Here is a 144179-nt window from a genome sequence, read left to right on the forward strand (position 1 = left end):
TCACAGGCATATGCAGAGGCACAATTCACCTAGATACCATCCAGGTGACAGTTATCATTGACTACCACAGCTATTCAAGAGTATAAAATATCTACTGTATTCCCAAGATATCTCTTGGACATGACGCCTCATCTTCTAGAAGCTCCGCAGGAGATGTGTTCGCCATGAGGGTTCAGTTGTGCAGAATGTCCTTTCTTAACTCAGCCATGGATGGAGACTAGTTTTACCATGGTGACACATAGCAATAAAACTCCACGCTCCGTCACTGGGCAGGCTGTACCTCCTGCTATCCCAGGAGCCCAGAGGCCAAGCAACACACGAACTATTGTGGAGTGTGGGAGAGAAGCCTTTGGTCACAGCAGCTGTCTGTGGTTGCCCATGGCTCTCACATAAGCATCCCTGTGCTTGACAGCAAGGTGTTGCAATGCCAGTCTACAGACCTTGAAGTTCCAGAGAGCAGATAATGTCTCACAGGCTACTGGCTAGCTCCTGAGTAGACTGGGATCAGAATCCAATTGATTCCATGTTGGTGAACTCTCAGGGTTCCCCCCCCCAAAAGTGTTATTTTCTAACAGTGTGCACAGAAACTTCAGTATTGCAGTAGCTAGTTAATTGCAGGCAGAGGTAGGAAATGTATTCCCTCGACAGGTTTAACTCTGTATTTTAATAAACAGTTTAGAAGGAAGAAAAATGGCTTCCTGTTGGATGTTGAGAAGCCCCCTCTGGGCTGCTGAAATATTTAGCCTTCTGTAATTGCTGGCCATCCCTCAGGCTCAGGGAAACTGCTGTGAAGGGAGAAGATTTGAGCAGTGAGTCAACCCAGCCTTTGCAGGGAGAACCTTCTGCCTGGGGTGGGGGGTGTGTGGAACCACAGTTGCTAGTGGTCTCCTGGGCAAGTGCATTGAGGATTTATTTCTGGGTGGAATTAATTTCTCCTTAGAGTGAGCAGTCTCAGCTGCCTCTTCCGGAAGAAGGGTGTTGGGGGGGGGGGTGGGCTGCTCATTTCTTTCTGTGTAACTGCTTTGGTAAATGTCTTTCGGCAGGAAGGCAGTTTTGTTTCTAATTCAGAAACATAAGCAATGTGCTTGTCTCTGTGCAGGATCTGGGGACATCAGAGGCCTGGGAGGTCCTGCCACAGTCTTCTGTCAGGAGAGAGAGGAATGGGCGAGTCTGGATGTAGAGCACACGATGTGTGCACGTGATTCCTAACATTAAAATTCTCAACGGGCTGACTTGAACATCCCAATTTTGGAGACCACACCCTTCAGGTAGCAGTTTCTCTGGAGGAAAACGGCTCACAGGAGGGCTGTTTGGAGAAAGACAACCGAGGGAAGCACATGTTTTGTAGCAGTGGCCTCTGAGGAGGGTTGGGGGTTGGGAGAAGTCTTAACTCTCCTTGCTAGCTGATGAATCTCAGTAGACTCCAAAATGGGCCTTCTGATGGCAACTTGTTCCTCTGGGCTATGAGAGAAATACATTAACTACAGGAGAAATTTACAGTTTATCAAAACATGGCAAATGGCTCCTTGGTCTCTCTGAATGCCCTAGGCAGAGGTGTTAAGGATCAAACTCACAGTCACTGATGAAGAGGAAGCAAGGCTCAGAGATGGCGACATAGTCAGCCCGGGCTGCTAACTTAACGGGTCTTAGCATCACTGTGGAAACATGCCTCTGTGCATGTCTGAGGGATTTTCTAGATGAGGTTAGTTGAGGTGTAAGACATACCCTAGAAGCAGGGAGAACCATGCCAGTAGATACAATTCTGGGCTAAACAGAAAGGAGAAAGCAAGCTGAGCAGCAGAGGTCATCGCTCTCTGCTTCCTACTTATGATGCTATGGCTCCTGCCGCTAAGAGTTCACTGCCATGATGGACTGTACCCCCGAATGGTAAACACACCTAAACTCTCCTTCCTTCAATTATGTTTGTTTATTTTTAATGTATATGTATGAGTGTGTGCATGTGATATATGTGTACATGTATGTATGTGAACATGTATGCGTGTTTACATGTGTACATGTATGCATTGTACATGTATGCACGTGAACATGTATGCATGTGTACATGTATGTGATCCGTGTATGAAGGTCAGATGAAAATGTAAGGTGTTCTTTTCACGTGTCATGTTACACACATGTCAAGTTACTCCCCACTTTATTGGCCTCTCACTAAGCATAGGGGGCAGGAGGAGGAGGCTGGTACCCAGCCAGCCCCAGACATCCTATTTCCGGTCCTCCTGACAATTCTGGGGTTACAGGCATGTGGCTATGCCTGGCTTTTTGATGTGGCTTAGGGGGTTTAGATTCAGGTCCTCATGCTATACAGCAGGTACTCCTACTCACAAAACCAACTTTTCAACCTTCCTAAGGCTGTGACCCTTTAATACAGTTCCTCATGTCGCGGTGACCCTCAAACATAAAATTATTCCATTGCTACTTCATAACTGTAATTTTGCTACTGTTAGGAATCACGATGTAAATATCTGATGTGCAGAAGATCTGATATTTGACCCTTGTGAAAGGGTCACTGGACCCCTCCCAAAGGGAGAACCACACACTAAGCCATCTGCCCAGCTCCTTAGCTACAGATTTTATAGTATCATGACAAGTGCCTGATACAGTTGGGAATTAACGCACTGCATCTCACACACCAGAAACCAGAAGACCCGCCCCACTAAGCAGGAACACAGAGGATTCTCTGGATAGCGGTGTTAGGTACCAGTGGAGGCTGGTGATTCCAGAACAGAGGTAGATGGTGGGGGATGCAGTCTTTACAGGTCCTTTCTGGATGCCCAGCAGTTTGTAATTAGAACATTCGGTGTGCTTCTCTGTTTCCTGTGAGGGAGGTGGTGCTTTCTGTCAGCGGGCCAGTATAGCTAAAGGCTTCTAAATGAAACCTGGAACCTGGATTAGAAAGAGACGAAGAAAACCTCTTGTTTCTGAAATGATGACAGCCTCCATCCAAATCATTCAAGTAACAGCTCTCAGGATCCAGGCAGTTTTAAGTCAACATCAGGGGTGTGCTCCATCTGTGCCTGGCTGTGGAGTGAAGATAAACAGCGAGCCACTCTGTAATTTAACCTGTCACAATGACGTACAATGCTGGCCAGCACAAGTGAGTGCAATTTGCGTTAGCTACCAGTTGCTACCCGCCATTTGGCTGTTTAGCGGTAGGGTATATGGAATGCCCGACTGCATGTGTTCTTCACAGTGCTGCAGGAAGGTCTGCACTACTGAGCTAAGAGTTGACGTTTATCAGAGACTCCTTGCCCTGTGCCTCTCCTACCGTTGAGTGTTTGCCATTAAGTCAGTGACAGTTGATCTTATCAGCCCAATACGATGAAGCAGGTAAATCGTGCCTCTGTTTAAGGCTGAAGAATCCTGGAGAATTTGAATACTTCACCCCGAGGTCTACACAGCTCGGGTTGACGTCAAGCACGTTGCTGCCCCTGGAAAGTGCGTGGGGCACCACGGCAGCACCGACCCCTGACTGTTCAATACTATCCGGCTCGCCGTTGGCTCGCTGCTGGTCTGAATTTCTGTTATTAGTCTCACCATGAGGCTTCCCACTGCAGTAATGGGCTTTCCATAGTCTCCTTAGAACTGAGGTTTCCCATGGTTCCCTTCTTGGTATATTTCTGCCGTGTGAGAGACGGGGTGCGGGACTTGATGGTAGAGGCTCTTACCGGAAGCTCCCCTCAGTCTCTGTCGTGGTTAACAGACATCGAGTTAAATACGCTGATTCTCCAATAATGAGATTAAAATCTACATAGGAGCTTTTTATTATATTTTTACTATATTTTATTATTTATTATTCTATTATTATCATATATCTATTAAACTTTTAATATGTAAAACCGAATTTTAATTTAGCAAATAAGTTAATAAATAAAAGCAGGTGTGACCGTCCCCACTTTGCACTCACAGGGACTGAATTTCAGGGGTGAACAAACCTGCCTTTTGCCACACAGTAGGCAGGGAGGTCAAGACTAAGCACAGTCTTTCAAGCACAAGTTCATACTGCTTCAGGTTCCCCGGGAAGATAACTGTAATGTTTATCCACAGCCACCCCTAGTTGAACATACCTTTATCTTAGTTGGAACCAAAGAGATTCCGGAGCCCGGATCTGGCCACCATGGTTACTCCTCTGAACTTGTCTTCACAGACCTGACCTTCTATGAGAATGGACCATTTGTTTATTCTGTTCTCTAGTGAAGCCCTGGCCAGATGTCAACATCCAGGAGACACTCAACTATTTGTTGATCGAATAAATTAATAAATGGATGAACAAATGAATTGTCATCATTGGCTCTTCCTCAGAGGTTTGGCTCTCAGCCTCTTTTATCATCTTGCTTCCTGAGCACAAGAGATCTTGCCTCTGTGTCCTACATTCTGACAAAGACAAGGTGCACAGACAGGGAAGGACATGGCTCTGTCTTTTCCTGAGGTACCAAGTCTGTGGGGGAGGTTGGAGAACAGTCTACTTTGTGAATAATGTTTTGTGTTTGGCTTTGGACAACTTATGAAGCATTCTCTTGATTGATGATTGATGTGGGAGGCTTCAGCCCACTGTGGGCAGTGCCATCCCCTAGAAGGTGGCCCTGAATGGTACAAGAAAGCAGGCTGAGCAAGTATTGAAGAGCAAACCAAGAAGCAGCCTTCCTCTGTGTCCTCATCTTCAGTTCCTGCCTCCAGGTTCCTGCTTTGAGTTTCCTGCCCTGACTTCCTCAGTGATGGAGTAGGAGCTATTAGGTAAACCCTTTCCTCCACAAGTTGCTTTTGGGTAGAGTTTTTTTTTTTTTATCACAGCTTTTAGAAAGCAAACTAAGGAAATGGGCTTTCCACTGGTGGAAGCTAGAGATGCTGTATGCCTGTCTCTGTAAACCACGTGACCCAGCCTGCCAACACAGAAGCAGAGGGAGCAGCACACAGAGTCCAAGAGTCAAGCGAGACTGGCCTCAGAGCCCATCTTGGAACCTGGACCTCTCCTTCTTACTTGGCACAAAGAGCTGTGTTTGTAGAGTCCCCGGTGCACCAAAATATCCCTGGGGATTTCCTCCAAGCTCCTCAGGCACACACAGTGAATTATTCACCTTCTTCATTAATATTTGATTCCTGACAAAAGGGTAGGTTTAAAGAGGAGGAGGGAGCCAGGGTGAGCCCACTTCTGCAGCCTCTTGCTCAGCCTGCTTTATCTTTGACAGCTAAACATTTTAGGGAGTCGATAAGGGCCCGTGCCACTCTTTATAAGCAAGTAGTTTAGAAGTTGAGGCTGGATATCAAGATTAAGACACACTGATGAACACACAACTAAAGTCAACCTAGTCTTCCCCAAGCTGGGAAGACTCAGATGAGCCTGGGATTTAAATGTCTATATGGTGAGAAAACTATGAAGTTAAAAATCTGAGGACATATGGATGTTCCTTGAGTGATTCTACCAGCACCTGACCAATACAGATGCAGATACTCACAGCCAACCATCGGACTGAGTCCGGGAACCCCAATAGAAGAGCTAGGGGAAGGACTGAAGGAGCTGAAGGGGACTGCAACCCCATTAAAAGAACAATATCAACTAACTGAACCACCCAGAGCTCCCAGGAACTAAATCACCAACCAAAGAGTACACAAGGAGGGAGCCAGGACTCCAGATACATATGTAGCAGAGGATAGCCTTATCTGATATCAATGGGAGGGGAGGAAGGCTCGATGCCCCAGCATAGGGGGATGCTAGAGGGGTGAGGCAGGAGTGGATGAGTGGATGACAGAGCACACTCATAGAAGCAAAGGGGAGGGGAGGAGGCATGGGATAGGGGGACTGGTGGAGGGGTAAACGGGAAGGGGGATATCATTTAAAATGTAAAAAATAAAATGATTAATAATAATAATAATAATAAAAACTGAAGACATTCGGTTTGGAGACAACTTAGTATCACCAGACAACAGAAAGTTATGAGACTTTGTGTTTGGGCATGTGATGTGCACCTGTCACCTGTTCCCACTTCTCTCTCTCTCTCTCTCTCTCTCTCTCTCTCTCTCTCTCTCTCTCTCTCTCTCTCTGGCTCTGCCACCCATATCTTTCTCCTAGAGTCCCACGACCAAAGCCTACACATCCTTCGAGGAGAGCCCCTTTGAAGAAGGCTTCCATTATTATCCATTGTATTCTAGGTTCAGTGAGGCATCATGGGTAATAGGATACTTCCGTCTTCCTATTACACACTAGCTTCTCGTGGCGAGCCGGTACGTCACAGACATCTCTGAGCTCTTCAGCTGTACATGGTGCCTGAGGCAGAGTAACTGCTTCACACAGGATCCGTGGATGGAAAAATGAGTCAAAGAGTCCGTGGCCTCAGAGGAGGACCCATGATGGGGAAAGTCTGTGGAAATGTGATTAAAAAAAAAAAAAAAACGGCGGTGTGTTTCTGTGGGTGCAGCGGTGGGGCATCAAAAAGAATTTTGAGCATCTGGAGACAGCAAAGGTTGACACTTGAGGCACAATCATGTACACTCCGTCTAGGCTTTAAGACAAACAGAGAGCTATTGAGATAGGCTTCATGATTCTGGAGGCCAGGAAGCCTGGATGCAGCCCCTGGAGAATTCAGTGTCTGGCGAAGCCCCATTCTGCAGAGACAATTGACTTCCTCAAATGTCGTCACACGGCAGAAAGGGTCGGTTCTGCTGTTATTCACGAGGAAACTGATCCCTTCTCTGACTGTTTTACCTGAACCAAGACCCTCAGATGCAAAGTCTTCATACTGCTATTGTTCGGGTAACAGGCAGAGGGCTCTCGAATAGACTGCAAGAGTGCTGTCTCCATGTTTCCCACAAGATTCTTCACTCTTGCAAGTCTTGCTCCAGGGATTCTTGTCTCTTCCTGAGCCCCGAAAAAGCCTGCTTCCATGGGCCTGGCTTCCGCTAGTTCTGTGTGTCTTGCACACTTCAGCTGGCAATATGTTCTAAAATCATCGTTCAGATCACAGTCACGATTAAACATTCCCTCTGAGCCCCCTTTCCAGCAGAACATAGCAGGCTTATCACTTATCCCCGGGGATTGCTTCCGGTGCCCCCTGCTCTCTTCATCCTTCAGATAGTCACGCAGTGGGTTTCTCTGTTCTCTCTGTCATTGTTCACATCCCCCTTCAGTGTCGGGGGAGGCTGTGCTTCATCTCACTTCACGCAATGTCGTGAATCAGCTCCATAGGTAGTCTAGAGCATGAACTTTACTAAACGAAGTGAAGTTCGATGGGGAAAGAAACCATGTTGAGCCTCTGTGTGGATCCTTAGTGCTGCACTGTTCGTGGCTTTGGACCTGTGCGGCTGGCTTCTTGCCTCTTCTCCTTCCTCCAAAAGTTAATAACTTGAAAGAAGAGATAAGGGATTTATGTTTGATGGCAGCAGCTCTCTGTGGAGCACAGTTCCAGATCAATCCAACTCAGTAAGGACTTATGTGTACCTACTATGTAGCACACCTACTGTGGGACAGTTCCAATCTGAGCAATGGGAACATCAGAGCTGGCTTGGGTGGATGTGTCCAGAGAGGCTGAGTAACTGGTGAAGGGTCTCTGGCTCATAAGTAATAAAGATAATATCTGAACCTGGGTCCAGCTCTTAGCAGAACCTTGCAATCTCCTATTAAGTTACGGCCCCTTCTTTCTGCCCTGGCTTTTCCCCAGACACCCTCCATTCCACACACTCTCCCCAGCTCCCTCCTTACCATATCTGGCAGGTTACATGGTCCAACAGGGCAGGCAATGCTCCATTTGGAATCCTGGCTCATGAACAGACATTTGGAGGAGTTTTACAAATCTGGGTTTGGGAAGAGAAATGCTTGTTTATAACCTGACAGCCTGCATGGCAGCCTTGCAAAGCCAATAAAAACTCTCCATTTGGACAAGATTCCCGGGGCAGAAAATCCAGTGACCAGCTGTTGACAAAGCAGATCAACAGTCTGCTCCCTGGCAGGCGAGGGTGCCACTCTTCCAAGGGAGGTCAGGACAACGAGTCAGGTCTTCTTCCAATCAGCAGGCAGCTGTGTCCTCTGCAGACTTGACTGTACCAGAGACAGCACCAGGAGCCGAGGCATTAGTGGTCCTCGTGGGGATGGGCTGGGGGATGCTGACGAGATCGAGGTTCCCACAGTAACAGCCCATTAACCGGCAGATTCGGGCATTTGATATGAGCAGTAAGGATGTTGTTGCTAAATCGTTTGTGTCAGGTGATGCTGGCATGTCTGCAATTCTTTTTTTCTTTTTTCTTTCTTTTTTTTTTGGTTTCTGCCTAAAGGGATATTGAGTTAGGAACACATTCATTTACCTTGTGGTTTGTGAAACACATTTATGTCATTCACAGTTACCTTCATCTATAGTCTAGCTGTTTCTAACAGGAAAAGCTACCGGGAATATTGAATCTCACTTAACTGAGTGAGCCACAGGATGGACCAAAAGCTCAAAGGCAGAGATGAATTCTGTGTGTGTGTGTGTGTGTGTGTGTGTGTGTGTGTGTGTGTGTGTGTGTGTGTGATGTACATGATTATGTGATGAGTGCACATGTGTATATGGAGATAACCGGTTGACAACCTGATGTATTTCTCAATGGCTCTCCAACTTGTTTTTTTGAGGGTCTCTCACTGAACTTGGAACTCACCAATTCAGCTAGATCAGTTGGTCAGTGAGCACCAGGGATCTTCCCTTCTCTGTCTTTATTGGTGATGGGATTACATGCATGTTGCCATGTGTGGCTTTTGCATGGACGGTGGGAATCCAAATTCAGGCCCTCGTGGCTGTATAGCAAGTCTGTTTTCCCACTAAGCCATGTTCTCAACCACTGCAGATGTGTTCTTAGTAGGAGCTTTGTCTGTGACACCCAGCCACCACAGAACATGGGGGGAGTGGAGGGGGAAGCAAGTTTGAGATGTGGAAGAAGGAACCTGGTCTGGAGATCTGGCTAGTCTTTCAGGCATCCAGAATTCCACTGTTGGATGGTTTTAAACACACATGAGACTCTGGGTCTCTTTGTGGTTACAGAGTACACAGAGAAGATAACAGATGATGCATTATGAAATTCTCAAGCCTTGATCTCTCAGTGACATAGCTAAGATTCTGAACGACTTTGGAAGTCACAGCCAGATGCAAGCATCTCTATTCAGGACACGGGTGTGCAGTTGGCATTTCCCTGACTTTAAGAGTTGCCTACATCTGATCATTTGTCATTCGTGTGTCTCCCTTTGCTTGTATCCATATATTCATGTCTTTTGCTTATGAAAAATAAAGGGCCAGGGTGTTTTTATTACTGAGTTGTAATTCTTATATATTATTATAAGATCCTTCGTTAGATTAATGTACTGCAATTTTTTCTCAGTTTATGACTTGATTTTTCAATTTTTCTAACGGTGGTTTTGATAAATACAAGAATCATTTCTCTTCTTCCTTTCTTTCCTGCTCATCCCTTCTCTTCTTCCTCCTCCTTGCTCCTCCTCCTCCTCCTTTCTTCTCATCTTCCTCCTCCTCTCCTACCCTTCCTCCCTTCCTATTTTTCCTCCTCCTCCTTAGCTCCAAGAATCAAATCCAGGGCCTCCAGTGTCCCAGGCAACTGCGCTACCTCTAAGCGATGTCTTCAACCTTAGTGAACAGAGGTTCTGAATTTAACTGACGTCTGGATTATCAACTGATATTTTACAGTGAGCGTTTGTGTGTCTTAAGTAGGAACCCCACATTGGGTGGGTTCTTCTTTGTGTTTTCTTATAGATGCACTTATGACTTGGTCTTTGCATTCATAATGTGCCCCGTGTGAGAAAGGGGACCGGGTTCATGCACACCCACCTACCTCCCTCAGTCACTTCTACTTTGTTGAAAAGGTTCTCATTTCTCCATCATATTGCACTGGTATCTCCGTGAAGATCAATTGTCCTATTAGACATGAGTCTATTTTTAGATGTCCCTACTCTATTGCATTTCTCTCTCTCTCTCTCTCTCTCTCTCTCTCTCTCTCTCTCTCTCTCTCTCTCTCTCTCTCTCCACCAAGCCCCAAACACCTTGTTTGTTGTATGTTGTAGCTTTAAAGTGAGTCGTAAAATTCAGTGGCGGAAGTCCCAGTGCTTATTTTTTCCTGAACGCCTCCCAGCTGGGTTGCAATTCCCACATACATTTCAGAACTGTCTTGTCAATTTCAACCCAGAAAGGTAGCCGAGATTTGAAGGTGATTTTGCTGAACACACGGTTCAAATGTAGGGAAAATGAATGCTAACGGTAGCAACTTGTTTCCCCTGCAGATCTGAAAAGCCGTTCCTCGCCTGGATCTTTCAGAATTTTAGCTAAGGTTCCTCATTTTTATTCACAGGACTTATCTATATTTTAAAATTTTTATTCTTAGTCAATTCATAATTTTATATTGACATTCTGCTTCCAGCTTTAGGGTTTAAATTTTTATAATTAAGAAAATGTTTAAATATACGTCCTGCTTGTAGATATACCTTGGGGTGTCTAAATTGTCCTATCATGGGGAAGTTTGATACAATTTCTTAGAAACCAAGTGTGAATGCCAGATGCTGCCAACCACTTTTCTGCACCTCCTGTGTGGCCTCTGTGTTCTCCTTCACTCTGTGAAGTCTGCCATAGCAACCTTTTTTCAGTTGTTAAATCAACTTTGCATTTCCGAGACGGACCTCATTTTGTCAAAATATATTACATTGTAAATCATGATTTGCTAATTTTAAAGTGACTTTCATATCTATGCCCATGATAGCCATTGGTGCAGTTGGGGAAAAATTATTATTTGTTTTCTGTATCGGGGTAATATTATTGGCTTTGTGTAATGAGTTGATAATTGTTCCCAATTACTTTGCTATCTGGGAGCCTTGATGCCCTGTTGGTGTTATTTCTGCTGCACTGTGAGACCCAGTGTGTGCTGTGAGTTCTTCTGGTGGCTGTCACTCCACCTCTGTCTCTTCTTACAAAAGCGACTAGGTAAAGACATGAAGATAGCTCAGCTGGTGGCAATGTCCTCCATGCCTGATGACCTGAGGGGAACCCCAGAAACCACAAGGAGGGAAGAGACAACAGACTCCCACAAGTTAGCTTCTTACCTCCTCACAGGGGCCATGGCACATGCAAGTGTGTATGTGTGTGTAAATAAACAAACAAATAAATAAATAAACAAATGTTATAATTTTTAAAGGTACTAGGCAGTAGGGGATCTAAACCCTGCCACAGAGCACCAGATATATGTCTCCATGTTCTGCGTCCACTTCACTAAGTTGCTTCTGACATTCATCTGGACCAAGAGGGAGAGCTTTACTGCAGAGCCCATCTCTACAGAGGATTGCCAGCACCTCCATCCTGTGGTGTGATTCCGGATACCCACACATTTGCCACCCCCACAACTGATGTTCTATTTCTTTCCTTTGTGAGTGAGCAGAAGATTGAGCACAAACTCCAAGCCTCTGCTGGAGAGCTCACCTCGCTCAGGCTCCAACATGAAGTTACCTCCACCGACACTATCCCCTCAGACTCTGTGTTCCTACGGATGACCTGGACACCGTCCCCTCAGACTCTGTGTTCCTACGGATGACCTGGACACTGTCCCCTCAGACTCTGTGTTTCTATGGCTGACCTGGACACTGTCCCCTCAGACTCTGTGTTTCTATGGCTGACCTGGACACTGTCCCCTCAGATTCTGTGTTTCTATGGCTGACCTGGACACTGTCCCCTCAGACTCTGTGTTTCTATGGCTGACCTGGACACTGTTCCCTCAGACTCTGTGTTTCTATGGCCAACCTGGACACTGTCCCCTCAGACTCCCTGTTTCTATGGCCAACCTGGACACTGTCCCCTCAGACTCCCTGTTTCTATGGCTGACCTGGACACCATTCCCTCAGACTCCGTGTTTCTATGGCCAACCTGGACATTGCCCTCTCAGACTCCGTGTTTCTATGGCTGACCTGGACACCGTCCCCTCAGACTCTGTGTTTCTATGGCTGACCTGGACACCGTCCCCTCAGACTCCGTGTTTCTATGGCTGACCTGGACACTGTCCCCTCAGACTCCATGTTTCTATGGCTGACCTGGACACTGTCCCCTCAGACTCCATGTTTCTATGGCTGACCTGGACACTGTCCCCTCAGACTCTGTGTTTCTATGGCTGACCTGGACACCATCCCCTCAGACTCTGTGTTTCTATGGCTGACCTGGACACCATCCCCTCAGACTCCGTGTTTCTATGGCTGACCTGGACACTGTCCCCTCAGACTCCGTGTTTCTATGGCTGACCTGGACACCATCCCCTCAGACTCTGTGTTTCTATGGCTGACCTGGACACCGTCCCCTCAGACTCCCTGTTTCTATGGCTGACCTGGACACTGCCCCCTCAGACTCCCTGTTTCTATGGCTGACCTGGACACCGTCCCCTCAGACTCCATGTTTCTATGGCTGACCTGGACACTGTCCCAGGTACAGTTCCACTTGGCTTTCACAGGAAAAAGATTTTTTAACATTACTGACTCAATCTTGTATCTTCCCTTAATGTGAACAAAACCTGTACATCTCTCATCCTCAACCTTTACTTGATTAGGCTAGCTAAAGCATATGCTCCAAATAATCTTAATATTGAAATGTAATTCACCAGACAGTGAGGAAAAGGAATGTTCAGAAAAATTGAAGATTTGGTCAAAGGTCAATAGCCAATAAATGTTAGAGTCCAAACTTGAATTTAGATTTTTTTTCCATATTTTATTTCTATTTCTTGTTTTTTAAATATATATATATGTGTATATATATATATATATATATATATATATATATATATATATATGTATATGTACACACACACACACACACACATACATACATACATTCAGGGGAAAAAAATGTGTGTCCTGAGCCAGATGGGCTCTCTACTGATTTACTGCTCAGACACCCACAGGTCCTACCATCATCTACCAACTTCTCTGTAGACAAAGGCAACAGGAGAGAGTGTGGGTGGCCAAGCCATCATCACTACATCACAGCTGGTCTAGAATTTTCGCTCACAGGACTCCCCAATACCAAGGCAATCTCAGGACCTCAGCTCAAAGTCCTACAGTGGAGTCTTTAGAACTAGAAAGACAGAGGTGAACTCTTCAGAACCAGAAGGGAAACCCAAAGAGACAATGTACCCTTGCATGGTCATGTAATGACCCCAGTGACTGGGATGATGAGTCTCCGGTGCTGGCAAGGGGAGTGGGTAGCAACTCCCAGAGAAGGACGGCAGTGTTATGATGGGCAGGCAAGAACAGGAGTACGAGTCTCTTAGGAGACCATGTGTGGAGTTAGGCTGGTTGACCATATGTGGACTCTAGAAGTCAGCACACCCATGATAGCCTACTCCTGAATATATAGCTGTGGGTGGGCAGCTGCTGTCACCTCCCGATTGGAAGTCCTAGGGACTAAGTGAAGACAAACAGTTCAGTAGATTTCATTCCTGACTAGTCTCCAGGGACAATCCATCTGGGCCATCCTTGGCTTTTTGTGAGGTGGCAATCGCCCATTCTGAATGAGAGAGATGAAGAGCAACTAAAGAACTTCTCGATCTTCTCAGAATTAGGGCTGACTCGACTTTGTGCTTGTCCAATTTTGATTCCTTTACTCCTAAGCAGATAGATGCTACCCAGGCCCGCTGACAGTCATGATTGTTGTTATTACTGATCTATAATGTCTAAGGTTATTCTGTCAGTGGCCCTCTGTTTCCTGAACTAGCCTAGGCAGGACATAGAATAATGCTGGCCATCAGGGGACCAATGGCAGGCTGAACACTCAGGAGTGAGACCAACCCTTAGCATACCTTGAATGGAGGTCTACTTGCCTTTATAAAAGGCCTGCTTAATGAGAGGCCCCTCCTCGCTCTTCCATTGTGCTCCCAGGATGTAGGGAAAAGAAATGCGACTTTCAACAGTCTTGAGAGAATTTACAGAGGCTGCGTGATTCTATTTCTTAGGGTAAAACAGCCATCTTCTGGGAAAGCATGTGTAGATTTCTGTCAAATGTTTATGAACATAAAGTATGAGCAATCTGTTCCTTCCATCTGCTTTCCATGAGAGGCAAAGTTCCTCACATACTAGTGCGAGCATCTTCCCGACCACACGGGGCTCTTCATGAAGGAACGCCACGGCAGAGGCCACATGTGTAGTGAGGCAGGGGCCCAGGGTATGCGAGGAGGATTTTTAGAACAGGAGTCGGGAATTATTTGGTCCCTCAGTTTTTCTCTTCTTAGGATGTGGCCGGATCATTACCAGCCTGGGCTTCTGACATGGCTGTTTGGGATGGATTGTTTCCATGAAGAACAATCATGGAGGTGGGTGGGCTGTCTCCTGCATGGAGGCCCTAAGCTAAGCCTCCGTGGTGGTTCTATCTGACCTCTCGCCTGAGTGTTAGAGGCAAGGCTGAGGGGAGGAGTATATTGGGTATGTTGGGGAGAGAGCAAGGAGAGTGTGAGAGCCACATGCATGCATTCACACACGCACACACTCATGTGCATGCACTTACACATGAATGCACTCACACACACATGCATTCACACACACATGCACTCACACACATATTCACACATATGCACTCACACACATACATTCACACATGCATGCACTCACACACATGCACTCACACACATACACTCATACACATGCACTCACACATGCACTCACACATACACTCATACACATACACTCATACACATGCACTCACACATGCACTCACACATACACTCATACACATACACACATACACTCACATATATACACTCACACACATACTCACACATACACTCACACACATGCACTCACACATGCACTCACACATACACTCACACACATACACTCACATATATACACTCACACACATACACATACACTCACACACATGCGCTCACACACATACACACTCACACACATGCACTCACACACATACACTCATACACATACACTCACACACACTCACATATATACTCACACACATACTCACACATACACTCACACACATGTGCTCACACACATACACTCATACACTTGCACACACATGCGCTCACACACATGTGCACTTACACACATGCACTCACACACATACACTCACACACTCACACACTCACACAATACACTCATACACATGCACTCACACATGCACTCACACATACACTCACACACATACACTCATACACATGCACTCACACATGCACTCACACATACACTCACACACATACACTCACATATATACACTCACACACATACTCACACATACACTCACACACATGCGCTCACACACATACACTCATACACATACTCACACATACACTCACACACATGCACTCACACACATACACTCATACACATGCACTCACACATGCACTCACACATACACTCACACACATACACTCACATATATACACTCACACACATACCCACACATACACTCACACACATGCGCTCACACACACTCATACACATGCACTCATACATGCACTCACACATACACTCACACACATACACTCACACACATACTCACACATACACTCACACACATGCGCTCACACACATACACTCATACACATGCACTCACACATGCACTCACACATACACTCATACACATACACTCATACACATGCACTCACACATGCACTCACACATACACTCATACACATACACACATACACTCACATATATACACTCACACACATACTCACACATACACTCACACACATGCGCTCACACACATACACTTATACACATACTCACACATACACTCACACACATACTCACACATACACTCACACACATGCGCTCACACACATACACTCATACACTTGCACACACATGCGCTCACACACGTGCACTTACACACATGCACTCACACACATGCACTTATACACACACATGCACTCACACACATGCACTCACACATTTGCACTCACACACTTGCATTCACACACTTGCGCTCACGCACTTGCACTAACACACACATGGACTCACACACACATGCACTGTTTTTGAGATTGTCTATGCTCCACAACAGATAGAAGGTGCTGGAGTCGGGGTTGTGGGGGAAGGGGGTGTTGGCTGAGGCTGGGCTAGGCTGACCTAACCAATGGGAAGAGAAGGCTGTGCAGCTCCTCTGGGTCCAATATCTCTCCCACCCAAAAAAGCCCTGTAAGTCAGGTGATGGCTATGAGTCTGCCCAGTGTGTTTTTATTTCCTACTAAACAGCCAGAGTGGACACAGGGACTGAGCTATGAAAAGAAAAATCCCCAGAGGTGTCAGCCATGCGGAGGGCAGTTTAATTTCTAGGCAGTAGATTAGGGCCAGGTAGAAGAATGGCCAAGAAACTGTGCAGAGGATCTGAAAGGTGATTTTCCCTCCTTCTCCACAAATTCTATTTTAAACCCTCAAAAGCCAATGGGGCTTCTCCAGTCCAAACCAGACAAATTCTGTTTAACAGAGTGACATTCAGTAAGGCTGTGGTGGCCCGTACCTGTGATCCCAGAACTTGGAAAGTGGAGGCATAAAGATCACTAATACAAGGTCATTCTTGGCTACATAACAAGTTCAAGACCAGCCTGGGCTACACATGACTCTGTCTCAAAGAAAATAAATTAGATAAAGTACATACAGCCACGGTCAATTTTTATTAAATCAAACAATTACACACAGGCTCACAAGGAAGTTGACAACACCAATTGGTTTCCCCCTCCCCCGCTGCACCTTTATTGTTTGTTTAGTCCACTGTCCCGAATTACAGTTTGTCTAGACTCACACAGCCTGGTAGGTAGTGCTCACCCCCAGATGCCTCCCATGTTCCTAACCAGCTTCTCTCCCATCTATTTGTATTATATTCTGCCAGTGTCCAAAGAGTTCTTAGGTGGTTTCCTGTTATGGGGTGTGTGTGTATCTGTGTGTGTGTCTGTGTCTATATGAACGTGTGCAAGCACTCACGTAGGGTTGACCTCAGCAAAGTGACAGGCTTTCCAGCCACAGTTACCTTCCTCCTCCCACAACAGCATCCAGGTCCTTGCTGGGATAAGGAACTGGACAGACCGAGGCTAGAATCTGACTCCACTGGGTACCAGCTAATCTCAGGGAAGATTCCTGGATCTGAGCTGTCCTTGCTTCTTCTATGACACAGGAGAGAGACCCCCTCTTCACTGGCTATTATGAGAGCCTGGTGACTTATGTACAAAGTATCTATCTTTCTGGTGGGTAAGAGGAGACATCTCTGGGCAGAGCCAGGTACTCATGAGTATTTGATTTATAAGTCTCTAGTCCTTTTAGTGGAGTCCAAGAGATGACTCCATCATGGTGCCATTTAAGGAAGGAGGCAAGCAGAGACACCCTCCCCCACCTCTTTAGTGTCATCTGAATCCAAAGGGGCAGGCTGCTGCCATTTCCGCCCTTGGCAGAATGAACACTGACCCTCTCCTTAGGGCTGTACACTGCAGCCAGTTTGGGGCTATGTTAGGGAGCCAGAGGCAGGGCAAATTTGTATTTATTCAACCATCCCCTCAGAGAAGAAAGAGATTTGTGTGGGTGGAAAACGGCTTTAAAATGTGCAGGGTTCCTTTACAGAGATCATTAAGTCCCCTCCCAATGCCCTTGAAGGGTCACTTGTCACCGCTGTGTCTTACTGTGTGCACTCTCAACAGTGGGGAGACCTCACTTCCCTCACATCCTACTGACTTCTGAAGAGACCTCCCCAGGCTCCTCACCAAGGAAGGGATAGCTGTCACACTGAACATTGAGCTCTCCCCGATCCCGTCTCTCGGTGGTCACAAAAAAATCAAATCAAAATCTGATAATCGGATGGTTACAGGAGCACACGAGCAATACTGCGCTTGAGCTGGTGACGGCTCCGTCCCAAGGGTGACCTGCAGGCAGGGCTGGGCGCTCGTCTTCCTCCGTGGTAGTCCTTTTAAAACTTGGGAAGCTGATCTGACCTTGTTCATGCATAATTCTCAGTAAAGACAGGGTGCATCTAAGGTCTGCATGCCCACAATCATTTTATATCTCTGACAGAACAACGAAAAGCCGATCAACAATCTTGAAACACACACCAGCCAAGACCATGGCTGGTATTATGAGAAAATGTCCTCTAGACAAGAGATGAGAAGAGGAGACAGTAGATGGAGGTGGGTGGGAGGGAAGGATAGGAGAATTAGAGATGGAAGGGTGAGGAAGGGGAAAGAGAGAAGAGAGAGAGAGAGGAGCGGGGGGCGGGGGGGGGGGGACCGAGGAGGAGAAAGGAGAGCCTGAGGCAAGGCTTGAGACGAGCTGCGACAACTGGATGACTACAGACAAAGATGTCTTGCAGCTGATGGAGCGAAATCGATTAAAACCAAGAAGAGTTATGGATCCAGAAGTGCTTCTCCAAATATTTGGTTCATGCTAAAAAATAGAGCACATTTATTAAAAATATAGATTTATAAACCTCGGTATGAACAGATACACACATCAAGCCAATGAGAAAGGAAAAATAAGTTATCTCCCGTATCAAACAGCTGGAAACATTTGATGAATGGAATGCCTGTCAGCGAACCACACCTAGCACTTATCCTACGGATCCTGGGAGGAGGGCAGCCAAGCTGTGTCCGCCCCACGCATCCTCTTTCCAGTGTGGGATGTGGTCAGCACTACGGGGTGAAGCATTTCCTCACCCGTTTGCTCACCAATGGTGCAGAAGGCTGGTCTTTCCAGCATCCTGCCTGGTCCCCTGCCAGGCGTGCTGAGTTCCTTGTGGCCTGAATAAGTCCCGCTGGATTCATTGTGCTTCAGAGTGTCTGCTCCTCACAGCAGGACGGGTTCATCTGGTGACCCGTCAGAAAGTTCGAAGGTGCATTGATGGAGCAGTGTGTGGTCACCGAGATATGGACACACAGGACCCTTGTCTCATGGCCATCCTGAGGCCACTGAGGCTGCATGGGGCCTTTCATAGAGTGGTATATATGTATACAAAGATGATGACAATCAGGTTCAGGATGGTCCCGACGATGCCAAGCATGGCCAACACGCTCTCTTCTTTGCTCTCTTTCTCTTGGCCTCCCCGGTCTTCATCATTGCCACTCGTGATTACCATCTTGGTTGCAAATGTCTTTATCTTCCTCGCCAGGCTAACCTGTAATGAAGAGAGACAGAGCGAAAGATGGTCATTTCCCAGCATTCTCGCTGAGGCCAGGTGGAAGGGTAGGGTGACTACAGACTTTGGGGCAAGAAAATGGGTGGAAGTGACATCTGTAGTGTCTAACGCAATCATGGGAAACATCCCTCTTGGACACTGAGAGGTGGCAGAACTTGGGGACTGGGTGGGTCACTCAGCCAGTCAAGTGCTTGGCTTGCAAGCTCAAGGACCTGAGTGAGATCCCCAGCACCCACGAAGCATGCACATGTGGAATCCCAGTGTTGGGGAGTGTACTGGCTGGTTTTGTGTGTCAACAGGACACAAGCTGGAGTTATCACAGAGAAAGGAGCCTCCCTTGAGGAAATGCCTCCATGAGATCCAGCTGTAAGGCATTTTCTTAATTAGTAATCAAGGAATGAGGGGCCATCCCATTGTGGGCGGGGCCATCCCTGGGCTGGTGCTCATGGGTTCTGTAAGAAAGCAGGCTGAGTGAGCCAGGGGAAGCAAGCCAGAACCAGCACCCCTCCATGGCCTCTGCATCAGCTCCTGCTTCCAGGTTCTTATCCTGTGTGAGTTCCTATCCTGACTTCCTTTGGTGATGAACAGCAATGTGGAAGTGTAAGTTGAGTAAACCCTTTCTTTCCCAACTTGCTTCTTGGTCATGATGTTTTGTGCAGGAATAGAAACCCTGACTAAGACAGGGAGGCAGACACAGGAGACTCCCTGAAGCTCCCTGGCCAGTCAGTCTAGTCTAATTGGCTAGCTTCAGGAAAATAAGAGATATGATCTCGAAGGAGGTGGAAAACCTTCTTCCTAGGAATGGCAGCCTAAGGTTGGTTGACCTTTGGCGTCAACATATGTGCACACATGGGCATGTGCACACATATACACAAACACACACACACAGTGAGAGAGAGAGAGAGAGAGAGAGAGAGAGAGAGAGAGAGAGAGAGAGAGAGAGAGAGAGAGAGAGAAAGAATGTATGTAAGAATACAAGTTAAAGATTCCAGGGGTAAGATATTAATAACATAAAGACATGCACCCTGACGGTAGCCCTTGGGCCACCCACTCAGTGTAGCTGGCTCTCCCCTTTCCTGGAAAGCAGGAACAGGTGGCTACTGCAGTCACACTAAAGCTAGTAGGTCACACCCAACAGATGAGTCCTCGTCTGTGTTCAGGAAGGCACAGGAGGCATCTCAGTTGCATGTGTTCTGAAGGTAGGGACAGGAGCAGCCCTGAGGGAAGGTGATTCCTTACCCAGAGAGGCTGTAAGCAATCCCTGTGAGGTGTGAAGGAGATGGCCCCACAAGAGACTCTCACGGTCGCTGGCAAGGATACGTGTTGGCACAATTGCTCTGGAACACCATTTGGCACTAGTTAGGAAAGCCAGGAGACATAGTGCACAGCTGGGCACCTGCTCTCCCAGCTGTGCACCTGGGGGAGGGGGCAGCAAGCCTTGCTTTGTGTACCTGGAGACTAAGGCCACATCTCCAGCTGCAGCAGCAGCTGCTGTCCCAGCAAAGGGCCCGAGGCTGCCCAGGTGTGCGTCAGTGCCCTGGTGTAACAGAGCCACACGACTGGAATATTCCATGAGAGCGAGGTGGCAGAGCTGCAGCAGCTGTCCCTGACGGCATGGGAGCAAGCCCAGACACTGGAGGGAGAAAGCACCTCACAGTAGCATGTGCTGAGTCTGCCTCTATTAGTGAAGGCTCCAAACAGCACACTGTTGGGCCATGTGTGTTTTGAGTTCTGTTACAAGCAAGGAGTGATGGCCATGAAATTCAGGAGCGTGCCTTCCTCAAGCCATAGCAGTAAGGAATCCCCTGGGACACAGTGGCCTTCAGAGATACTGATACCTCTCTGCATGGGCTGGGTAGTGGACACTGGGGGTTTGCTATTGTCCCTGTGAAGGACAGCTGCATGTTTCTGCCATAAACAACATCTTTTCAGCAAAAGGCTTTCTGATACTTAGGGATGGCATGGATAATAATATGTGTGCTGGTTGGTGTGTCAGTTTGACCCAAACATAGACATATCTGGGAAGAGACACCCCGACTGAGAAAATGCTCCCATCCAATGGTCTGTAGGCAAATCTAAGGACCATTAATGACTGATGGAGAAGAGGCGGTGGTACCCTGGGCAGTTGATTTGAGCAAGCTGTGGAGAACAAGCCAGTGAGCAGTGTTCTCCCAGGGCCTCTCCTTCAGTCCCTGCCTTCAGGTTCCTGCCCTGCTTTTCCACAATGTTGGACCATTTTCTGAAAAATGAGATAGACCTTTAACTCCCCAAGTTGCTTGGTATTGTATTTATCACAGTAATGGAAATCTAGCTAGGACAATACATGTGGATAGACATATGTATGTTGCTGTGTGTATAGAAGTGCACACATACACACATGTGTACACACACACAGAGCTCACTACCCCACACATGCCTCCTCACACATCATTGGTTCCGTTTCTATGGAGATTCCGACAAAGGTCAAATGATGTCCCAGGAAGTACCTTCCAGGAGGATCACCTTGGAAATCCAGGAGTAAGGAGTGGGGATCAACCACAAACATCTTTTCACCTCTTTCATTGTACATGTGATCCCCTGGAAAGCCTGGGCCACACCTCACAGAGCAGTCCACTATGCTCAATATGGTGTACTGCGTTGGTGAAGGAGGCCTGGAGAAACAGACACTACGTGAGTGTGTGTGTAAGTGAACGAATGATGTATTCTGAAGGAATATTTTCTTCACTACTGTGGCTTACTAGACTGGCTTTGAGTGGCCTCTGACTGCCAGAGTGGTCAGGGAAAGTTTCTATTTCCTTCCTTCCTTCCTTCCTTCCTTCCTTCCTTCCTTCCTTCCTTCCTTTTCCGAGACAGGGTTTCTCGGTGTAGCCCTGGCTATCCTGTAACTCACTCTGTAGACCAGGCTGGCTTCGAACTCAGAAATCCACCTGCCTCTGCCTCCCAAGTGCTGGGATGAGAGGCATGCGCCACCACTGCCCGGCTCCTCTTTCTATTTTCAGTGCTGTATAAAGGGACACATTGTGCATCTTTGTGCATCTGCACGAGTGTGTGTGTGTGTGTGTGTGTGTGTGTGTGTAGCTTGATATACTCTTTAGTGCTAAGATTAATAAAAGAGCCTTCTGCACCCCTAGGGACACCCCCTTGGTGACCCATTCAGTCACCATCTTTTGCTTCCTCCTCTTGACGACTCTCAAGTGACTCCTGACGCTATCAGCGGCTTTGCTCAGTCTGGGATTTTTTACAAATGGAATCACACAGCATCCTCCCTTAAGAGTTTGGCTTCTCCTCTACATTGTTTTGTGAGGCTCATCCATCCATGTGGCTGGATGCAGTGCTAGCTCATCCAGTCCCACTTAGGCACAGAGGTCGTTTGGATCTACACACGGGTGATGGATGACCCTCTTCTACTGTTGACAGGGATCTGAGAGATGTTGGGTTTGGGACAATTGTGGATAGCACTGCCGTGTGGCTGTCCTCACTGTCCTCCTTGTCTCCTGTGTCCTGCATGCACATGTCATAGGAGAGCGATCCATGTTTAGTGAGGCTGAAGAGCTTGTGACAGTGAAGCAGCCACACACTCACCTGCTCCGCCATTCCTGTGCCCTGGGATGAGTTTGCTTCTACAGGCATCTACCCACTTTCTGTTTCAGAACATCTCAAAGCACGCTGCAGATCGGAAGACTCTCCCATTGAATGCTGCAGCATGCATGTTTTAATTAGTGTCATATCCACTTATAATTTGTTCTGACATAAAATGTACACATGTGTAGATTCTTCATAGCTACATGTATTTGGCAGAGGAAAATGTGCATGGGGTGTGGGATGGGGGAGCTTTGGTAGTATTGCCAAACAGATTTTCAATGCGGTGATGTGAGTTTGCTCATTGGCAAGTGAGGACAGACTCCCTCCCCCTTGATCTTGGCCAATCTGTGGACCAGCCATTACATAAAACCTTAAGAAAGTTACTCAGAAGCCATTCCTCTTTCTGCTCCGGGTGGAGGGGTCTCCAAACACCAGTCCCTTCTTTACTGGAGTCTCTTGTTTCTTGTCTGTTTTCTTCTATAGGCTGAGAGTCTGGGGACAGGAGCATTTGACCTGCCACTTCAGAGCACAGTGCCCAGCCATGCTGACTGGCCAAGCTGGCCCTGCGAGGGACCTGGAACCTCCCCATCTCTGCAGGGTGGGAGCTGGACAGCCAAGCTGCTCTCAAGAGATGCGATTAGTGCTACCATCATAACCAGAGTCCCCTCATCCCAGTCACTCAAGCACAACAGAGTGCCTGTCATCGAGGCTGCTTCATTTCAAGGCTTAATTTAGCTCCTTTCCTGAGTTAACCCCAGATGATTCTGACTCAGGAGGAATTGGAGGGCATAATCAGGTCGCCCGTGTTTACATCCCGAGGACTCTGCAGCTAACCAGAAAGGGCCTTTCTGACCTACGGGATTGCTGCAGCCTCGAAGTCCCCAGTTGTTGCTAGGATGTCAGCCCATCTTTCCCCATAGAAACCACCTCGGGGGAGTGGTTACCTCGGGAGAGCATAACCGAGGGCCTCACTGGAGGGAAATTCGGAGGGCATTGTTTTCTTAGGTAATATCTGGGTACCAGGTAGAGGTGAACAGTAAGGACTGCAGAGCTCAGCCCGAAAACAGGGGCATCGAGAGAAAGGGAGTCAAGATAGACACTTCCTGCCTCAGGTAAACCTGCTTCTTGCCGGTTACCTGGTCATCACAAAGAGGTAAGTAATACACTATGTCAAAACTAGGTGAAATCAGACCAGTAGCCCATCAATTCCAGATGGAAGCCAGGTGAGTAGATAGCAAGAAAACTGATCTTTAAGGGTGCAGAAAAAGGAGTGTGTTTGCAGTCACAGGGTAGAGGCAACTGCCTTAAGACAGACACGGTCAAAGTATGAGGATAACAATTCAGTAATCCCAAGGAGTTATACCTGAGACCCTGACTATCAGATACCACCATGAAAATGAACAGTGGGAGCTGCAGCCTAGTATGCATAGACACAGCCAGTGAGTGATATATAATGGTCTAGGATACATAATATACTGTGTATTTAACATACGTTACATATTGGTATCAAAAGAACAAGGAAGTGACAAACACACAATAGAAAAGTAGGTAAAATCCTATCCAGGGACTTCTCAAAAGAGTAGCCACAGAGACACTGAACTGTCATCAGAGAAATTAAAACAGCTACTGTTTAAGAAGCAATAGTCTGGCAAGAAAACTCGAGACGAACATCAAGCACAGGGATGCAGGATACCAGATACTGGCTTCCAGGCTAGTCAGACTGTCACCTTGGAAACCTGTATGGCACCTGGTCAAGCTGGGCCCACTCCATCCTGATGAGCAGCCACCACCTCTGGGGTCAAACCCTGAATTCACATGCGTACGTGAATTCCAGGGCGCATGGACAAGATCTTAGGTTTACAGGCAGTAGTTTTCCTCTTAGTGAAACGTTGGACACTGCAGATAGCCACAGACCTTCAAGATCCTTTACAGTGTGAGTAGAGAGAAGGCACATGATGCTGGGCTACCATAGGCACAGTGTTGAGAGGGAAAGCGTACTACAGACATAAGGTCACTATTTCTATTCGATCCCCAATACTGCACTGTTTGGAGGTGTAAACCCAATGAATCCACAAAAGAAAGCAATGGCGTGAATGCCAATGCCAGGGCAGTGGTTCCCACCAAGGGCATGGGGTGGGTCAATGCTCTAGGGCTCTGGTACTGTTTCTTAAGCCACTGGCTAGCACACAACACTTGTGTGTTGTAACATCATTTCCTAAATATGTTCCTTTTTACCTATCCATTAACTAATAAATCAATTACTGGTATGTCATAAGTGAATTGGTCAATTAACAAACAATACCAAAGATTAAAAATAAGAAATTAGTAGAAACAACTTTGTGGGTATACTTGCAAGTAGATGTTCATGAAATGGGCAGGTGTACGCATGGGGGCATGGGGGTATGCCCGTGTGTGCACACATGGATGTGCAGGGCCGGAGGTCAACCTTGATATGGCCAGGAGTCATCCACCTTGTTTCTGGTGGTACAGTATCTAACTTAGACCCAAGGCTTGCCCATTAGGCTAGGCTGGCTGGCCAGGGAGCTCCAGGGATCTCTTACCTTTCTGCCCTCACCACTAAGATAATGCACACATTACCATGCTTAGGTTTTTACACAAATACTAGGGAGCAAATCCAGCTCCTCATGGTTGCGTGGCAAGGGCTTTGCCAACTGAGTCAGCTCCCCAGGCTCCCAAGAGAAACAACTTTTAAAGCAACAATAAGATTTTTAAGGCCTGGCCATATCTAGTGTCATGTTAACTGTCAAAGAAGCCCTTCCTTGACACCAGAAAGAAGGTCATGATTCTGCAAAGATAGAATGCTGTTCACAGCCTAGCATCCCTAAGGTGCAAAATTGATGGGCCCCTCATTTTGAGCAGACTCAGCAGGCTGGTCCTCCGCTGGGCTGCTCCTGCTAAACACACTGGAGAGTTTTAATCGCTTGCCTAACTGGGATGCCCGTCTTGGGAAATAAGCCACAGTACACAGTGATACAATGTTGCAGGGATCTGCTTGTGGACACAGCAGGAGAGCTTGGGAGGGTAGAAGGGAGGGAGGGCTCTGTGTGCTTGCTGGAGTCACAGCTGGGCAGAGGCAGCAAGGATACTCACGGCAGCTCACAGCATTGTCCAGCATCCATGCATCCCTCTGTCTCAGCATCTCAGGTTTCCTCTGGAAAATTACCCTCCATCGTGGGTGCTGTCAGTCAAGGCCCTGAAGGGATGCCCTGCATCCAGATGAGCTTACCAAACAGATGGGTCTCTTTCTACACTCGACCTTATGAAGAAATACAAGGTGGGGCCACCTCAAACTCTCATCCATCCACACTCTTAGCCAATAGAGATGCATCCTAGCCACCGTGCCCAGAAGAGAGAGTCCACTGACAGCTGCCACTCGGAATCAGCCCTCCGAAAAGCTTGGTTCATCATCTCTTTGTGCCCCCAAGAGCAACTCCCACCTTCCTGCCATGAAAATACTGTTTTTGCTTCAGCCAGTCAGAACCTGTTGTGATTGATAACTATCCCAAGTAACCAGAGAACATTCCCCCTTCCGGAATGGATATTCAAAGTTATTCTGTTTTGAACTCCTCATTTGATACCTAAAATTTCCTAGGAGGATGTCCAGACCTTTTAACATTGCAAACCAGCATTTTCATGTACAGGGTTCATATTTAAGAAGTGCAATAGAAAAAAAAATCTGTTTTTAAGTATGTTTACAGCTTTAGGTTGGATTGTTCTAAGCCATATGCAGCTGTACACAGCTCCACGAACTGTCAGCTGAATGTGCCTGTTAGGAATCTATGGAGTGTTAACAGGGATTCTCCTCATCATTCTGGAATTTACCACCTCTCAACACAGCTGATTCTACACACACACACACACACACACACACACACACACACACACACTCCCTGACAGCTCATTCAGAAACATTCTTATTTGTCTTAAAATAAAATCTCTTTACTACATCTTGTCCCCGCTGGGGCCATTTTAAAAACGAGCCATTGAGCCAAGGTGAGTCCCCAACATCCTTGGTAACATTTCTGTTTTTAAAAACTTAACATCGGAAGCTCTGGCTTCGGGAACAGCAGGGATCGTAGCTTGTCTCCATGACTGAACAGCCGTGTGACCTGCTCAGGATGCTGGTTCCCTCTGAACCTCAGATTCCTCATCTTTAACATGGGGCAGGGTTCGCATGTAGGGTGAAAGATAAAAGATACACCTGCTTAACTGAGTGAATGACAGCTGCCGTGCTCAAGGGTGACACTGACGGAGGCTCCTCAAGGCTCCACGAGACCCCGTTTCCCTAAGTACCTTCCTGCTCCTTACTCATCCAGACAACCCAGCTCATCTCGGCCCTTCTCTTGGGAAAGCTAACACTAAAACTCAACATTACACTAGGGTAGGTTTCCCAGTCTGCATACAGGAGGATTTTTCTTCTTTCTTCTGGAACGTTCTGACACGGCCAATGGTCTCCAGCTACAGAGCCTCCCTCTTCTCTCCAGAGTGAGAAGTACAGCTGGAACTTGAACCCGCTCAGCTAGCGATTCCTCAGGAGAGGCGGCATGGTGGAGGGGTGGCCAGTTTCAGTAGTCTGTTGTGGTTTGTTCTAGATACTTTCTGTTGCGGTGAGAAAACTCTCTAACCAAAAGCAACCTGGGGAAGGAAGTGTCTGTTACATTTCCAGGTCACATCTGAGAGACATCAAGACAAGACCTCAGCCAGGAACTGAAGCAGAAACCATGGAAGATCGCTCCATTTCTTACAAAGCTGTGACCCACCTATGTAGGGCATCTTCAATCAAGGCAGTCTCCCATGGATCACAGGCCAATCTGATCAGGACAACAGCTCAACTGAGGGTCTCCCTTCCTTCCCAAAGGACTCTAGGTTTTGCCAAGCTGATAATGAATTTACCAGCACATAGGTTGAGCGTAAAATGCTTTTCAACTCAGGCTGCTGTATTTGAACACTTGGTGGCTGGGTAGTGGGTGCTGTTTGGGAAGGTGATGGAGTCTTTAGGAAGCTGAGCCTTCCTGGAGGAAGTGGATCAAAGTGGACTGGCCTGGGGGTTTTATAGCTCGGCTCTTCTTCCTGTTCACTTCCTGCTTTCTTACTACTGATACAGTATAACCAGTTTCCCGTTCTCACTGCCACTGAGATGGACCCTACAACCTGGAACGGGAAGCCAAAGTAACAACCCTCCCCCCCACCACCACTTCTTTTAGTTGTTTTTGTAGGGCATTTTATCACAGCCCCAGACACATAATTATTACAGCTCTTACACTGTCCCTGGCATGCTCTGACCCTATACAAGGATGGGGCTCCTTCCTTATGGGTTCTCTGTATTCATTTCTCAGAGACGCTTACTAGGAATCAGAGATCGGCCCTGGCAGAGCCAGTCAACGATCAATGACCAGCAGAAAACTGGGGACCCAGAGAACACCGGTGTAGCTGTTAAAAGCACTGGTGGCAAAGACCACATGGCAATATGGATGTCATGCATAGGAAGGGAAGACAAAGGATATTAAAATTCAGGTCCCCTTTACAAATAATAACTTTAATAAGCCTTACTTGCATAGGGAAAGATTTCCCCCAGGGAAAGCTCAGAAATTTTCTGCAGCACAGTTGGTTGTTATTTTGTTTGTGTCCCATTCCAAGCAATCGATACGAAGTAGCTAAAACTATGAAGTTCCTGAGCCTTTCTGTTTTAATCTCAGTCTTAGAAGAACAGCAGCTCCCAGGCGCTGGTGTGTGAGGAGAGACCGTCATGTATGTTTCTGCTGGAGAGGCAAGAGAGGGTCAGAGATGGGTTGGAGCTGCGTGTGAACACCGTAAAGGATGAAGGTTCTAGGGCTAGAGAGAGAGCTGAGCTGGCAAAGCGTTTGTTTGTCTTGCAAGCATGAGGACCAGGGCATTCAATGCGGAACCCACATTGTAAAAAGAAAAAGGTCAGAGACTTGAGGAGATAGATGGCTTAGCCGGAAACAGGGCTGGCTGCATAAGTGTGTGGACTGAGATTCAGATCCCCAGTTCTATGCACCTGGAACACCAGCATGGAACAGAGGGGAAACGGGGTCAGGTGGGGTGATGGGCTAAGTCTAAAAGAAAATAATAATCTCCATGTCCAGCAAGAGACCCTAGCCCAAAGGAGCAAGGCAGAAAGCCATGGGGGACACCTGGCATCTTCCTCCAGCTTCTGCATGTACACATGGGTGTGTGTACCTGAATACAGACACTCACACATGCACACACACTTATACACACTCCAAGTGTGGTGGTATACACTTATAATCCCAACACTGGGACATGAGTACAGATAGATCTCTGGGCCTCACTGGCTAGCCAGAAGGATCTAGGCCAAAAGGAGATACTATACCAAAAAATAAGGTATTTGGTTTCTGAGGTGTAGCCCTCAAGTGTGTGTACACACACACATACATATGTACATACACGAACTCACACACACACACATATATATGCACATAAACACATATGTGTGCACACATAATGCACACACACACATATATATGTGCACACACATGTATGCACACACACATATATGCATGCATACACATATGTACCACATACATATAAGCACACACACACATTGATGAACGTCTCAACACTCTCTGGACAAGCAGAGCTATTACATGGAGTGGGAGCTGGCATCAGTGTCTTTCACCATAGCTTCATTTCAAAGCAACTCCCATCTCAGAATTCCACCTTTGCTCCTTGGTGTGTGAAAGGTACCACATGGTCCAGAAGGGGAGGGGAGAAAGCCTTGCATCCGTCCATACTCTTTCCTCCCTGCATCCTCACTCTGCAGTCAGCCACCTGGCTCGATTGTCATTCCAAGCACTTCCTTCTCTAGAACATTTTCATACATTGGGACAAGGAAGGCTCATTCTAGCCCTGTTTATTAGGAGAAGTTGCTGTCCTTATATATTCAGACTATCTGGTTGACAAGCAGTGTATGGGGCTGGAGGGCTGGGGCAGCATCAGCTTTTCCCTCAAGAGAAGACCCCAGTGGTTTCCAAAATCATTCCTTTGAACATCCTCTGAGCACAGTGAGTGGTGGGGTTACATGTCAGACAAGGCCTAGGTTTTCATGTCTAAATTCAAGGAGACCATGGAGGCCATGTGAGCCCAGGGCACTGGGGAAACCCAGAACAGGGTGGGCCAGAAATCACTCCTGGGAGATGATCGGCCTAAGCCAAAGTGGAAAAACAGAATGAGATTAGCTTAGTGAGTGCAGGGGAGTGAGGTAGGAGGAGCTGGGCTGGAGGGTGAAGCTGGGATCATAGCTGGAGCCCTGTAAGCTTCAGAAAGCCATTTTGGGAATTTATTCAGTAGATACAGCGGGGACACGGATGTTCATTTCATATTTATTTTCTCAGCCACACACATTCACTATTTACACTCCCCTGTATGCACGAGATATTTCATAATAAATTTTTAAAGCTCAATTAGCTCCTCAAATCAAACCACAGTAAGCAAACACCGCTGGCTTGCTCGCTGGCTAGAACATCACACCTTGCCTCCAGCTCAGCTGGTGCTGCGCAGAGATCTTACTTCCTGTCTTTCTAGCTCTTAGGACAGGAGCTGAGAGCTCTGTGCAAGTGGCCAACTTCCTGTGCTCACATAAGGTCCTCAGAAGGGGTGAGGCAAGAGTTTCTCCGGGGGACAGACTCCTCAACCTGGCTCTGTGCACGGCTCAGGTGGTCACAGAATGGCCTGGTGTTGTAACCAAGTTACCTGAAGGAGGGTGGAGGCCAGGTCATTCTGCAATTGGAATCCCACCCTGTCCAGCTGCTCCTGAGAGCCACTGAAGACAAGAGACATTTGTAAGACATTTAGCCTGTTCAACAGAGCGTCACAGTTATGGCTATTAATTAGGGCTCTGCCTCGCTAATTGCTACAAAGTGTCTGGATCCACCACAGCCTCATGCTTGGTGCTTCTCATGATGTACCCAGTTACTGCCTTCCAGTTACATGGGATGACAACATTCAAAGCTCTTTAGTAAGCAAGGGTGTGGACCAGGCTCTGTATGATCTCTCGTCTGCCTACCCAGAAAAGGACTTCAGAATTAAAACTCAAAACAAGGGACAAGCTACAGACATAGTAAGAATTTTTTAAACTTTAATAACAGTATGCCAAGAATCTTTAAACATTTATTTAGCATCTATTATATGCCAGGACCCGTTCTAGTACGTTAGGATGTACCAGGAGAAGCAAATATTATTCTTAGTTTAGAAACAAGGTCTTGGGTCAAAAATAATTTTTTTTGAGAACCTGCACTGTGCCAGGCACTGTCTGTAAGTACCAGGAAGATCTATGTAGCCAAAGCAAAGAACTCAGCAGAAACTGAGGCAGAAGTTGCACGGATGAGTCTCCCAGCATCACTGCCTGTCCAGTGCTCAAATGCAACATTCTCAACCCAGTGCGTCCGCTCATGTACTCTTCTTGAGTTATATAACTGCTGGTCACCCTCAGACGCACAGGCTCAGGTGCCTTTCCAGGACCCTTATTCTGGCTGCATCTGAGCATCTTTCATCCTGGCCTGTGGTCATCCTTTCACCAGGTCCTTCTGAACTAACCCATGCATTTGTCTGGGATGGATGATCCATCTCCACAACCTCCAACCCTAGGTCTGCTATGAAGGCACTACGGGTACTCCAAGAATAAACAGGCTAATAAGTGGATGATGGATAGACTGGTGGTGAGTGGATGAATAGTAGGGACTGAGTGATGGATGGATAGCTGTGTAGACAAATGATGGGTGAGTTTATGAATGGATGATGGATGGTGTATTTATGGATGGATGATGGATGAATGGATGGATGGGTGGATGGATGGGTGGATGGATGGATGGGTGGATGGATGGGTGGATGGATGAATGGGGAGATGGATGGGTGGGTGGATGGGATGATGGATGGGTGTGTATATGCATGGATGATGGGTGGATGGATGGATGGATGGATGGGTGGATGGATGAATGGGGAGATGGATGGGTGGGTGGATGGGATGATGGATGGGTGTGTATATGCATGGATGATGGGTGGATGGATGGATGGATGGATGGATGGAAGGAAAGAAGTAACAAGATCCTGGAGAGGTCAGTCCAGACCATAGAAAAACCACAGGAACCAGATGAACTGGACAGTGAGAACAATCCAGACTCCCAGCAGGATGCCACTATTTATGAATACCCAGTGAAGAAAATCTGTGTTTAAATAGCATGTGCTATTCCCTGGATCACCAAGCAGGGTCAGCCAGGTAGCGTGCATGTACCAGAATGTGTGTGTGGTAGGGGAAGACCTGGGGGAGACAAGAGAGTCCTTTGCCTCAAGGCAAGGTGAAAGACTGTCCCTTTTGGCTCAGCAACTTCTTGTGTCTCTCTGTTGTCACCACTTAAAAATGGTGACACCTGTGTCAAACTCAAAGCCTGACACTAGGAGTTCACAGACAAGACTCAATTTCCAGCCCTGCTTGCTCCCAGGGAGAGAGCCTGATCTGTTCCTCCCGTGAGTCTATCCATGTGCATAGGGAGAACAGTGGGGCTGACAACAGTCAAGAGCCCTTGGTGGTCTGGCTTAGTTTCTTTCTCACTTTGAAGTATGATGATCATAAAGGTCACTTTACTGTGTAGTGAGTTAAAAGAGAAAAACAACGAAATAAAAAAAAAAAAAAACAACCAAACAAAAAGCCTTGAACAGCAATATACCGAGAAGAGCAAGCTCCCCATACTCACACTTAAGAATGAATTAATCAGCATTTCCCTTACTCAGTGAAAGAACATATTTTTAGGTGTGGAAAAATTAATTATATCAGACTAAACTTCCCCAAGGAGTGCAAGTCACCAGGTAGTCCTAAGCCAAGGGCATGGAAGCTAAGCAGGGCACACGAGACCCAGGTTTGAGGGACTGTCATCCATCAGCGATGCTACCCTTCACACCTGCCACTTCCTCTGGGCTACAGACCCTACTGAGAAGTCAGCAGACTCCTCCCCACCAGAGGACAAGCAAGACTCATGGGCAAGGGTGGGGATTTGCATTCATGTGTGGCTCCAAGGAACTGTGTGCAGAAGCTCACACAAGCCAAGGTGGCGATGGCATCAACAGGTGGCAGGATCCCATGTGGTCACCTTCATTGTCACTTACATCTCATTGATGGTTAAGATACTAGGATCCTTCTGAACAAAATTGTGATTTTCCACCTCTGACCAGAGACGTCCAGGAGGAGCAAGAGCAGCTTAGCAGCAGTATGCATGCCTGGTACCCAGCTCTTGGCCTGGGCATGCCATTCTCCAACAGAAGGAAGCGGTGCTCTCCCGAGAAAAGCCCGAGTCTGGGATTGAGGGAGGGCAAATTCAAGGTGGGCTTTGGACACCCTGCAGTACCACAAAGTAACAAAGTGCCTGAGAAAAGATCCATGGGAGGGTTGGCAGGGGATGCCAGCACAAACCTGAACAGCCCTCAGTGCCCAGAGCTGGGACAATGTGAACAAGGGAAAAAGCCCAGCGTCTGATGGGAGCTCATAAAGTAAAATCCACACCTGTGAGTCTTTATTGATCACATAAAGGAATAAATGTGTGGGTGGGTCAGTTGTTCCTTCCAGTAGAGCCCCAGATGATATACACAGAAGACAATACAGATAAAGGATCACCCCCGGCAACAGCACTATGCAGTAACCATGGACCATATCCCCTGAGGGATGCTGAAACTAGTGAGAAGTGTTTTTGACAGAAAGAGTCACACGGATTCACACCCTGTTAAGGATCTCTTCCAGGAAAGCAACAGAGAGAGGAAAGATGGCTGCTCTACCAGTCTGGTGGAAGGACCTTAACCAAGCAATCAAGAGCAACATCTCCATGGAGATCCTGGATGTCAATCTCTCTCATACCCTGATCAAGAAGGACACAGCACAGCTCCAGGGGAATCTGTCCTGAAAAGTTCAATCTTATCCAGGGCTAAGCTGAGAGACAGACATTGGACATTGCTAAGTGCTCTTCTGAAATGCCAAGGTCGTGGAAGATGAGGGACAATCACAGGTTGGAGATACTGAACAATGTTGTTCACCACCTGCACAAACAAATGTACTGAGCGTGAGCCTGGTAAAATGGCTGATTGTTGTCTCTATGTCTAAAGCCCACCCCCCCAAAAAGTAGTCCAAGAGATGGCAATGTCCACTTCCTGTGCAGTCTGTCCAGCCCAGACAGATGCCAGACATCAGACAGAAGCCTTCAGGTGCTTCAGCTTCAGCACCATCTGACTCTAGGACATGGGAGATTCATGGGAAATAACCACCGGGTCCAGTCAATTCAACTCAAGAGAGTTACTAACAGTATTTGTTTCCCTGCCCTGCACCTTTGGGTAACGGGCCACCAAGTTAGTAGTAGACACTGGAAGGCAGGCTCAGCAAGACTATGTTTACCATCCTAAGGGAAACGGTGTTTTCTTCAGGCAGGAGTAAGAGATTCTGGTGACATCTGAGAAACAGGCAGGTTGGAGCCTTCTGAAGAGACTCAAAGAATATGAACCTCAGTTTTCTCATCTGCAAAGTGAAGAGAAGAATCCTCTGGGCAGTCCAGTGTGAGCCAAACAAGCTCGCTGAATTTGTAACTGTATCCTAAGTCTGTCATTGTGTTATGTAGGGAAGTTGGGGGAGGTGCTTATTCTAGAATCCTTGTGACTTCGTGTCCTCCTCACAAGTGATGGTCATGGAGCTCTTCTGGGCAGTGGGTTTGGTTTTTTTTCCCACAGGAACTGTCACTATATGCTCCATGCTAGCTAAGCCACCAGAAAGATAGGGGATGTAATTCTAAGCACTTTATATCTGCGAATGCAAGGGGGAGATGCAAGTGTGTGTACGTGTGTGGCCAGAGGTCAATCTCAGACGTCATCCCTCAGGAGCCCTCTGCCTTGTCTTTGAGACAGGGTCTATCCTTGGCCTGGAGCTCATTGATCATGTTATACTGGCCGGCCTGCCTGTGTGTCTAGAGCCATTTGCCCAGCTCCACCTTCCCAATGCTAGGTCTGTAAGTGCACACCACCAAGTCCAGATGTCTTCACACCCCTTCTAGGGCTCAAACTCAGATCCTAGCAAGCACTTCCTCAACCAGGCTATCTCTGCAACCCTCGAAGCATCCACACTTGCAACAATGGGGAAGGGGGAACATTGCCATCATATGTCATAGATGAAGGACGTCAGGGGTGTAGGAGGAAGATGGAAGGAGACTGCTCTCAGCAGGTCTTACAGATGGACCCACAGCTGGCAGGGCACAAAGCAAGACAGATCCAGACCCACACAGTCTGGACAAGCCCATGATCTAAGCATCTCACTAAAGAGCATCTGTGCCCTAGTCTCTCGGCCACAAAATGAGATCATACTCCTTAGCTGATAACTGCTTACCCACATTAAATGTAGAACATTCCAGTCTTCTGTGCCATGCTTTATGGCTTAAAGTTACAAATGAATGCTATCTACTTTAAAAAGTAGACATTGTAATACCTTAAATAACCCCCCCCCCAAGGAAAAGGTCTTTACCTTTTAAAGAAAATTTACTTGGGGACCCTGTGCAGATCACAAAGCAAAGACGCTGGAGGGTATACAGGGATGTGAAGACCTCAATTCTTGGCAAAATGGACTGCCACTGTCCAGACTCTTTGCCCCTAGGTTTAAGTTGAGAGGTACTAACAAGAGATTGGCAGGGATGTGGCCAGACAGTGCACTTAGGAAATGGGCTTCTCGCACCACCTCACGTAAGTAGCACTTGAAGGCTCTGTTTCCAAACACCCTGGAGAGATCCGGGGTCTGCGCAGAAGAGTTTTATAATTGAGATTTCCCAGTGCTCAGCTCTTGATGAGCAAATGGCTAGGCTGTGCTAGCTTTGGATAAATAGCGTGCACTTTATGAATCTCTTCTGGCAGGCTGCTACCCATCCGAATTTCACTTACTTGGGAGCATTTACATTTTAATGTGATTTTTTCCGACAGGACCAGACAGCTGGGTGGGTTTTACCATCTCCCGAGATGCAAAAAGATCTCATCTCTGCATATGAATCCTTGCAATCATTTTTGTGTATGTCCAGGCTGGAAATGGCACCTTCTGAACTTTCTGGATGATAACTTCCTGAAGAAACAGCTATTGACAGGCAGAGAAAAGTCAGGCTGACAGTTCTGATCCAATGCTTGTCCAGAACTAGAAGGGAGAAAAAGGATTTTCCCAAGTGCTTCCATCACTAAAAAATGCACACCATGCCATCCCTGCCTACCCACCTCAATTCCCCCCACGCTCTCCGGAAGTCCACACCACATCAATGGTACTGCATCCTTGGTCTTTTGTGAATGTACCGTCCCAGTTTCCTCCAGTGGTGCACTTTGTTTAGACTTTCAAACTGACATTTTGTACCCTAACATACAGAGGTCACCTTCTGAGCACAAGTTCCCACTTCTCATCCACCCCCCACTCCCATCAGAGTAATGGTTAGTGTTAATGGTCAGTCTGGCAGGAGTTAGAATCACCTGGGAGAAGGGACTCTGAGCATCTCTTGGGGGGGGGGTCCTATTTGAATTGGGGTAGAAAGCCATGTCCCACTGCGGGCGGCACCATTCCCTAGCTGGGATCCCATGCTATATAAATGGGGAATGGGGACTGAGGAGCAGCAACAGACTCTCTGCTTCCTGGTCATGGACACGATGTGACTAGCCACTTTAAGCTCCTGCCACCTTGAGTTCCCCCTCATGACTGACTGTACCTTAAACTAAATACACTCCTTAAACTAAATACATGCCAAAATACACACCTTAGGAATCTGCCTGTCTCTACCTCCCCAATACTGGGACTCCAAGCATGTACCACCACACCCAACATGTTTTGAACATGGCTTCTGGGGGATGCTTTCAGGTCCTCATGCTTGCAAGGGAAGCACTTCATCTACTGACTGGAGGAGAGCTTTATCACCTGTCACCTGTCTGGAGCCCGGTATTCAGGTGACCTCACAGAATTCCTGCCTGTAGGAGGCATGAGTTCAGCGGTAGAGTACCCTGCCACCCTGCCAACGCCAGGAAAGGAACAGGTATTAAAACCTTGTGATCTAATCCCTATGGAACCCCACCCCTTCTCTAAGAATTTCACCCATGGCCACCCAGCATTCTCTCAGAGCATCGTGGAGCATGTGGCTGCCTGAAAGGAGACTTCTCAAAGCGGCACGTGAGGCACTGCTCCCGACAGCTCTGGTGGACAGAGTTCTCATGTGGGCCACATGTGTCTCTGTCTCTTTACAGCTCTTCCCGCCCCGCCCTTGCCCCACCAAGGCCATGTCCTTCATCATTTCTTACCCATCACTAGCATGAGGTTTGAAAAGAAAAGAGAATCAATAAATAATTACAGGAAATAAAAAGCAGAGAAAGTGCACTTTCATAGTAGAAGGAAAGCAGGAAGGAAGGAAGGAAGGAAGGAAGGAAGGAAGGAAGGAAGGGAGGGAGGGAGGGAAGGAAGAAAGGGAGGGAAGGGAGGGGAAGGGGCAGCCTCCTTCAGCCACGACTTGCTGTGTCAATTAGCTACACTCTTTTTACTCTGCTGTCCTGACCAGTGGATGAAGGCTCAGCTTAGGTGGTCTTATCTTGTTTGAAGGTGTAAACTATTTGTTAAGACTGCTACTGTCACAAAAAGTCAGCATAACTTGCCCTCCACACGAGCCTTCCTCTGGCTACCTACCTTGTGGTCAGTGCTAGGAGTTGCCCTGGATTATGGCTTGCCTGCCTCCCGGCAAGAAGCCCACCACCTGTCAGGCTCAACACAATCTGGTACAGCCCTGTGCCTGAGATGGATAGATACTGCGTCCTCATCTGCCAAGATGCCCATATATCCAGCCCAGCCCTGGTGGCCTCTGCTCACTGTGCCTCAATTCCCTGAAGCCATTCTGCTCTCTTCAGCCAGCCCATTGCCTTCTGGGAGCATGCTCTGCCATGCAGGCATCAAGCTTCTTGTATTGAAAGAGCAGTTTCATGCTTATAGAGAGACCCCACATATAGCTGCTGAACACATGGGAACATAAAGAAATAAATAAAAGTCCCAGGGTGTGGCTCCTTCTGAGGCACTCGCCCAAGCTGGAAGGCTCTGAAGAGCTTCTCTTTTTAAAAACATTTACTGTTTCCTCTCTTCCTGTCAGAAGATTCTACAGAATAAAGTTCTTAGTAGCAGCAGACAGTGAAGGTAACAGGAGTTGAAGTGGCCGCCTACTGTTTATGTAACCGTCTCCTAATTCTGTGCCATGTAGTCCAGATTCTGTGTCCTCACCAAATCCATATGTTGGAATTTTAACTGCCAAGATGACGGTATTAGAAATAAAATTCTTTAAGGGAGGTGATGGAGTCAGGAAGACGAGGCTCTCAGGGACAGGTCAGTGCCCTGGTAGAAAGCACTTCAGAGAGAACCGCCCTGCTTCCATACTACAAGAACACAGTAAAGCAAAACCAAACAAAAACCCAGGTTAAATTACCTCCCCCCCCCCCCCGAGAATCTGGCCCTGACTACTTGGAGTCTGACACCCAGTGACTTATGATGTCTTACATAGACATCTGGAGCCCAGCTCTTAACAGCACCCAACCCAAATGGCCAGTCTCAAGACAAAACAATCTGTGCTGTAAAATATACTACTTAAGGAGGTGGCAAAGATGTCTGCTCGCTGATCTGGATGCGGACTCCCCACAAATGACCCACAGGATAAGCCCAGGGAACGTGTCCTTAACTGTTGCAAGAAGACTCCCACTCCTTCTCAGGGGTGCCGTCTCTTCTGTGGCAACTAATGTGCTCCCCACCATCCCACCGTGAAGTTCAATCAGCTCTCTCTGCTCATATTTTGGAAATTCCCTTTACTGCCCACATCATGTGCAGCAAAGGCATCATTTATGAACTGGGAAGCAGGTCCTCACCAGACATGGAAGCTAGACCTAAGACTTCCTGGTACCCATAAGGACTAAGACATCTATCTGTGTGGAGTCAGAATCCTCGTTGAGTATGTCCCACTGTGGTGGAGATGTCTAAGTGACCCCTGGGTTCCAGGAGTCCTTCAGTGAGTGTTACCCCAAAGCAGCCAGCAGGCACACTGGGTTTCCCATGTGGTACCCACCAGCAGTGTCCTCTGCTTGGAAAGGGAGAATCTCGAGATCTTAGTGGTGTTATGGAATGAAAGGACTAGCCTTTGGCAAAGAGTGTTGGCTCAGCACAAAGAAACCAGTATGGTAGAATGGGGCCACCCAGATCCTGAAGGCTAAGAACACCTTAGAACTTGGGACAAGAGGGAAGCAAATGGCACACTTTCCCAGAAGCCTATGAGCAGGAAAGAGCAGCCTTCACAGACAGCAAAGGTGAAAGCCCCTTGGTCCTAAAAAAATCTACTTGAAATCTATCATGTGCTTTGAAAGACAAGCAGACTGGAGACTGCAAAGTCTGATCAGCAGATGCCCGTTTCCACCACTGTGACTCTGGCCAGTGATGCTCTCTTCCTGAGCGTGCTGTCGGGCATCCTTGGTAGATACAGGTGGTTGGTTCCAGGACTCCCATGGATACCAAAATCCATAAGTAAGTCTCACGTTAAAATGCACAGTATTTTCTTACAACCCACAATCCTTCTACCTACTCGCACTGTCTCTAAATTACTTATAACCCTTAATATGATGTGAATGTAGTGTAAGTCACTGTCATTCTATGGTGTTCACCAAATGATGCTTTTGAAGAAAAAAAAACTTAGCACATATTCGGTGTAGGTGGAGGCTGCATCAGTGCAGGCCTGTCTAACCACAAGTACCCAACCTGCAGTGTGAACTCCATAGACAGAGGTGGATCCTAAGCACTAATTAGGCTTGTCTCAACCCTAGATGGGCAGGTATGTAAAGAACCAGAGGAGTCTGTAGAGGGAGACAGGAACAAACACAGAAACTGACATCTGAGGAGAGAAAAATAATTCCTAGCCTGCCACAAAGGTACGGGCATTCCAGTGCCCTGTGCACCTGCAAGCACCATCTAACAAGAGTCATTTCCAGGACAAAGGGTGACAAGAGCAAGACAAAGATCATAGAAAAAAATCATCGATGATGCTGATGATGATGCTTCTCTCTCTCTCTCTCTCTCTCTCTCTCTCTCTCTCTCTGTGTGTGTGTGTGTGTGTGTGTGTGTGTGTGTGTGTGTGTGTGTGTGTGTGTTTGGTTTTTCAAGACAGGGTTTCTCCGTGTAGCCCTGGCTGTCCTGGAACTTACTCTGTAGACCAGGCTGGCCTCAAACTCAGAAATCCTCCTGCCTCTGCCTCCCAAATGCTGGGATTAAAGGCGTGCGCCACCACCGCCCGGCTGTGTGTGTGTTTTAAAGTAGACTAAAAAACAAAGCCAATAAAATGTACAAAAATTAAAACAAAGGATGGGGAAATGGGTACATAAAGAAATAAGGGTCCATTCTGTAAGTTCTTAAAGATGGCAAGTGCATTCAGAAATGAAAAATGAAAACCAAGACTGTTTTAGTTTGACACCAGATGCACTAGAATCCTTAAATCAAAGGGGCCCTCAGTGTGTCCAAAACAATGTACTATTCTCAAGTAATGTATGCAAACTAGAGATGAGTAAGGATTCTTGAAACTTTCGAGGAAAAGAACACAGTGCAGATTTTTAACTGCTGTGAAGTTTTCAAAAATTTGGAGGAAAATTGTTGTGGACCTGGAAATCTACCTTCCGCGTGAGTATAAAGTACAGGCGTGTTCAGGTAGCTCAATGGTCAAAGACAGAGTAGTAAAAGTTCTCGTGGGGAACAATGAGAGAGAACACAGGCTGACCTGTGGGAGGTACCCAAGAGCACATCGGGAGGGGAAGAGAAAACATCCCAGGAAGGAAGGCGTTGAGTTCTCTAGGATGCAAAGGTAAGACTTGGCAGACAAGGTAGAGAGTCCTGAGGTGGAGCTCAGTGGATGGTGTGTTTGCCTAGCATGTACGAAACCCTGGGTCCTGTCTCTAGCATTGGATAGACCAAGTGTGCTGGTAACATGACAGTAATCACAGCACCAGGAGGTGGAGGCAAGAGAGTCAGAGGCTGAAGAAGTCATCCGTGATTACAGTGAACTTGAGGCCATTCTAGGGTAAGTGCAACCCTGACTGAAGAAAGAGAAGAAAAATAAATAAACAAAAGACATTAGAAACCCTACAGTCTACAACAGTTTACTTTGTGTTGCTGTGATTGCAACATCATGACCAAAAGTGACTTATGGAAGGAAGAGTGTTTCTGCTCACAGTTCCAGAGGGAAGAGTCCAAGATGGCGGGGGAGGCAAGGCAACAGGTGACTGGAGAAGGAAGCTAAGAGATCATGTTTCAACCACACTCAGAAAGCAGAATGAGAGAGGAGGGGAGGAGAGGGAGGGAGGGAGGGAGGGAGGGAGGGAGGGAGGGAGGGGGAGGGAGAGGGAGGGAGGGAAGGAGGACAAGATCTATAAACCCCCAGAGCTTTCCCTCAGTGATGTACTTCCTCCAGCAAGGCTCCACCTCCTAAAGGTTCCATGACTTTCCCAAACAGTACCACCAACAGAGACCTAAAGGTTCAAACATGGGAGCCTGTGGGGGACACTGTCTGGCACCACATGATCCAAGTAAAATACAGCAGTATGCCAAGACACTGATGGAGGGAACAGAAGCAAAGAGAATGTCCCAGGCCTTTCTGTTTCACCTGGTCCAAGGCTTCAGGTGTCCCAGCACATGGCTGACACCAGCACTTGACACTTCTGTTGCACTACAAACAATGCCAGTGACACCTGCTTGTAAGTCTTTTGCCAAGCTATCGGCAATAGCTATGGAGAGAACCCAGGACAAGACACATATGTGCAGGACTCTGATGACAGTGGGTGACCCTGAGGTAGAGAAGGGAGTCAGGAGAAAGAGTAGGACACCAGTGCCCTCATCTTACAAAACAAGAAGACATAGGCACTGCAGTAGGATGATGGCAGATTTACAGACTAAAAAGCAACCACCAGAAGGGGCTGGGAAGTGGCTCAGTGGTTAAGAACATTGACTGCTCTTGCAGAGGACCCAGGTTCAGTTCCCAGCACCCACATGGTAAGCTCACAATCATCTGTAACTCTACATCCCAGGGGATCTGATGTTCTTTCCTTCCTCTAGATGTACCAGGTATGCATGGGTACATAGACTTGCATACAGGCAAACACACACATAAAATAATAAAATTAATTAAACTTAAAAAAAAAACAAAATAATAAACTTCCCACAGAAAAAGTAACTAGATGTGCCTGAGAAAAGACAGATGAGTCTGGACAGCTAGAACACAGCCAAGTCTTCTTTTTTCCCATTAGGATGCCTGTGGCGAGCACACAGGGGCTCCCTCAATCATGTGGACAAGACTCTTAGTGTCTGCAGAAGGCGACTCGGTTGCAGAGAAGAGTAAATGAGTTTATCAGGAAAACGTCTCAGGACGACATAAGCATTCAATATGTAACAGGAGTTCATTGTATGCCTGTCTGCACAATTTTATTTATCATGTGAATGTGTTAATTAAAAAGTAATTTTAATACAAAGTAAAAAAAAAAAAAATGCCAGGCAGAGCTATCTGAAGGAGCAAATGGAGCAGAGTGTGTGAATGAGGTCCCAGCATTCTAGAAAACTGTGAGAGGGGATCTATTGAGCACAGGGGTTCAAGACTCAGCCAGGCAACACAGTGAGACCTGGTCTCAAAATAACAAGACCGGTGGGGCAGACAATATGGCTTAGCAGGTAAAAGAGCTTGCCATAATACCTAATGACCTGAGTTCAATCCCCAGGTCCTATAGATGAAAGAAGGCAATTGACTCCTCCCACTTATACGCTGACGGCTGTACCCTCCATCCAGTGAATATGTAAAACCTAATTAAAAAAAAAAAAACAGTGAGCTTGTATTGAGTCACAGAGGGCATGCTCCTGTTTTAGAGGCAGCTAAGGAGAACGAGGTTGCAGTGGGGGTGGATGGATGACAAGGGAAAGACAGGAGGAGGCTGAGGAGAGGAGGCTTCTGGGGAGGCCCGGGGAGAGATGCTTCCTCTTGCACTGTAGAAAGCAAACTGTGGGGGGCTCTTCACAGTGTATGTATGTATGTATGTAGCAAAGTGTTTTGGCTGTTTCGCAAACACGAAATAAAAGAAACCACCTTTGGGGAAGCCCTGTGTGCTTCTGCAAACTGCATCAAACGAGATTCACTCTTCTACCGCACTGCTGGAAGGCAAACGGCAGGACCTTCCACCCGCGGTCGGTGAGGTGAGGCTGTGGAGGAGTAAGGTCCAGAGAGCCTACTCCAGCTCCTGGCCTGTGCCCACACCCTCCGTGGAAGCCCCCTCAGGACAGGAGTTGTCATGTCCCCTCCCCAGAGGACAGGCTGGGAAAAAAGCAACTGTCACAGATGAGGTCTCCTGTGGCCCAGGATAACCACTGTCCACACACTTTACTTAACAGCTGGTCAGACTCTGTTTCAGGGCTCAGTTTCCCCAGAGAGCCTGACCAACAAGGCCCTGACGTGATGCCTTGTGGTTGAATCCAACACTCTCCTGCTGGTAAGCAGTTTCTGGGATGTTTTTCTTGTTGCCAGCTACAGAGTTCTCACAGTTGAAGAAGAAAGGCTGGTATTGTATGGAGAGTCACAACCGTGAAGTCTACCACTCAAGTATGATCCTCAATCACCAACCTGGGACCAGGAACCATGCTTAAGGCTGGGGACTCAAGAGGTACGTGAACAGGCACTGTAGTCTCTCACAGCCCAGAGACATGGCCTTCAGGCGAGTGCCATAGGCTAGGGGGAAGGTGACGAGTGAGCTGGGGGCTGATGGGGAGACTGTGATGCTGTGGCTCTGGGGAAGGAAGTGCCCAACCCAAGAGAAATTCTGAGATCCAGGATGCTAAGAGCTGGGGAAGTTTCCAGAAAGACAAGCGGAGGAAGACAGAGGCACCAAAGGCTCCTGGCAGCACTGGGAAGAGTTTGAGACATGGGGACAATTCCAACTGTACAGAAAAGTTGGGAAGTTTAGGAGTCCATGATGGCAGAGGGGCTACCCCAGGTGACCTGGTAGTGTCATGGATTGGAAACCATCTTGTAAGGCAGAGGTTGATGTGTCTGTCCCACGGCCTGAATTTTGGCTAGCTCCACTCGACATCTCTTCATATTGTCTACCTTCTTCTCATGCACATGGAATATGCAAAGTATGTGTTTACACCCCAACAGCCCCCGACACACACAAACACAACACATAGACAGCCATACACATACACAGACACACACAGAAACACATAGGCACACACAGAAACACACACAGACAGAGATAGAGACAGAGACAGAGACACATACACACACACAACACACACACACACACACACACACACACTTTGCTAAGCCAAGTCTTTGGATGCTGAAACGAGGTGCTAGAATTTCTACTACTAAATCCATTCTGCATACAAGTTTGGGTGTCTCCCCGCAGTCCTGGACTCCAGCCCTTTCTACCAGCCTGTGCCAAGCCTAAGTAGACCTGGCCTAGCACTGTCCTCCCTGATTGGCCACAGACCTAGTCTCGCAAGAGAGACCACCCTCGCTCACGGTAGCTTCCCTCTTCAGGAGCAGCTCAGAATCACCTGCTCGGGATGCAGGCAGTATATGTGTGACCCGAGGCTTCTGTATGGTATAGAAGTGCTCCTATTCCCCCAGGGCTAGCTGTCTAGTCTGACTCCCCTGCCTGGACCTTCTGTGTGCCCTGGGCTACAAACAGCACCAGCAGAGAGACACGCTTGTCAGATATAGGCAGCAGGGTGGGCATTTTATTGAACAGAGCTGTTCTAACATGCATAAGTTGACAAACAGCAAGCAAAGGTCTGCTGTGGTGGAGGGCTCCCCTCTCTCCCCGCCCCAAGTCTCCGTTGCTTCACTCTGTGAGTACGCTATTCTACCCAACGCCTCCACAGCCATCTAGGTTACTGCGAGGCTGCCAGACTCACGATCCAAGAAGCCTCAGTGTGCTCAGAGAAGCAGGTCAACCCGTGGGGCAGCCTGTTCTCTCACCAGGTCGGCCCTGGGGACTTTCTGTTTTATGTAAAAACCTAACAATCTATCGACCCACTGCTAGGTGCCTGCAGAAGGTCATGGGCCTGGTTCCAAATCTCCTTTCTCAGATGACTGTGAACAGTTTATACCAAAAGAAGAAAAAATACTTTGATGAGTGTGAAGCCTGCCCAAGCACCCCAAGCTGTAGAGCCCTGGCCCTGAGGGGTGAATCCCACCCTTCCTGGCTCTCCCCCTGCAAACCTGTTCCTGAAGGTTAAACAAAGGGGGACCTCAAACATGCTGGGCTCTAATGGGGCATGGCTCTGTCTAATTTGTTGAATCCATTTAGGGTCCCCAAGCTGCAGCACGTAAGTAGCATGTGTTCAATTCGAGCTCCTTATCAACAGAACTGCTTCCTCCCCAAGGGGAGAGATTTCCTGCAAAAAAATGACATTTTATTTTATTTTATTTTACCAGTTTGGCCTGACTGCTCAGCTCCCTCAAACAGGGCTGCGTCAGCAAGAAGCCGTACTCATTGCAGGGACACAGAACTTAAAAGCAACTGGAGGAAGGAGGGGTTCGTTTTGGGTCCCATTTTGATGGCTGAGGCCGTCCTGGTGGGGAAGGATGGTAACATTGTATCCATCTTCAGGGAGCAGAGAGAGATGGATGCTGGCGCTCTGCTCACTTTCTCCTTCCCATTCAGTCTGGGACGCAGATAGACACGGGGATGAATGAGTGTTCCCACTACAATTAACTCAGCCTAAAACTTCCCTCGAAGTCATGCCCAGAGGCTTGTTTTCACGGCACTCTAAATCCCATCAAAGACCCGAATCACAACCAATGATAGCACCTACCCAGTTGAGACAACAGCAGCATGATGCCTTGACTTCACTGTAGCCAAGGGTTTCAGTGTGCCTGGACTCACCCATCTTTCCATACTCCTCTCTGCTAGATTGGGCCTCAGGGCATTTGCCAATGAAGAAACAGACCCACAGAGGCAGGGCTAGTAACCGCACCGTGTGCTCATGTCCTAGACCAGCTGGTGATATTCAATTTTAGATACAACTGGTCCCTAGACCCTACCTCAGACCCACTAGGCCTTCTTCAGGCAACGTAAGAGCCTCTTACATGATAGCTGCACTTTTCAATGGCGGCCCGTTAGAATGTTCTGGAATGCCTGTGAGTTTGAGACTTGCAGTTTCTGTGCAGGATGCCTCCAAAGTACTGGGGACTCTTTCCTTCTTCAGAACCAGCCACCTGTCCTCAGCAGGCGCACGGGCGGCTTTGGGAAGCAAGAGGGAAGCACATTCCTAGTACTCGAGACTCTACCAAGGGCAGCCACCTTTCCAGCGAGCACAGGGCCACCATGGTGAACGCTGTGCAACAATACTTCTCTTAAAGACCTGCGACATCTGTGGTTTAAGTGACAGGTCCCTGTCTCCTAAAGCCCTGATTGCCACAGTCACCCCTATCTGTCCCAGGTTCCTGTGTTCCCTCCCACCCCTTCCCTCATCTCATCTAAACTCCTGTCCTTGAGTTTCCTGAAGTCCCTGGAAGAAGACCCCACACACACACACCTTAAAAAAAACTACAGAGGATTCCTGTTCCCTCTCTCCAGTGCCTTCAAATGAGAAACCCTCCGTATAGGAAGGGCCAATCTCTACACACTGACTGGCTGGAGAACACAGCACCCCCTCAGGCATCCACCTGCAACTGTGACAACTTGTGTCATAGGCCCACCTCTTTCAGACTCAAGCCTAGGAGTGGTTAGAAGAGAGCCACATTACCAGCCATGCCTCTAGTAGACATAGGGGGATGTCATCTTCCTGTGCTCCTCAGCCAAGCATATCCCAGGCTCTAAGGTGAATGGCGTCATACTCAAGGACAAGATTTTAATCCGAATCCTTTCAGGCTGTAACAATCCCACACAGAGTGAGGACTCTGCCCGAGGGAGTCTCCCATGGCCCCCAGGAGGCAAGAGAAGCTGATGACACACAGCGGTCCCCACACCAGTGAAACTGAGGAGAGGAAACAGCCTCTCCTGTCGCTTGGTAAGGGGAACTAGATCAATTGACAGTTTAAGCTTCCAGCCTCAACCCCAAGCACAGCTGCCCCTCAGTTACACTGGGGTCAATGACAACCTGACCAGTCAGGGGCTGCCAATAGCTCCAAGGAAACTGACACACACAGCTGGGGGCGGGGTAGCCTTGCAGACACATGCTGTGCCCAAGCTGCCACCCACTCACTGTGCCAGAAGCTGGCAGTGGTCCCAAACAGATGCCAAAGCAGCACAAACTGTCTCCATAGCTCCAAGAAGGCAGCAGCAGGAGCTATGCCCAATCCTGGAAGAGAGATCAGGGGACACTGGACATTACTGGAACACTCACTAAGCTGACCTAGGCAGGAGACAGTTGAGACCCCAGGGTGGGGCAGCACTGACCACTCATAGAACCTTCTAGCTGAGAGTGTGACCCCTCCCCAGAGGATCTTAGGCACACACCCTGCTATAATGTAAGCTTCATCCCTCCACTTGCCACATGTGAGTCTTAGCTAGATGACGCTGGATTAGAATGGGCCCTATACCTGAATCATGTCATTATAAGAGAAAGGAATGCAGAGCTGGCCAGAGACGTGCAGGGAGATGGTGAAGACAGTGGGAACAGAATGGTTCTACACATCAAGGTCAGCAAGAACTGCTGGCCACCACCATAACCTGGAAGAGACAAGGAGTGGAGGGGTCGCCCTCCCATGAGACCAGCAAGGTCAACAGCCTGGCCAAACTTGCTTTTGATTTCTATCTCCACACTAAGACGCGGTAGAGTATTATTGTTCTTTTTGCAGCTTGGTTAGTAGGACTGTGTAGGGTACTTCTAGGGAGGGCTGCAGAGATAAACCTGGCTCTGTGTGTAAAGGCGTGAGGGTCTGAGATCCCCAGAACTCACATAAACTTGAAGACAACACTGCCCATCAGTAATGCCAGCGATCCTATGGTGGGATGGGAGTTGGAGACCTGAGACTTCCTCTAAGTTGAGGGCTAGCTAGCTTGGTGCATACAATGGGGAATAACAAGTGGTCCCTTTTCAAGCAAGGAGAAAGTCGAGGATTAAAATCGGAGACGCAAACACACGCACAAGAGTTAAGAAAGAAAACCCTCCCACAGCTGAGAACAAGGGACCGCCAGAGACACGCAGAAGCACTCTCCCTACGACGCAGGAGCAGGTGCCCACAAGGTGACAGGCTTCTTAGGATGCTGTCACGGGTAACTTGACAAGAGGCAGCTCTGATCCACATTCCTGCCCCATTTATTAGGAGCCGAGTGACCCAGAACAAACTCCCTGTGCGGTCCCAGCCTGTTTGCTTCTTTGTCATCTTGGGCCATCACGAGTGGGTCGTACAAACAAGGTTCATGATCATAGCAATCTAGCAAAGAGAGGGGCAGCCTTTCTTCTGAAAAAAAACAAAAACAAAACAAACAAACAAACAAACAAAAAACAAAAACAAAAACAAAAAAACGGGTTTTCTCCCAGAAAGGACCCAACACTTAAAGCCAAGATCACTCCCACATCTCTGTAGCCTGCTTCTGTTGTGTGTTTGCTTGTGGTGATAGTTTCCTAGATAGCCCAGGCTGGCCTAAACATGCAGTGATTATCTTGATTCAGCCCCTTGAGAGCTCAGTTTACGGGCAAGCACCACCAATGCCTGGCTCAGCCTGCATCTCTTGACTCAGAGAGATGGGTACTGGACAAAGTGTTCCAGATACAGGTCTCTAGAATTGCCAGAGCCTCTCTTTCTTTCTAAGCTACTGGCTGGAGGATGCTGCTTCCCTCTAAGCCAGCCTTGGCCAGTTCTGAACACGAGCCAACTCTTTTTGTAGCCGCCAGTGTCCAGACTTTAAGTTAAATGACCTCTAGGTCTCCTAATGCCGACAGTTCCCAGTGAAAGTCCATAGACACAACTCACTTGAGTCTACAACCAACGCCTTAGCTGGGGTGGAAAAACCAAACCGAACCCAAACAAGGACAGCACCTGTTAACTGATTAACTTTATTAACTAATTAAAAAGAATTGCTCTGGATAAATCCTTATATCAAGGTCTCCCTAGTCCTTGAATTATTAATCACATGATAATGTAAAAACCAAATCTGGTTTCTCAAGGGTGCTTACCAGCAGCCCAGAAACTGCCACCCTAAACCAGGAAACAGTCCTGAGACAGAGGGCACGTCACCTCTGACTTCCCACCCTGTGCGTCTTCCTGGGGGAACATATCACACGTACAGCCCCACGAGGTAGCTCCCCTCACCACGAGATCCAATGAGCAGCCACAGCTCTGTGGAGGAGGCATGTTCATCCTTGCAGGCCACACTCAGCTTCTTGTATAGAAACCAGTGTGTCCAGGGAGACTGATGAGTCAGGTCATTTGAATGCAAGACTAAGGCTTCCATGATGGGGTGACTGTTATTTGACTGTCTATTCAGAGGAGAGAGAGGGAGAGTCAAAGCTGGGAGAGATGGGGGATCTAGGAAACAGTAGGACCTGGGGACAGAGGACACATTAATCTTCGGATGCATGTCTGGTTGCCTTTCTCGTTCAACCAGGCTGAACTTACTGCTCTGAATTCTGTGAAACGCCAATCCCTAATCAAAACTCCTCTCTGTTGCTAGTAACCATTTGTCTGTTGTTTTTTCTTTCTTGTTTGCCTTTCTGACACTGAGTCTCTGAGGGCGGAGATCAGGCAGCTCCTGTGGAAGGCCTCGCTCCGAGCAGCTCTGCAGCACAAAGAGGACGGAAGCAATCTGAGGATCAGAACCTGGTTTGGGGAATCTGTGTCTCAAAACAGGGACACACAGTCAAAGCACCACAATCCACTGCACTTCAGAGAAATCAGAAAGAGGGCCTGCCAGAGCAATGCTCTCAGAGATCAGGCAAGAGCCAGGGGAGATAGCTGTTAGCTAAAGGCAGGCCTGTCCCTAGGTAAGGACCTGAAGAGAGGAGGCTCCCAGTGGACTGGGGCTTGTTTAATGATGCAGAGAAGGGCTTTGAAAATTCAGGTTGGGAGAGGACATGGCCTGAAAGGGGACCAGGAGGGAAGAGGGAAGTGGGAGGACAGGGAATGTAGGTGGGAGAAAAAGCAATCCCAACTCCTCTCTCCATGAACTCCTGTCTCCATGAGATGTGGCAGGCACGCTGCCTAATGTCCATACAAATGCACCATTTATTTTAAATCAAAAGGAAAAAAATCTAACACTCTACACAAGTATTCACAGAGAGAGAGAGAAAGAGAGAGAGAAAAAAAGAGAGAGAAGAGGAGGAGGAGAAAGAAGAGGAGGAGGAGGAGGAGGAGGAGGAGGAGGAGGAGGAGGAGGAGGAGGCGAAGGCGAAGAAGAAGAAGAAGAAGAAGAAGAAGAAGAAGAAGAAGAAGAAGAAGAAGAAGAAGAAGAAGAAGAAGAAGAAGAAGAAGAAGAAATAATAATTTTGTTTTGCTTTTTGAGACAGTTTCTCTGTGTAGCCTTGGCCATCCTTAATCATAATCAGGCTGGCCTCAAACTCAGAGCCACCCCTGCCTCTGCCTCCCAAGTGCTAGCATTAAAGATGTGTGCCATCGTTGTCCCTCAAAGAAAATGTTTTAATATAGCACAATAGAAAATTCCTCTTTATATTAACTCATGTGTCACGAAACATGCAATATAAAATACAAATGTATAAAACACACATTCACTCCGAAGGTACCCATGAAGGCAAAAGTACAGATGTAACTGTAGGCTGAGGAGAAAGAGATGAAGAGACAAGATGGGAAGGGTGGTGTGTACCGGGCTGGACCAAAAAGCTTTCTAGCAGAAAGGGGCAGCACCCTGGCCACAGAGTAGAAGTGTGTAGAGCTCTGGCGATGTAGCCTGCCACACGCATCACCAAAGCAACCCATGTTAGCCAAAAATTGTACTGCAATTCCTTCTACACCACTCCAAGGACTAGCGACTTGTTTCTAACTAACATGATTTCCATGACTGCCACAGAAGAAGCAGATCCTTGGGGGACTCCTTTCCCATGCCCCCCCCCCCCAGCACATCAGCTATCCATGGAAAGCACAGATCTCCTGCCTGATTCTATGCCAACCAACATGGAATGGCCACAAAGTGATGGAGGAAGGACCATCCCCCATTCACATGCTGACTCCCCTCCTTCCCTCACCTTGGGTTGTGCACTCTCTTCTAAGCCCAGGTACCAGGCCAGAAAGACGATGTCTTCCAGATGGTTTCAGCCCCAGCCTCTGAGTGCAGTCTCTCATGGGGCCCTAGCGAGAACTACTTATCTGAACAAAATGGACAATAACTAGAGGCAAAAGCCATTGTTTGGAGATGTTCTGCAGGCAGAAACAAATACTCCCTAAACCCTAGTTCTTCATCTGTGAAATGAGACTGTTAACAAAAGCAGGTAAGTACTTTGTCAGTGGGATCGCCTCCTAAATTCATTTCTGTTGCTTCAACAAATATCCCAAGAACAAGAAATTTTTTTGGAGAAAGGGTTTGTTTAAGTTATAATTTCACATCAGAGCTCATCATTTCAAAGAAACCCAAGCAGCTGGTCATATCACACCCAGTCAACAGCAAAAAGAGATTTAAGCACATTCTTGCTTGCTGGCTTGCCCTCGGCTAGCCTTCCTTTCTCTCACACAGCTCTGGACTCCATGCCTAGGGCATAGTGCCACCCACTGTGGGCTAGGTATCCCTACGCCAATTCACAATTAAGACAATTCTCCAAAGACATACCCATAGACCAATCCAATCTAAGTAATTCCTCATGAAGATTCACTTCTCAGGTGATGATTCTAGATCCTGTGAGGTTGACAAGTTAAATCAGCACAGATCTGTACCCACGATACGCAGTTAGATAGAAAGCCCACGCCTCTCAGCAATTGCTGGATTGTGCTGTTTGCTGAGGAGGAAACTGCTTCTAACAGCGAAAGAGAACTGTCCATGAACCAAACGGGGGGGGGGGGAGGAAAGATGAAGGAAAGATGAAGCTGGACTTAAATCCAGATCTGTGCAAGGCTCCAGTTTTCTTCGAGAACAGCTTCGGGCAACAGGTGCAGAGCCCTGGAAGTCACTGTGACAGCGTGAAGAATCTTGCTGGGGAACTGTCACTCCAAATGTAGGATTCCAGGTAGAGGAGCCGTCAGCCAAGTGGAAGGGAATTTATAAGTGGCCAGGTCCTTGCCCAGAAAAACAAGCTTAAGAAAGATACTCAAAAATGTTCTTTTTGATTTTTTTTTTTGTTTGTTTGTTTTTTCGAGACAGGGTTTCTCTGTGTAGCCCTGGCTGTCCTGGCACTCACTCTGTAGACCAGGCTGGCCTCGAACTCAGAAATCCGCCTGCCTCTGCCTCCCAAGTGCTGGGATTAAAGGCGTGCGCCACCACCGCCCGGCTCTTTTTGATTTTTTTAATTTCAATTTCAATTTCAATTTCAATTTCAATTTTAGAGACAGAGTCTCATGGATCCCAGACTGCCTTTAAACTCACTCTGTGGCCACGGATGTCCTTGAATTCCTAATCCTCCTGCCTCCACCCTCCAAGTGCTGAGATTATAGTCATGTTCCATCATGTCCAGGTAAAAATAATCTTAACCCAACCACCCTAAAAGGCTGGCCAGCACTCACACTGTTTTACTATTGCCTTGCTACCTTGAATTCTCTTTGAGTTTCCACTATTTGGGTCTTAACAACTCTGTTCTCCTTTCTTTAAAATGTAAATCAATAAAGACAGCAAACCGGTGCCATTCAGAACCAGGTAGGTCCCATCTGCACAGAATTGCAGTAAGCAATGGGTTCATCAAGATAATTTACCCAACACAGGGATTGGCCAAGTTTGGGGATAACGACGTGGGATTGCTTACTAACTATTCCTTCATGTTCTGTAGCACGGGGACGAAGACTCCATGGTCAGCAACTGTAGGTACCGACATACTCAGCAAGGCTTTGACAATAGTCAGCTGTCAGAACGGACACCCACTGCTCATACGCACGGGTGCATGTATCTGAGAAGGCGCAGGGCAGCACAGAGAGCCAGGTCACTGAGAAAGCCCTGCTGAGATGCCCATGAAACCTAGCACCCCTCACTCAGCCATACTTGGCAGGCAGCAATTGCTAAAGGTGTGAACCATGTTTGACCCAGGTACTGGGGACCCAGGGCACAGAGCTGAGAGAAAAAAAAAAAAAAGGTAGCCCCTGAGGGTGATGTGCAGAGATAATTCAAGCAGACCTCAGGGTAGGTGTAGGAGCTCTGACACCCCAGAACCCAGTGGTGCAATTAGAGACCCAACCCCAACCCCCAGAGCTCGAACACAGACCACAAACCCATCTCTTCCCAGACACAAATTCAGGCAACTGGCTCTGCTTTAATAGCCAGCCTTCGAATTCCCCTTAGCTAGCATTAAAGACCCACACAAGCTTCGGAAACCAAGGAGGGAACAAAGGGCCAGAGAGTCAAAAAGCTGGAGGATTAAGTTCCACAAGGGAGGAGTGGGTGTTACATGCCCAGGGCCTGGGGCCAGCATGGTCGTGTGAGCACGCCTGCCTATTTTCGGGTGGACACAAGCCAGTCGTGAGCCCAAGCCAACCTCAGAAATCACGGTGGCTGCAGAATGACTGGGTCACATTCATAGTCCCTTGGTGACCTTGGGCTGGTTCCTTCCCACCTCTGGTCTTTAGTTTGTTGACCTATAGGGGGTCTGTTGGTGACTACGACTGTATTTCTTTCCAGGTCCATCCATAGCAGGGGCGGGAACCCTTCAGAGAGCATTATCTTCACATGCCTGTTATTCCTGGCATGGCAAGCTCATCGGCAACTTGAAGAAGCCTGTCAGGGACACGGTTCCCTCATAATCCCACAGAATTTGCCCACTGGCTAGTAGGGGAGGCTTTTGGTAGATCAGTGGGGGAAACAGAGGAAACATGCGTGTAACCACCTGTGATCCAGGGACACACTTTCTCCTGTCCCGTTTCTCCAGCCCACTTGGCACAAGCTGCCCACCCCACTGAGCATGCTCACTTCAAATCAGGTCTTAGTGGCTGTAAACACTGACCCTCTCTTCCCACCACCCGTCATGGCCATGGCCAGGGCAGAGCTCTGGGATGCTGGTGCCCTGGATTCTCTCAGCTGTGGATGTGGGTCTGGGAGGCTGTTTTCAGGCCAGAAGCATCCTGAATGCATTTGCAGAGACACGGGGAGCCCCACGGCTCAGTGAATCAGGCTGGGACACTGCCCACTCCATTTCCTGTTGGCCACTGTCCACAAAAGCTGGGCAGCCAGGGCTGCAGCCAGCATCTACCTGGCTTCCCGTGCAAAGCCCAACAAGGTCAAAGGCGGCAGGGTCTGTGCAACAGGACCTTCCTAGAAGATCAGCCAGAGGGAGCAAACAGCGCAAATAGAGGAACAGTGCTGGTGGTCAGACCGGACAGTCACGCTCATTCCTGTGCAATGAATAAGGTTTTTTGCTTCAACATTCCACACATCATCTTTGCTGTTCTATGCTTAGGTGGCAGGACACCAAGGATCAGGAATGCCAGACATTGTTTTAAAACCCACACTCTTGCTCAAGTACCTCTCATGGTTCCCTGTCACCTGCAAGATAGGGAACACCCCTAAACCTGGCATTCAAGGCCCACTCCCATTAGTTCAGGACTGGCCCCGCCCTCTGCCTGTGTAACCTTGGCCCAGCACTACAGTTTGCAATAGTACTTGCCACACTCCAGCCTCCAGGCCTTACTGCTTTCATTCATTCATTCCCACCAACCAGAAATGCTTTTCCCCCTTTCTCTCTGCTTGACAAAGTTCAGCCATCCTCCCTAGACAATATACACGCTCCATCTCTGCCCTCTCTGAACACGAGGGCCACTCTGATTAGCTACAGGTAATTACATATCAGGCTTCTCCAACTGAGTTGCTGAAAAGAAACATCACCTCATTTGCCTTCATCCTCCATAGCATCCTGACCCTGGCGCCTCAGCACAAACAGGGACAATGTAACTCCTCAGTTGGTAACACGGAGAAAACCAAGGCTAAAAAAGACCCATGCTCCGGTGCAGCTCCACCTACCCCAGGTGTATCCACAGAGGACTCTGGTTTGACATACCACAGTGACACCCGGCCACCCCTGCTTCCTGCAGCACCAAACACGGCAGCTGAGATGTAGAACCAGCCACAGTGCCCTGATCTGACGAAAGGGTAAAGAAACCAGAGAGTCCCGTTTGGTCACAACAATGAAATTGTGTCGTTTTGGAGAAAACAGATGGAACTGGAGATCATTAGGTTAAGTAAAATGAGGCAGACTCGGAAAGATAAATACTACGCATTTTCTTTCCTATGTGGAATTTAGATTTAAATGCATGAATGGGGATGAATACGGGCATGTGTGTGTGTGTGTGTGTGTGTGTGTGTGTGTGTGTGTGTGTGTGTACACAAACACATGTGTGCACAATAGGTGAGGAGGGTGGAAATGTAGGAAGTCTTTGTGACCTTTAGGGGGTGCTGGTGGAGAGACTGGCTTCCAGGCACTAAACTCCACGTGATAGCCACATATTCCACCCTGAAGGCCACATTTTCCCAATCACAAGCTAAGATCGCCCTTGAGTTCTGTGTCTGAAACAAAGTAGTAAGGCCGAGTGTGGCTTGCTCAACCAAGATACCAGAAGGGTCTGGCGATGAACCAGACGGGGGAGCTCTTCTTAGGCTGAAGACGTTAAAGCAAGCCGGAGAGGGACGCTGCTGACCTGCATGGAAGCAAGAAAGCAGAGCTCCTGACTTACAACCTCAGACTAGTGTCCAGGAGCCACAACAGTGCCTAGATGTAGCAAGGGACCTGTGAGTCAGGAAAGGAGAGCAAAGATGGGGTCTTGGGGGTCTAAGACAGCTGACGAGATAGTCAAGCCCAAGAGAGACACAGTCTATTTCTAGAAACTCCTTCTGAAAGACACTTCTAGAGCCACTTTGGCAATCCAGCCCTTGTAACAATGAGTCATCCTATAACACCGTGCCGGAAATTAGAGAAGCTACTTCGAAGTCAGCCTCTGCCGGGATGGTAAGCCGGAAGCTGAGGCTCATCCCCAAGGGGCAGGAGAAGAGGTTCTGTGGATTCTCAAACAATGGGGCAGGAGATGGCAGTTCCTGTCAGATGACCTTACCCAGGATCTCAGAGGGCACACCTGGGCACACAGGTAGACTGAAGTCTGGCCAGATCAGTGTGACTAGAAGGCAGGGAGAGAGAGAGCAGGTGAGACTCAAGACCAGATGCTGCAGAGCCTTACAGGGACACAACAGGCACTGAGACTCCCTGAGCCAGCTGAGGGGAACACGAATCCATTGCACGTCCCACGGAAACAAGCTGTAGCCGGCAGTGAGGGGCAGGAAGAGAGGCTGGGAGGGAGCCTATGAGGATGGCAGAGGTGTGGTGGGGATGGGATGGGGACAATCCCAGGCATCGGAAGTGTTCTAGAAAGAGCATTCAGAGCAGAGATGACAAGTGCCTGAGATGACACTAACCTAGAAGGAGTTTTAGAAACACAGATATGGGTTCTGATTCTACAGATGTGCAAGCTCTCCAGAGCCAGCACAGCCCAGGTACCTGGGCACATTTGGAAAAAAAAAACAAAAAACAAAAAAAAACCAGTAGGCAGTGACAGTCTTCCGGCCTAGACGGGTACAGAAGCCTATAAAAGGCATGAGTGGGATGTTGGCTTGTCCCTAGGCACCTAGGGGACACAAGGGAGAAGAAGGGCTAACAAGGGAACCCCTAAGTCGCACCCCACCCACCCTCACCCAGCCTGCTTCCAGCTCCCACTGTGACAGCTAAGTCCTCCTGGCTTTGGGTGGCTTCCCTGACAGAAGGCAGGGGTATTGTACACACACATTGAAGGTGTATTGTCTACCATGGTCGCTTCAGCGTCGAACAGAGCCTGTGTGCACTAAGTTATCACCAAGCTGCTAACGACAGGCATGTGTCTGAAAGGAGGAAGATGGTGTGGCTCTTGCTCATCGGGCAGTACCAGAGTGGGGCAAGCCACCGGTGGAGGAGATGGTGCCAGGACTGCACATATGGACCACAGCTCCAGGAGGTGCCACAAGGGTGTCCGCCTGCGGGCCTGAGTATAGAAGCTGCACCCACCCACAGGGACTTTCTGAACCGAGGCGATGTTGATCTTGTCAGTTAGAGTGACAGAGGAACAGGCTCCAGCTCTCCCTTTCAGAAAGCGGGTGGATTTTTCCACTCCCGCTTTTCTGATCGAAAGCCCAGGATGTCGGCTTCTGACTTCTATGTTCAGATTTTAGCACTGCAGAGCAGGGCTTACTGTTTCAGAAGTGTTCAGTAAAGCAAGCGGAGGAGACGCCCCTACATTCACAAATCATTCTAAGCTCTCAGGTGACGCTTTGCTTAAAATAAAGCACGTTCGCGTCACTTAAAAAATCTGAGAGCTGTCGCTGTCATTAAAAGACAGTGATCATCATTATCATCCACTTTCTGAATTCAAGAAGCGCTAGTGTGCGGGTGCAGACGTAGCAAGACCTGAGCTCTACTGCTTACTCTATGGCTGGAGGAAGCAGGAGCCATCGGTGAGGTCCCCCGATTACATTAGCACATCCAGGCTGAGACTCAGAGGCTGATGGGAAAATGCCCTGGGCATTCCCTGTTTGCTTCTTAGCTTCCTGATGCTAAATGAGGTGCACACAGCAACTCACTGCAGATCAAATTATTAAGAAGCAAAACCCACTAGGAATCCATCAGCCCTCAGAGATGCCACATGCTGACCTTGAGATTCAGGCTTCCCATCACCTAAGAACATCAAACGCTTATACACACCTCTCTAACTGGGAGGGCCAGACCAGGTGTAAGGTTTAACCCCAGAAAGCCACTGACATCTGTCTGATGGCATACACAGACAACATGAATGTCTAGAATGGCTTGGCTGAATGAATCTTGCGCTCGTGTCAGACATGAACATTAATGAGTCCAATCAACTTAACGGGTCCTGGGCAATTCCCAACGTTCACATGCTACCGATGCGTCAGTAACTTTCTACTTTTTAACAGCCACTCGTACTAAAAGTTTCACTAGGGCTCCCAGGCACCCATCTGCTCTCTCGGAGTTTGAACTCTCTAGGTCTCACTGGAATAAAGTCCTGGGAACTCTCACTTAGCAAATAAAATTTCAATGCTGAGCGCCAGGAGGCTGCTGGTATTTTACGGATGACGGCTGAATCACCATCAAGTTTTCTACCTCATTCTGTTGGCTCCCCCACACACCCCCATGAATCACCTCGTATGAAACTTAAAGCTTCTGGCACCAGAGCAGCTTGGCAGTCCACAGGAGGTGGAAGGGGGGGGGGTTTCTTTTGTTAAGACATCACTAGGAAGACATGGGTAAAACTGACACCAGAACTGGACTGTCAGCTGCTGGAGAAAATATCCAGGCTGAGTTTTCATTCCTACAATGTAAAGCCACGTAGCCAGGGATCATGCGTTCTAGTGATCTCCCTTCAGTATCCATAAATTATGGGCTGCAGGTGGGACCGGGCAGTCTTGCATCCTGGGGAGGTCTGGTCTGAAGAAGTTCTGCAAACCCAACAGCAAACAGCAAAGAATAAAGACAGCTCAGCTTCCAAGGCCATCTTCGACGGCCACCCCACCACCACCATGCTCACACTCTGAGCACTTCAGAACCCACGCTCCCTAAGTCCTGAGCTTCCTCCATATTGAGGGTGGACTTTGAAAGCCTCACATTTATCCCCTGCCTGTGCTGTTTGGAAGGATTAACTCACTGGCTTCCGGTAGAAGCAGAAAAACCGACCTTTGAAAGTTTCTGTTATGTAACTTTTATCCTGTGTCCCTTGTCAGCAGGTATAGGCTTGCAGTGCCTTCTAAAGGGACTGGGGTGTCATCTGCCTACCACTTCCCACAGAACCCCAGGGGCATGTGGAACCTGGGGAAGTTATTTTCGCTCTTCCCCAAAGAACGGCTAGCACCAACCTTTTTAAGGTTACACTCGGCTTCGTTCTGACTCTCTTTAGGGACACACATATTTGACATTATTCGGTTGTTAAAAGAAATCTGACATCCTTTTTTTTTTTTTTTTTTTTTTTTAAAAAAGTACAATTCAGAAGTCTATCAATAGCTGAATCACTCCATATGGTCTCTGCCTCAAATCTTCCACATGCTTTTTTTAGTACAGTGGCATTATTTAAAAATTTGGGAGGAAGGGCACACTTTGGTTAGCAGACACTGCAGCACCAGAGGACACGAGTGACAGTGTGAGGTGGTTTATTCCCTCTCAAGTGTACTCTGAACAGCGGTTTAGATTGTGTCACTTGGATACTTCTGCCAGTTGAAGATTTCACCTGCACTCTGAGTCCAGCCGTGCACTCTAGTTCAGGAGCTGGACAATGTCTGCTCTGTAAGGTCCAAGGTGTTCAAGGTCTGGTGGCTGCTTCCTCTCTGTCTGAAAAATGACTTCAATACGAAGCCTTGACCCCAGCCAGCATGCTACCTACCCACATGCCACAGGAGGGCTGACTGCACAAAGACACTGACAGAAATACCAAGCTACGGTGCCTCAACACTTTGAAGCTTCCACGGAGCTCAGGGCGCTAATTAAATACTTCGAGTTTTCAAAACAAATGCAAGCAGTAATTATCATCTTCCCCTCCTTACCTTCCAGGAATAACCTGGGAAAGAGGCAAAATCCCCAAGTCCCTTGACTTTGAAACCCTGTATCTAGGACTTCATGTTCTTCCTACCCCACTGACCCAAATTACATAACCCTTCTTGTGTCTCCTGCCACATGGATCCCAGAGAGGGTCATGGCTCATTCCGCTGTTCTCAGGTATGTTTGGGGGAACCTGGCATGTGTCTCTCAGGATGAGAGACCCATCACCCTGCACTCAAGGGCGCTGAGGCTCCACTTAAGCCAACACAATGCATCTTTTAAAGTGTCCGGGTCTTCATTGTTTGTATGGATGTTTAATTGAAAGCGTTATGTAACCGGAGTGCACATAGAGTTCTGGATCTATTAATAACCGGCTGTGGACAAACTCTAAGGATTCTTTGAGTTGAGAGTGGAAGGACATCATCCGTTACTAACCATACACATGTATGTATAAACATAAAGCCCCAATCGTACAGAGCTGAGTCTAGGCCCAGAAGACGGGAATGAACTGACCCAGGCTACAAAGCCAAGTTCACAAGAGAATGAATGGCAGTTTCCCGGCCCCTTCCTCTGCTTGTGTATCTTGATGTGATCGGTCCACACAAGCATCTTCAGTGACAATCACTGTGTAACACGCAAGACCTCAGAGACTCACAGCACTTAGCATGCCTCACCAGCACAGAGGCCAGTGGCCTCTCTTCCTGTCAGACAGGTAAGCCCACAAAGGAATCGCCTTCATCTGATTCATTTATACACCATACCTACTATCCTCCTTCCCGCCCACAGAAATCCAAGCACCTCAGACATAACGTTAGCCAGAGGCCAGCCTAGGTACTGCGTGCTTGGCTTTTGAGAAGTTCTAAGAAGGAAGTGGGTATAGCCATGCAAAACTTAAAAGGAAAACTCTAGTGTGTGCTGTCCACTTTCATGGCACTGCGCACGTGTGTGGGGGAAAAGCAGAGCGTGAGATGTGAGAAAAACGAACGAATTAAAAAGTAAGTATCAGAGCGGGGAATCGATGGTGTGCTGTGTGATCCAGTTTTGTGTGCTAGCGGTATGATAGACGATCCAAAAATCGTTATTCCGTAATTATGTTGTCATCTTCGGGAGTGACTTAATGAAGAGCGTTTCTCTGCACTCATTTGTATTCAGAACGGTACCCGTTAATCATGAGGACCTAAAACACACAGCACTGGGAGATTAATGCCACTTCCAAGAAGCACTGCCTTCCCTCCACAGACCCCACGAGCACGTCAAAAATAAAAGAAGCTTTCCCCCCCAGTTTTGTGACTTTCAAATACCCACCAAACCCTGCTGGGAGCTGAGTTTCTGGGAGAAGGTGGCAGGTGTCCATTCGCATTGGGATTCAGTACTGCTTTAAAAGGTTCATTCATCTGTATCTTTAAAAAGACTGATGGCAACCCATTAATGTCCCATAGGTCAACTTGATGCACTTAGCTCTAGTTAACAGCCCCAAATAAAATGAGATCCAGTGAGGGTCTAAGCAGCCTGCTGGCACCCTTTTCCTCAAAGCTTCTCTGAAGGCTCACTGGTCACTAACAAAATTACCAGAGAGCAGAGGCAAGAGAGCAAAGAAAGTTCCACTAAGTTATCCTCACACTGATGTCTCAGGCTGGGATTCACTTGCAAACTGTAACTGATCCTTTTCAGAGGGCAGCAAGGCCTGTTGGCCACGCTGCTTCCCAGCCCCTTAATATGTCAAGGTGTTACACTGAATTTTCTCAGTTCTTAGGGGCCAAGGTCATCATCTCTTCAACTGAAATGCCTAAGCTATCCCATAACCCTAGTCTGGCCTCTAGGGACATTTTATAGCCATTATGTTTTTACCTACTAGATAATGCACTACGGCTGAGATAGCACCTCTTTGGCTTGAACCAGGCTCTCACCGCTCTTTTGTCCCAGAGTACTCTTCTTGGAAACCAACTATCAGGCCTGTGACCCACTAGTTCTTAGACTCACAGAGTTCTGGAGCTAGGAAGGAACTGAGACAACCCCCAACCCCTAACACAGGCATTGAGGCCTCTGTGGCAAAAGGTCTTCCACTGCTCCAAGACCATCACTTTCCACATGGTTTAGACAAACAAGTTAAATACTCAACCCCGTAAACAAGTGCTCAGACAAGGACCAAGCAGTTGCCCCCATAGAGATCTTGATTAGGAAAATCTACATGCATTTGGGGGAAAAGTCACGGGCTGCACAGGTGAGCAGAGAGCCTCAAGTCTGTATGAAAGCTATCCCCTCTCCCTCTAGGTTAAGAAGTGTGAAGTTTTGCTGACATACAGACAGATGGCAACTGTGAGTCAGGACGCAGGTGGCCCTTGCCTTATGGCCATTTGGAATCAGCCCCCCAGTCCCTGGTGAAGCGGCTATCTCTAATATCTGTACAACCAGCCTGGGTGGTGCTGATGGGTATTGCTCCAGGGAAAAGACTGAGGGTGAACTTGCTTGGGACACACAACATAGAAGGGGACACATGGGAGTAACTGAAACTGTTCAGCTTCCTCTAAGGGCCCTGGAAAACAGAGCCGGGAAAGAAACCACAAGGAAAAAGAATTAACAACCCCCGCCCCCTCAATCTGAACTAAGAGAACGCTTCCCAGTCACAGCACGCGTCAAGATTGCCATCACTAGAAGGAGAAGTGAATGGTACATCCATTCTCCGAGTCATTTCTTCCATCTCGGCAGTCATTGGAAGGAGTCGTCTCACACACATGCAGTGGCTCTTGAGACGGAAGCAGCCGGTGGAGGAAATGAAGCAGGCGTTTGTGACCAAAGGATCAGTTTGATGAGGTGGTGAGCACCTTGGTTCCCACCTTGTGACCTTGATTAACCCATTTAATATCTCTGGGCCTCAGTTTCTTCATCTGAAATACGGAGGAGAATCCTACTTCCTTGGAGCGGTTTGGAGATACACCGCCCAGCACTGCCTGGACACCCACCAAACATCCAGTTCCCCCTAGTGATTAAGTCTGAATCCAGGTTGCACACATAGATGCTTATCTAGAACAAACAGGTCTCTTGCCTGCCTGCGTGTCAAGCCCGCTGCCATCTCCCAGACAGCCCAGGAAAACACCGGGTCTTGAAAGCACCTAGGCAGTTTAGAAGCCAGGTAGGGTTTGGGGACAGATTCCAGGCACGGGGTAGTGGTTGGAGAGGGGGCGCAGAGGCAACCTCCGAGCCCTGTGAAGGGGCTTTGTTCCGGAGGCGAAGGGCCTGGCTTACCGAGAAGAGCATCCGGAGGCAGGTGGGGGGCGCGCAGGGCACGCAGCAGAGCTACTGCCCGGCCCGGGTCCGGGGCGCGGGAGCCAGAGGAAGGCGAGGAGAAAGAGGAGAGAGAGGTAGCCGTGGGTTCCTGCCTCATTCTCCCAAGCAGCGCAGACCCACTGGCCGCCTCTGGCTGAGGATGGCCGCCGGACACCGGAACCCAATCATGCTGTTCATGTCCCTGTCAGCGACTGGCGAGGTGTGCGCGAGGCTGGGTTGTCTGCAGGCGACACCCAGGGGCTCCTCATGCCCCGCGCCTGGGCTCGGCGGGAAGATCTGGGAGGGCGGCTGCGCCCGGGAAAGGAGAGAAAGAAAGCGTGAGAGAGAGCATTGAGCTGCGCCCCGCGGGGGCCGGGGGCGGGCAGCACCGCGCGCCCCACCCACCGCGCTCTGCGCCCCGCGCCGCGCACCCGCCGGGCAGCCGAGCCCCAGAAACTTTAGCACATGGCCGGTCCGCCGGCCACTGTGGCCCGAGCCGCCCCGCTGGTGGCGTAGTCCCCGCCCCAGCTCCAGATCGCAGCTTACCGGCGGCCACCGCAACCGCAGCGGAGGGTCGCCTACCTGGCCGTGCGGAGAGTGGTGCGGACCAGCGGGGGAGGAGAAGAGGGCGGCGACGTCGGGGTCCCCGCAGGGGAGGGGCAACTCCGCGGCAGCAATAGCAGCCCTTAAGGCTTTCAGGGAGGGGACTGCGAGCCAGCCGAGAGGGTCTGCAGGCTCCTATAGGGGAGGGTCAGTGCGTCCCCCGCCCCGCGGCGCAGATGCTGATGCTGACGACGCGCGCGGGCTTCCCCAGCCCGGGTCTGCGGAGCCAGCCCTGTTACCTAGCGACTCGCTCCGGGAAGCCCACGCTGACGCGTTAGGAGCTGGGCTGCGGCAGAGGGGAGGGGAGGGGAGGGCTAAGGAGGGGAACGAAGGGGGAGAGAAGGGGGAGCTCCAGTGGGAGAGGGGGCAGGGGAAGCTGGTGTTGCCGGCAAGAGAGCTCCTCCCTCTATTTCCACGTCGCTGCTGGGGAGTGGGCCGGGAAGACGTAGTCTCAGCCTGGTCCAGAGGAAAGGGGACCCGCTCCTGGGTGAGGGCTGATGGAGGGAAAACGGTGATGCAGGTTCCCCTGTACTGGGGTTACAGCAGCAGGTGGCGGCTATGTGGCCCATGGAGGCCTGATACTCATAGGAATGCAGAGGTGAGCCAGCGAATGTGGCCGTGGGTGTGTGGGTGGGTGTGAGACGCCCCCACCCACATGGAGTGTTTGGAGACCCAGGACTTGGGTGAGAGAGGCGCCTCCCCTTTCCTGGCCTGCCTCCCTCCTTCCTAGACATTTTGCTCTATTCTCATCATGGAAGCTCTGGACTATCTCACCGAGTTCCTCCTACCTCTTGGGGAACCAGAGGATGGCTGCTAAGTAGTAACAGCTTTGTCCCTTTGTCCCTCACCCTGTGATGCCCGACCAGTGCACCCACCAGGTGTCTAGTTGCAGGAGTTCAAAAACCTGCCTCCATGTGCCTTCCTCCAGATTCGCTGCCTCTCAGGCCAGACCGGGCCTCAAGCCCAGGCGCATCCAATTCTTTGCAGCTTATAGGGCGTTTTAAAGTAACTTAGCATCCTAACTAAAATAGAATCTTCATCCCCAAAGGTCATAGCCAAGAACTGGCCCCTGGGGTACATAAATGTGAGCAATCGTTTTCTGTAAGGTATACTGTAACAAGGTTTTCTGTAAGGTGTCTCCCCGTTCTCCAGAGTCTCTCCAAAATACACCTCTAAAGCTCAAAAAAAAAAAAAAAAAAAAGAGTCCTTGTCAAAGCAGGCAGCCTCCAAAGATGGTGAGGCAAACTTTCAAATGCAGTGGGTACCTCTAGGTAGAACCTAGGCCCTTGGATTCAGCTGGATACAAAGACTCTGCCATACCTAAAAGACTCTCAAATTTGCCAAGGTACTGCCCCTTCCCGAATGTCCCCAGGACAGGAAGAGCTGCCACCTCCCTGAGGGCAGTCCCAACCTCATCCTTCACTCCTTCCAAAGCTGGTGTTCTTTTCCTGGCTGGAGTGAATTTGAGGAAGTAGAGGCAGAAGACTGACCTTTCAGAGAATCTCACCTGCCCAGACCCACATCCCACATACTAACCCAGTATCTCTGCAGGGAGGAGCCCCTACCTCCCTGAGGACTTTGAGAATGAGGGTGTGTGTGGGGGGGGTGCTGAAGTTTAGTTGTCAGCAGTGGTCTGAAAACAGGGCTTCTTCTCCTTTCATTTAATCTTCTGTATTGCTGACCCCCCCCCCCCACTAACCCTTCCAAATAGGAACCAGCATCTCCCCTGCTACACACACACACACACACACACACACACACACACACACACACACTAGCACTTCCTCTACAGAAAACTGCTGTCATTCCTAGCCCCCAGGCAACAGTTATGTTCTGACATTTCCCAGCAAGACCGGGTGCAACACTTCCAAGTTTGCCCCCAGTTTTTATGGGTGACGGCAGCTTTTCAACCGGCTTTCTTCGGCGCTAACTTCCCGCTTGCAGGAATAATTGGACGTATCATTTAGTCAGGGAGTCCAGTGCTTGTACTGCCTACCCAAAACCTCAGAGAGTCTATTCTGTGCCCAGCCATTTGCAGGCTCTACTGTTCCAGAAGACTGAGAGCCAGGGCAGGGGAGGTGGGTGATTGGTTACTATGTCTCTGTCTTCATCATTGTTTTTAGTATTACAGAAAAAAATAGTTCATTCATGGTGTGTGTGTGTGGTGTAGGTATGTGTTCATGTGTTGTATGCATATGGCAGTGCATGTACACATGTATGCAGAAGCCAGAGGCTGATTGGTCAATGCCTGGCGTCTTTCCTCTAATGCACTTTGCCTTTAATTCTTGAGCCAGGCCCTCTCACGGAACCTGAAGTTAGTCAGTTTGGCTAGAATGACTGGCCAATGAACTTCAGGAATTGTCCCATCCCCACTGCCTCCCAGGCCGGCATGCACCACTATGTCTATGTTTGTATGACAAGCACCTGAGCTCTGTCCCCAGCTCCTGAGCCTGACACACTGATGAGATCCGCATGTCCACATTCATGCGGCAGTACGAGTGACCGCCAGGCTATGGATTCATTCTAAATGTCCCGCAACAGATGGATAAACTGTGGAACATATACACAAGAGACTACTATTCAGTCGCAAAAAGAATGAAATCTTGTCGTTTGAGGCATCCTCGATGACCCTGGAGGACATTATATTAATTGGAATGGGCCAGACACAGTATCGTAATCAGGGCTCTCTACAACAGCAGAACCAATAGAATAAGAAAATATTAAAAGGAGATTTATCAGACTGGCTATGTAATATGGTCTGGGTAGTCAAACAAGGGCTATTTTATGCCACAGAGACTGAGACCCTGGTAGTTGCTCAGTACATGAGGCTGGATGTCTCAGCAGACCCAGGCCCTGGGGGTTTTTGAAGGGCTGATCTCTAGTCCACATTGGAAGCCCAAAGCTGGGTCCCAGTAACAGTAAAGGATGCAGCAGAGCTAGCAACAAAGTGGATGAACTTGCCAACAAGAGTGAAGGCAAGCAGGCAAAAACAAAACAAAAGGCAACGCCACCAACAACAGAGGAGGGCACTAACATTCAGAGTAACTCTCAACCACTTCAAATAATCTGATGGAGAAAATTTCTCACAGGAGAACCTAGCGGCCTACCTTTTAGTTGCTTCCAGGTTCAATCAGCCGTCACACATAGCAAGTCAAACATTGTATGGAATCTAGAGAAGCTAACCTCACAGGATAGAGAACAGAATAGCACCCAGCATATGGGGCACGAGAGGATAGGGAGAGGAAACCCTACAGGTTCAAAGTTACAGTCAGGAGGAATAACTGTCAGCTCTGTCACACACTCAAGTCTGGCTACACTTAACAATATCACAATAAATACTTCGAGATAAGTGGAAGAGAATGTAGACCATCCTTCCTCCGCCACTGCCTCTTCCTTCCTTTTCTTTTCTCTCCCTCTTTCTTCAGACCAGGTCTTTCCATCTATCCCAGGCTGGCCTAGAACCCCTGACCCTCCTGACTCAGCCTGCTGAGTGTGTGTGCCAGGAGAGGGAATTTCAAATACATTCTACTACAAAAAAAATGTTTAATGAGGTGGATACGCCTGATCAGACAGTAGTGTCATGTACTCTCGTGCCAAGAGACACCCTGGGTACTACAACTGTGTGCAATGATCAATAGTCAATACAGCAAGCCTGCATGATCAGGATCTACCTGTGATGACGCTCATTCGCCAGGGCTCAGCTCTGCAGGCTGCCAACTCCCCTCTGGCTTGCACTGGCTTCTGTCACACACGAAGAGTAGGTGGAGCAATATTTTAGTCTCACAGCCAACCCCAGGGCAGGGCCTTAAACTTGATTCTACACTTCTTCCTGGGTGCTGTGGCCTGACCCTTTCCAGACCACCCTCCTGAGTGTCCCTTGCCATCCCCACAACTCTGGCTTCTGAGGGATAGGTGCCACAGGGAGATGAGCAGAGCACATGGTAGCCAGAAATGCAGAGTGACAGGCAGGGCTCATCCACTCCAGCTGTAGCCTGTCACCTCATAGAACATGGAGCATTGTGGGAAGTGATGGGGCTAGGCCGGTGGAGGAGATGAAGCAGAAAGATACCAACGTTCTGTAGGAAAGGAAGCGCTGGCATCCACGGCCTTCTTTTGCACTGCTCACATCCAGTGAACTAACCTCTCGATGTCATCATAGAGATGAGAAAGGCCTGGAATGAAGACACTGGGAACAGCCAAGGCAGCCTGTGCCAAAGCAAGGCACTCAGAAAGAGGTGTCACCAACTTCTAGGGACTGTCTTGCCGGACCTACAGGTCTATCTAATCCACTGAAGCCATGGCTGCACTTTTTTTTTCAGAATAAGGAAGAATACTTTTATGCTGGAACAGTGGTGGGGAGATGGTGTTTCACAGGCCAAATTCTGCTTAACAACGACTTTTGTTAACCATTGTATGGGTTCACAGCTGCATGTTCATTTATGAGGTAAAACTGGTACTGAGACTTATTAATATCCAGCTTCAGCTTAGAGAAGCAACAGATGAGCTGTCTTGGTGGGTAGTGAGCTCCCTGTCACCTGTGATATTCAATCAAAAACCAGAAGATCTGGTAAATTAACACTGGTGGACCTGGCCCCCAAAAGAACCACCCTGGAGACTGTGAGAATCCAGCCTAATGGGAGGTATTCAGATTTCCGGGCTGTCTGATTATCGTGCCAGTCATAGCTATTGATGAGTGACCTTCCACAGAGCACACTCAGGAGGACCCGTTGCTTCCCAGACCACTGTCTGTCACCTAACGTTACATGGACTGACTCTCCTTTCCTGCTTCCTGGGCCACATTATACCCGGGTGACTCATACGACGTTCCCACGTCTGATTTAGCGTCAGAGAAGTCAGTTTGTTGAGTTTCTGTTGGGAATTGCTAGTGGCATCATTCAGAAAACTCAGCCAGACTCTGACTGGACAGAGCACCTGCTCTTGGAGGCGTGGTCACCCGGGCCCTGGAAATCATGAGTAGATTCAGATGATGACTTGGGAGGATCAAAGGTAAATGAGATACAGTCAGGCACATCGATCCAAGGAGGCCGACTCCCAATACTATTAACAGGAATGTGCTTCCTTCCCAAGCAGGATGCTGTGATCTCTGAGGAGAACCCAAAGCCCGTGGTCGTTTTGATCCCCTTTTAAGCTAGACTGAATACAAAACAGGTTAAGTCTCCATCTCAGTCTGGAAGACACTGGGGTGACGGAAACAAAAGCGAACTGCCTCATGCCATAATCTATGGTGGGTGCGGACTTCGTAACCAGCAAAAGCGAATGTCCCTTAATGAGTAACCTCGGCAGACTGACTTGATTAGACTAGCTTGGGCTGTCTCTGAGCACAGACCTGGTTTCCAGTCCCCACGTGGCTCTACCCACCCACGCTGCAGTGAATTCTAGGTACCAATTTTTCTACAGCCCTTGCTGCTTTGAGGATTGATTTTTTTTTCACTCCCTCATCAAAGTAAAATGGCAGAAAAGGGAGTTTCGTCTACAAAAAAAGTTTGCAATCCACATTATTTTTGCCATAGCTATTCCCAGGTGCTGGCTAGGCACTTGGCTCCTCGGATGCCCCTGGAGTGGGGCCTTTCCTCCTGAAACCTATTCTGACTGTGATGCATCTGCTCTCTGCCAGTTAGACATACTCGATACTAGCTCAAACCAAAGGCACTGCTTGCTCTCTAGCTAGGAGACATCTTAATGTGACCTAGTGTGTCGTTAGAATGTTATAGACTACAAAGAATACCAGGGGCTTTCACCCAGCAAGACCAAGGGACACGAAAAACATCTCCAAATGCCCCCAAAGAGACCCCCTCAGCCAGACACGCCAGTGTCTTCTTTCCATTTGTCTGTGACAGCAATGATCTCATCTCCAAGCTGTGATGTCACCTCTAGCTTCCCCCTCCCCTAGAGCTTCCTCCCAGGACACATTCTTTCTGCCTTTCTGCCTGCTTCATGCTCAGGTCTCCCACGACCAGAGATTGGACAATGTTAAACGCTTAGACAAGAGTTGCTTCTTGTGTTTTCTGATTTATTTTTCATCCTCGTGATAATGTGCGGTGTGAGGAATAAAAGTCTTGTTGCCACTTAATTACAAACAAATCCCGTTCCTGGGTATTTTATTTATGACTACCCAGAGTCGACGTGCTGGGTTTGGGTTCTTGAGGTTAGATTAGAAAATATTATGAAATTGATTGCTGTGTACACACCGCCCTCATTATTCCCTTCCAAGGATTAATCTTAGCATAGTAAATTCAGGTCTGCTGGAGAGATTGTTCTGTAAAATAAGCATTTCTGTAAAACCACTAAAGATGTGAGTGCTGCCACACATCCCCACGTCTCTCCCACCAGACTCAACTGCCTGGATGTTAATTGCTCCAAACCCTGACAAGTGTCCTCCGATGATGGGGCAGCCTCCTCAATGACAAGACAACATGCCATGGAGCTGACATATGATCTGAAGCCACTTAACAGACCTGCCCCTTCTACCTCACATGCCCAGCTGACCATGCCATCTGGGGCCACTGGCAGAGGCTTCCAGCTGTCACCTTGGTCACACTTATAGAAGAGATGCCTCGAGTACAGGGACGGCAGGGTTTTTTCACTTTGACTTTCTGCTCATGATCTTTACAAAGGCTTTTATTCGGTCTAACAAACCGGCCACAGTCCAGCCTGCCCTGTTAGAGATCCCAAAGTTAGAGTCCTTTAGGGATAACCGAGGGAGGGGATCTGAATTGCCTGTACCTGGTGTCTTCCTGAGACTCGGGGAGAATGTTGGGCAGCTCAGGTGAGTGTATCAATAACCTGTCAGAGACGTGTCACTGAGGGAAGAAATCTGAGACCTGAGATCAGGATGTGTGCATCTCTCATGAGCCACCGTCATCATCACAATCGCCACTATCTCCCACGTTAATCGAGTCACAGGTCTGTGTCAGCTACTTTCACCTCAACCTACAGTTCACAAGCAAGCTGTCTGAGGGACGGAAACACAGCGGCGTCCAGAGCCCAACACTGTCCTTCATCTCCCACATCCCAATGTACCAGAGGACACTGCCAGACTCAGAGCAGCTATTAACTGAATGCTAACAGCAAAACATTTATATCTTACAAGTCAGGGATAAACACCTTCTGCCGCTCAACAAACGTAAATGATGAGCTTTTAAGAAGAATCTCTCCCTTTACTGAGGGAAAACAAAACGAAGCACAAGAACAGATGCAAGTACGGCTGAAAGGCTCCTTCTGTCCTGTCCAACGGCTGCCATCTTCAGAGACCTCCCACTCGGAATGCTGGGCTGTCACACCTACTTTTGGACAAAGAAAACACCTTTTTCCATTTCTTCTCCGTCTTTATTTCCTCGACCCTTAGTTTTAGTTATAAGGAGGTTTGTGGGGCACACTATTGGGATGGACTATGTTTTCAGCGATCATTAAAAATACACATCATGGTGCTGTCAAGATGGCTGAAGGTGCCTGCTGCCAAGTCGGACAACTTGAACCTGTGCGGTAGAAGGACAGAACAGACACTTGCAAATTGTCCTATGACCTCAATGTATGCTGTGACAATGCTGGTGTGTGTGTGTGTGTGTGTGTGTGTGTGTGTGTGCATGTGCATGTGTGTGTATTTGTGTATGTGTTTATGAATGTGTGTTTGTGTGTGTATGTACATGTGTGTGTACGTGTGTGTATGTGTGTATGTGTGTATGCATGTGTGTGTATGTGTATATGTGTGTGGTGTGTTTGTATGTATGTGTGTGTTTAAGTGTGTGTTTGTGTATGTGTGTGTATGTATATATGTGTGTGTGTGTTTGTATGTGTGTTTAAGTGTGTGTTTGTATATGTGTATGTGTGTGTTTGTGTGTGTATGTGTGTTTGTGTGTGCATGTGTGTGTGCATGTCTATGTGTGTATTTATGTATGCATGTATATATGTGTGTGTGTGTTTGTATGTGTGTTTAAGTGTGTGTTTGTATATGTGTATGTGTGTGTTTGTGTGTGTATGTGTGTTTGTGTGTGCATGTGTGTGTGCATGTCTATGTGTGTATTTATGTATGCATGTATATATGTGGTGTGTCTGTGTGTATGTGTATCTGAGTGCATACACAGAAATAAAATAAACAAATATTTGTAAAAAAATTTTTTAAAGAAAAAGAAGACCTGGAGCAATGGCTCAGTGGGTGAAGAACTTGTCCTACAACTATGCAGACCTGAGTTGAGATTTCCAGCGTGCGCATAAAAAGCCAGAAACGATAGGCATGTCAGCAATCCCAGATGTGTAGGACTGTAGGCCAGAGACCGGAGGATCCCAGGGGCTCACTAGCCAGCCAGTCTAGCCAATCAGTGAGCTCCAGGTTCAGTGAGACACCTGCCTAAGAAAGCGAGGGGAGAGCAACTGAGGAAGAAGACATTGGTGTCAACTTCTGCCCTCTCCAATATGGACACACACACACTAAACACACACAAAGAAATAAAAGAAGGAAGGAAGGAGAAAATCAGGATGGTACGTATTCCTTAGCTGTTTCTTCGTGTCAGCCATTCAAAGTCCTTCCCAGAACCCCTTGCCAACCATGTGCCATAGCAACCTGTATAAAAGTGTACAGTCCCCGAGAACAGAAAAGACAGGCAAAAGTAAAACACATGACAATAAAGTATGTCACAGGTGTTCCACTTTCCTGTCACAGGGTCACTAATTCAGAAGGGAGTTATTCTTGCAGGTGTGTGCATGCACGCTTAACCGTGCTCAGTCACATGACTGGAGAAAGTAATCGGAGAGGGCTGTTAATGTGAGCACACAGGCAGTGCTGGGTGATGACTGAGTTTTACAGACAGCGCAGAAACAGAAGGAAAAGACAGCACGAGCTCGGCAAAATCTGTCCTACAGACTGCAGCTTGGTTACCCCAGCCAAGCTTCTCAGGAAATGCACTAGAGAATATGTTCACCCTCTTCATTTCGTCTCGCAACTGCCAAGTGACTAGCATCCACGGGCTGTCGTGTTGAAAGCTGAGTAGGACGAAGGTGTGAAGAAGAAAACTCAGTGCTTCAAGAAATGTCTGAGCAATGCTTTACCTTGGAAATGCTGACTGAGAACTAGCTCAAAGCCCAAAGCTGCCCTTCTCTTCCCCGATGAAAGATGAATTGACCCCTTGCAAGGACTTTGGGAATTCTTTGGTAGGCAGGATCAGACCTTGTTGTGTGTATTCTCAGAACCTATGAGGAGTTAAAATATGGAGAGCTCCCCCCATGCTGGACTGTAATATCTAGAAGTCCACAGAGCCACAAAGATCCCTCCAATAGGTGGGGAAACACACACAACTTGTAAAATAAATCCTTTGCAGTTGTCCTTTCTTTACTGGGGTGACCATAAACTTAGTTGTGTGACCGTAGAGAAGGGTACACAGTTCAAGGAGGTCAGGGACACATCTGAAGCCTGTATTGATTAGCTATTGCTGGTAACCACAACACAGTGACTTAAACAACATATAATTTGTGTGAGAGTATGTGTGTGGGAGGGCATGTGTGTGCATGTGTTTGTGTGTGTGCCTGTGTATGTGCATATGTGTGAACGCATGTGTGTGTGCATGTATGTGTGTGTATGTGTGTGTACATGTATGTGTGTCTGTATGTGTGAGTTCACGTGTGTGTGTACATGTGTGCATGTGTCTGTGTGTATATGTGTCTGTGTGTGTATGTATGGGCATGCATGTGTGTGTCTGTGTGTCTGTGTATATATGTATGTGAGTACATGTGTGTGTGCATGTGTATGTGCATGTGTGTGTGCATGTATGTGTGCATGTGTGAATGTATATGTATGTGTATGTGTGCGTGCATGTATGTATGTCTGTGTATGTGTACATGTGTGCATGTGTGTGTCTGTGTGTCTCTGTGTTTGTGTGTGTGCACATGTGTGTCTGTGCCTCTGTGTGTGTGTGTGTGTGTGTGTGTGTGTGCATGGGAAGGCCAGAAGGCGATGTCTGGTGTCTTCTTCAATCTCTCTCCACCTCTTTTTGAGATAGAGTCTCTCACTGAACATGGATGTCACCAACTAGGCTGACTGATCAAGGAGTCAGAATGATGCACCTGCCTCCACTTCCCCAGGGATGGGACACTAGGAGTTTTCCTATGGAGATTGAGGATTAAATTTAGGTTCCCAGGCATACACAGCAAGCACTTTACCCACAGAGCCATCTTCTACTACCTCACAGTCACCATGTGTCAGGGACAGACACCCATCGTTGTTGGGTCTTCTCTCAAGCTCGATAGCCAGGGCTGGGATCCCATCAGAGGGCGCATCAAACTCATATCCAGCCCAGCCATTGCTCATGGCATCGTTGGCACGGTGGAGTTCCTTGAGGGAAGCTGGACTTGCCTCAGCATTTCGCAGCTGACTTTTGGCCAGAGGCCACTCTCAATTCTTTGCCATGTGGGCCTCTCCATCAGCTTGCAAACTGTGCAAGTTGAGAAGGCAATAAAAAGTCTGCTGGGGAGAAGAAACCATCACCTTACATAATCTAATCACCAGCGTGGCATTCGATCACCTTTGCTATGTTTAATTGATTAAGAGCACATCACAGATCGTGCCTGCAATCAGGAAAAGGAGATTCTACAAGCCTGTAAAGACAGAGAATCTGGGACCTTGGGGACATCTCAGGGTCTCCCCAGCATCCCACCATCTGGGGAGACCCTGAGACCCCCAAATGACTATACCCCCATCCTACCTTCCAGCTTTCTCTTCCCATTTTCACCTCAGTAGACCCTTCTATTCTCAAAGGCACTCAGCTCTGGCCACACCTTCCTCCTGGGACTGCATTCAGCCCCCCCCCCCCGCCTTCTTTTTCTGGCCTCTCCTGTTGGCCCTTTACCCTGGACAGAAGCAGACATGGCAATCACTCAACATCGCAGTGATTAACCTTTTCAAGTGGAGCACGCTTTGTGGACTCCCAAGACACATCTCTGTGGGATAAAACATGCAATTCCCAGGCTCTACATGGATTTTCTAGGGCCCATCTACTAGGTGGAGGAGGGTAGAGTTATGAGCCCAAGGTCACCATAGCAACTGGAACACCACTCTTATCAGCTTTACGTTGGAGTCTAATCAACCACACACAGCAGAAGATTAAAAGCTATGTCAGAGAACCAATGTCACACACTGTCATTAGCTTCCTCCATCTTTTCCAATAATGTACTATTGGGGGGGCATGCATTTAGAAATTTAAACTTGATGCTATAGACCAAAGAGAATTCACAGAAGATGCTAAAACGAGGAATTGACAGGGCAGGGAAGTAGATTAAACTTCCTGCCTTCTTCTGTGGAAGCTCCTGCTTGTGTGCCTTCTTCTGTGGAAGCTCCTGCTTGTGTGCCTTCTTCTGTGGAAGCTCCTGCTTGTGTGTCTTCAGCCTTCATTCAGATGGACCCCTCCTTCCATTCCTATTGCCCCAACTTTATTTCAGCTACTCTGGCTTCATCATCTGAAAGCTTCAACAGGCTCATACCTGTCTCAACACCTGGCTCAACATCTGGCCTCTTGGCCTCCAATCCATTATCCACTGTGTAGGCCTAGCATTCTTCCATTATGAAACAGAGTTCTCCTAGGGAGATATAACACACACACACACACACACACACACACACACACACACACACATTCATGCACACATGCATGTGCACACACACTCCTAGGCACATGCATCTACTCACATCACATAGGGAGCCCACAACAGACCAAAGTAAGGATATTACCAAAGTCTAACTTAGTAAAACAATGGATTTTATTGGTATTTTATTACTTACAGAAACAAAGGCACAGTGGTTTGAATAAAAATGTCTCCCATAGGCCCAACAATTTTGTTTGGGCCTCTCTAGACAGCTCAGCTAGTTTCAACTTGGCCTGACTGACACTCTTCTCTGCAACTTGGTTTATTTAAGTGAGTTTTAACCAGCGTTACTGTTTATATACTCTTTGGGAGGGCAGGGCCTAGTGAATCTGGTCAGTTTCAGGGATTTCCTGATGCTACTGGAGTTGTTTACTTCCTTTTTCAGTGAGCTTCCCTGGGAGATGAAATGTTTCAATTTAGAGGAAACTGCTACACAATAATTTATCAGACCATAAAAGTATCTATTTCATTCCTTGCTCTAACCCAGAGGTTCTCAACCTCCCTAAGGTTGCCACCCCTTAATATAGTCCCTCATGTTGTGGTGACCCCCAAACATGAAATTGTTTTCATTGACACTTCATAGCTGTAATGTTGCTAGTTATTAATCATATTGTAAATATCTGATATGCAGATGGACTTAGGTGACCCCTGTGAAAGGGTCATTTGATCCACAAAAGGGTGGTAACCCCCTTAGGGCAAAGAAGTGGTGCCCTAATTCCTCCAAGTAGTGTCCCCATGACAGTGGTAAAACCTTCACTAGTTCGTGAGGCCTTTACAGATGGCAGTCATTCAGTGATGTCTCATACTTTTTAAGCAACCTCTCCACACTGACAGTCTCTATCTACCATTTTCCACATTTCCATGGTGTCTGTGGTGGTGAATGCATGAAATTGACCCCCATAAGGTCACAGGAATTGGCACTATTAGAAGGTGTGGCCTCGTTTAAGTAAGTGTGGCCTCATCGGAGGAAGTGTGCCCCTGGGGTGGGTTTTGAGGCTTCAAATGTTCAAGCCAGGCTCAATGTTGCTCTTTTTTTCCTGCTTCCTGATGATCCAGATGTAGATTCTAAGCTACTTCCCCAGCACCATGTCTGCCTGTGTGCCATCAGGGCGTCTATAATGGACTAAACCTCCGAACTGTAAACAAGCCCCAACTAAACACTTGCCTTTATAAAAGTTGCTATTGTCATGGTATCTTCACATGGGGGAATAAAAAGCCTAAGACAGTAGGAATGAAAAATAGCATTAGTAAAACTTCCCAACCTCCCACAGGTAAGAAGCTGGTGTGGCTCTGGATCTTTCTAATAATATCTCTCCAAAAAAAGGCAGATGGTGAAGTTGGATTTAAAAAAAAAAAAGCTCCAGCACACATCAGAAGGTAACACCCCCAGCATATGTCAGAGGGTAACACACCCAGCATATGTCAGAGGGTAACAACCCCAGCATATGTCAGAGGGTAACAACCCCAGCATATGTCAGAAGGTAACACCCCCAGCATATCTCAGAACATAACATGCACCAGCATACGTCAGAAGATACACTTCAATTAGGTATACAAGGCAGAATATCTGCTTCTCCTGGGGTGGCTTCTGGTGTCCAAATCAGGATTATTGGCCACTGGCCACTGTGCTGGTGGGTGGTGAGATGTGTGTTGATCATGGCTGCTTGGTTTCTGACTGCATGTGTCTGACTCACAGTGGAGCCTGTAGTGTCTACAGCCTCCCCTGGACTTCACTCCATGTCCCATACTGTGAGCTCACAGTGCTACAGATACTTGGAATCCACCAGATACCTCATCCCTCCTGTAGCTCCTGGGCGTCTCTACAACATGACTGTTGTGTCTAGACACTCATAGCTTTCCCTTATTTGTCTAGATTACTCTTGTTCAGTTTCCAGTCTTGAAAGCTGTAAGCTCCCCTCCTGACATGCACTTCCTGCAGCCAACATGACTGCATTTTAATTGGCAATTAACTTATCTTCCTTTGTAGGCAAGAAATATATTGGCTTTGTTGACCATGTACTGTGGGCAGCTCATGTTTTGCCTGTGTATAAGCTTGCTAGGAAATATCCCATCTGATATTAACTCCCTTGAGAGCTGCTATACTATTTACTCACCTGCCATCCCCATGGGTTGGTGAAGGAGAGGTATGACACAAACTGAGCCCATCAGAGCCTTGCATCAATCTCTAAGCCTAATTAATATGTGGGCCCAAGAACTTTGGGAGTCGTGCCTATGATGTCACTTACTTGTCATTGACAAGTTAGCACAAAAATGATTATTTAAATTGAAAATTATTTAAATTAAAAATTGATTATTTAAATCAAGTGGCCCTCGTTGCTTCTTTGAGTTAGGAATATGATGCGCCTTTCCTGCCCAACCCCAAGTATCTTCAGAAAGCTGTGATTAAGAAGTCAGCTGTTGTTCCCCACTCCATCTCAAAGCTCAAGTGGGGACAGACGTCCTGCCACATGAAGATGCTCTATGATCTCTGTGTGTCATTTTGCTGCTGTTGGCAATGGGATTCCCCCAGTTCTTTAGCTGATGGTTGGACACCACTTGTAATGTGTCCACTGGTTTCATTAAAGCCAACAAAAAAGATGTTCATAATCTTTTAAAAAAGAATTACAACAGATACATACTGTATGCCGAGCACAGCACTCTGGTCCTCTCAGTCCTGTTTGTTTCTTACTTTTACTTGATTTGATATTTTCTCATATTTGTGGTTTCTAGACTCTATATAACTCTATATAACTCTCTCTCTCTTATCAAGAGTAAGTGATTAAGACATCTCAAACAAATATCAGATGTTTTCTCTCATATTTATAGTTTCTAAACTCTCTCTGTCTCTCCCTCTCTTCATATATAAGAAAGCATCTGAAATTTGTCTGAGATATCTTAATCGCTTACTCTTGATTGTATACAGTTGTAAATGGCATACCTTCATTAACCTTCATGGATTCCAAAATCTTCTCCTGTGTATATGTGCCATGTTCTATTTATTCATTATTCTGTTGTTGGATACCTCAGCTGGTTCTACAACCTAATCACTGTAGCTACAATATGCACACCGCTCTGAGATATACAAAAACATGTTACAGTCTATGTAACATGCTTGCAGAATGGTGTTCCCTCAGCTTTGCCTTACTGTGCCCGTCAAAGGCAAGCCATGGGATGGTCCTCACCTTCATTAAATGGAAGACATTGCTCAAGATTAAGAGGAAGTAAAGGTTGCGATTCTTGGGTCATCTAAAACTCTGTCTTCTACACACATGTCTGGGAGAAGTCGTTTTTGGAAACAAGAAAATAAAATTAAGAAAGAAGACCCAAGGGGTTACTCCAAGTGTATCTGAGTCACAGATAGAATCTTAGAAACTTGGATAACCATTTCAGTTAATGGTCCACATCACTTTACCCTTTCTACATATGTCAATGTGTCTTTTAGTTGTTTTCACAAGCAAAGTTCCCAAGTCAAAATTCCACTGTACTTTTAGTGCATCATAGTACATGGAATGTGAGAGGCGGCCTTTCATGTTATTCTGTTGGATCAAATCAAGAGTGTTCAAATAGTTGGCATATGTTCATAGTGCTGGCAGTTTGAAGTCACCGAATTATTAGATGTTGAAACTTTTAAACATGCTCACTTTATGTTCTAAAGAAGTCAAGAATGAAAAGGACTGAGTACTTTGTCCTTGGTCTCACAGCTAGCAATATAAAGACAGCACTCCCATACAGTTTTAAATTCTAACTGTGCTTGGCTATCCCAGATGCCTACAGACCCTGAGGTTAGAAGGGTGTGTCAGCCCCATGGACAATTGCACAAAGGCAACCCCACTTTAGAGGGGTCAGCGGGGGTGGGATGTGACTCTGCACTGTGAACAGAGGCCCCATATTATCCATACCATCCTTATCCCTGATAGGTTAGGAGTGGTAGTTCAGAACCGTGGACAGCAGCCCACTTGTAGCCTGACTCAGGTTAATCACTACCATGGATAGAGGCTTTACAGCATCTACACCTTTAAGGGGCTGGGAGGTTGGGTCAAGATCACTGACAGAGGCCCACCTTATCTCCACCTCTGAAAGACTCAATGGATAGCTCAGAACCATAGACAGCAGCTCTATGTACACCTCTGTGAGGCTGGAGGAGGTTGGTGACCAGCATTACCTCCTGTGAGGTTGGTAAAAGGTGGGTTAGAACCAAGGACAGAGGCACTCTTGTTTGGCACCGTATGTCAGTCCTAGTGGGCCCATGGTTTCTGAGTCTATGAATTAAGGATTGAAACAAAAACATCTGGTCTACCTAGTAAAGACTTTGAAAGTTGAGACTACTTTTGAGATGATTTATACTCTTGATATATATATATATATATATATATATATATATATATATATATATATATGAGCGTATCCCTCTTGTGGCTTTGAGGGATAGCATCTCCCTCAACACTTGTCAGAGGAATTTAGTTTAGTTGCTACTTTTTAACAGGCATTCAATAATTCTTGAGAATCAGTATATTTCAGAAAAATCAGCATTCTTGCAACTCAATGATCTAAAAATATGCTGTGGGGAATTTATTTTATAGTCTGATGCAAAATGCCTCTCTCTCTCTCTCTCTCTCTCTCTCTCTCTCTCTCTCTCTCTCCTTTCTTGCTGAATAATGTTCTTTGTTCCTGCAGAGTCATGTGCTTATTCCCCTACTGGTTTGGTTTACACAGTCCAAATAGTTGAGATGTTTTGCTTTCTCTTTTAATACTTGAAGGCTGTCGGCATGCATTTTGGCATAGCAGGAAGTGGCCCTTGAGGGGCTTTCTTACTGTATCTGAAAAGGAAATCTTTCAAATTCGCTACTTGCAGAAACTTGGGCATAAATACCTCCAGAATGAGTACCCACTTAAATATCCCTGATTCTAGATTTGAAGGCACAGAACAAGACAGTTTTCTGTTCATAATAAAGGTTAGTTGTTCCTGCTAGAAGTAACAATATTATGGCTTTAGAGCAGTTTTGTGGTGTTAGAAAGCACTTTGTACAAGACATGTAATTAAAAGCAAGTGTAAAAAGGATTAGACATCGTTTCCAAGAACAAATGTTGGGAGAATATTGTTACACCCTCATTGGGGTTCACACTTAAATTAAAAATGGTTTGGTCCATCTTCCCCGGTGCTCTGGTTTGCTTTCCAGTTCCTATGGTGAAACACTCTGACCAAAAGCTACTTGGGGAGGGTGGGGTTTATCTGGCTGACAGACACTTTCAGGTCACAGCCCATCACCAAGGGAAGTAGGAGCAAGGACTTGAGACAGAAGCTGAGGGAGATCCCTGCTTCCTACCCTCTTCTCTGCTTCGTGCTCAGCTGGCTTTCTTTTCAACTGAAGATCACATTTCCAGAGCCAGCCCTGCCCGCCATGTTTTAGACTCTCCTCCATCTATCAACAACCAAGACATGGTTGTTGATCCACAACAACCATGTTTGTGTGGCCACAAACATGGCCACAGGTCAGTCTGACCTAGTAATCTGATCAGTTGAGGTTTCCTCTTCCCCGATGACTCTAGGTTACATCAAGTTGATAGTGAATGCTAAGCAAGACAGCCAGTATGTGCTGCGAAACTCTATAAAGTCGGGAACTTGACCGTTCATCTTAATGTCAGTCCTGTTCCCACACCAAGCTTCAGATGCTGGATAAAGGTTCTGTGCTTAAAAGAAGTGACGCAGGTGAAGCACCTCTGTTTTGTACAGGACCTGGGCCTGCCTTCTCCACCAGATTACACTGCGGATTTCTCTTCCTTTTCTTTTAGATCTTGTGATATATCAGCAGTTAGAAAACCATTGTAACTCATGGGAAATCTTGAAGATGGCAGCAGCGGAGAGGAAACACAATGAGGGAATGAGCGAAGCGGGGGGGATTATTTATGCCATGTAGCAATTAATTAAAATTATAATACAGGAATTTTGATGTAAGAAATGTATCTCGGATGCCTTTGAATGAAGCCTCATCTGTCAAAAGCTGAGAGCCATGGTTGGTGTTCGTAGCATCTCAGTGAGGTGACATCACTCACCCACAGTGCTGCTGCTTGAATGGCATCGCCTTACGTTGTCCTGGAAGTGTCCACATGAAGCCAGTACTGCTTTTGCTCCTTCTCTCCCCAACCATGTCAGTTCTACAGACAGAATCTCAAGAAAAGAGAAGATATCTTCACTCTGCCTTGGGCACAGATTTACCTGTCTCAACTCCCCTGCATAAGACATACAATAGGCTCACCCAGCCTCTTACAAGAACCAACAAATCCGCCCAAGGCCCCTTTGTAATTCTATAAAGGCCTTCCTTTCTTCCTTCCTTCCTTCCTTCCTTCCTTCCTTCCTTCTTTCCTTCCTTCCTTCCTTCCTTCCTTCTTTCCTTCCTTCCTTCCTTCCTTCCCCCCTTCCTTCCTTCCTTCCTTCCTTCCTTCCTTCCTTCCATCCTTCCTTCCTTCCCCCGTCCTTCCGTCCTTCCTTCCTTCCTTCCTTCCTTCTTTCCTTCCTTCCTTCCTTCCTTCCTTCCTTCCCCCCTTCCTTCCTTCCTTCCTTCCTTCCTTCCTTCCTTCTTTCCTTCCTCCTTTCCTTCCTCCATTCCATGTCTTCCCCCTCTCTTCTTCACTCCTTCCTTCCAGTTTTTTTTCTTCCCTCCCTCTTGCAATTATTTTTGTGTTTCAGTAGAATGGCTCCTGTTTTAAGTAAAGAGAAGCAAGGCCTGAGTGGATCCATGAGCTCTTGGGGCCTCCTGGCTTGCTTCTGTCAACATCAATACTGTAGAAGGAGGAACTCTGAGAAGGTCTATGGGGGAGCTTCACCTGCAGTGTTGGGGAAAGTTCCCAAGCCACAGGCCTGGACCCTGGAGAAATCACTTCTCTTCACACAGCGTCAGGTCCCTCCCCTGCACAGTGGGGCTGATGACCGAGGCCTCATGGTGTGTGAGGTTGTTGTTGTGAAAGTCTTATACAACCCATAGGGCTCGGGGCTGGAGATATGACTCGTTAGTTAAGAACACTGGCTAGTCTTCCAAAAGACCCTAGCTCAATTCCCAGCACCCACACAGCACCTTACAACTGTCTATAACTTTAGTTCCAGGGGGATCCAACACCCTCACACTGATACATGCAGCCAAAACACCAATGAACATAAAATAAAAATAAATTTTAAAAAATCCATAGAACTCTACAACACAATGCCACAGAAGTATCAGCAGTGCCCCTGTTACTAATCACCATAGAACTGGAAAATACTAGGAACAACTGAACCTGACATCAAAGGGAATATCAAGTGGGTATGGTGATGGACACCTATTTCCAGCACTGGGAGACTGAGGCAGGATCCTGGACTTGTTGTAGGACACTAAGACAGAATCCTGGAGGCAGGAACTGAAGCAGAGACCATGGAGGAACACTGCTTACTGGCTTGTTCTTTGTCGTTCACTCAGCTTGCTTTCTTACAGCACTCAGGACTACTTGCCTAGAGATGACACCGCCCATAGTGGGCTGGGCCCTCCCACATCCATCTTTGTTCAAGAAAATGCTCCACAAACAGTTCCACTGACCAGTCTGAGAGAAACAATTTGTCCTCATTTGGGTTTTTGTTGCTATAAAGAGACATCATGACCAAAGCAATTCTTATAAAGGAAAACATTTAATTGGGGTTGGCTTAAAGTTTCAGGGGCTTAGTCCATTTATCATCATGGTGGGAAGCATAGCACTGTGCAGGCAGATGTGGTACTGGGGGAGCTGAGATTTCTACATCTTGATCAGAAGGCAGCCAGTAGGAGACCGTCTTCCTCAGGCAGCCAGGAGAAGACTCTTGAATTCCATGCTAGGTGGAACTCGAGCACTGAAACCTCAAAGCCCACCTCCACAGTGACACACTTCCTCCAAGGCCACACCTACTCTAACAAGCCCACACCTCCTAACAGTGCTACTCCCCATGAGCCACGCATTCAAACGCATGGGAGCCAAACTTATTCAAACCACCACACAATTCAATAATTGAGGTTCCAGCTTCTCTGGTGATTCAAGTTTGCAAAAATGGAACAAAAACTTACAGGCACAAAAGGACAAGCCTTCCACTTCAATGTCGTATTTCCAGGGCAGGGTCTAAGAGAGTATTTTACATGTAAGTGTTGTGGCCTTTACTCTGCCTCAACGCTTTGGGGCTAAGTGCTCTGGTCAAGAGAGAGAGTGGGGCTCTTGGGGCAAGAGACTCGAAGAATGGAGACCAAGCAGGGTGTGATCAAGTCTCTCTTTTATCAAGTCTCAAGTCTCTCTTATCAAGTCTCTCCTATTGAAGGGAATTCTGAGGTATTTATATACACAAGCAGGAGAACACAGGTGAAAACATTTTACCACGTGCACCATACAGCTGAGGTCACTAAACAGCAAAACAAGCTATGTGGGATAAACAATATATTTATCAGAGTGTGCTTCAGCTGTTATAGGCTTTTGACAACCAAGTCTTTCATCAGGGTATATGGTTCCAGATGGCTGCAAAGTTGATCTAGCCGCTTTCTACTAAAGTCGGCTCCCAACATGTAAGTATCTGGGAGCAGCTGTAACTGAACCCCATCACTGACAGAAGGGATGGCTAGGAATGGGGGGTGCCTCTTCTGTTTCTGCATTGCATATTTTTTTGTTGTTTTTGTTTTTGTTTTTCGAGACAGGGTTTCTCTGTGTAGCCCTGGCTGTCCTGGAACTCACTCTGTAGACCAGGCTGGCCTCAAACTCAGAAATCCACCTGCCTCTGCCTCCCAAGTGCTGGGATTAAAAGCGTGCCACCACCCGGCCTCTGCATTGCATATTTATTACACATCTTCCATTACCTGGGACAGATGCTGAGCCCTTGAGGCAGAGGCTGGGCCTCACCCCTCACAGTAACAACAAATTAAAGGTGCTTCAGGAGAAGAGATGGGATGTGTCGTGATGGGGTGAATTGGATAGTTCTTGGAAGTGACTTATCCCTATATTGAACCTAGTGTTTCTAGGAGTCTACAGCTTCTTTTTGTTATTTTTTGGTTATATTTGCTGTTAATTACTTGCCACAGGGAAACAACAAACCAGCTACTCTGCAGATTGCCAGGAAGTTATGGCTTTATCACCCATCCCAGGGCCACTGGTGTCTTTTCAAGGGAACAGGGAGAAAACAGCTGGGATTTAAGAATGGGGGAGTAGCATAAAGCAAATGCATTATGGCTTCCTCATCCTTCAGAAATGTCAACCAAAACCCAGAGAGGCTATTGTGTGACAGAACTTTTACTGGGGAGATGCAACACACCTGTCCGCTCACTCCGGAGACGAGCAGACCAGAGTACAGATACTAATGTCCAACTTGGTAAATCAGTCTGTTTTATTGAGGTTATTTAGAGGAACAGAAATGACTCAAAGATGGCTGCATCACCAAGACCCACCCCAGCGTGGGTGACAGCTCACTAAAGCTGGGAACCTGCAGCCCAGCGCGCAACCTGCGGACAGCTAAACAGGTTGGACAGTGTCCTTTGCAAATGACTGGTCTAAAACTCTTCCAGTCAGTAAATTTGTGACAGGGTGGGGCAGATAATCCAAGGTTCTGCCTAAATCCAGACTGCTCTCAGCTCTGAAATCAGATGGTCTTTCACACTGTGTACACATTCACCTCAGGGCATGCTCCCCAGTCACCTGGGATGCAAGGTTAAGTCTGAAATGCCCTGGCTCTTCCACGAAATAAACCAGATGAGATGCAGTTCTGGTTTGGTTGTTTGGTGGCTTGATTCTTGTTTGTTTTGTAGCATTCCAGAAACTTAGAAAAGTATCCTAGAACTGAGCTATTGAGATGGCATGCCCCCGCAGTCCCGGCCACTTGGGGAGCTGGGACAGGAAGATCACTTGAGCAGAGGCATTTGAGGAGGCTGAGAAAGATAAAAAACAAAATACTAAAATCAGTGAAAAGCCAGCTTACTCCTGACACTAGAAAATGCTAGAAAAGGAAAACAGAGGCCCAGGAGCTGTTGCACAGAGATCTGGTTGTTGCTCTTCCCACGATTCTCCAGATAACCCTCATGCTGCCTGGAATGTTCAGTCATCTGTTTGGTTGGATGGTTCATCAGCTCATTCAGTCATGAAAGTTGAAGGTTATATAGTAAACTTAATAACGGGCCTTATCTCTGTTTTTTGGTGGGCAGTCTTCTAGGAAAGTACAATGGCATAGAATGCAGACTAGCTACTGAAGTTAGCGATTTGGTGTATAGCGTAAAATGGCTCCAGGTTGGGGTAATGAAGGGAGACTTCTGTAAAGATGCAAAGTAAAAGGAAATAGATGGATTCCAAAGGTAGAAAATGGTATTCCCACAAGTACTCACTTCTCTGTCCATGCATCCACCAGTCTGTCAATCCATCCATTTATCCATCCACTCATCCATCCATCCATCCATTCATTCATCTATCTACTACCTGTCCATCTATCATCTATTAATCTATCCATCCATCTACCCACCATCAATCCCTTACCCAACAATCCATTGATCCATCTATGTACCCATCCATTCATCATCTGTCCATTCATATATACATATATACACCCATCATCTACCCACTAACTCATCATCCATTCACCCATGCACCCACCTGTTCATCCATCCATCCATCCATCAAACCAACCATTAGCCCTTTATCCACCCACCCTTACATCCATCTATCCATCCATCCACCTACCTGTCCACCTACTCATCCATCTACTTTTTTACCTATACATATCTACATAAACCCATTCATCTGTCCACTCATCCACCCATTCATCAACCTGCCCACCCACCCATTAATCTATTTATCCTTCTACCCATCCATCTAACAGGTATTTATAGTGATCATAGACTACAGAGGTAAAAAGACAAGACTTCTGCTCCCAAGGAGCTACATGAACTTCAGCAAGGCCACAAGAGAGAAAGACATTTTGGGGACAATAGGAATTGCCTTCACCTTCTGCCTGGTCCCAGTTTGAAGAAGCAGTAGAAGGAAGTCATGAGAAGTGGGTAGGGACTCATCTCTAACTGAAGCACTTAGGAATGGCCACAGCAATGTGGTAGCTTAGAGGGAAGGGGAAGGGCAGCTCTTAGGAAGGACAGGGAGACATTGTTTTCAGCAAGTGTTTAGAAACCAGTTCTGGGAGAAGTGTGAGTGGAGAGTGGGGCTTGGATAGGAGGTAGTGGCAACAAGAGGATCAATGGGGAGCCTGTCACTTCTGGTAGAAGGACAGAGCAACTGGGCAAGGGCCATGACCGAGGAGTTTGCAAATCTTATTTTAAATGAGAATGACCATTATAGACTCATAGTGCTTGGTCCCCTGTTAGCAGAACTATTTGGGAAAGATTAGATGTATCCTTGTTGGAGTAGGTGTGTCCTTGTTGGGGGAGGTGTGTCCTTGTTGGAGTGGGTGTGTCCTTGTTGGGGGAGGTGTGTCTTTGGGAGTGAGCCTTGAAGTTTCAAAAGCCCATGCCAAGCCCAGTGTCTGTCTATTGCCCATGGGCCAGGATGTAAAGCTCTCACCTACTGCTCCAGCGCCATGCCTGTTAGTTTCCCTCCATGATGATTATGGACCAACCCTCTGAAACTGTAAGCAAGCCCCCAATTAGATGCTTTATTGTATAAGGGTTGACTTTGTCATGGTGTCTTCACAATCATAAAATAGTAACTAAGAAACATTCCATTCTTCAAAAGAGAAAGTTGAGAGATAGCCAAGTCTTGCCCATGGCCACAAACCTGCCCAGAATTATCCTACAGGCTGTAAATGTTTGGTGTGGAGCATCTGGCCTCTGTCCCAGCTTTCCAGAGAAACCATGCTTCAGCATCTTTATCAGCCATGGCTGGGACTTGGGCTGCCAGTCCTCTGGATTCATTTGTGACTTCTGTGTCAACAGCAGGTATTTGCCACATCTGCTTTCTCTGAGGATGTTTGGGGCCTTGGAATGTGAACAGTTTCCATAGCTTGGTCCTCTGGGGAACACAGAGGCTATAGTGTCAGGGAAGCTGTGAGAGGGGATGGGGCTGGCTCAGGCAAAGATGAAAGAGTGTCACTTCAGCAAGAGGAAAACCATGTGGAGGAGGCAGAACACCATTTCAGCTGTCCAGTCAGTGACAGCCCGCTGTGGATGGTGACTATGGGGGTCACCAGCCATGGGGATAAGTTGTTAAGGTGGAAACCTCTCTTACTAGGAGGACTTAGCTGGGTGGGAGGAGAGGAAGGAGGAGGGGTTAAGATGAGATGGGCAATGTATGAAGTGAAACTTCTGGTTGGAGGGCAAGAAAACCAACAAGATGTGAAGGCAGGTTCTATCCCAGCAGCCTCTGCTCTTGAGAGCCTTGACAGTGACTATCCTACTATGTGCTTAGAACATTGGCTGGTCTGTAATGCAAGTCTTTCCCAAGCCTTGTCAGCCAATGGTGAGTCTGCAGAAATGTTGAAAAGAAAGTCTGCATAGAAGTCCTTTGAATGCAGTAGGTGGTTTCGTAAAGGCTGACTAGGGGGCTGTTTCAGGGGGCCTTGGGTTGCCTGGTTCCTCTGAATCCAGAACTTCCCACCATCACAGATGCCATGTTGCCTGCTCACGGCCTCTTCTTGAGGCCTTATACATTTTGTATGACCCACCTCCTTCACAAAATGGGTTTACAAAATCAATGCAATTTACAGTGACATACTTTCTCCAGCCCAGGCTGCATCTCTGCACGCCCTGTGTGGCTGGAGGAAAATGAGCCAGGGCTTCTCAGTGAGTGCGCTGGGCTGTGGAAATCCTTGGGTTATAAATAGCATGTGTGTGTGTGTTTTAATATGATGGACTCATTTTCTCTGATCATAAAATCTACGGCTGCTATTTATATCCACAGTACTGCTCCTAGTACCGAGGGATTGTAAAAATAGGTATGGGGGAATAGATGTGCTTGGCCAACCCTCCCAGCACGGAGACAGCAGAAGGGGCTGGCAGATGGGGGCCCCAGGATCCAGGCTCTTGGCATTAACCCCATACTGTCTGGGAGCTGTTCTCAGTTCCAGGCCCCTTGGGGCCTCCAGCCTTCAGATCAAATCGCATTTGATTAGATGAAGGGCTGTGTTCATTCACTCACTGAGAGCCTGCCCAAGGCCAGCCTTGCTGGAAGGCTCCTGGGAGTTAAGAACATTCATATACCATGATGCTAGCTGACTAAAGCCAGAGATTCTGGTGCCTAGCGTGACACAGGTGCAGTGTGAGTGAGAGCTTCCAGGAAACCTCCAGAAGCTACCTCAGTGCTGCCCAGGGAAGCTCCAGAGTCACCTGGGGGGAAATCCCAGGCCTAAGCCCTGGAACTGTGGCACTGTGTGGCATGTCACCAGGGGTGTGACAGGACTCAGACTTTCAGACGTCCTGGTACTGGTAGAGCTTTAAGGTGGAACAAGGTGCCAGGAGCCAAGGACCACCGTTCTAGAAACCACTTTCCCCCAGAACTCTCTGGGGAAAGGCTGCCCTCCTGATACCACGGTTGCACTTGGCATCCAGAACCACATGAGTGTTTTTTCTTGTCTTCACTCATGCAGAGTAAGCACTGTGTCACTGAGCTCTATCCCGAGTCACCACTCCCCCATTTTACCCCCAAATTTAATGTGGAGGCAGAGTCTACATTACCCAGGCCAGCCTTTAAGTAAGTTTGACCAACCTAAGCAAGTTTTGAACCTGTGATCCTCCTGCCTCAGCTTCATGAGTAGCTGATAATAAATATGTCACTGTACATAGGAAATCTGTGTTTCCAGTATGTTCAGCACATGCTCCATGGAGACTGGCTTGTGCTAGGGTAAAGACATTTGCTTTATTTAACTGGGATCTGTAAGGATCCAGAAGATGCCTAGGGGAAGGCTGCCAGGATGACAGAATCAGTGTCTTAGTTTTATTGCTGTGAATTGACACCATAACCAAGGCAACTCTTATAAAGGAAAACATTTAACTGAGGCTGCCTTATAGGTTCTGAGGCTCAGTCTGTTATCATCGTGGTGGGAAGCATGGCACCGCGCATGTAGACATGGTGGTGGAGGGGCTGAAGGTTCTACATCTTGATCTGAACAACCGGGAGAGACTGTCTCTTTTGCCCTGGGGAGAACTTAAGCAAAGGATCTCAAATCCCACCCCCACAGTGATGCACTTCCACCAACAAGGCCACATGTCCTAAAAGTGCCACTTCTCACAGGCCAAGCATATTCAATGTGGTGGCATTCCACTCCCTGGCCCCCATAGGCTTATTCAAATGCATAAGTGTATGGGGACCATAAGTAGCCATAACATAATGCAGAACTACATTTAGTTCAACTTGAAAAGTCCCCATAGTCTGTCACAGTCTCAACGATGTTTAAAAGTCCAAAATTCAAAGTTTCTCCTGGGATTCATGCAATCTCTTCACTATAATCCCTTATAAAATTAAAATCAAAAAGCAGATCACATACTTCCAACATCAAAGGATGTACATTACCATTCTAAAACGTCATTGTGGGGAAATACTGGACCAATGCAAGACGAAAAATCAGCTGGGCAAACTCCAAACTCTGCATCTCCATGTCTGAGGTCAAAGCGCTTTTCAGATCTCCAAAGCCTTTCAGCGTTGATAATTACAACACACTTCTTTCTCTTTGGCTGGTTCCACTCCCAGCTAGCAGCTTTCCTCAGCAGGTATCCTGTGGCTCTGGCACCTCTAACATCTTGGGGTCTCCAAGGCAACTTCAACTTTACAACTTCTTGTTCCAATGTCTGTGATCCACACATGATCCTCTGGGATCCTCCAAAGAAACTTGATCACTTCTCCTGCTCTGCTCTCTTGTAGCACTCTAGGCTCTAGTTGACGCCACTCCACTGCTGCTGCTGTTCTTGGTGATCATCCCATGGCACTGGCTTTCCCAATACACTTGGGTCTTCCACTGCAAGTAGGCTTCACCAATAGCCTCTCACAGGCACTCTTCACAATCCCAAGCCTCAACTTCCTTGCATGACCCCTTCAGTCTGGGGCTGTCAACTGCAACTGAGGCTGCACCTTCACCAATAGCTTTTCCTGGCCTCTCACAGTGCCAAGCCTCAGCTGCTCTCCATGACCCCTCCATGCCTTCAAAACCAGTACCACCTTGGTGACTCTTATACATTACCAAGTATAGTTGAAACATGCGGTACAACCTTGGCTATCTCTGGAACACAGCTTCTTTGTGCTCTCAGAAAACACTTCCCAGAAGATTTCATTTTAGTGATGCAGGTCTCTTCTTGATCACAACTAATTTCTTAGCTCTAGCTAACCAGCATCAGTTGTTCTCATAACTCGGTCTATTCTTGACTCTAAAGCCAGAGCCACATGGCCAAGGCTGCTGAGTTCAGCTGCTTTCTGGGGCTGAAACATGACCCCTTGTTCTATTACATTCTTCACTGCCTAAGTTTGGCTTTCCTGAAACTTGCTCTGTTGACTGACCTTGAACTCAGAGACCTACATGGCTCTCTCTCCTGAATGCAGGGATTAAAGATGTGTGCCACTACTCCTGGACATAAACTTTTCTCTACTTGGAACTTTCTCTGTCTCAGTCTGGCCTTGAACTCAGAGATCTGCTTGCCTCCGTCTCCTGGGATTAAAGGTGTGTATTACCATGCCTGGGCCTAAACTTTTCATGGCCACTGTTTCTCAAGATCCCAATCAACAGCCTATGTCTTCCAGACTCAAGATCTGGATCACAGGTTATGTCCTCCATTTCTGGATTATAATTCGTTCTAGATTAAAAGTCCAAGTGAGGACAATAACAAGGTCAAAATACTGTATAGCTATAACTATCCCTTCTTCAACTGCAAAGGTGCTGGGGACCTTCCTGGCATTTCAAGTACTGAGGTAGGACACAGAATTGGATGAAAGCCAAAGACTGATGACCTATGGCCTTGTAACTCTTTCTTACTGTTCTGGGGGCCAGAAGCTGATGGCTTTTGGAAACTTAACTCTTGATTGTTCTGTGCTGATAAGCACTGATTTCTTACTCTGTTTAAGGTTTCTTGTTCAAGGAGCTCTTGTTGACCAGGCAAGAGGCCTGGAACTTGTTAAATCTTTTTGAACCAGAGGGGAAAAAAGGAAGAAAGGGAAAATTCAAGCACACACATAGATATATGCAGACACACACATTCATTCTCACAGGGCCAACACTTGTCTCATCAACTCCACAAGTTTTTATGTATGCATACTTACATACATACACATATACCTGCACCTGCACACACACACACACACACACACACACACACACACACACACACAGTTGATGGGGCTGAGTTCCAAATTCCACATTTTATTTCTTCTCTCTGGCCTTCTTATACCTTCTTAGACAAAAGTTCTTTAGAAAATACCTCATAGATAAAATGTTACACAAAAGGGGAGTTACAGAAGGATGCTGATAGTAAGTTCAAAGCAGTGTTTATTCTATAAGCTCATTATAAGTTCAAAGCCACAGTTTCAGTTTCACATGGCCTTGTACTTTTTTGTTTGTTTGTTTTGTTTTGTTTTTGTTTTTCGAGACAGGGTTTCTCTGTGTAGTTCTGACTGTCCTGGAACTCACTCTGTAGACCAGGCTGGCCTCGAACTCAGAAATCTGTGTCTTGCTTTATCATAGTGCACACCCGTGGCTTCATCCTTGAATCTGACCTAGAATGAATGGTTTTCCTTGATCACAAATTTGATGCAAGCCTATTTTTCTTTTTAGTGCAATTTATGAAAGCTCACCATACTCCTTACTATGCAGGCTTTACTTGCTATTTTGTGAGGAGTGAGAACATTCTACTTTTGATTCTAACTTTATTTTATCTTTTTTGGAAAAACAACTAACATCATCATCTCTTAAGACTTCCTTCCTAAAATTATTTTAATCAAATCAGGAATTTTATAAAATCATTAATTTATCTAAACAGCATTAATTCATGAAAGTTCATCTTTATGTTGATCTGCAGGAAATCTGCCCAATTGAGTGGGCTGATGCCTAGGAATCATTAGGCTATGTAATAGTGACAGGAAAAGGCGTATCAGCTGCAAGAGGCTATCTTGAGTTGAAGTCTCTTGGGACATTGACTCTCAGAACTTACCCATTGTAAGCCATGCAAAACTGGTGGGCCACCTCTAGGAAAGTCACCTGCTGGCTTTAGCCTCTCCTAGATGGCTCCTGACACAAAGAAATGAACTAGAATCTTAGCTGTCTGGGATCTTGCCTCTAGGTCACCACTCCCTTAATATTCTTGAACACAGATTTTTCTCCATTTCATTTCCTGGTGTCCCTTTATTACTTGAACCATTCATTTTTCATTTGTTCTTTCTTTCTAAGCTTGCTAGGCTTGATCAGACTCTCCATGAGAGTAAACCAGAGGACAAAGTCTATGCTGGGCTTTTCCGAGACTTCCTTTGTCAGTGCAATTAATCTGAATTTCTGCACCTCAGTCTCAGGAATACTCTTTTGACAAGGGCAAAAAGTAGACACGTTCTTCACCAAAACATTCTAAGAATGATGTCTAGGCGACATACTAAATTTCCACTCCTCTGAAATCTCTAGAGCAAGGGCTGCAGGTTCACATCACCCTCAGCACAACTGTCTTTCATATTCCCACTAGGGTGGTCCATTAAGCCCCACTTAAAACATATTACTGGCTGGGCAGTGGTGGCACATGCCTTTAATCCCAGCACTTGGGAGGCAGAGGCAGGCAGATTTCTGAGTTCAAGGCCAGCCTGGTCTACAGAGTGAGTTCCAGGACAGCCAGAGCTACACAGAGAAACCCTGTCTCAAAAAAACAACCCCCCCCCAAAAAAAAACCAAAACAAACAAAAAAACATATTACTGCTTCCCAAATCCAAAGTTTCAAAATCCACATTCCTCCACACAAAAACATGGTCAAGCCTATCACAGCCATACTCTAGACCCTGGTACCAACTTTTATCTTAGGGTTTCCATTGCTGTGAAGAGACACCATGAACAAGGCAACTCTTATAAAAGAAAACACAAGACTGGCTTACAGTTTTAGAGGTTCAGTCCATTATCATTATGGCAGGAAGCATAGTAGCAGGCAGGCAGACATGGTGCTGGAGTAGCCAAGAGTTCTACACCATGATCAGAAGGCAAACAGGAGAGACTGTATCTTTTTCCTGGGTGGAACTTAAGCAAAGGACCTTGAAGCCAGCCCTCACAGTGATGCACTTTTTCCAACAAGGGCACACTCACATATTCCAACAAGCCCACACCTCCTAATAGTGCCACTTCCCATGGGCCAAACATATTCAAACCACCACAACCAAGAACATTGTCCCTCAATAGTGTCATTCAGTGGGAGTGGACTTGTGCAAATACAGGAGGCAGAAAGAAGTCCTGGGTGGGGGAAGTCTATGACCAGCAACCTGGAAAAGGAAACACCAATCTGAGCACTAGGGTCATCCAGGGGTCATAGGATACCATGGATCAAAGGGTTTGGCCTGTATCCTAGAGGGAAATGTTCCTTATCCTATGCATAGTCTAGGTTGAGTAAAGACTGTAGGTGTCATTGTCATTCAATTTAGAGGTCACAGCTTGTGCCTTGAATCAAGTTCAGCCACACACCCTGAATAAGACAATTAAAAGAGTCAATGGTGAAAAGCAGAAAGTGAAGACTTGTAAAATGTGTCTACATTGATGGATAAAGGCTGTGACCTCAAATAGCATCGTTGTGTGGTGGTGGGGTGAGGTGGATTTTGGTAACACATCCTGGAAAGGATTTTTCAGTCATTGACTTTGAACATGTTGAGCTTTGTATCACGCTCAGGAACACAGGACTGTTTCTTCCACCATGACAGAGTCAGGCAGGAAGTTAGGTGCTGAGGAGTCTGGCTTCCCTGAGTGCATCTGTGCTATCAGACTGGGAAAGAGGTTAGCTGAGGCACAGCTGCAGAGCATAGGGGCTCTGCTCCTACTGGGTGTGTCCTTCCATCAAGTGCGGGTGGAGGAAGATTCATGCCAGTGCCATAGGAAGGGTCTGTAGCGCCACTGTGTGTCCACTGATGTCTATCACCGACTTCTTGATTTAAAAATAGCCTGACTTATAAAAGATGGAGAGTGTGGTGGTTTGAATAGGTTTGTCTCCCATAGACTCATATGTTTGAATGCTTGGCCCACAGGGAGTGGCCCTATTAGCAGGTATAGCCTTATTGGAGTAGGTACGGCCTTGTTGGAGGAAGTGTGTCACTGTCGGGTGGGCTTTGTGGTTTCATATGCTCAAGCCATGCCTAGTGCGGTGCACAGTGTCCTGCTGCTGCCTGTGGATCAAGAACATAGAACTCTCAGCTGCTTCTCTAGCACCATGTCTGTCTTCTTGCATGACAATAATGAGTTAAACCTCTGAAACTGTGAGCCAGCCCCAATTAGGTCTTTTCCTTACAAGAGCTTCCATGGTCATGGTGTCTCTTCACATTAATGAAACCCTAACCAAGGCAGAGAGGAATCTAGTCTTAAGTTAGCCTGCATTTCCCAGTCTTCTATTCCAATAGTTTCAGCCAGTGAGATGGCAGAGGAAGTTTGGGTTTCCAGAAAGTTCTCCTAATATGCCTTTTCTCTTCTTTGGTGTTCCTGTCTGAAATACAGGTGTGGCAGCTGAAGCTCTGACATCCATATTGAAAACATGTCGGGGGTCAGGGCACCACTTCATCAGGAGCCCAGATCGGATCTTCTTGTTAGTTTCTTGTTTGGTTGGTTTTGCTACATTTCACAAATACAAATGACCATGTGATAAACAGTGCTCATAAAACTATCAGTTCCCCTGATGTAGACTGTATCTCAGCACAGGGCCATGAGAAAGATCATGGATACAGAAGAAAGAAGAAGGGTGTTGCTGGGACCCAGGGCTCTCAGTGTCCCTCAACCAGAACCTGCATCTACCCCCAGCTTCCCAGGTATGCAGTTTTGTTTGTCAGTATATAATAAATACACACACACATATATATGTGTATATATAACAAAAAGCAAATGAAGGAGAAGCTTATGTTTGGAGAATATATATATATATATATATATATAATATACATATATGTGTGTATATGCATATATATATGCATATGTATATATGTATACATATATAATATATATATACATATATATGTATATACATCCCTGACCCCCGACATGTTTTCAATATGGATGTCGGAGCTTCAGCTGCCACACCTGTATTTCAGACAGGAACACCAAAGAAAAGAAAAGGCGCATTAGGAGAACTTTCTGGAAACCCAAACTTCCTCTGCCATCTCACTGGCTGAAACTATTAGATAATGCATATATTATATATATATGTATACATATATATGTATATATGTATATATATGTATATATGTGTATATGTGTATATATGCATATATATACATATATAATATATGCATATATACACACATATGTATATATGTATATATAATATACATATATAATATATTACATATATATATATATTCTCCAAACATAAGCTTCTCCTTCATTTGCTTTTTGTTATATATACACTATATAATTAATATATTTGTGTGTGTATATATATATATCATATATCATATATCATATATCATATCATATATCATATATCATGTATCATAACATAGTTGCTGAGTTTGGATTTCCAAAAACTCACCCCAAACCATCACCTCAGCCAAGGCCCCAAACAGTCACTTACAAAGGGACCCCTGCCCCTTATGACAAGAGTGCCTCACCTGAGAGCCATCCTCTTGGATTATTTTCTAACATGTGTAACAGGGTGCTTTGAATGCCAATTGCCCTCATAGGCTCATAGATTTCAATGTTTGATCACCAGGGAGTGGAGCTAATTAGGAGGTGTGTCCTTGTTGCAATAGGGTGTGGCCTTTGCTGGAAGTGTGTCACTGGGGGGCGGGCTTTGGGGTTTCAAATGCTCAAGCCAGGTCTAGTCTCTTTCTGTCTCTGTTTCTGTCTCTCTTCCTGCTGCTTGTGGATCCGGATGTACATCTCTCAGTTTCTTCTCCAGCACCATGTCTGCTGCATACCTCCATGCTCCCCACCATGATGATAATGGACTGAACCTCTAAACTGTAAGCCAGCCCCAGTTAAATGCTTTCCTTTATGAGAGTTGCTGTGGTCATGGCATCTCTTCACAGCGACAGAACACTGACTAAGGCACCATGTGTTGCTACCTCCAGGCAAGGTAGCACTTTCTAGAATGTAGTCATCTTGCATAACTGTGATTTTTACCCACTGACCGACCAGTCTCCATTTCCTCCTTCCCCCCAGCCACTGGGGGCAGTCACTCTATTTTCTCTCTCTGCAGAACCTACTGCTCAAATGCATCATTTAGTGAAACTTACAGTGACTGGTTGACCCCCTTCAGCATCACGGACTTCGGGTTCATCCATGTGGCCACAGGTGGCTGGCTGCCTTTCTTCCTTTTGAAGGTCAAATAATATTCTACTGTATAGATAATACCCTATACCTGTTCACCCAGTGATGGGCATTGAAGCCATATCCACAGCTTGGATGCTGTGAATAATACTTGTATAAGTAATACTTTGTATAAGTTTGTATGAATTTTGTGAAAATCCTGATATTAATTCTTTGGCTGCTATGTGTGTAAGCGCCCTCCTCCTGGGGCTGGCATTGGTACAGATCTCTGTGGACTGGGCTGTCTCCTGAAGCTCGCTCTTGATCTTCACTCCTCGGAGCTTAGGATGGCACACCTCGGAGCGGGTCTTCCGTGTGGCTGAGTTCAATGTTTTAGTCTTTTCTTCCTCACGTCTCTCTGCCCCATCTGGAAGTCATATGAAGTCTGACCATAGCTCCTAAGGCACTGTCATACATATCTGTGGGGAGCCAACAGAAGGTGGCTATCATCCTTGCAGCCATCTTGAGCCATATACACTGACAAGAGACTTGATTACAATAGCCTACAACAGCTGAGCACACTCTGATAACATCTTGTTTTAGATACCCAGGATTTTCCCTTGGGTGTGTGAGACTTAAAGGTGTGTGACTTAAGGGCGTGACTTAGAGATCAGATTTAGAGACAAGACCTAAGGGCATGACTTAAAGGCGTGACTTAGAGGCGTGGCTTAGAAGTGAGACATATAAAAGGCAAGAGGCAGACAGAAGAAATCAGTAGGAATTAGGCATTGAGGAAGAAGACACTTGGACTAGAGAACTCGGAAGATTATTAGGTATTAGGCACTTGGAACTTGGAGGCACTAGGGACTAGGAACTAGGGACTAGGAACTCAAGACTTGGGACTTGGACTAGGAAGAGAGACTGAAGAATAAACAGGATTGAATCGCACTCTGTATTGTCTCCATTCTTCGAGTCCGTCCTCACTCTCTCTCTTGCTGAACCCCAACCCGCAAACCTGAGCAGCTTGGGGCAGTGCAGGCTCTAACAGTTTAGCCCCCAAGGCTTTTGGCAGTGTGGGTTTCAACATTGACAGAGCGGCTCTCAACATTTCTGGCCCCCAAACGTGGGGCAGCTCAGGCCGCAACACATATCCAAAAGCCAAACCAGTGTGTCCATCATTAACACAGTCAGTCATCTAACTCCTTAAGTCAGCAGTTCTCATCCTTCCTAATGCTGCGACCCTTTAATACAGTCCCTCATGTTGTGGTGACCTCCACCCATACAATTATTTTCATTGCTACTTCATGACTGTAATTTTGATGCTGTTCTGAATACTTGTATTTTCCTATGGTCTCAGGCAACCTCTGTGAAAGGGCCATTCAACCCCCCCCCCCCCCAGGGGCTGAAACCCACAGTCTGAGCACCACTGCCTTAATCCCTAGTGTTCTCACATGTTCTAACAGTCTGATCCATCTCTTTTGCCTGCAGTTTGCATCCAGTGCATGCCTGACCTGTGCATCCTCAGACGTGTGTTCTGGGACACTCAGCCACCTACCTGACAGGTCAGCCTCCTTGCCCTGCAGGCTGCTGCTGTCAGATGCTGCAAACCACAGTCCACGTGCCCCCTACAGCTCTGTCACCCCACTGCCTTTAGCAGCTTTTGTTTTGAACATTGCCCCAGAATGGAATCTCTTTGAAGACATTGCAAGTGACAATTAGGGATTCGATTTAAGATAAAATTCAACCCTAGGTGGTACTGCCAAGTCAAATAACTCAAAGGAGGTGACAGCACCTGACAGGCAGAGACAACACTAGCACAGGAGACTCGTTCCTTTTAAAAATCAATGTTTGGCTGCTGCAATGTAGGGCTGTTGACATTGGAAAAGACAGGACCTTATAACTGGAGAAATACAGTGCAATAACTGTCAGGTGCCATTGGCTCAACTTAATTCTTTCCTAACTCTACACTAGATAGGGGCGTGACTCAAATTGCTAATCCTCTTATGGCCTCTCCCTGGGACTTTCCAGTGTCTTTAGAGTCCCCTTGCTCTGCTGGCTCTGAGCTCCAGCAGGCAAAGGTGGTGGGGAAGGTTTGTGAGTCCTGCTCTTCCCAGCAGGTGACAGTAAGTAATACTTGGCTGACTGTTGAATGGCCCCTCTCCTCCCAAATTAGTGATACCAACATTCATAGCCAATGGGGGGGTTGGGGATGGAAGGCTGGGGAGAACTCTGTTGTTTAAGCACTTGTGAGTTTGATCCCCCAGAATCTACATGAGAAGTAGCAGGCTAGTGTGACAGGGACTGGCACCTATAATCCCAGCACTGGGGAGGCAGGGACAAATCCCTGGGGCTCATTTGCCAGCCTGTCTCAGTGAATCAGTTCTTGCCCCTGTTCCTACACACGTGAGCATCCGCGCACAGGCATCTACACATGCACAATAGTGGGGGGCCCTAACCACAGATTTCAGCTTGCCCAGACTTGAAAGAGGGAGAGGCTGGGTAGTGGAGGGTGGGTGGTAAAGGGGGTGGGTCTCTTGGGGAGGGATAGTTGTCCAGCCAAGGAATGTCACCAAGAACAAGCACAGAGAAGAGGTGCCCAGCAAGGCCAACTGAGGCTGTGCTCTTACTGTGGTAGAATGTTCAAGAAGGCTGGGATGGCAGAAGTAGCAGCTAGAACGGGACTTTCTCTGTCATGCTTCAGGAGCCCAGAGCTCCCCAATGCTGTTTGTCAGAAGTTTCAGAGTTCTGAGGTATTTGACCTTTATCTCATGTAGTTTAAGAGGCCTTTCATACATTCAGGCCTGCTCGGGCACTTGAGCCAAAATGAACTCGTTCTTTTCTCTAATTTCAAACTAGCCAGCTACAATATCACTTCTCACCTTAAGTACTGCCATGACATTTTGTGCTAAACAAACTCCAAGTCAGAGTCTAATTACCACAACACTGGCCTTTCCAGAGTCCCCACCTCCCTGTGACCTGACACACTGGCATGTTCCCAGTTAGCGATGGCCTCCTGCTCTCTGATTCTGATGGCTTCCAAACTCTACATTAGAGTTTCATATTCGACATACCAGGGACCATAATACTGGGGTAAAACAGCTCATTGCTCCACCAGATAGAGCTCACCTGCCTTAGTCCACCTCTCCCAGACTCCTCGTCTTAGCCTGAGTCTGTGCTGTATGACTGAACACCTTGGTGACTGAGCTGTGTGCTAGAGGCTGAAGGGTGGAACACAAAGCTGCTGGCATCAGTGGGGCGGTTTGTGCTGGGCTACTCCCAGTGAAGAGGGTTTAAGAGGGAGAGATTAAGCAAAGGGAGAGAGCAAACTCCCATATAAACAAACCCGCCCTCTTGACAACCTCCAAGAACCTATCCTCTATCATGAGAACAGAGCCCAGTGACCTGACCACCTCCTAAAGGTCCTGGCTCCCAGCACTAGTCCTTTTGGGGGAGTGAACTTCCAACACGTGAGCCTGAGAATGGTGAAGTGTGATAGACGGAATCTGCCAAAAATACATTAAAGTCCTGATTCTCAGTCCCTGTGAATGTGGCCGCATTTCAAAATAGGGATTGCACTGGATTGTTTTATGTCAACTAGATACAAGCTAGAGTCATCAAAGAGGAGTCTCAGTTGAGAATATGCTTCCATAAGATCCAGCTATAGTGCTTTTTTTTTTCCTTAATTAGTGATTGATGGGGAGGGCCCAGCCCATTGTGAGTGGTGCCATCTCTGGGCTGGTGGTCCTGGGTTCTACAAGAAAGCAGGTTGGCCAAGCCATGAGGAGCAAGCCAGTAAGGAGCAGCCCTCCATGGCCTCCACATCAGCTCCTGCCTCCAGGTTCCTGCCCTGTTTGAGTTCCTGACCTCACTGATTTTGACGATGAACTGGTCTATGGAACTGTGAGTGAAATAAACCATTTCCTTCCCAAGTTGATTCTGGTCATGGTGTTTCATCACTGTGATAGTAACTCTAATCATATAAGATAGTTGTTTTTTGTGGATGCAACCATACTTAGGGCGAGCACTAATCCTATATCTATTTTCCTTATCAGAGTTGGGGATTCTGTAGACAGAAAGTCAAGAATGGGAAAGAAAGCCATAGGAATAGGAGGTGGGTGGCAGGAATGCCAGGGATGGCCATCAACTGGAAGGGAAGCAGAGACAGGCTCCACCATGGCCATGAGGAAGAACCAACCCAACCAACAGCTCAGTCCTGGACGTCTGGCCTCCAGCCCTGTGAAAAACACATTTCTGTCACCTTAAGTGTTTGGGTTTGGGTCACGGGAAATTAATTCTGATGGGGACCCTCTGAGAAAGAGTGGTTGACCCAGTATCCTAGAACCATGATGCCAATCAGAGGGCTCAGTGCTCAGATGTCCTGGTCATAAGCCAGACCCAAATGACGGCATGTGTTCACTAAGTTTCACAAAGTCCTATGCTGATGGGAGGACCTAGAGCCACAAGTGGGTAGCCAGCCAGTAGAGATCTTCCCAGCTGGGGGTTGAAGGGGGCACTTCTCTCTCACCTCACTTGCTGATCTCCACAGGGGTCCTGTGCTGAGGAGTGTGGGGCTCCTGATCATGGTGGCGCTTGTGAGCTGGGGGTTTTGAGCCACTACCGTGGATCACTGCCTCTGTTTCTCTCCTATTCCCTTTTATTCCTGTCCACCAGGAACCCAGACGCTCTGAAGCAGGAGTGCAAGCCAATCCTGCTTTCTTCCCAAACAGCACTGAATGTTGGATACTCCGAGAGTGATCGGCAGTGGCCAGGAGTGGGAAGGGTGGAGAAGGGACATGTCAGTGACACATCTCACAGACAGTAGGGATAGGCTTTGGAGATCTGCACAGGGGTACTGGGAATGTGCCTCGGCCACAGAGTGCTCATCTAACAGGCGTGAGGCCCTGGGTTCAATCCCCAGTACTGTCCAAACTCGGTCACTGATAACGATAAACTACGTTTCAAATTTTCTAAGTAAATGTCAAATATTCTCACCAGGAGTAATACAAGTGTGAGGGACTAGGTTAATAAGTTTGATTTAATTATTCCATGTGGCACAGACTTCAAAATATCCCACTCAGGGCCGGGCAGATAGATGACTCAGTTATCAAAATGCTTGTTGCATGAGGAGGGAGACCTAAATTGTTTTCCCAGGGAACCATGGAAAATTCAGGAAAGGTACTGTGTACTCCAGGGCTTGGGAGGTGGGAACAGGCATATATCCCTGAGAACAGTGGCCGGCCAGCCTAACCTAGTTAGTATGCCCCAGATCCCAGGGAGTGACCTTGTCTATAAAAGCAAAGTCGACAGGTCCTAAGGAATGACACTGTTGATTTCTGGCTTTCCATGCATGTAAACATGTGTATGCCCTCCACAAACATGCATGTACACAGCACACAGAACCTCTCACACTGAACTCCACACATAAGTCGGGTCATCTTCCCCCAGTGTTGGGCATCAAACCCAGGGTCTCACATACAGGGGGACATGTTCCTGAGCAGCACCCAGCTTTTTACACTCATTTTGAGACAAGGTTTTGAACTCAGCTCTAAGTCCTGGCAGGCCTTGGACTTCCCAGTCCCTCTGTCTCAGCTTTCCAAGTGGCTGGGATAATAGGCCTATGACTAGGCCCTGAAAAAAAATACAAAGAAAAATGTAAGATTCTCGCCAAATCCAGCTATGCCATCAAAACCTAGATAATGAGACTTTCTGATAACTATGGTGTCTTAGTTTGGGTTTTACTGCTGTGAACAGACACCATGTCCAAGGCAAGACTTATAAATGACAACATTTCATTGGGGCTGGCTTATAGGTTCAGAGGTTCAGTCCATTATCATCAAGGCAGGAACATGGTAGCATCCAGGCAGGCATGGTGCAGGAGGAGCTGAGAGTTCTACATCTTCATCTGAAGGCTGCTAGCAGAATACTGACTTCTGAGCAGCTAGGATGAGGGTCTTAAAGTCCACACCCACAGTGACACACCTACTCTAACAAGGCCACATCTTCTAATAATGCCACTCCCTGGGCAGAGCATATACAAACCATCACATGTGGTAACCAGACTCTAACTGCAGTTTGATGTGGTGAGGCTGGGCCACACCCCTGCCCTGGTCAGTCCTCACTGTAGGGGATCCCTGTTGTCCCAAGGTCCTGAGGTCAGAGAGTGTTCTCTTCCCCCTCCTGTAAAGGGATTCCTCACACAGAAGGCAAAAATCCCATATAGATAAAGTGGGAATAAAAATATCAGACTTTCTAAGCTTAGAGAAAAGTTCAAAGCATTTTAAAATTAATATTTTTCTGCACCCAATCTTACCCAATATTAAAAGCGGCTTTATAAAAAACAATTAGAAAGAACTGTGTAATTAGAAACAGTATGGAATGCAAGATCCCAGAGTAGCTTCGGAAACTTAGAAAATGGTAGAGAGTGTATTCAAGGCCCTCTGTGTGGGGAAGATCCTGTAGTATGGCTGAGATCAAAATGCTGGACAGAACCATGTGGGAGCCAGAGCTGGACTGGCCCTTGGTTCAGAGGACCTCAGCCCACCACAGGGACAGGAAGGCAGAGCTCCTAGTGGGTGGCTGTGCTTACCACACCAAGATGAGAGTCCTCTACCACAGGAACATCAAAGACCTGCCCTTAATCACCAACTTCCACCAGCCAGACTCCACCTCCCAAACATTCCTCAGCACCCCCAAAATAGTGCCATAAGCTGAGGACCAAGCACCCCACATAGGAGCTTGCTATTGGTCTGTGTCAAGTTCAAAGTGTAATTAGAGGGTCTGGTCCCGGATCCGCTGAGTCTCAGGCTAAACTCCAGGAGAGCATCCTGGAGACCCCTTATAGCCTTCAAAGGCCAGCCAGTGACCTATGTGCTCCTGTGGCTCAGCCTCCCCAAGTCTCTGCAGCATGCTAAAAGGACACCTACAGTTGGGTGCCATGAATTCCAAACAGGAGCCTGTAGGAGACAGTTCACCCTCCGTGGAGGATGAAGGAGCTTTTTAAATGAATGATTATCTGGGAGAGTGAACAGAACATCTGGGAAAAGAATTCCCTGTGTCCCTTTTTACATGAAAGTAATCCCAGATTTTTTTTTTTTTTTTAAAAAAAGCAATGTAGAAATAAGACTCACAAAACCATTTCACCAAGAACTAAGGAAATAAAAACCCTGGCCGACCCCTGCCTCAGACAGTCCTTGGAGCATGGGAATTGTGTAGTGAGTATTTGTGAAATCTGTTCCTGCATACTGTAGTATGTGTTTGTGTGCATGCGCGTGTAACCAGGTTCCATATATAAGTTCATTTTATCCTTCTACTATGACCATGGTAGGAAGCGATACAGATCCAGTGACAGAGGCAAGGAAAGGTCTGATGACCCCAGGAAGAACTCTCCCAGTCACATGATAGTGTACCGGAGGGTTGGGATATGTTTGGGGACAGTGTCTATTGTGCCCATGGCCTGTCTCAGCCCACACAGCAACTAGCCTATGGTCAGCACCTAACCGTAGGAACTAAATCAACGGATGGATTGCTTGTTCCCGACTTTGTGTTCAGTCTTGTCCAAACTTCATTTCTGTTGCTATGGTAACGCGCCCTGACCCAAAGCAATGCAGGGGAGAAAGGGGTATGCTGTGCTTACAATTCTATAGTCCGTCTCCGTAGCAAGAACTTGAAGCAGCTAGACACATCCACAGTCAAGAGCAGAGAGAAACCGGCTCAGGCTTGCTCACTTGTGCTCAGCCCCAACTCTACACTTCCACAACCCCAGAGCCCGGCTCAAGAAATGGTGCCACCCAGATTCAGGGTGGGCAGATCCCACCTTGATGGACCCAGTTAAGAAAGCCTTCCTAGGCTTGCCCACAGGCACCAGACTGATCCAGATCCTCACTGACACTCTCTTTCCAGTTGATCCTACGCGGTGCCGAGAGGACCATGAAAACTAACCATGGCGAGCCTCTTCTTGCAACCCCTCTTCCTACACCTTCTATAGCCCACTGTGACGCACGTGACCTGGCTTTCCAGAGAATTGGTGTGCTGAGCTTTGACTTGCTTTAGCATAGTGGGGCAGCACATGTGGTAGCTGACAAAGCTGAGCCCTCACAGCATGAAGTACAGTCAGCGAACAGAGAGAATGAACTAGAAACTGAAGAAGTCTTTAAACACTCAGCGCCTGCCTCCAGTGACACACTCCCTCCAACAAGGCTGTGTTTCCTAAGCCTGCTCAAACAGCACTACCAGCTGGGTACTAGGTATCAAGCATTCAAATGCCTGACACTATGGGGAGGGGGCATCTCTCTCAAACCACTATACTCGATAGGGTGACCCGTGCCTGTACCCTGAGCATTTGAAAAATAGAGGCAGGAAGATTAGATGTTCAAGGTCATCCTCAGGTACACCTGAGCTTGAGGCCATCCTGGGATACATGAGTCACTGTTAAAGAAAGAAAAGGGAGATACCTTTGGGGATAGATGTGACTAAGCCCTAGGGCCCCTTTTAGTCTAGAGGCCAACCGTGGTTGTTGACGCATGGTGACTAACCCAGTTCTGTACATCAGCTGCCTGGTCTTGAACAAGTAACCTACCTCTCACCACCTCTGCTGTTGCTCCTCTACAACCTGGAGATGATGGAAAATGGGGTCCCCACCCATTCGGTGAAGGTATCAGAAGGATTCCACATGCTCGCATCCAGGAAGATTCCAAAGGCAGATCCCAGAACACAGAGAGCCTGTCATGGATGCTCACTGCTCCTATATGAATTAGTAATATTGAGTAAACAAACCAATGTGGTGTTTATTCAGGGGTGCTGGTAGCAGGGTGGCTCCAGGGAGAGACTGGATGAGCAAAGACGTGAGCACATGGATGCTCGGCTGACTCACGGAGCTTCTGAGCCGTGCTTAACAGCTTTGACCCCTTTCCACATGACAGAACCACTGCATAGAGAATCCCTCAGCCTCAAGGTACCAAGAACGTGTCTCTGGGCACCACAGCTTCCCAATAGGGTGGCTGTTTAGAGTCTGGGATTGCCAAAGCGTCAGCCACTCCGTGTTTGATCTCAGGCTAACTGTGGCTTAATTCAGGAGGGAATCCCAGCTACACCCAACTGAGAATGAGGCTTGGAGTCAGCCTGTCAGCTGCTCAGGAGCTGGAGGGAAGGCATGAGGCGAATGACGTGGGGAGACAGAAATAGATGGGAGGGCACCACTCTCTGTGGCTTTAGCACTCTCAGCCCTGCTAGGAGCATGGTGAAACTGGTACCATCTCAGGACGCCAGAAGTGAGCTTTGCTATGGAGAAGTGATATCCATTTTGTCACCATCCAGCAAATACCTATGTGCCAAGTGCTGTACCTGAGTTTGAACACAGAGATGACACCAATGTAGAAAAGTTGAGGGAGAGAGAAAACACAGAGGAGTGGGGGGTGGGGGATGGGTGGGGTGGACTAGACTCCTCCCCTAGAGCAGCTTCTCAGGGAGAGGAAGGTTTCACAAGGGAAGCATCATTTGAGCTAAGCCTCAGCAGATGAAGAACTCATTGGGAAAGTGGGGATGCTGCCCCAGCAGACCTTACAGAATGTGCACAGGTGTTGCAGCCCAAGCTGCCCCACTCTGGGTGCCAAAATGTTGAGAACCGCACTACCCCACGTTTGGGGTCTGAAAATGTTGCCGTCTGCTCTATCAATGTTTGAACCCGCACTGCCAAAAGCCTTGGGGGTTAAACTGCTAGAGCTCACACTGCCCCAAGCTGCTCCGGTCCACAGGTCCAGGTTCAGCAAGAGAGAAAGTAAGGATGGACTCGAGGAATGGAGACCAGACAGAATGTGATTCAATCCCTTTTATTCTTCAGTCTCTCTTCCTAGTCGAAGTCCCAAGTCTTGAGTTCCTAGTCCCTAGTTCCTAGCCCCTAGTGCCTCCAAGTTCCAAGTTCTTTCTCCAACTGCTAAGTGCCTAATGTCTAATTCCAAGTTCTTCCTCCAAGTGCCTAGTGCCTAATACCTAATAATAATAATTCTTCTTCCGAGTTCTCTAGTCCAAGTGTCTTCTTCCTCAATGCCTAATAACTACTCCAAGTTGTACTCTCTAACCTAATTCCTAGTTCCAAGTTGTGCTGAACTCTTCTGTCTGCCCCTTGCCTTTTATATGTCTCACTTCTAAACCACGCCTCTAAGTCACGCCTTTAAGTCATGCCCTTAGGCCTTGTCTCTAAATCTGATCTCTAAGTCACGCCCTTAAGTCTCAGCTCTAAATCACAGCTTTAGGTCTCACACACCCAAGGGAAGATCCTGGGTATCTAAAACAAGATGTTATCAGAGTGTGCTCAGCTGTTGTAGGCTAATGTAATCAAATCTCTTGTCAGGGTATATGGCTCAAGATGGCTGCAAGGATGATAGCCGCCTTCTGTCGGCTCCCCACACACAGGATGTCTGGGAACCAACTGTAGACTCTGCTACAACAGCACTGAATCCTACCCAGGCAAGCATGGGCCTGCAATGAGCAGGGCTATGAGGCAACCTACATTCTTTGCTGGCAGCCATTGCAAGGTTGTAACAGGAGAGGGTACAATATGGTCAGCCCCTTACCTCACAGAAGAAAAAAAACTTGACTCCCCTGGAAGTCACTGAGGAAGTCCATGCTGGCCCCAGAATCCAATTCTCCATGGTCTGTTCAGAGCCTCTCTACTCCATTGCCCCCCTATAAACATCAGAAATGTAAGACATACCACAGCACGACTATATCCAGAGAGGGGCCAGATAGGAATAAGGTACTCTGGTTAGGGCTATTGGAGATGAAACTCTGTTCTATTCAATGTCTCTCAAAAGTGGAAGGAAGGGAAGTAGAGGTTGTACTTTCCCTTGGAAGACTATACAAGACAAAGATCATGAAGATGGGGCTCTCGAGATGGCTCAGTAGGTAAGGGCACTTGTCACTACGCCTAACAACCTGAGTTCCATTTGAATTCAAGGCCTGGATCTCACTTTCTAGAAAGAGAGAAGCAATTCCCACAAGTTGTCCTTTGATCTCCATAGTAGCCCCTCACACACAATAGATATAGATAGATAGATAGATAGATAGATAGATAGATAGATAGATAGATATGGATGCATAGATGGATGCAAGGATGCATAGAAGGATGCATGGGTGGATAGATAAGATTAGACAGATAAAAATAAATGTAAAAGAAAATTAAAATCACAAGGACACACATTGTAATGCTTAGTAAGTTATACTTACTATATAAGTTATAAGGACCATCCTATGGCAGCTGTAGTTGTTGAGAGGGTGAAATCTTATTGGAACCCACTGTTGGGTCCCATCTTGACTCAAAATAAATTTGAAGGTAGGGTGGATTTTCTAGAAAGATCATCAGGGGAACTGCTTAAATCTCTGGATTAGAGGTTACCCGGGGCACTCTGTATTATACCCCTTTCCTGTTGCTGCCATAAAAACAGCCTGGCAAAAGCAGCAAGGGAGGAAGGGCTTATTTTGCTCACAGTTCCAGGTTACAGCCCATCATTGGAGGGAAATCAGGGCAGCAGGAACTTGAAACAGCTAGTCACATCCATAGTCAAGAGCAGAGACATAGTGCATGCTGCACGAATGCTTACAACTCAGCTTGTTCTCTCTACTCTTACACAGTCTAAGATCCCCTGCCTAGGGAATGATGCCACCCACAGTACACACAGTACACACCCAATCGTACACAAGATAATATCTCAAAGACATGCCAACAGGGCCAACCTGATTTAGACAATTCCTCCTTGAGATCCTCTTCCCATGTGATTACAGAGTATGTCAAGTTGAAATTAAAGCTAGCCACCACATCCATCTTTGTTTGGCCAAGGCAATCGACCCTCGTGTCGATCAATTGATCTCCTCACACAAACTTACCCACGAAACATTCCAGGCAGCACGAATTCTCTGGAAGGAATACCCTCAAGATTTCTGGGGCTCTAATTTTTATTTCACGCTCAGGGTGCTTTGCAATGGCTCCTTTGTTTTCAGCACTGCAGACACAGTGGGAAAGGAGCGTGGAGAAGTGTGTCATGTATCTTAATTTGTAGTGAGAGACAGGATCCAAGCCCTGAGATGTGTCTCTGGACCCAGGACACCCCACTACATAGTCCCTCCAAATGTGCATTTCAGCCTCTCCTGCCTCTGGTAAAGCAGGGGACCTGGGCGGTGTCAGACTGTCAGAGCAACACAGAGAGGGGAGAGATACCCAATGAATTCAAATCATTAGATAGCAGTGAGCCTCTTCTCACGTGACCGAGGTCATTGGTCTGTGGACACTGGACCTTGAAGGCCTTGCAACTTTTCTCTGCTTCATAACAGCAGTGCTCAGCTGCCCTTCGTTTTATTTTCAAATGTAATAATTATCATTATAATATTACATTTTTTTAAAGACAGAATCTCACATCTCCCAGGCTACCCTTGACCTCCCTACTAGCTGAGCGTGGTCTTGAACTCCTGATCTTCCTGCTTCTTCCTCCCTAGTGGGGGAATTGCAGGCAGGCCCCCCGTCATGCTCATCTTAAATATCTCATTTTTATTTCAAAGTTCAACGGAATTGAGTTTATCATTACCGCAGTGGCTGAGACCAGGTTTCACGGATCCCATGCTGACTGTGAACCTGATAAGAAACCAAGGATGGCTTTGAGTCCTGATCCTCCTGCCTCCACCTTCCATCTACAGTGATGACAGGCTAGCACACCTTTTGTCTCCTTGGCGGTCCCTCTCTCCCTGTCTGCCCTCCCTGAGCCCTCCACCCCCATCTGGCCCCGTCCTAGTGTCCTGTCTGTCTGTGTCCCTCCAGGGTCAGGTCTGGGTCACCTTCCTCTTTTATCCCTCCTCTCTTCCTATTCCTCTCTTTCCAGGATTCTGTCCTCTGAACGCTGTCTTCAGGATGACCTCATAGCTGTCTGATTTCCACCTTCCTCCTAAGACTGTTTTTGTTGTTGATGTTCATTTAGAATCCTGTGCCTTCATACCAGCTTCTCCTGCAACTTAAACACTCACAATAAAACGCTCTCCTCCATCATGTACCCCCGACTCTCACGTATACAAGCTCAAGGCTCAGATTGCATTCAAGACTCCAACTTGAAACTGGATGATTTGTGTGCACTGGCTGGCTCCTCAAACCTCAGTTTCTTAAAACTGGGTTGACTGTACTTGCTTGAAAATGCAATGACTAAGACAATGGGGAAATGCATAGAAAGTGTCTAAAAGCCAGCACAGTGCATTGTGACCACTGGCAGTTTGTATAATTGTCTTTTCCTGCTCAGGGCCTAGACCAGGACAAGGCAAGTGAGCCACTTGCTTCAGATGCAAAATATGGACGTCGGAAGACACAGAAGTCACAAGAAACACCATCTTACTGCAGGCTAGAGCTCTGCTGTTATAGGGTTCACTTAGCATGTGCCAGGCTGTGGACCCAGTCCCCAGCAGCGCATACACAGGACTTGATAGCAAACATCTGTAATCCCAGCAACTGGGAGGCGGAAGCAGGAGGCTCCAGCGTTCAAGGTCACTCTTAGTTAGACGGAAGTTCAAAGCCAGCCTGGGCTACATGAGACCCTGACTTTATAAAATTTAATGAAAGATTCCATGTGTGTGTGCACATGTGTATATTAGTGTGTGTGTGTGTGTGTGTGTGTGTGTGTGTGTGTGTGTGTGTGTAGGATAGGAGACAACCTTAGGTTTTCATTCCCTGGATGCTGGCCCTCCACTTTGACAGGCTCTCTCACTAACCTAGAACTGACCAAGTAGTCAAGGCTGCCCCGTCTCTCCGCTCCCAGCACTGGAGTGCAATCACACATCACCGTACCTGACTTTTTGGCACGTGGATTTGGGGGCTTGGATTCTGGTCTTCCAGCACTTTATAACCGTGTGTCCATCCATCTGGCCCCTTCGGTTCCTCATACCTTCTCAGGGTGTGGTGCTTCTCAGAGCTGGGGCACTTGGCAGAACCAGGCTAAGCTATGGTTCCTTCATTGTAGCCCCAGCCCCAGGCTGTGGGCCCAGTCTCAGATTCCCCATTCCTGTTTTGCCCCCTCCTCCTCCCCCCAGGTCTGGGAAGCATCCAGCTGACAGCCAGAACAAAGGATCTTGCTGAATGCTGAAATAGAATCAAGGATTTCTGACATGTGTGAGCAAAGCCCCACCTCAATGCAGCAGACAGTGAGAGTAACTGTCCCATTTCCCAGGTGGGAACACTGAGACAATCCCAAACACAGCAAGTCTCTAAGCCACATGAGCTCCCTCCCCTCGGCCCCAGCTGCCTGTAGCCCCTGCCTGTGTCACCTCCACCCCAGCTCTACTGAAGGTCACCAGCAGACTCAAGTTCATTTACTGAATGTAGGTGATGTCACAGGTCACATGAGTGATGTACCTCCAGTCCTGCCTACATGCACATTTTCTTATTTGGTGACTGTTCCTTCTCTGGGGAGCTACTGGGGGACATTAGGGTTCTCCTTGCAGCACCCATAATATGAAAGGCTGAGGCAGGAGCTTGCAGAGCAGAGGAAAGCATGGCCTGAGGAGAAGGAGCAGGCTGCAGGAGGGAAGTCAGAGGTGAGAATACCCCTTGTTTTCCACTCAAGTTTCACCTCAGCCTCAAGTTCAAGGCTCAGATTGCATCTGGGCTGGAAGTGAAGGAGAGAATCCAGAGCCCTGTGAGCTGAGGTCAGAATGGAAGAAGGGTCACCCACGCACTGCACAGAACATCTCTCGTTTCTGTCACCCCAACCACAGTGAGGTCTATACCATGACTTCCCTCTTGAGATGAGAAAGCTGGTATTCAGAAAGGTTAAGTCATTTACCTGAGACTGTACAATGTATCCAGAATCAGAACCTCTACTCTGGGGTGGAAGAGATGGCTCCGCAGTTAAGAACACTGGCTGCTCTTCCAGGGGACCCCAGTTCGGTTCTTAGCACCCACATGGCAGCTCAGAACAATCTATAACTTCAGCTCCAGGGGATTCTAGTGCCCTCTTCTGGCTTCTAGGGAAACTGCACAAACACACTGCACAGACAACCATGCAGGTAAGACACATTCACACATCAAATTAAAATAAATAAGTCCTTTAAAAAAAAAATACAGAACCTCCACTCTTCAATTCCTGGGACTGGAGATCCAGCCTTTACCCACAAGTCCATTGTCTCCATGAGCAGTAAGACTACAGGAGGAAGGCCCTTCTGCGCGCTTTCCTCAGCATGGGGACTAAACCACCGCTTACCAGGAGATCCGTGTCTTCCAAAAGTAATAAAGCTGGGACTTGCTTTGTTCTGCTTTTGCTCCATTATGCAAACCCTGTGGAGAAGGGACAGAAAGGGGGAGTTCTAGCAGTCAGTACATCCTGCACCTGTGTCAGGTGTCCTTGTGTCTCCATGTGGAAGTAAAGTTTGCCCCAGCCACCGCCTCACTCTGGGCTGAAGCCAGCCTCAGATCCAAGACTCACAAATGTTTGGGGGATATCTATGGGACTGGTGAGTCCTGCTGAGTGTCTCACCAGCTCGCCTCACTGCCAGTTGACAGTAATAATGTCCATGCCAAGAGGCACCACAAATCGGAGGCTAGGACTCCTGCTCTCTGCAGAAGTACGTGGCTTTGGCACACCACTGCTTTCTGCCCCCCAGTAACAGAGCAGAGTGGCCTGGCTGTTTGGTATGAAGTTGGAGCAGGAACTAACAAGACCAGGCAGCCTTGAAGCTGAAGTGTCCCCAACTGGAGAGCTGGGCTCTTCCTGAGATGGCCAGGAAGGACTAGCCAAGGCTCTGCTAGGGGCTGCAGAGCTGAGGCAGGGGAAGAGCCTTCCTGCTTTAGCTTTTGAAGAGGCCACTGGTATTGTGACTAAACCCAAGAGTTTTGCCTACAAGGCCACAGCTGGGCACACCACTTCAAGTCCTTGGAGAAAACACAGTGTTGGTCTGATTTTTCCCCTTAGGACAGAGGCTCATATGGACTTCCCAGGGCTGCGTAATGAACCACTATAACTGGGTGGCTTGTAACTACAGACTCTAATTCTCACATTCCAGGGGACACAAGTGGCAGCAGAGCCAGTGTTCTCAGGAGCTTTCAGGGGCAATTCCTTTTTCCCCCAATTTTGATGGCTACTGATGTTCCAGGGCTCCACGTGTCTTTATCTCCATGAGGCTGTGTGCACCTCTGTGTGTGTGTGCATGTGTGTATGTATGTGTGCAAATGTACGTTTGTATGTGGACCTATGTGTGCCTATGTGCATAAGTGTGTTTGTGTGCATATGTATGTATGTGTGTGCACATGTGTATTTGTGAACAGGAATGATCTTATGTGCATATATGTATACACACACATCTGTGTGTTTTCTCACCCATGTACATATGTGATCTCTCTCCCTACTTCTCAGAAAGACACTTTAGATGGCATAAGGATAACTCTGAACACCACCTTACCTCACTTCTTTGAGTCACCTCTTCAAGAGCCCTTTTTATAAACATTGAGCATTAGTAATTAGCAGGTTCCATGGACAAGGGTGTGAACCCTCAGGAGGTCACCATCAAGTCAGACAAGGTATTGAGGGGTTGGGTAGATGGACCTCAAGTATCAGGTTCAGGACATGTCCGCCTGCGGAGAGCAAGAGCGGCACCTGTTTATAATGTCATCCCTCTTGGTTGATCATAGGACTCTCAGGGACTTGGGGTCTGTGAGGTCCAGCCTCTTGATTCATCCCAAGACTCTAAGGGGGACTATTGGGGTCTGTGGAAATCCGGTCTCTTGGTTGATCCTAAGACTCTCAGGGACTTGGGGTCTGTGAGGTCCAGCAAGTGTGTGCTCACTCATCATATGTTGAGTTCAATGAAGTTGTCTCTGTGACACTGTGAGGTGCAGTCCATGGTAACGGAAAGCCTCCACCTAGAGGGCAGCATGCATGTGGAGAAGTGAGTTCAGTCGGGAGGGTGAGGACAGGCTGCAGGACAGGCTGCATACTGGAGGGAATATCTGAGCTAGGTCTTAGGAGAAAGAAGGGGATTCTGGGAGGAAGGGACTGGCCAATGAAAGACAGGGCCCTAGGGGTTGGTTCTGGTTGGTCACATGTCCTTCACAGGTAGAGTAGGCTGACCGGAGGAGAGAGAGATACCTACAGCAGTAGTCTGAAGAGCCTTGGCAAGGCTCTCCTGCTGGGAAGCTCAATTCAGGCACCTTGGATCGCTGGCATGGATGAGCTTCCCGCTTCTTCAACAGCTACATCTTTCTGCCTAAGTATATCTTCCTCAGAGAGCTGATTGACCTCTGTGCTAATGGCACCCACACCATGTTTTCCAATACTCGTCCTGTTCAGCCTGGTTCACAGCAGAGGCACAGAACTCTGGAAGACCCTGCACTCGCCAAATGGGTAATGCATCACCAGGCTGCACCACCACCTGCCTCCGCAGCCCTCACTCTGCTCCAGGCCTGTTTGCAGCATGCATGGAAGAGGTGGGTGCGTGCAGGCCTTCTCTGTAGACACTGCGTATTTGGTTCCTGCCCTAGATTTTGACCGCTTGCTTTTCCATAAATGACAGGATTAGCTGGAAAGTACAAGAACATCGGCTTGGAGTCTCCTCTCTGTTCTCCTGCACCTCTGCCATCCCTATGAGAAACGAGGGTGTGGTGGACTTCCTGGACTCAGAAGGGAGACAAGCATGTGGAGCAGAGCCACAGACACATGGGGGAGAAGATAGAACCATCCAGCTGAGCCCAGGCTCAAGGGCAGCCAAGTTCCAAGGGAAACAATAGATGTGTAAATTAAGCCACTGGCTTTGGGGATGCTTTCTATACTGCTGAAGCTAACAGACAAAGTCACTTTTTGGGCCCATGACAAGCACATGTAATCGAGGCTGGCTCACAGTTTCAGAGGTTTCGTTTGTTATCATCATGGTGGGAAGCATGGCGGCATGCAGGCAGACATGGTGCTGGAGGAGCCAAGAGTTCTACAACCAGATACACAAGCAGCACAAAGCGGGTGACACTGGGACTGGCTTGAGCATCTGAAACCCCAAGGCCCACCCCCAGTGACACACTTCCTCTAACAAGGCCACACCCACCCCAACAAGGCCACACCCACTCCAACAAGGCCACACCTCCTAATCCCTCAAGTAGAGCCACTCCCTGATGACCGAGCATTCAAATATAGGAGCCTGTGGGGGCCATTATTACTCAAACCACCACAATATTCATTCCAGAAGATGCAGCTTCCTGTTCATTTAAATAGCATCTGTCTTAGTTGTAATGTCCCCAGTGACTGGTACAATGCTTGGTTCAAAGAAGGCATTTGGTCAATATCCTTTGTGTGGATTCAGCTTTTCTTATCCCCAAGACCACATAGATTTTTTAAGACTAAATAAAGACTTACTTTTGGGACTGGAGAGATGGCTCAGCGGTTAAGAGCACTGACTGCTCTTCCAGAGGTCCTGAGTTCAAGTCACAGCAACCATATGGTGGCTCACAACCATCTGTGATGGGCATCCGATGCCACCTTCTGATGTGTCTGAAGACAGCGACAGTATATCCACATACATGAAATAAATAAATCTTTTAAAATAAAAAAGACTTTCTTACTTTGTTTTAAAGAATCCACCATTTAATGAGCACTTACTATATACCACGTTTGCACATCGAGCATAGGGAGGATTTACTGTTTTCACTGTAAAGATAAAGAAAATGAGGATGGAGAAAACAAAGCAGAAGCTACAGTATAACAGAACTGAGGCCTGACCCCACATCTGATATCCAGGTTCCCATGTTCCTCCCTCCCACATCTCCATCAGCAGGTAACCAATTGATGAGGGTCATGGGACCAGTCTGCTAGTACCAAGGAAGAGATCAGAGGTCCAAACTACAGGCTTGTCCTACTTTGCTCTGCAAATACTATGGCTACCTGGCACTATCAGGGCAACAGGAAGCTCTGTGTTAGCACGTTCTCCGAAGGCAGCCTGGCCTCTCCCCAGCTCTCAGCTCTGTGTTCTCCCAAGGCTCTTACTAGGAGGTGGAGCTGGCGTGGTTCATTGTGCCAGGAGCTTCGGGTGTGGAGATCAAACCTGGAATGTGTTCCGCTCTCGCCATTACAAGGTGGCGCTTGGCATAGGCATTGCTTGAGAGAAAAGACAACTCCATATACGGAGTTGTATGCGCTGAGAGGTGTGGTTACCCGATCGCCTTACCTCGAGTCATTGAGAGTGGCCAATTAGTAGTGACATCATGGCAATCGCTGATTGGAACAAGGAAAAGGTTTTAAGGGGATGCACGGGGAGGAGAAGGGAGAGAGAAGAAGCTCGCTGTACAGGGATAGCTGAATAAACCGCTTGAAGAAGAACACGGTTGCCGTTGCCTTATTCCGCGGGTCGGACGTGGGTAGCGACATTCTGCTAGCTGTGTCCACTGCAGACCTTACCCAGTGTCGCTGAGTCTCGGTTTCCCCGTGCACAAATTATACCGTAACTGTTCAGGGAGCCATAGTACCTTCCGTGATAAAGCATAATGTCCATTTACCTTCTGACCACACTGTGTTTCCTAGGCCTAGAGTGGTGGACTTCCTATTATGTCATTGTTTTTATTTGCTTGTCATTTTTGATTTTGGAAGATTGTTATAAGTTCTTTGAGAACTCCACATAGCGTGTTTTAATTATAGTTAGGACTTCTCCAACTCTTCCCAGATTCAGCTCCACTTCCCTGGCATGCCACATGTATCTATACACATAGATATGTATATATATATGTATGTATACACATGTGTGTACACACACACACATTGGGGGGAGTCCAATTTGTACTGACTGTGCATTGTAGGATACGTGGCCTTCCCCTGGGACATGCTTGTCTTACATGGAAACTCTCTTAAAGAAAACTAACCCTCCCTCTCCAGTCAGTTAGCAGTTGCCAATAGCGTCTTGACTAGGGGTGGGACTCTGTATCCTCTCTCCTGGCCACGATGGGATTTGGTATGGTTTGAGCTTGCGCAGATCTGCTGCATGCTGTCTGTGGGTTTGTATGTGTAGCTGCCCTGCTGTGTCCAGAAGACACTTTCTGTGTTTCAGTCATGTTGGGAGCCGCAGTGAACATGTCAGCATTCGCTATTCCAAGATGGCGCGGACATCCTGTCCTCCCACTAGTAAACAATGGACTGCGCAGGTGCAAAGGCAGAAAGCCCGCCAAAGTCACTGGCCAATCCCGAGGCGTAATATTGGGTGATGAGTGAACAGCCAAGCAGAAGTGAACACATCACTCTAGGGTGTATTTAAGCTGTGCCTCTTCCTGTCTTTGGCCCTTCCGTGGTCTTTCTGCTTCTGTTGTTACAAGTAAAGCCTCGTCTGTGGTAACCACCCGAATACTGCCTCACGTGTCTCTCTTCCACGGGCGAAGGGGACACAAGAGGCACGCGGAACACAGTCACCCATCGCCTCTGGCTCTGACTGTCTTCCTGCCTCTCTTCTGCCAGGATCTCTGAGACTTACTGGGGTGGGGGGAGAGATTTAGCTGTCCCATTTACCATTTAGGGCTGAGCTTTCTGTGCTCTCTTATTCTCTGCCCCTTGACCAGTTGTGGATCTGTTACTTGCAGTATACTGCACACAGAAGCTTCTCCGATGAAGGTTGAGAGACCCTTTAATCTATGGATAGATAGATCGGGTTTTAAAAGTAGATTTTGTGAGATGGAACTCTGTGGTTTATGAAAGAGGAAACTGAAGTCAGGGAGGTTACATGGAAACTGTTCACAGCTGCAGTTTTGACACCAGTCGGTGTTCCGCCTCCTCCTCCCCAGTACAACCTCACTTTTACCACAGAGCTGTCACAGAGGAGCCCTTCCCACAGGGAAGACAGGTGGAGACCATCGAATTGGTCTCTGTGGCTTGTGAGGGGTACGGTTCTCTGATCGTACGCTCGCCCTCTGTTGAAACCCCACTTCTATTACTATTCTACTATTCTATTATTGAAACCCCACGTGACACATTTACTCTCCTTCCTCTTGTCTCTCAAATTCAGGCTTTCTTACAGAACCTGTGACGGGTAAAGAGATGGTACCTGATAAGTTCTCCGTAACACTCAGCAGAGTGGACAGACCCCCGGCCTGCTTCCTTCATCTCTGAGTTATCAGATGATAGCACAGAGGAATTCTAAACCCTGGCACTTAACAGGTTAGGTGTTGAATGGGTGGACAGATAGATGGATGGATGGATGGATGGATGGATGGATGGATGGATGGATGGATGGACAAATGAATGAATGAATGAATGAATGAATGAATGAATGGGTAGTAAGTATGTGCATATCTGTAGGCTGTGGGAATGGGCATCCTGACTTTCACGGATGAGGAAGGCCAAGCCAAGCCACATGAAAGCCATTACATTATTAATGATGGCTTGAAATTGGCAGAATAAATACCCGCTGGGTTAGCTCACAGCCCTGTCTTCTGGATCGTCCAGGCGTGAACAGCTCTGAAGTCAGAACTTCTGGTGCCTGTTTTTGTTTCCTGGACCAGGGATGTGAGCCCCTCCATGTTTACAACTGCTAAAAACCCTCTCAAGACTCATTTCAAATGCCCGAAGTCCTCTAGCTGCCTCCTCGGATGCCAAAAGAAAATGTACTAAGAGGAACTTTCGGACATAGCTTCTGGAAAGAGCTTGGCATCCCGTTAGCCTCTCTGCACATTGGCTTAGACGTGCTCCACACGACAGACATTTTCAGAGGGGTAGTCACGCGCTGAGGACTCAGAAGTCCTGATCCAGACTGGAAGATGTTCATGGCTCTTCAGGAGAGATCAGATAACTAACTGATTTATGGTAGATGTTTAGCATGGGCGGGGGGAGGTTGTGACATGGTCAGACCCTTGAAGAGCAAACAGATGCTATCTGAAAGCTGAAGAACTGGAAGGGCATTGTGGCCAAAGTGATCAGCATGGCTGAGGCACAGAGACAGATGTCTTTGAGGAGCTACAGGCATTTCACAGGATATGAGGAAGGAAACTGAGTATAAAACCAGGCAGGGCTGGGACTTGAGGATCTTCAGTGTCCTAAGAAGGTCTGGGTCTCTGGTTTGCAGCTTCCAATGTGTCCTTGAAGGGTTCCAAGTAAAGAATCGATAAGGTCAGAGTTACGACACAGGTAGATAGCCATGTCTGTGGTGTCAAAGGGTCAGAGGCACAGGGTACCACGGTCCTCACCAAGGTCCTCACCACGGTCCTCTGTCATCCTTCAGCTCCCTCCCCACTTTCCTTTTCTAGACTTCCTTTCTTCTCAGCAACTCACATGTATTCTCAACTTCTGCAGTGATCACTAGGGTTCTCATCACTCCAGGCTCCCGGATCCTTTCCAAGTGAGTGACAGGCAAGGGAAGGAGACTCTTCTAGAAGCCACGCCCACAAGAATCTTGAGAGGCGTGATCTGGATGAGCAGAGGAGGAGCTAACTAAAATGAAAGCCAGGGACCTTCAGGTGGGTGGTCAGATGCTCATCTGTCTCCTTGAGTCTGTCTTCAACGAACTTCTAGTGCAGTGCTGGGCTTCTCAGGAGGGCTGGCCCTGCCTGGTGTGCATACAGAAGCCTGCTTCTGGAGGAGAACTTTCTCAAACCAGCACTAATGCAACAGAATTCCCCCCAAAGAGAGAGAAGAACAAAAAGAAAAATAGGGTTAATTTGGATCTGTGCTGAGCCTACAGTCAGAAGCCTCTCAGGGTGGAGAGAGGGGACCACTGAGTCTACGGAAAAATGGCTGAAAATTGCTGGAAAGAAAGAACCTATGGGAAAGGTCTGGCAGGCCTGGGGACTGCACGAGGAACTCAGATATGCTGTCCGGTGACAAGCACAAAGTCAGCCTGTAGCTTTCTGTCCCATGACAAGCACAAAGTCAGCCTGCAGCTTTCTGGCTGTGAGTAGCCATAGGGCTGTACCAGGCAGATGAGCCCCTCTGTCCTCTCAACAGGATTAGGGACATATCTGCTCTGGTGTCATTCATGGGACATGGGGGTCATGCTCTTGCTAAGATGACCTCAGCAGCTGACCAGGTATCACTCCCCATCCCCATATTCTCCCATTAAGCTACACAGTACCGTGTGCAGAGCCCCTGAGTTTCACAGGTCTTTAATGAATGGAAGCCGCCTTCATTTTCTAGATGTTCTACCAGTGATAGGCTCTGGGTTGAAGGGCGTGTCTAGTTCATCTTGACTTGGAAAAGCCCTAGCTGAAAAGACTTGTCCCCCAACTCAACAACTGTACCAGAAATAACCTATCTAGTCCCACCTACACCCCCAGCTCTCCAAGCTCACTGTGGCTCCCCTGGAGAGCAAGGATCCTCCCTCAGTCTTGGTGACTGGTCAGCCTTGCAGCTCCTCGGAGCACAGGGAGGCCAGGATGGTATTCAAGCTCCTCTGGTTGGGTGAGCAACGGCTGTTGATGCCAGAGGGGTGGATGGAACTTGGTCATCCAGCACTGGGCAGATGGTCCTTCTGCACAGGCAATCTGTCCCTTCGAGAAATGCTGCAGAAGTGAGGTACACAAACAAACAAGAGGTTTGACTCCAAAGCCCAGCCTGGCAACTAGCCATTTGCTTATAGGCATGTGACTTCTCCTCCCTGGGCCTGTTTAATGTCTACAGAGTAGGGCTAATGATGCTGTCTTAAGTGTGCTGTGGAAAGAGGAGCTGAGGGTACCCACACACCAGGACTGTTAGCGCCTTTGCGATCTGGAAATCGCTCAGTGGTTAGCGCTTCCATCTGCTCCTTCTTGCACCTCACCCGTCTCTTACATGTCCTTCCCTGAACTAGGCTCTGTGCATAAACCCAACATCCTCTGTGCCCCACAGGCCTTTGGGGGTGGCTCACTCTTTGTGGATATTCTAAAGTGTCCCAGAGATGACTACTTCCGCTGTATCTCAGGTGCAGGAGTTGGGTTCCCCGGGACTTCCAAGATGGCCACTACTTGGCACATCCTCTCCTCCAGGGAGCCTCCGGGCAAACAACTTCCCCGATTGTCAATACCCCTGAAAAGTGGAGTCATACCTTGGTGTAGTTTCCATGCTGCGGCCCAGCATATCTCCCAGCATCATCCTGTCATTCATCTGGCACTTGTCATCCCCAAGCCCCGCCCATGCTGACACTCCTCCATACCTTGTTCCTGTAGCTCTGCTCCTGAAGTGTGCATGTGCTCCTGTGCAAACACATACACGCTTCCATCACAAAGGCTCTGCTGGCCCCTGGGACCGTCAACAAACACAGTCACTGCAAATCTTTTGAGTCACAGGCCGTGTTGCTTTTTTGTCCTCTGTCCCTAGAGAACTAAGCTTTTGAAATTCTTTAGAGGACATGTTTATCCCCTCTAGCCAGATGAAACATCCCTTTCCGCTTACAGCCTTTATCCTAGGGTTGCCATGAAAAAATAGCACGATCATTTCCTCTCATTGCCGGAAGTCCAAGGTCAAGACATAGGCATGTAGCTCTCTGGTCGCCTTGGCTTGTAGGTGTCCGTTTTGTCCGTGTGCCTCCACATGCTCTTTGTTCTGTAGGTAGGACTCCCTGGAATTTCTCTAAGTGTCCAAATTTCTTCTCTAGTGGGACACCAGAGAGAATGGACCAGGGTCCTCCCAGTACCCAATATGGCTTCATCTTATTCCCATCTTTAAAAAACTCTAAATACAGTCATAAAATGTGGGGAGTCAGGGAACACAGTTCCTATGTGATCTCACCCATTATGGTTTTGTTTGTTTGTTTGTTTGCTTGGTTGTTTGTTTTTTTACTAAGAACATTGGCCACAAGTTCATGCATGCGTCAGACCTCCCTCAGCTTCCTCTGTCAGACTGCTCTCCCGGAGCACAGTCAACTCATGCTTTTTCCTATAAGTGATGGATTTCGAAGACAGGGTGTAGAAGGTATTTCGGGCTAAACGAGGCCACAAGGTTGGGGTCCTGTTCCACAGGATTGGTGCTGTTATTGGAGATGATAGAGAAACAGTCCTTCTCCACAAGGAGAGGTGACAGGTCAAGTGAGGACAGAGAGAAGCTGAGTGTAGGTAAGACAGAGAGCCCTGCCCAGAGCTGGCACTGACTGGCACCTTGGGTGTGCCGCCTGAAACGACTGTGCCCTCGGCCCACGCTCTTGTCGTTTTTGCTGGTCAGGTACTGATGCATGTCATACTCTGTATACATGTACCCTCATATACTCAGAGTTACACAGTCATCACACAATCACGTTCTCAGACGTCCAGAGAAGTGGTAAGGCTGACACTAAGATCCACGTCCAGGTGTGGTGATGAATGTCTGTGATCCCAGAACTGGGAGTCTAAAGTGAGGGGATTGCCATCACCAGGAGTTTAAGGCCAGCCTGGGCTACAGAGTGACACCCAGATAAGAACGAAAAAGGGGTGGGGGAGGAGAGCAGGAAAGGGAGAAGATTAGAAGGAAGAAAAGAGAGAGAAGGAAGATGAAGAGGGAGGGAGGGAAGGAGAGAAGGAGGGAGGGGAGGAGGGAGGGAGTAGAAATGAGAGATGTAGAGAGGGAGGAGAGAGGGAGGGAAGAGGGGGGAGAAGTTGAGAAGGAAGGGGGGAAGGTGGAGAAAAAAGGAGGGAAGACTGAAAAGCTAAGCGCTGATCTAAGCATTGTTTCTAGCTTCCACATAGTCCCCTGGGAACTCTGCATTTGTCACACCCACTCATTAAAGGGTAAGCTTCTTTTCTTTGGTGTAGAGTGACATGATGTCACTTCTGTGGTCCTTTTTTCCCTCGGGCTGATCAGAAGCATACAAGGCTCGGTGACATCACAGGAAACTCCAGGATGTCACTTTGCAGTGTGATATGCTGCACATCTGGCCTAGAAAGCACAGGAGGCAGAATTGACCCCCCTAAACCCGAGGGCTGTAGTTACACCTGCAGAGGAGACCATCCAGGAAAGTGTGTGTTGAGCTGGCTTTGGGGTGCTCGCTGAACCCCAGCACTTAGGAAGTGGGAGGAGAACCGAGAGGTTCAGGCCAGTCTGGGCTGAAACAAGACAATGTCTTTAAAATCACAACTAAAGAAAGAAGGGATGGGGGAGGAGATGAGAAGGAAGGAGGGGGAGGAGAAGGGAAAAGAAGTGTGTTGCCCCTGCCCCTGTGACCACTGGAAGACCTCTGATGTTCCCTTGTCTGTTTTAAATTTAATGATTTCAACATTCATGTCGCCAAGAGCAGCATAGTGGTGTAAATACCGCTGTCTGTGTGCTTTTAAAAACAGCCCCTTTCACAATAAAGCCACCCCCAGGCACAAACAGGAAGGACAGCAATTTGTCTCTGTGCATAAGACAGATGCAGCCTGGATCACTTTCCCAGAAAAACAAAAACAAAAACAAAAAGAAGGCAGGGTAGCATCGGGTTTTAAAAGAGAAGTCTGTCGTTCAGCAGCTGTTTGCTCTACTGTGGGAAAACAAAACGAAAAATACCAGCCGGTGACACCGTCTGCATTCGGGATCCGTGAGGTAAAATGTAGGATGTGTTGAAAACGTAGCACGTTTTAAGAAAGAAACAAAATTAGGTGCGAAGCCCAGAATCTGACTGACCTGGTTTTCTTTAAGCAGGTTGTTTCTCCGCTCTCAGTTTCTCATCTAGAACAGGAGTGTTCTGGGATACAGGGAAGGCTGCGAGCCTCGTCGCAAACATCTTCTGAGGTTGGTACACCTGTTCTTCAACCCCAGCCATTCCTCACAGTAACCTCTCTGCTGAAGCCACTCAGCTATGGGAAGCCACCTTGGGCCTAAGTTTGTACCCAGCACCAGTCCCCAGGAAGGGGCATCCTTCAGCCAATAACAAACTGACAGGTATCACAGCCTTGTCTTTAAACCAAGGCAGCGCCAGAGGTGACACTATGCTCCCTGTGGGACTAGAAGCCTATGTGGGAGGGGGCAGCGCCCTTGTTTAGCCCCATCCCTCCGCTGTGTTCTTTCCCTCGCTCCTTTACCCTCAGTATGGTATATGTCCCTGTGTCCCCATCTCTGCGCCAGACTTCAGTCACCAATGCTTTCAGCTACTCCCTGGGCTAACTTAACCAACTGTCTTGGTAAATTCAGGCAGATTCCTATTCCTGTTATGTAAGTTGGTGGCAGTGGGGTGGGCTGCTTCCCCAGGGTCTCACCATCAATGAGCTGTGGGACCAGAATCTAAGGGTTTCAGCTCTAAGACCTAAGTTGTTTCACTGAGATCCAAGGTACAGTATGTCAGCTCCCCCAGAAACCCAAGGACCACACAGTTCCTTTGTCTCTCTTGACATCCTTGTAGCTACACAGATTTGCAGAGAGTGCCAACCTCTTTCTTTGGATCTCTTGGAGAGGCATCCAGGTAAGCTGCTCCCTAAGCAGGAGTCCACTGAACTCCTGCCAAATGATCTGGAGTAAATGCTGAGTGTCAGAAACTGTGCAAACCTGGCTCCTCCTCTGAGACTCTGGTCCCTCACTGGGATGTGAATGAGAGTTGCCGTTGGTATTACCAGGCAGCAGATTAGCTGTGTCAGGACCCTGTCTCCTTGGGAGCTCACTGCTCTTCTGCAGACAGCAAATGCTCCTGGGATCCCACGGACTTGTACCCATACTCCTGCTGGTGCTACCTCACCACGCTCTGTCAGTGAACCTAGAAAGTCACTGGTGTCCAAGGTGAAGTCTAATGAAATTGTGCTTGCATTTGTCACCAGAGCCTTGTGAACAGGGGTTGGTCAGAAACAAGAACACCCGACATTCAGCTTTCCAGCCTCCAGAGCTAACAACTAAACGAGGCCTGTTGTGATTTACCCACACCCAGGCAGGGAACAGACTAAAGACACCTAGAATTGGATTCATGAAAGTGTATCCTCTCGATGGTTGCTTTCAGAACACTGCTGCCCAGTACGCCACCCAAAAAAAGAAGCTTGCTGTCTTAGCTGACGGGAGACTGCCCTCCTTAGACATCAGATCAACTGGAAAAACCTCCACACCCCAGAGATGGAGCCCTAACCTGCTTGCAAGCTAGCATGGAGAGGGCTTATGTAAACAGACACCTGAGCTAGCACCAACCCTACAGTCCAGCAGACTTCAGAGCATCTATCACATGGCTGATATTAACCTTGAGGCTGGGGCAAGAAACACACAAGCCTGAGAGACTGAACACATAATGATTAAACAGAGGATTGGAAGGAGTTCTGACTGCTCTCCGAACCCAGAGAAAATAAAAAGGACCTCTGGCTGGGGTAGAGAAAATGTTAATGAGTAGTCACTGGTGTAACTGGTGAGATGCAGAAGTCTAGAGGTCCCTGGGGTCAGCCTGGGGCAGCCAGGGGGCTTATTGCATGAAAGATATCAAAGGGACCTGGATAATCTGCGGGCAATGGGTGGTGGCAGTCCCTGGAAAAGGAAACCTAGCGAGAGAGAAGACTTGAGGCAGAGAGAGCTTTGTCCTTAGCTTTTGAGGTCCATCAACCAACCTGACTATGTCTGATGGACTTAGAATCAATTCCAGAGTTCTTGGTGGAAGGACTTCAGTCCTGGGTTGGGAGACAGCTCTGTCAGGGAAAGCACTTGCCATGCAACCATGGGGACCTGACTTCGTTCTCCCCGGCAGCCACGGAAATAGCTGGTGTGGTGAACGCCTGCAATCCCCTCACTGGGGAGTGAAATACAAGAGGATCCCTGGGGCTGGCTGGTGGGTCGGCTGAGCCTAGCTGTTGAATTCTAGGCCAATGAGAGATCCTGTCTCAAAGAGTTGGATGGTGTTCCTGATGACACCTAAGACTGTTCTCCACACATATATACAGGTGTCTGTGTATCTATAAACACATGTATATACATGAGCACATGAGCGTGTGCACACACATGCACACATGTATACACATGCATGTACATGCGGATGTTAGAATGACCTTAGTCTTCCTTATTTAGCCTATCCAAGCCCTACTCATTCCCAGCCCTGCTCAGACCTCTCTTCTTTACAGAGACTTCTTCAAACGCCATAGGACTCATCACGGCTGTCAGGGGTCAGCGCTGAACCCACTGGTTCATTGTCAGCAGACAGGCTTGCCTGACTGGGCAGAGCAAGCTGCACACGCTCTAACTCCCTCTCTAGGGTCCTGACCCTGTTTTTCCTCATCCTTCACTTGTGCCAGCGTCCAGTGCCACACCCAGCAAATAATAGAATGTGCAAGCGGGTATTACGTTAAGCCAAACTGCAGGGTTTCTACTTTAAGTAGGGCAGGGAGTGGTGGGAATTTCTAGAGCCCACACCTGAGCTTCAGAAGGAAACCAAGCAGACCACAGCTCTTCCCTCAGAAGCACAAATGAAATCAGGCTTGCAGGAAGGTGTCTTGGCACCATGTCCTCCTCTCCGAACTGTCTGCCTTCCAGGGTTTTCCTCTGTGAAAGAGGCTGGCCCTTAAGTGGAGATGACAGCAGGCTGGCCCAAGCCACCCATGTGTGCAACCTTGGCCCTATTTCTATGCCTGGCAGAATCTGAAGTTGGAATCTGGGTGCGGGGGGCAGCCCTGGGACAATATAGAACATTGAGACTTAGCTTCCGGCACCTTGATCTGGTTTTTCCTGTCTGGCACTGAGTGTGCCCCTCCCAGCCCCCACCTATACACCGACCACCCAGTCTCAGAGTGGCCATCTGTCATCATCAAGCTGCCTGATTCCAGTGCAGCCACTGTAGCTGTCCTCACATTGGACTCAGTCCCTCCTTAATATTAACCAACACTCCACTCAGCAAGGCCTCCTGAAGTATCCTTAAGCCAACCCCTGAGACTGAGCCACGCACCCTGCAAGAGTGGGGTGGGGGCGTTGGGATCACTTCCCTGCCTGCTGTGACACCCGTAGGGACCCCTCAACTAACTCTGGTTTTCTCTCTTTTGGATTTATTTATTTATTTATTTATTTATTCATTTATTTATACTTATTTATATGTGCCTGTGTGACTTTATGTTCACCATATGCATGCAGATGCCCATGAAGGCCAGAGGGTATTAGATCCCTGAGAACTGGAATTACAGGCAATTGTGAGCCATCTGATTATGGGTGCTGGGAACTGAATCTGGGTCCTTTATAGGAGCAGTAAGCATGTTTAACCTCTGAACCATCTCCATCTCTAGCCCTCGATGTCATTTTCTATCAATAGCTTTTTTTTTTTTTTTTTTTTCAGATGCAACCTCCCCTCAGCTTAATGAGAACAGCTGGTATCAGTTCAGATAAAACCACAAACTCTGGAGATGGGGCCTGTCAGGGCCGAGGCCTATTGAAAAGGCAGGGGTTGGGGTGAGGAGTGGGGGTGTGCCTGTCCAAGGTGCTGACCCCTGATGAAGTGTGTCTTTCAAACCAGCACAGAGCAAGACATTTATCCATCCACCCCTCACGTGTTCGTTTGTGCATTAAACAGTGTTTCTGCGGGCAGCACTACAGTGAGGCCAGAAACTGCCTCCTTTCCACAAGACCACAGGTCCAGCATGGTATGTTAACTCTGATGTTCATTTTCACCACCTCTGAGCCTCAGCTTTGTCGTGGGTGAAGTGGGTATGCCAGGTGCTACATTTGGCATTAAAACCGGCCATGATTATAAGAGCCCTTGGCATTCCACAGGCAGAGGCTATGGCATGCGCTCCCAGTCCAGTGTGTACAAGACACCTTGAGAGTGTGCATTTTCATCATCACTGGCCCCCTCCCCCTGCCTCTCCTGAAAGTGGAAAGGAAGATTCCAGGTTCTGGGGGACTTAATTATTTCCCTCTGATAAATATCACAGGCCATAAAAGCTGACAGCAACAACTGGTGTGTCTGACATTTCGAGACATTGGATATGCTCCTTGTGGAAGCATTGCTTGCTGCTCTTTAAATCAGGAAGCCTGGCCCCTGCTGAAGGTGGGGAGGAGTGAGCTGTGACAGCAGCCAGGATGCAGTGACAGATAAGTCGCTGTCACAACCCATCCGCTGTTGTGCTCAAGTATCAGAACAGTTGGTTGGAAATGCCGAACAGTTTCCCCTCCTGAATTCATCAAAGGCCCAGTGAGGAGGGGGCAGGGGATAAGCAGAGAGGGTGCTCAAAGCAACAGCAAGTGTGTTCTCAAATGATCAAATGGGCTTCCTGAACTTCACTGCACTGCCTTTCTTTCAGCTAATATAGGGAGGATTTAGGGTAAGGACCATGGGTAGACCAGATGGCTGTGGACGGACCACTCAATATACTGGGACCAGAGTTTCTTCAGTCAGAAACAAGAGTCTGTTCTGATCTTTTCATGTGGGCTCAATTATATGAGGAGTTTATATTTTTATATTGGGAGGACCTTGTAGGTAGGTACTGTTAGACTCAGCTGAGTGTTAAATCCAGATGGAGATTATTAAAAGCCACCAGGGTAAGGCAGCACCTCTGGATACTTTTATTCAATTGTTCTGGAGCATCGTATTTGTTAAAGGTGGTAAAATCTAGCATTGGGCCAGTGAGATGACTCAGTGGTTAAAGACACTTGCCAGGAAGCCTGACCACCTGAGTCCAATTCTAATCACCCACATAGTGAAAGGAGAGAACCAGCTCTAGCAACTTGTCTTCTGACCTCCATATGCCTGTGGCGCGCACACACACACACACACACACACACACACACACACACACACGTTCATAAATACAAAAAAAATAGAATAATTTAAAATTTTAAAAGAACCCTGATGTTGAATTTGCCCGGGAAAAGAGGGGAAGTGTATGACAATTGTCCTTCAATGTCAATTTGACTTGCTATGGAATTGCCATGGACACACCTTTGAGTGTGTCTGACAGTGTTTCCACAAATGTTTTACCGGGGAAGGAAGACTTAAACTGAGTATGGCAACCTCATTCAGTGGACTGGGGTCCCAGATTGAATAACAAGGAAAAAGTGAGCCAAGCACCAACAGTCATCTTTCTCTGATTTGATGGGCGCCATGTGACCAGTGGCCACACACTCATACGGCTATGCCTTCCCTACAATGGTGGGTTGTACCCCTCAGATTGTGAGCCAAAATAAACCCTAACATCTCTTAAATTGCTTTGTCTTTTTTTTTGTACAGAAATGTGAAAGGTAACTGAATCAGGGCATTATTGTCATATTAACGCCTTGCAAAGATTACTGTGGGGAACTGTAGAGAATCCATGGGCAGGACAAAGGAGAAAAACTAGCTTCCAGGGACACTGACAGCTATCTTCCACTGGACATGTGGTCCATGGTGCATCAGTGTCAGCCTTCCTGTTGCGAAAGTGATGTCTCAGGACACACCCTGAGCTAAGCCTGACTGACTGACTGTGCACGTGGACCCCATCCTGGGTGACATACACATGTCCATAGCTTTGAGGCATGAATCAGAGAACCAGATAACTCAAGAGTCCAGAACAGAGATGGTGTGGGCTGGTTCAAATCAGACAGTGAGAGGATTCAGAGTAAAAGGTAGCTGTGGCAGTGTAGACATCAAGGAGAGGGGAGTTTGGACAAGCACTAGGGAGGATTACTTGGTGTGTACCATCCACACAAGCATCCTTGCTCTGCCATAGTTACCAAAGGGCAACCTGGTCCTACACTTAGGAAATTCAGAATTCAGAATTCAGCCTGGTTGCAAATTTCCTGGCTTTGAACCCTGGTCTTCTGAAGTCTGCATGGCGCGGTTGTGTTTGTCACAGTGATGTCTGCTGTGATCATCCATTTGCTGCTTGGGTGTCCCTTTCAGTCACCTTCTCTGGTAGAGCTTTTGTAACAGTCACTGGTCATTTAAGGACCAGTCCCTGGAGACAATAGGAAAGTGCTCTACACTCGATACAGAACAGCTCTGGTCACAGAAGTGTGGGGGGCTTTCTCCATACCTACTAATTCTGTCTCCTCATAATTTGTCCCTCACAACCTGCTCACAGACCTTAGAAAACATTTCACTTATATTTGACCACTCACTGTAAAGGTTTGGACTTCCACCAAGAGGTGGAAGAGGGACCCAGGGAAAGGCTGAGACTAAGGAAGAAGCAGAGAACACCCACACTTGGGATGCATGCTCCTTCTGCAAGCCCTGTAGCTCAGGAGGATGCATCATTAACCATAATTACTGTTTGTGCTACCTCCAGCCCCTTAATCCTTTTGGGGGAGCACTCTGGAGATACCTCATATCTGCTCTTTCTGGAAAATAACTTCCCATGAAATTTCACTGCAAGTTACTTCAGAAAAACAAATGATGTCTTTATCTCCCATGAGGTCTCAAGAGACCAGGAATAAGACCAAATATTAAGAGCAAAGATCACCTAATCTTCACAAAGGAAATTTAAAGATCTGGGCTAGTGAGATGGCTCAGTGGGTAAAGGCATCTGCTACTCTGACTGGTCCCAAGGACCTATACGGTAGAAGGAGAGAATTGATTCCTTCAAGCTGAACTCTGATTTTTCATGTGTGTATGCACACACACACACCAAAAAATAAAAACCATCCAGAACAATGGTTCATTTTCATTGTTAACCTGAATGGACTTGAGTCACCCAGGAAACACACTGTTGGGTATATTTGTATGGACATTTCCAGAGAAGTTTAATTGAAGAGAGAAGACCGACCCTAAATGTGAGATGGATGTTCAACCTGAATAAAAGGGGGACAGAGGACAGGAAATGGTGAACGCCAGCACCCCATTCCCCTGTGACCAGGCATGTCAACCTGCCATCACCAGGCCTTCCCTGCCAAGAGGACCTGTACTCATAAAATTGCAATGCAACAAAACAAAACAAAAAAAAAACCAAAAACAACAACAACAACAACAACAAAAAAAATCTTTCCTCCCTTAAGTTAATACTAGTCATGTTTCTATTGCTGTGATAAAACATCATGACCACAGCAACTTAAAGAGGGAAACGGTTGTTAGGGGTTACCATACCTAAAGGCTAGTGTCCGTGAGGACAGGGTGGAGGTGGGGGTGGGAGTAGAAGCTGAGGGCTCACATCCTGAACCTACATCTACAAGCACAAAATAGAGAAAGAGAGGAGGGAGGGAGGAAGAGAGAGAGTGCTCTCAAAGCCCATCTCCAATGACATATTTCCTCTTTCAAGGCCACACCTCTCTTAAACCTCCCAGACAGCATTATCAACTGGAGACCAAGTGTTCAAATGCCTGAGAGTATAGGGACGGTTCATTCAAACCACCAAAGTTGCCCCTTGCCAGGTGTTTGGCTATAGTGACCAGAAAGATAACTAGTAACAGTGTATTCTCTATTATAAATAACATTGTAGCAATGAACCATGTTATTTCTGCTTAGCTGAAAGAAACATTATTCATGAGACCAGTAATGTTAGAAGGGTGCTAATATCGATAAGACTGCATGAAAGCAACTTTTAAAGAAAGAAGCAGAGGAATCAATGCTGTGCCCTGCAATTCTCAGCCAGCGTAGCCATGTGACTATGAAGAAGGGTCCTAATCTTGCCTCTGCCACCCACCAGTGTGCCACTTGAAAGAACCTCACTTGTCTCTGGATTTCCATCTCCTCTCTGTGAAATGAAGGCATTGCAGCTCTAAATCACTGGGTTTCTATTACACATCAGTTGTAAATGGCCTTTCTTTTCTTTTCTTTTTTTTTTTACACATATTTACAAAGAACATTATATAAAGAACATTTCGTGGGAGGTGAAATATGTACAATAAATAAATGTCTAGGAAGTGAGCCAAAATCCAAGAGGGGGTGCTCCATGGGAGACTCATTCATTATGAGTTGGTGCAGGCAGATGTGGGGAATGTTCCGGGCTCCAGTGGGCAAAAGCAGGGCAGGATGGGGGAAGAATACGTATGCTTACCCATGCATTGATTCACGGGTATTGAATATTCATCTTGTAATGAGGTCACAAAGTGAGTAAGATATCACTATTGCCTTCCATGACTTCCCAGTCTGCAGCAGGCAGGGCTCCGGTCAATTGAGTGGTAATATAGAAATACAATCAAATATTGGGGGTCGGGGGAAGATGTGATCTGTCTTTTATGGGGGTAGGGAAAGAAGCTGCAGAAAATGTTGAATTGGGGTTGGCATTTGGAGGCTGCTTGTCTGAAGAAGGGAGGCAGAATTCTGATTACAGCATGAGATGAGGCAGGCAGATAGAAAATGGAGGACCCAGGGAAGAAGTGATGAACAGTTGAGGCATACCAAAACATGGCAGTTTGGAAGGGATTGACAGGAGAGGAGGGGAGAGTTACAGGGAGTCTTCTATGCTATGGCAGGGGTGGGGTGGGGTGGCTCTGTTAACAGCGTTTTTACCAGACCTGTGTCTTTAAAACATCATGCTTGCCAAAGGATGGAAATACAGCAACATCAAGATTAGAAAATTTTAAGTAAGTCTATCTGAGCAGCTACAGCGGGGCAAAGGTAGGAGGCTGTCCATGAAGGAAAGAAGACATTCCTGGCAGTGTCCCTGGAACTGAGGGGGGAAAAAATGGGGGCAGCTAGCTGTTCAGGACCACGGACAGCTCCCACATTCCAGGTATACTGTTAATGGGTAGTGTTTGTGCAATGCCAGGGAATTTGCACAAATCGTGTCTTTTAATCCCAAATGATATCTCTGAATGGCATAGCTATTTTTAGTAAAAAGAAACTGAACTCACAAGGGAATACAAGCACCACCACCAAACATCTTTTGATTGTCTTTTAGGATTAACTCATTCTGACTTGCTAAATGAGAGTCCTTACTTATCTCCAAGTCGTTGAGGATAGTGCACACTGAAATCCAAATGCAGGGTAGACAGGAGTATAAGTCTGAGGTATAAGTCTAGCCAGTATTAAATAGGGAGAGCCTGTAGTAGTGAGAATGTGCCCTGTAGGCTTGGGTATTTAAACAGTCTCCAGTTGGAGGCATTATTTAGGTAGGTTTAAGACATGGAGCCCTGCTGAAGGAACAGTGTCACTGTGGATGCCGGCTTTCAGAGTTCAAAGGCTCCAGTTGGAGTTTGCTCTTGTTTTGTGCTTAAAGTTAAGGATGCCAACTCTCCTCTTCCTTTTCCTGCATTTATGCCTGCTACCCGCTGCCCACTGCCCGCTGCCCACTGCCCGCTGCCCGCTGCCAATGCCTGATGCCTGATGCCTGATGCCTGATGCCTGATGCCTGATGCCTGCTACCATGCTTCTCTTCCAATATGGACTCACATCCTTTGGAACTGTAAGCCGAAGTGAACTCTTGTCTCTGCAGGTTGCCTTGGTCATGGCGTTTTAATCATAGCAATAGAAAAGTAACAAGTACAGACCCAATCTCAAACCAAAACCAAAAACAGGAGCTAGGGATGTGGCTAGCATGTGCAAGGTCCTGGGCTTAACCATGGGTACCAAAAAGAAAAATGTTTATACTCCCAGCCAGGAATTCTGACCAGCCATCCCAAACTGTTGCATATCTGTGGCTAGATCTTGATCTGATCAGGAAGATGCACCATGCCCACGAGCAGGGCAGATTCATACAGCATGCTGGTTAGTGGGACAGTCATGGAGGGTGGCCTTGAGGGTAGCTGGTACTCATGCTGGGGTTTTTCATTTGTATATATGTTTGCATTTGTGTGTTTAATTTTTTGTAAGTACACTACAGTGGTTTTGAACATGCTTTGGTCCTGTTTTGAGACTCATAAGGACCTGGTGTCTTAACAGGGGGGAACAGGGACTGCCAGAAAGCCAAGATGATGCAGCTTGGTGATGTGGGTTCTTCATATACGGGTCTTCTCCCGGAAGCTGAGGAAACAGTCTACCCACCCCTTCCTCCTTCATCTTGAGTCCACTTCCTCTCTTTCCCACAGAATCAAATCTGTGGTTGTTTTCTATGACAGGATAAACCTGCCCATGTCTGTGGAGTGGATGGGAAACAAATGCCCACTGGATCCACTGCCTAGCAGGCTGTGGGCGTGTTCAGAGAACTTACAATCTAAATGAGATTTCTATCACAGTGTGCATGTGTTCCGATGCTCCATCTGTTGGGTCAGAGCGTGGGCATTCCCTGTCTCTGCTGGGACTCTTCTTACCTGACTCAAATTTCTCCCCTCTGCCATGTCCCACATTTAATGGCTTCTGAAGTCATTAAATAAAGGTCTTGCTTCAAGACTCTCACTGGTTTCCTATCCCCTTGCCAGTATAGTTTATGGTTCTTAGCTAGGTATTCTGAGTTTCCATGGTGTAACCCACTCTACCCTGGTATCCTGCTTTATCTCTCCACACACACAGTCCAGCCACTCGAATCTGGGTGTCATCCCAGATGTGCAAACTGTCTCATCAGTTGTCATCACACAAACCTCCCAACCTCCAGGGGAAAGCAGAAGTCTGGGAACACCTTGGGGGTGGACATCACGGCCACCATGTTAGAAGTCGCTTTAAGAGTGGCATCAAATTCTCAACAGCCTCCCCTCGTATCCCAGACAGAATGGCTCTCTTTCCATCTGCAAGGGCTTCAGCTGACATTTCTGTCACAAATAATACCAAAGATGTTTGCTTTCATCACCACTGAAGACCCCTGGGGAGGTCACAGGAGCCGTGGCTGTCTTTCTTTCTCTCTGCATTTCACACAGCTGTAATGGCGCACAAGTGATAGTCAGAAAATGTTTGCAAGAGCAAACCTGCCAATGTTTGTGCTCCTGTGGAACTATCCCTTTGGCTCCCTGTCTCAGACAGAGACAGCTCACTAGCGTTGAGCCTGGGTGGTAAGGGAACAGATAATGCTTGGGTTTCACAAAATTCAGCACTTGACAACTGACAAGTTAAGCAACTGGCAAATTAAGACACAGACATTTGCCAGACACGGGAGCAGAGAGAAGCAGGTTTCTCTGAAAGTATTCAAACAGTGGGCAAAACCCGACCTGCTGATAACAGCAACCCGTGCACGTGCACAGCAAGGCCTCTACGCTTTGCCTGCCTTGTATCTGCACCACGGTTCCTGCATCTTGGCAAGACCGTCAAGTCCACTGTACATGTGAGCAAGGTCAGATTTAAAGAAGAAGCTTACCTGAGCGGGCTTACAGAGGTTCACTTTAAAGATTGCGTAGTTCCTTGCTTGCTCCCCCTCCAGCCTCCCATACATAGCAACTCTCCTTTCCTGCTCCTGCTTAGAATGGGAAAGGTTCTGTCTTATCACAGACACTTCGGAATCATGTCAGGTCTGTCCTGATGTGTAGCTCTGCTAAGGTTCTGTGTACCAGGAGAGTTGAGGTTTTTGTCTGCTATTCCCCACACCTTTGGGATAACTTTGAAAGAAGAAACTTATCTTCTCACACTCTCATTTTTTTTTCCCACTCCTGAAAGATGAAAGCTATACGGTCCCTAAGGCTCGACATGAGTCTTACAGTACATGAGATTTTGTTATAAACCATCATAGATAAGTTAAACCTGGCTGCTAAAACATACACCAAAACCATTGTTTCATCCTCAAATCCTTCCTTTGCTTCTAAGAGATAAATTTTAAATAGGAGAGTGACTTAAAGGTAAATTTCAAAACTCCATCATGGGATAAAGAGACTGAGTATCAGTTATATCATCTGGGGCAATTTTTAATGAGCCTTTTTAGAAAACATTGTCTGTAAGTCAGAACAGACAGTGTTCCCTATTACAGACCCAGAGAGCCCATTCTAGACCATTTATAAAGATTAAAGAACCCCCTTGATTGGGGGTAGGGGTCCTCAGAGTGTCGAGAAGGTCACATTAAGCATGTGGAATACTCAGGTTTTTGTTCCTAAAGTAGATTAATGAATCTAAGAGGAACAGTGTCATTAGTGCCAGCGTATGTTCTGGGATAATGGGCAGAGTCCACATTTTCATCCATCTCTCTCTACCTGGGAGTAATGAGAAGAGAAAGCTGGTGAGGCTGGCTTCCCACCCTGCAGCCTTCTCCTTTCTCTGTGTCAGGAAGTCACGGACCACACTAGGCACGGGCTGTGAGGTCCAGTACATGGGGTCCAAGTCCTGACAGTGCTGTTTGCCTTGCACAAATCACAACTGGCTGTGTCTGCCCTCAGTTTCTTTACTTATCAAAGGAACTTCAGGGATTTGGGAGATGGCCCAATGGCCTGGTGAAGTGGCTGCCTCACATGCATGAGGACTTGGGTTCAAATCTATGCTTGGTTTTTGTTTTTAAAGCAAACTGGGTATGGTGGTACATATGCAACCCCAGTGCTGGCATTGAGGGTTGGAAACAGGAGGATCCCCAGAGCTCATCGGCCAGCTAGCCTAATGGTGATGAGCTCCAAGTTCAGTGAATGACACTGCCTTTAAGTGTAAGCTGGAGAGCCACTGAGGAAGACACTGGAGTTGGCTCTGGTCTATACACACACACACACACACACACACACACACACACACACACACACACACCATGCCTAGACCATATACACATGCCTGCCCTCCACAGGCACATGCTTGGACCAGTGGTCTTAAGGACATGCTGACAGAGCTCTGGGTTCCTCTCTCTGGCATGTGGAGGTGCTGTAGGGTACAAAAGCTCTTGGCATCTCCTCTATGTTCTTCTTTAGTTACATGATTTTGGGAGGTGATAGAAAAGTACTGGCTGCAACTCTTGCCTCTTGAAGTCTTTGAAAGAAATGATTGTCCTGTTTTATGAAGTCCTAGAATGCTTACGTGCTTTGGTGGCCAAAGATAGGAGTGATGGGTACCCAAATGTAAACATCAGAAGTCTTTGGTGTGGGCATTGCCGCAAGATTCTGGAGGATGGAGAGACCAAGGGGAAATCGGTTCAGAAGGTAACTGAGGCTCAGAGGTCATGTGACAAAATGGGGACAGAGCTATATAGATGGTGGTACACACCTGTAATCCCAACACTTGGGAGGTGGGGGCAGAAGGATCAGATGCGCAAAACCGGCTTCAGCTATGCAGCAAGTTCAAGGCCAGCCTGGGCTACATGAGACCCTGTCTTATCAGACAACAGGAACATGGAGGTGAGCATAGGCTTTCCACCCCCAAGTCCATGATGCTCCATCCATGCTACCTCGCTCTTCACCCAGCCTTCATCCCTGCGCTACATGGAGATCACAGTGGACATACCACCTCTCCCTTCCTAAGCTGCAGGACCCCTGAGTGTCAGGCCTTACCTGCCATAGCTCTGTGCTGTTTGTCATCCAACACCTTCTGATGTGGCTGTGGGCATTCATCATCATCAGGAAAAGAAAAGGAGGCCTTAGGAAAATAAATCACAGCATTCTCTCCTTAAACCGGCGCCAGTCTCCACAAATCACAGAGCAGGCATCCCAGTGTGTCATCTCCTGCAAGAAACAGTGGCTCTGAGCTTCGAGAAGAGCTATTTAAATAGGGCTGTCCATCCACTGGGCTTTATCAGCTCTGCTCATCCAGAGCCTTGTACGGAGGGTGAGACGGATCAAGGCATCATCTGGGGGGAGTGGGGGAAGGGGGTTAGCTAGATTTGTCCACATCAGCTTTGTTAGGAGACAGACACTTACCTACTGTGTGTGCCTATTGTGTGTGCCTACTATGCATCATTAGAGACAAAAACATAAGACCGGGTAAACATGGCTTTCATGCAACCGTTTGACTGTCATGACAATTACCGTAAGTTTAATGATTTCCAATGTCATGACTGTGTTGCTACACAGGTTCTGTTGGGCTGGGGTCTAACATGCAGCTGAGATCAGGGGTCACAAGGGCAATGTTCCTTTACTGGAGCTGGGAGGAAGAATTCACTTTTTATACACTATCTGGTTGGCCTAATTTACCTCCTTTGATGTTGCAAGACTGGGGTCTCCATTCCTTGCTGATGACCAGGGATGGGGAGCTTCCTTAGGTTCCCACAGACCTCATCCTGCCCACCCCCAAGATCAGTAAATTCAAATGGCTTAATGACCCCTCAGGACAGTGACCTTTGAGCTTCGGCATGAGATCACATTGTGCAATCAAGACGATCCTGACAGGGACAGAAAATTAACCATTCCTTACATGTTAGCCATCCTTACTAGATCTTGGGGGAACCTTTTTTGCTCACTCCTTGTGTTTCTGTGCCAAGCTCTCTTTTCTGACCACAAAAGACCAGTGCAAGGCCCATGATCCCTCTGAATCGTGGGCCCATCATTTGGAGCCCCAGAGTTCAGGGCATGGGTGAACACCATGCAGCAGGGAGCACTTAGCTGGGTGGGGAGGGTGTGTTCCTTCAGCTAATGGTGCTGGGAAAGTTGGATGTCCAGAGGTATAAACTAAATGATACTGACATCTATCGCCCAGTCCGCACCCCACCCCCCAAAAAACAACTCCAAATGGGTCAAAGACCTCACTGTGAACCCTGAAATATAGAAGAAACTAGTAAAAGAAACCATGGGGTGTGTGTAAGGGAAGGAGTTTCTGAGGAGGCCTCCATTCGCCTGGAATTGAGGCCAACACATGACAAATGGGACCTTATAAAATGTAAAAGCTTCTGTCCGCAGAGGAAGCCATCAACCAAGGAAACTCACAGGCTGGAAGAGGATCTTTGCCACATATACATCTTATAGAGGATTAATATTCAGACTATATAAAGGACTGAAAACGCAATCAAGGGCTGGAGAGATGGCTCAGAGGTTAAGAGCACTGACTGCTCTTCCAGAGGTCCAGAGTTCAAGTCCCAGCAACCACATGGTAGCTTACAACCATCTGTAATGGGATCCAATGCCCTCTTCTGGTGTGTCTGAAGACAGCTACAGTGTACTCATATACATAAAATAAATAAGTAAATCTTTTAAAATATATGTTTAAGAAAAAAAGATGCAGTCAAGAAAACAGATGAGCAAGCTCCAAAAAGGAGGAGGAGGAGAAGAAAAAGAAGAAGCAGCAGCCCCAAACAGAGATCTCAGTAGAAAGGAAAAATGGCTGAGAAATATCTCAAAAATTGCTCACAGACTTCAGCAATTAGGGAAAGGCACATTAAAACTACTTTGCCATCTCCCCTTACCCCTGTCAGAATGACTGACGTCAAGGAAAGAACTGATAATGTTGGCAAGCAAGTAGGGAAAGGGAATCCTCTTTCCCTGATGACGGTCTCGCAAATTGCTATTGCCACCATGGACATCGGTGTGGAGAATTCCCCAAAAGCTCAAGGTGCATCTGCCACATGACAAGAATCCTGCTCCTTGGCAAACACCAAAATGTTTAACATCCCACTCCACATGCAGTCCTCAGCCGTGGTCATTGTGTCTCTGTTCATAAAAGCTAGGAAATTGAAACAACCTAAATGGGGGGGGGGGGGAAGGGGCGGGGACAACTGCCAGAGGTTCAACTCCCCTACATTTACATCTGAAGCATGCAGGTACCCATCTAAACATAAGGTTGTTGTGAATTAAGCAACTGTCACTGGTTCTCTGGGGGTCCCTGCCTGTTGCGGCCCGAGCTGCCCCACGCTTGGGGGCCAGAAATGTTGACAACTGCACTACCTCACATTTGGGGGCCAAAATGTCTCGGACTGTTCTGTCAGTGTTAGAACCTGCACTGCCAAAAGCCTTGGGGACTAAATTGTTAGAGACCGCACTGCCCCAAGCTGTTCCAGTCCACGGGTCGGGGTTCAGCAAGAGAGAGTGTGAGGACGGACTCGAAGAATGGAGACCAGACAGAGTGTGATTCAATCACGTTTATTCTTAAGTCTCTCTTCCTAGTCCAAGTCCCAAGTCTTGAGTTCCTAGTCCCTAGTTCCTAGTCCCTAGTGCCTCCAAGTTCCAAGCGTCTAATACCTAATAATCTTCCAAGTTCTCTAGTCCAAGTGTCTTCTTCCTCAATGCCTAATTCCTACTGATTTCTTCTGTCTTCCTCTTGCCTTTTATATGTCTCACTTCTAAGCCACGCCTTTAGGTCACACCTTTAAGTCATGCCCCTAGGTCTTGTCTCTAAATCTGATCTCTAAGCCACGCCCTTAAGTCACAGCTTTAAGTCTTACACACCCAAGGGAAAATCCTGGGTATCTTAAGCAAGATGTTATCAGAGTGTGCTCAGCTGTTGTAGGCTAATGTAATCAAATCTCTTGTCAGGGTATATGACTCAAGATGGCTGCAAGGATGATAGCCGCCTTCTGTCGGTTTCCCACACCTGTCCTTTCCCCCACTAGACTCCCAAGAGCTTCATTCCACTCCCTGGAGCTACAGCAGTGTTTGGCTTCAATATTCACTCAGGGAATACTAGATGAGACGGGCAGACTCCATTTCCCTCCTCCCCAACCCCACTTCCCATACAGCCCTGCCAAAGTCTCCAGACACACCCTTCTTTGGTGACTTGGATTTCCATCTAGAGGGGCAGCCACCACTCCTGGAACGCTGCTTGTTTTCCTTCCCATCTGTCAACATGTTAGCGGAGGGCTGTGACTTCCTTATTCACTATTCAACCCTCCCTTGGAACTGTACTGGGACTGTAGAGCTCACACATCGATTCCATAAGATAAACAGATAAAATGAACAGACGGCCCCATGCAATACCAGTAATGACCAACAGAGGGCGCTCTGCCCTGAGATTGGTAAATAATAAGTGGTGTGTGGCCTACTTAACTCCTCTACACTTTGAGAGGTTTAGGTATGAGCGTGATTGTAGCTTCATAGAACGAACTGAAACTTCCCAGTGGCTACCAATGAGCTCCTAGCATGACTGTGGCAGTATGACAGGCCCCCCACTCGGACTGGGGGAAAAAAAAAAACGGTTTCTTCATTTTGAAGATGGAAGTGCAGGTGTACCAAGGTAGTAAAAAGTATAATTCCACAGCAGACTCATCAGAATCTTTATCGGGCATTAAGCGAGGGAATCTCACACTAGCCCGGAAATCGCAACTTGCATGAGCCAGGTTCAGTGAAAAGCTTTCATGCAAGGTGTCTTAGGTCCTCTAAAGCTGTTATGAAACAGAAACACCATGACCAAAAGCAAGTTCATCACTGAAAGAAGTCAGGACAGAAACTCAAACAGAAACCTGGAGGTAGGACCTGATACAAAGGCCATGGAAGAAGGGTGGTGCTTACTGGCTTGCTCAGCCTGCTTTCAAATAGAACCCAGAACCACCATCCCCAGAATGGCCCCACCCACAATGGGCTGGGTCCTCCCCCATCAGTCTTAAGAAGATGCCCTACAGGCTGGTCTACAGCCAGATCTTAGGAGTCTTTTTTTTTTTTTTTTTTTTTTAATTGAGACTCTCTCCTCTCAGATGACATTAGCTTGTGTCAAGTTGATATAAAACTGTTCAACACACAGGGCCAGACAGGGCTTTATGTGCCACTTGGTGGCAGGTAATAAGTGATTTTTTTTTTAACAGAGGTGTGGCAAAGCTAGGTTTGAGTGTGGTGTGTGTGTGTGTGTTTGTGGTATGTGTGGTGTTGTACATGTATGTGTTGTAGTAGTCTATGTGTGTGTGTGTGTGTTTGTCTGTGTAAGTCAGAACTCAATATTGGGTGTTTTCCTCAATCACTGTCTGTTTTATTCTTTGAGACAGTTTCTCTTGGAACCTGGAGCTCACTGTTTTTGCGAGACTGGCTGGTCGGTAAGCCCTGGGATAGATCATCTCTGACCCCCCCGCACCAGAGTCACAGAGTCACAAATACAAGCTGCCCTACCTGGCTGATGTATGTGGATGTTGGGGATCCTCATGTTTGCACAACAGACAATTTACTCCCACTGCCATCTTCCCAACCCACATTTGAATATTTAAAGAGCACTTTGTCAACCTCACAAAACACAGGTAGAGTTGAGAGCAGGGCTTCATTAGATCTTACTGTGATTCGGTTTTCTTAATTACTATGTAGCTTTGATTTTCCGTTTCCTCTAAATTGAAACATTGTATTACATTCGGGAAGTATACAAAACTCACAAGACACAGGAAGTTCCTGAAACTTTCAAGATCCACAAAGGCCCTCCCCAAGGTGATACAAACAGTAGCAATTGTGAGAGGATTCTCTCCCACTTAGCTGCCTTCAAGTCCTATAGGAAGCTCCAGAGATAGGGCTTTCCTGAGTGACCACCTATACTGGGTTGGCTTTTCCATAATGCAGCTGCCACTGAGCTATCTGTGCTCCTGTACATAACCTCTATAAACTTATTATTTGCTAAGATAGACTCAGGTGGAACTGCTTCTTCAGTCTGTCATCAGTGTCCTGTCTGGGGCGAGGAGATGTTTGCTCATATCTATCTGCCCTGGAGAAGTCTCACAATACCTGGCATATCTGAAGGAGGGAAAAGTGGCTTCTAGGGTCCCTTTGGATGCAAGGTCCTATTTTCTGCAACTTGAGATAGACTTTGTCCTTCAGAGTGACTGGAGGTTATTAGAATCACACCACCAACACGGGGGGTGGGGTGGGGGGAGTCCTCAGAAAGCTGAGGATCTAAAAATACCAACATAGAGCTGCCAGCCCATCACTCTCCTCTTTGGGATGTCTGTCATGGTGTCTTTGTCAATCTACACTTCAGTTCAGAGACTGCAGGAGGTGATCCTGTGAGAGCCACTCACTCAGCTTGACAGGTATTCTGCCGGGACAACTCTGACACAGCACCTGAAACAGACACCTGGCCCTGGTTTTCCAGAGAGAGTATGGTTTGGGCTACCTCCAGAAAATAGAGCTGTCCTGTAGGGAACCTGCCTTCTTCTAAAAAATGCTAAAGAAAAGGATTCATGAAGAGATCTTTTCTGCTCCCACCCCTTTCAAAAAAGACTCAGATCTCTGAACCACCACCCAGGGATGGCCTCAACAATCTTCCCAACTCCATCTACCGATTCAAACGTTTACCTCATCAAGAAACACCAAGGGTGATATGTTTGGCTAAATGTCTGGGAAATCTTGTGGCCCAACCAAGTGGACACAGAGTCATTCACTACAACACAGGATAAAAATTTTGCAAGCTTGGCTGGTTTTTTTTTTTTTTTTTTTTTTTTTTTTTTTTTTTTTTTTTTTTTTTTTTTTTTTCTCTTTTTGTGTAGATGAGAATGCTGGTCATTTCAGCAGAGCCCATGGGGTGGGTACTGGGTTGTCAATAATCTTTGACTTCATCTATGTTCAAGGACAAGAAGGACAGGGAGCCAGGGTGTCAAAGGGAGACTGTTTTAGAAGCAGAAATTCCATACAGATAGTTCCTAGTCCAGGTGGGCTTGATCCAACAATTATTTGGAAGAATTACAATCAGCAAGATGATAAGCCCAGCCCAATGGAATGCCAGCTGAAGAATGGGCCCCAAAGCATCCCAGTTATATGTGCACACTGAATCTCCTAGAGAGCACAACGACAATGTGACAAGGTCTTCCTGGACCTCAGCATTCTCATTTGAACCAAGGACCCAAATAAGGTAAGGATGACCAGAATGCTTGTAAACTGACCTGTGCCCAGAAACTACAGGCAAATACCCCAAGTCCCTGAACCTCAGTTTCCTACTGGGAAACAAGGTTGCTAGGCATTGAGGCCAGAGAGTTGTAAACACATATGAAAGAGCATCAGGAGATGGTCGGTACCCGCAACTGGTACCTGCAGAACTCTCCACTGCTGCTTTACTCAAAAGCTCATTTAAACGCTAGGTGTGAACTATCTGGGGGATTCTATGTACAGGGAGGGTTGGAGAAACAACAGCAAGGAAAGTAAAAGTCAAGACGTCTCCTCCTGAGGCAAACAAGGCAGGGCCAGCCACAGTGATACTTAAATGGCAGGTAGGAAAGGTGCCATGTAAGCCCAGAGGAAGCGTGCCAACTGAATGCTGAAGCTGTGTGATGAACATAATTCTTTAAAATGCCTTTTAGGCAGAGAAAAAGAGATTAGTCAGGAATCCCACTCTGCCCAAGGCTGCACCTGATAACCAAAACCAGTGACATCACACACTCAAGATAATCAGTCACAAGACCATGAAATTGGAGAACTCCATGACACCCACTTGACAATACATATGCCAAGACCAAGAGCAATGAATGTATCCCTCTTTGGCTCTTTAGGACTGCTGTAGCCATTGGAAAGGCACCATCTTGATCTTCCCTGAAGCCACAGAGTCTCCCCTATGGATCCAGACCCTCAAATCAGAGACTACTGTGAGAGGCTTGACTCAACCTTTGGCAAAGATATGTCACATGGGTGAGTAGCCTTGGGGAGATAGGCTAAGGACCATAGTTAGAATCTCAGAGTGTGAACCTTATATGTAATGACCCTCAGCATACTAAAATATAACTTAGGTTATACCAACTGTGATTACCTTCTTTCTTGCTTTCAAGACAAGCTGGGTGACAAGCAGGGTCTCCCAGAAACAGTGTCTCTGGATTATCACAAAGTGGGTTGGGGGCTGATGGCAGTGAGGTGTGTGTTAGGTCTTTGCCTTCTTTCTCCTTCCACTGGTGTAGAGAGAGGTAGCTACGTCTCCCTTTCCTGATGCTGGACCTTTGCCATTAGTATTGAACCCCCAAGGTTCACAAGAATGTCTAGGTGTGTCCAGTGTCAAACTGCTTTTATGGAGTCATCTTGAGAATGAAGAGCTAGGGGCGCAAGAAAAGCTGTTTCCTCTGCCAGCCAGAAAGCATCCCAGATACATTGGAGGCACAGAAATGGGAGGAAAATTTGAGTCACACTTGAAGGACTGGGAATAAATATTTATCAAAGATCTGAACAGAAAAGACTCTCTATGTGTCATAGTAATAGAAAAAAAGGCCCAATGGAGAACAGCAGGTGGACCCCAGTAAGACATCAATCTTTTGCTCTGGGGTGAAGTAGGGAGGAAAAACAAATAGGAAGATATTTGCAGTCAGGCACTGCGACACACGCCTGCACATCCAGCTTACAGGAGGCTCGTGCAGGAGGATTGCTTGAATCCAGGAATGTCTTAGTCACCATTCTGTTGCCGTGAAGAGACACTGAGACCAAGGCAACTCATAAAAGAAAGCATTTAGTTGGGGGCTTGCTTACAGTTTCAGGGGTTTGGTGCAGGCACACATGGTGCTGGAGAAGTAGCTGAGAGTTCTACACAC

At 47.4% G+C, this 144179-nt stretch overlaps 1 protein-coding gene across 2 annotated transcripts; it reads right to left on the reverse strand.

The window, feature by feature from the left end:
• Positions 1-16616: 16616 nt before the first annotated feature.
• Tunar (transmembrane neural differentiation associated intracellular calcium regulator) lies at positions 16617-63616 on the reverse strand. Of its 2 annotated transcripts, XM_076921267.1 has the most exons (3): positions 63304-63616; positions 62701-63030; positions 16617-19115 (listed from the first exon to the last, which is right to left on the reverse strand). In XM_076921267.1, exons 2-3 carry the CDS (start codon positions 62710-62712, stop codon positions 18930-18932), a joined length of 198 nt encoding a protein of 65 aa, XP_076777382.1. In that variant the 5' UTR covers positions 62713-63030; positions 63304-63616; the 3' UTR covers positions 16617-18929. The 2 variants fall into 2 exon arrangements, with proteins under 2 accessions (XP_076777382.1, XP_076777383.1); XM_076921268.1 differs by lacking the exon at positions 63304-63616 and having other exon boundaries at positions 62701-63089.
• Between the last annotated feature and the right edge of the window lie 80563 nt (positions 63617-144179).

Source organism: Arvicanthis niloticus, chromosome 23 (assembly GCF_011762505.2).
Source record: "Arvicanthis niloticus isolate mArvNil1 chromosome 23, mArvNil1.pat.X, whole genome shotgun sequence".
NCBI classification, from domain to species: Eukaryota; Metazoa; Chordata; class Mammalia; order Rodentia; family Muridae; genus Arvicanthis; species Arvicanthis niloticus.